Below are 144,179 nucleotides of genomic sequence, written 5' to 3' on the forward strand. Positions count from 1 at the left end.
CCTAGAATATAATAATAAGGAACCATAACCATTCATTCAGCAATCGTTTGCTTGCTTGCCTTAGGCCAAGCACCCCAAGGCATATATATACTATCCTGGCACATTGCTAAGAGCTCAGCCTCCTGAATAGCATGTGGAACCTGTTTCTGGTTTCTTAAGATGTGATATGGAACTGTAAGCTATCACCCAACTGTTAACTATTTTAGATCATGGAGATGTGTTGACTGTTTTCCCGAAGACAGAGCAAGGATTAAGGAGAAAGTTCTAAGTAACTCTCTGGTCAACTGGGGTTGTTTCTATTTTAGCACCCATGGAGACCCAGGGGTGCCATGACTAATCTTTACATCTTGGCCAAACTCGAAGTCATTGTCATAAGAGGAAAGAAGAAAGACACACTAGTCAAGAGCCAGACCACTGTATTTTAGAAGTTTTGCATCTCTCTTCCTGACAGGGTACAGAGAAAGATGGCTAAGGCTTCTCTCTATACCTCCTCTTCCCAGTAGAGCAGGCAAAACGTTCTGTCTTCAAGGAGAAGAAATCTTGGCCTAGGTTGTTTAAATTCCAGTACATTTTATTAGAACACTGTTTTATTAGGTAGAATGGGGAAAAAGTAGTAGGACACATGAATATTCTATCTCAGTACTACCCAGGCCCAAGGTCACTCATCTTTCCTTCTTCACATCCATCCAAGTCACCATGGTAAGAATCCCTGAACTGCTTTGAACAACTCAAATTATTTTCTTTCCTCATTTGGAAACACACTCTGACTTTCTCTTAAGTCAGTAAGGCCTTGGGAGAACAGCATAAGCCTATTCAACTCTCATCACTAAGTGCTTAACAATGTGTCCTTGGCCTTTTTTTTGAGGGTCCACCTTGTTCAATTACAGACATAACATCTCAAGGAAAACAAAGACATCTATAGAGCTTATTTATTCTTGAAGCTTGCCCTGTCTGACATAGGCAAAGGAAACTGTGTAGTGTGTGCCGGGAGTCCTAGTACTTGCAGTGCATCCTAAGTACGGTGCAGGGAGCTGAGTACTGTGAATGCAGAGCAAGCAGTGAGTGTAGTGCATGCAGTGTGTGCAGTCCATGCAGCGAGTGGAGTGCCTGTAGCGAGTGAAGTCCAGGAAGTACCTAGACTGCAATGAGTGCAATGTTTGGCATTAGTGCACTATATGCAGAGTACAGTGCTTGCAGCAACAGCAGGGCATGCACTGAGTACAGCGCCCAGTGTGAAGTGTGTGCGTCGTGCTGTGTGTAGTGCGTTTGAGAAGAATGTGCAATGTGCAGTGAGCACGGCGCATGAGTGTCTGCAGCATTTGCAGTGCCTTCGGTGTGCAGTGAGGGCGGGCAGTGGTGTGAGCAGTGAGGAGACTCAGCCTACACGAGGATTTGGGAGAAATGCTCGGACTCTTCCACTTCCTTCCCTTACCTCCCTGTGCCTTTGAGGGAGAACTCATGAAAAGGAAAAGTACCTAGACCAAGGCGTAATTCAAATATCTTTGAGTATGCTAGGCAAATATAACGGCAACTGCTTCCTAATCCAACCCGATAAGTTTCAGTTCCTCCATGATGCCCAGTACTAACCTGAAATAATCAGCTCCCCAGGAATCAAGGAGACATGGGGCTTCTATGCAAATTCCCTCTTCCCACTTCCTAACTGCCCCCCTTCTTTGAGTCACTAAGCAGAAGTACACACACACACACATACACACACACACCCCAGCTCTGCACAAATTAGATTGAGACATTTTCTGGAAAAACAATCCATGATTCTGTTTCCATGGAAGCAATCGCGTGTCCCCAGTGGCAGCAAATGGCAGGCAGACAGCAGTAAGGGAGCTTCCAGGGCCACAGTGGGCCCTCTCCCTCACCGCCACGCAGGGCAGAATGCAGTGGGGGGCAGAGTTGGGCTTCACCAGGAAAACCTAACCTCCAGGGGCACAGTGAACCCCAGCTGTGCCCCCTCTTTTGGGGCAAACGTACATCTGGGCATTCTGGGCACAGCTCCAGCCAATCAGCCAGGCTGATCCTCCCACAGCTTTTCACAAAAGGCTGCTCATTCAGAGCAGATGGCGGTGCTGAGACAGAGCCTAAACCAAGCTGGAGGCCACCCATGGGGCTGGGACTGAGAGAACACGCACTGCTCCACGTAAATGCCCCCTGGTCTCACCCTCTGTTTGGGGCATGCCCCTTGCTTCCCTCAGCTTCTCAAGTGAATATCTTCAATTTTAGGCCATGTATGACTAGCAGTGCACAAGACAACTTGAGGTAGAGCATGAAGGAACATTCCTTAAAAGTTGTAAGTTACATGTTTGTTGAAACGTGTATGAAAAAAATAGGACAACTATGATTTTGTGGATAGTATTGTTTAGCATAGAAGTAAAATAACTGTTTAAATAAAATGAGTCCATTTTTAAACAGTTACTAAGTAAATAATAGGGTAGATATTTCATAGATATGACCAAAAACAGAACATGGAAATCACATGGGAATTAATAGAATCTGAGAAATCAATGTTAAAGCAAAGATTTCAACATCTGGTTTTAGGACTGTTCAACCTTCTGAGCAGAAGGAAAATCCTTGAGGTGGTATAGGACAAGGTGGCAAATCTGGAAAGGGGGGTCTCACTCAAATACTCTCCCTTGGGGCCAATCAGTGTATTGGGGTTCCCTTGGCCTCTCTTGAATGGGTCCCAATGACAATGCTAGGCATGTTGCTGAATGTCCCAAGAGCTAAGTCAAGAGTCTCAGCCCATCAAATTCTCTTTCACACTGACCAGAATCCCAACAGAACTCAGTTTTCCTGGCAAATTAGGCTGGACAGTGCAGAAGGCCAGTAGTTGCAAAGGCCTCCTTGTGTCCTCACTCAGAACCATGATCCCAGAGCCAGCTGTAGGAAGCCAGTATGTTCTCCCTTCTCAGCAGCCTTGCCTTGGCAGTGCTCAGCATTGAAACACTCAAAGGTAACTTTAAAACAGAAGGCATCTCTAGCCCCAGACTATGCAGCCCAAAGTTTCTCTACCCCAAAATGGTGTCCTAAAAGAGGAAATAAAGATAGTAGGGAAGTAGAAGTTTCTTGCCTCCTATCCCAAGTTCACCCCGTATATATGAGCTCAGGCAGCTATAAAAAAATGCCATAGACCAGGTGACTTACAAAACAATGGGAATTTACATTAGCATAGCTAAATGGCTGGAAGTCCAAGATCAGGGTGCCAGCATGCTTGGGTTTCTGATGAGGCTATTCTGGCTTTTGACAACCACCTTCCCTCTATGCGGTGAAGTATCTGGAGTGCCTTCTTATAGAGACACTAAAATCCCTCACAGGGTCCACCCTCATAACCTCAGCTAATCTTAATTATCTCCCAAAGGCCCTGTCTCTAAAAACCATCCAACCAGGGGGGGTAGGACTACAGTATATGAATTTTAGGGGTGCACAACTCAAGTCATGAGTAAAAATGAAGAACTGAACCATCCCCAGTATAAGGCACTCACAATAACAACAAAGTAATGATAATACTTGTGATGTTCTGAATAAATGCGCTGCAACTCTATAAGGTAACTATCATTAGTTCTATTTATAGAACACTGTGTTAAAACCTAGAGAAGTTAAGGGATTTGGCTAATGAGTGCCAGGACCAGCACACAAACCCAAGTCTATGGGACCCCAAATCATGTTCCATTTCATTGCCTCAACTGCCTCTTTTTCGTGGTCTTCCTCAGATGCCATGGTGTCCTCTTGTGCCTGTTCAGACCCCTCCCTACTTCCTCTGTGTGTGTAGTCAGAGGAGGTCCCTAGAGATCCCATCAATCTGAACCCCTGTGCAAGGCCATTTCCTCCTAACACACCCTGAACATCTGTAAAAACAATTTCTCCTCAAGCCCACAACTGAACCTCATAATAAAAACTCACCATCCAATATAGCCTTAAAAAACCGTCCTGATGGCATTTTAACTACTAGAGGGACTTGGTGATGTTTATTTCCTAATTATTCTGGGAAGATGTTTGCCTCTTTTGGATAGGGCTGTCTATGAGACACTGGGATTTCTTTTCCATTAGGAAGCTTCTGTCAGTTGTCAACTGTATGGACTAGATGCTGCTGCTGTCACCATCATGAAATATCAGATATTTCTGTTTATTTCTCACTCACTCAAAGTCTACTGTAGGGTTAGGTGACTGTCCAGGTAGCTGGCTTCCTCATGTCGACTCAACATACTATACCTTCTACCTGACAGTCCTTTCTCTTCCAAGATGATCCAGGCAATGAAGACAGAATGTAGAGAACCACACCCCACCTCACTGCATTGTCCAAGGCAAGCCATACAAATGGACAGCTATGCACAATGCTTCCTGTTCTCAGAGGAGGGAAAAATCAGGAACATGGGAAAAAAGCACTATTCATCTGCCACAGCCCTCACGGGCTTGGTTCTCGTGCAGAAATGCGAAAAGGAAGGCATCTGGTCAACAGAAGGTTCAGTGAAATGAGTATTAGACTAGCAGTGAGGCAGTGAGAGTTTGAAGCCCTTGTCAACCATGTCCTATCTCTGTGGCATTATGGAAGTCACCTGGCTTCACTGAGGATCAGTTTGTTTATCAATGGAATGGGAGGTCATTGTTTTCCTCAACTTTACAAGGTCATCGTGGCGGTGAATTCAAATTAGGCAATGAATGTGTTTCTCCACAAAATGTTTTTTGAATACTCTCTTAAGTCTTCTTTTCCCCTAAATGGAAGACAAAGAATAAGAACAGAAACACAAAACAAAAGCCTAACCAGTTTCAGGCGACCTGAGTTCATGTCCCTGTCCTCTTCAATAAAGTCATTTGCTCTCTGTGGGGCTCAGTGTACCCATCTAGCAAACAGAAGGTGATGTTGATTCTAACTACTCTCCCCACCCCATGCTGAATACAAAAGCATGATAAATTGTGAAATTCTCTTCAGGCAGCAAGAATTCTCTCCCTCTTCTCTTTTGTACTCAAAGTCTCTCCCCGCAGCCTCATCTCTACTTCTCAACAAACTCAAGTCCACTATTCTCTGAAGGATCTTTCTCCAACTGCATCCTTACCCCTCACAGTTTCCTCTCTTATGGCCAACTTCCTGGAAACAAGCTGATACATGTGCCTGTCTCCATTCTCATCTGCCATTCACTCTTCACAACACTTCTCTTTAGCTTCTGCCCTGCCTGCCCCCCAATTAGGGAAAAAATGACTTAAAGGTCACATGATCTCTTCATTGAGTGTCTGTCTGTCCTGCTTTTCCTTGACCTTCCTGTAACACTTGATTATTACCCTATCTAATGTGACCGATTCCATATCCTCTTATTCTATTCAAGACCTGTTGGGCATATCCGTACATCTCTGTCTTGCTGATCCTATCGCAGAAACTTGACTCAGGTCCATCTTTGACTTTCTTCCCTACTCCACTTGCATGCCCTGTTGACTCATCTGTTACTGGCTCTATTCTCAAAACTCATCTGTCTCTTCTTCTCCATTTTCATTGCTCCTGCCATGGCCCAAGTCCTGAATTATCCTAGCGGGGATCATTTTCTTAGCTACCTGCCTGCTCTTTTCTCATTCAGCTAGAAAATTGAAGTATAATATTTACTACCAAGAGTCACTGTAAGAAGTGAATGAATTTATGAATTTAAAGAGAATATGGTATTGTCAGGCAGCTGGGACTTATTAAATACAGCTTGTTCTATCTTCCATGTTTAATGCACTATATAATTTTCTTCCCAGGATTTCATTGGTTACCATTTGTCTGTAAAACTCTTCAAAGCTGCCCCTATTTTATTCAAACTCTGGATCAAATATATATCTCTTTCCAGTCTTATGCTCAGGGACTCATACCATTCCTATCTGTAGTAGACTACTCAGTGTTCCCCAAATAAGCCACCCTCATGTGCAAGGGGTCTTCAAAAAGTTCAAGGAAATGTATATTATGAAAATACTATGCATATATTTCAATTATTTTTATGCCAAAAACATTTATCTTTTACTTCCATTTTTTTCATGAACTTTTTTTGAAGTATCCTCATATTTGTGAGCATTCTTTCTACTATCTAGGATTTATTTCTTCTCTGGGGAAAATATTCTCTCCCTACTTTCCAACTCTCAATGTAAGCATTAAATCCTTTGCAAAGCTTTCTCCAATTCAATCTTTCCACCCCCAGAAACAAATCATTACTCCTTAGCTCTGTTTTCCTGAACTCAATCCACATTTCTGTATAAGAGTAGCCCTTGTCACTTCTGATTAGCAATAGAGTGAATAGAACTATCAGACCAGGAGTAGGGAGACAATTCATGAAGTTGCCTAGATGCATGCCTCAGAAGGAACAAAAGGCTCCTTCCAGAGGGTAAGCAGGCTCAGAAATGAAAGAACAAGGTTAGAACAGATCAGAAAGCCACATTGCAAAACACTGAGAGAAAACAAGGGCCCAGGAGTCTAGCATTAAAAGGAATCATATCTGAAGAATTTCATTCTGAAGGCCACAATGAAATGCAAAGTGAAAACATACTAGTGAGAAAGGCATCTTCCAGGTGTCTATCAATTGTGAAATAGTGCTCATTCCTGATTGGTACTCTATGAAGTGATGGTATGTATGAATTTTGCTGTTAATCAAGATTCTTTCCACACTACAATTTACTAGTCCATGTGTGGAGAGATTTGGACTGTCCACCTGAATGTAGATCAGGCTAAAAGGGACTATGGTTGATAGATGCTGTCCTGGGCAGGTGTGTGCCATCGTGGACCCAACTCCCCACTTCCCAGCCTTGGAGATGGCTGCCAAGACTCCACCCCACACTGGCTTCCACCAGAAGCAAGGAAGAAGGTGAATGGTCTCACTTCTGCTTATGTTTCATTGGCCACAGCTGTAGCCAGGACAGTCGCTGGCAGCTAGAAATTTGGAAAGCTCCTTAGCAGCTTTATAGACTTGATCTCAGAGAAAGGTAAATGCACAGTGAACTGGAAGTGTACCACCCTCCGAGATCTTCCACTGCTGATTGGACACAAACCACAGGGTTGTTTGTCTTCCTCTGATGTTCAGAGCTCCCTGAATGCAGGGTACTGATACAGTCATCTCAAAATAAACAAAAAAGGTCCTTTGTGATGGCATAGCAGGTTAAGCCACTGCCTATGGATGCCAGCACCTCCTAATGCATCTGGAAAAGCAGCAGAGGATGGCCCAAGTGCTTGGGCCCCAGCACCCACATGGAGACCCTGATGGATCTCCAGGATCCTGGTTTTAGACTGCTCCAGCCCTGGCCATTGCAGACATCTGGGGAATGAGTCAGCCAATGGAAGATATCTTGCTTTCTCTCTTCTCTGTCTGTCATATTACCTTGCAAATAAATAAAAATAACAAAAAAAGTTAATATGCTAATGTTCAACAAATGCTTGTTAGATTAATGTAGCATGGGAGTAATTATGGGAAATGGGATCCTAAAGTGAAAACTAATGACCAGGCTGAGTCCTGCTGAATAGGAAATGTTCCTAAAAATCCATTTCAAGTCTAGGGTGGAATAACTAATGTAGGAGTTCTATTTCTACCTAAGCCTACTTCTAAAAGGACTGAGGTCATATTACATGATTAAATCAACCCCAAATAAAGTGATTCAGGGAAAAACAAGGTAGAATCATGTAAGGATGATTGGGAGAAGTCCAAACATGGAGGAGATTAGTTCAGAAAATCATTAAGTATGAGCTATGCCCAGTGGAAGGTCAAGCATCAAAGAAAGGTACTCATAGCTATAGTTCCTACACATAAAAGCAATGGGACCATGGGAAACCATTCTTAAAGGTCATATAAATAAAAGAAGGCATGCGTTGAAGCCTGATGTGGACAGGAAGGCTTCTTGATTAACTGTGGCCTCACTGAGGCCTTGTCTCCTCATGAAAACTCTGGGCTACAGGAGACTGTAAGCATCAGATTTGTGCATCTTGTCACTGAGCCCTCTTCAGAAGTGTATTCCAGTTTAAGAAGCTACTCTGTTCCAGGCGGGGGATAGGCTCTTTCCCACATCCCGTCTCCTCTGGTTCCTGAGCACAAGCGTGAATTGGTGAAATCAATTTGAGTTGTATCACTGGCCTGGCCCACCCGAACAGGACACCAGGAACAGGCTCAGGATAGGAAGCCAGCAAGCCTGCCTTGAGTGAACATTACCAAGTCAGCTTATGATTGTATGGCACTTCAGTTCATTAAGGGCTGTTGTATTTGTTGTTCAAACAAATGTTTACCTACTGAGCAGCTTTCTGGTGACTGACAAAAGAGAATGGAAAAAGTGCATTCCTACTACCAAGGAGTCCATGGAAATGAGAAAACCAAGCAGGGAAAACCTGCAACACAATGCAACATGCTAAGGCAGCTCAAGATGGCAGTGGCCACCTCTTCCTGGTTGCCTCAGGAGTATAGCCTCTGAGCTTACAGAGGCCTCTGAGCAGAGGCCTCTGAGCAAAGGGCCAGCACTGTGGCACAATGGGTTAAGCTGCTGCCTGGGATGCTGGCATCTTATATGAGCCCTGGGTTCAAGTCCCAGCTGCTTCACTTCTGATGGTCTGGGAAAGCACCAGAAAGAATATGGCTCAAGTAATTGGGCTGCTGCCACCCAGGTAGGAGACCCAGATGAGGCTCCACGTTCCTGGCTTCAGCTTGGCTCAGCAGTCATTTGGAGAGTGAACCAGCTGATGAAAGATCTCTTTGTCTCTTCCTCTTACTTCTGTAACTCTGCCTTTCAAATAAATAAATAATTCTTTTTAAAAAAATGTAAGAAAAGAAGAAAGAAGGGAAAGAGAGGCTATAATTATACAGTCAGGGGTCATGAAATTTATTTATGTTCCTTGATGAAACCTTCTTCATAAACTTTGTACTTGAACTTTCTGCTCCTTGCAACAAAATGATTCCCGATCATAACAGCTCTGTAGGCCTCTTGCTTCCAGGCAGGCAGACATAAAGACCTCAATCCTTGGCAGGATTTGTTAGTGAATGCTGGATTTGCCTGCATGCTCCTCCCTCTTCAGCTTCCAACTATTCTAATTGGCTCTCCACCTTCTCTTGACATTTACATTACCCAGTGATCTCCACCCAGTGTCACTCTGGTCCTTACTGTAGCGAGACTACCTTCCTGCTGTTGAAGGAGTATTCCTCTCCAAGGGGTAAGGACACAGCCAAGATGTCTCACCAGTTGGATTGGCTGCCCTGTCAACCCCACTACTGAAAGTCCAACAGCCTTCTTCCCCCAACAGCACACACATAAATAATCATATAAGCAGAAAATGAGATGTACTCATAAATCCATTACCCAAATGTAGTCATTGCTATCATTGTTAAGATGTAGGCTTCTGGGCTCTTTAAAAATGGACATTTGGGCCAATGCTGTTGCTGTGGCATGGCTGGATGTAGTGCCAGCATCCCATGTGGGCACCAGTTCAGTCTCGGCTGCTCCACTTCCAATCTGGCTCTCTGCTGTGGCCTAGGAAAGCAGTGGAAGATGGCCCAAGGCTTTGGGCCCCTGTACCTGCATGGGAGACCTGGAAGAAGCTCCTGTCTTCTGGCTTCGGATCAGCTCAACTCTGGCCATTGCAGATATTTGGGTTGTGAACCAGTGGATGGAGGATCTCTCTCTCTTTCTGTCTTTGCATCTGCCTCTTTGTGGCTCTGCCTTTCAAACAAATGAATAAATCTTTTTAAACAATGGACATGTATACATGTTTTCCTAAACAAAAACAGGATCATGCTAGAGAAATCATTTTGTAACTTTTCATAGCTACGTTAGAAATGCTCTACTTAACCGCAAGCCAGAAAAATCAACTTCAAAATGACTAAGGCAAAAAGGGAGAATAAAGCATCAGAGGGGACTCAAGGAAGACAGCAAGCCAGCCAAGGGCCTGCCTTTCTCCTCCCTCCCACTCCCTCCTGCTGCCTTCCTGGTCTCTTTCCCCACATCTCTCTGAGCATCTGTTCCCTTCTTCACCAATAATTCCGAATTTTCTTTATTTCTGTTTATATCTCCCAGCATAGGCCTGATTGTAATTTTTTTCTTAATTCTTTTTTTCCCTAAGTTTTCCTCTCCCTGTCAAAGTGCCAAAAATTGGTTTTAAAATCAATTCTACCATTTTTCTGGTTTAGAGTTCATTAACACTATTACAACACATTCCTTCCTTCCTTCTACTTTCCTTGAGTTCATTTTGTTATTGTTTTCCTATTCTCTGTTATTTTCCATCTTCCTTTTAAAAATAATAAAAGGTGGGGGCAGCACAGTGGCATAGTGGGTACAGCCACCGCCTGCAGTGCCAGCATCCCATATGGGCACCAGTCCTGGCTGCCCCACTTCCAATCCAGCTCTCTGCCATGGCCTGGGAAGAAACAGTAGAAGATGGCCCAAGTCTTTGGGCCCCTGCACCCGCGTGGGAGACCCCAAAGAAGCTCCCGGTTCCTGGCTTCAGATCAGTTCAGCTCCGACCATTGGGGGAGTGAACCAGCAGATGGAAGACCTCTCTCTCTCTCTCTCTCTCTCTGCCTCTTCTCTCTCTGTGTAACTCTGACTTTCAAATAAATAAATAAATCTTAAAAAATAAAAATAATAAAAGGCACATGTGAGCTTTTGCCAGTTACCTTCTCCATATAACATTCCTTCTTCCACTTTCTCAAAGAATGACTCTGGCAAGGGATTGAAGAGTGACATCTGAGGGGTGGTCAACATACAGCCTTCTTGTTCACTGCAGGCCTGTAAAACAGTCCTTTCCAGAACATAAGCAAGGAATCCTTCAGATTCTGCCCATTCCTTACTGTTTCGGAAAGCGCTGAAAAAAAGGAGAGAGAGAATGAAGGGAGGGAGGGAGGGAGGGAGGGAGGAAAGAAGGAAGGGAGGGAGGGAGGAAGGAAGGGAGGGAGGGAGGGAGGGAAGAAAGAAGGAGGGAGGGAGGGAGGGAAGAAAGAAGGAGGGAGGGAGGGAGAGAAGAAAGAAGGAGGGAGGGAGGGAGGAAGGAAAGGAGGGAGGGAGGGAGGAAGGAAGGAAGGTATAGAAGGATTACAGATCTACTATTTGGCAAACATTGCACTATTCACAGTGCTATGTCCTCAGAAAGGAAGAGAACCTTGTCTCCACTTCACCAGTAAGAGAATACATAGGCGGAGAGTCTAAATGGTCTACTCACTTACATAGCTATTAAGTAACAGAGATAAAAGGTGGACTATCTGTACCTAATTCAAATTTCATCATATTTCCTCTACCAATTATATTTCCCAGACAATTCTAAAAAAAAAATCAGTAAAAACCATGTAAGAAAACTCTTTCTACAATAACACTTTTGAAGCCAACATTCTTAAGAGTTCTTATATCTAAAATCTGTGGCATCATTACAGAGAGTATTTTATGTCTATCTATACCCATATCCATCTATAGATATATTGATAGTCTCTATTGATAATGCCATGTATTTCACCATCATCCATCTCTATCGATACACTTCGCTTGATTTTCTGCAGAGATGAGCTATGAGGATGCAGTAGAAGCAGCTGTTTTGGAAATACTGCCTTTTCTTTGTTCTGGATGCTATTTAAACATTGGCAGGGGGCCTCATTAAAGATGAATCGTTGAATTAGCAAGTAGTGTTGTAGCTAGAGGAGACAGCATGTGCTCCTGTGGTGAAAACAGATTTGCACAAAGGAGGGAAGGTTTGGGGGGATGAAGGGGCAGGAGGTGGATAGAGGATGAAAACACTAGTGACACAGCAAAGTCAATGTTTTAATATGTTCTCCAGCCTGGTCACTATCACGGGGAACCACAAGAATGGGGGTAAAGGGACTCTTCACTCAAGAGAAATTCTGATTATTAACAACCTCACTTCCTTCCCTTTATGGTAAATGAGTATCCTGCAGACTCAAATGGCCTGATGAGGGGCACCAGCACCCCTGTGGCTTTGGAATGCCAGCAGCACTCTCTAGCAACAAGCACAAGAAAGGATGACGCTCCTCGCCCTCCTGCCCACAGGCCTTCTCCATCTTGGAGGTGGCAAACATGTATCAGTGGTTTTATTTCTTGGAATGCATGTTCCCATTCCTACATTATTTCTCACTTCACAATAGCTTCCATTTGCTTATGGGTTGAGAATGAAACAGGCATGATCCTGTCCATTAGGGGAGCAATCATTGCCAATGTTCTCTGTAGGCAAGACTCATCCCTCCAGCAGAGTTCCATTTACTTTCCCCTAAATCTTGAGGGTTCAGAATGTGGAGAGAAAATAGATGGCAAGAAGAGGTAAAAAGAACTGATGTTGAGTCTCAATTTTATACATTACTGTGCAAGGTGCAGTGACACATACAGTTACCCTAAAGGAGAGAATTCAATTCTCAATTTACATGGAAAGAAACTGAGTCTCAAAGAGAACAACTTGCCCAAAATTGCATAGCTGATAAATGGCCCAGCTGTAACTCACAGCTACGTGTGTCCAACTCCAAAGCCTGTGCTTTCAAACTGCTAATTCTCATAGATATTCATGAAAATGTGATTTGCACATATGAATCAGTAGCCTAAATGGAGGCTCCCAAATGGCCCTGTCTCCAATTAACTCTCCCCCCTGCCCTGTAATTGAAATTCTTGCTGTGTGTCCTTCCAACATGAACTCATCTTGCTCACTTTCCTTAGTTCATGCCATCCCATCTCCTAAGGTCACTGCCTATTTGGGCAAAAAGTTCATAAGAGTCCCGATCCAAACAGCCACGGCCACAGAAGCAGCTGCATCCCAAACTAGTCTGCTCATCAGGGCCAATCTTCCTGCCTTGTTGAACTTCTGGGCTCCAAATATTTTGCCTGCACCAGGTCCTAACACAGACTCCCTTCCTTACCAAGTAGGCTTCTCTCTTGCATTTCTCCTCCAGAAGTCTATTTACTTGAAATGTATCAAGCAGTGAATTACAAAAAACCAAGTGAACAATCTGTACAATCACTGGAGCTGAGAGAATGCTGGATGAGGTCGCCTGTCTCCAGACATCAATCAGACCTTCCATCATGCCCTGCTTCTCATTCCATAGGTTTGATATTAGAAGCTTTGGGTACCATCCAGGGTTCCTTTATGCCAATAAAAATACAGCTGTGAGTTGGATCACACTATAGGTTTTCATCCAGGCTCTTGGGTCACCAGGATTCAGTTGGAGTTGCTGAAGTGGCTGAAAGCAGAAATTCTGATTGCCTCACAAACGCGGGCAGAGCTGATCCTATTGATTGCTCTTTTTTAAGGTCCAAGTATGAGCACTCACTAGTATCCCCACACCCTGCTCAGTAACTGCGGGAATTACACAGTCTCCAAAGTCACTCACCACGGGAGGTGGTCTGTGGCTGCATTGGGCAAATCTGCACAACATGTGGCTCCTTCTCCCTGAGTCAGTTATTACAGCACCTTTATATCAGTGGGGTCAGGGACCTCAGAGCCCATACTACACCCAGATCTCACCAAAAGTCCAGGAAACATAGACCTGCCTACTGAAACCTGTTCAGCTCCAAGGCATACAACTTGGCTCATCCATTAAGGTTCTTCTGCTTCTCACTGTGCTGAGCTAGGATCCCTCTTTCTGTTCACCCCAACAAACATGTGCCTGTCCTATAACTGCCTTTTTTCAGGTCACCAACACCTAATTATCACTTTTCTTTGGATCTTGCATCAGACCTGCTGGAGATGCCTCCTCTTGACTTCCTGCCTCCTTCTTTCCTTGTGAATCCTCTGGCCATAGGGTTTCTGTGATCTCTGTGAAAGACATTTTCTAACAGCATCTCCAAGGACCACCCTGCTCAGAGCTGCACCCCCCCCCCCTCTTTTAAGCTCACTGGCCTGGACTTTATTGTCTGAATCATAAAACAGAATGACGTAATACTTAATAGGTCTCTCTGACCAAATTTAATGGATAGATCTGAATTGAATCTCAGCTCCTCTAAAATTATTAGCTGTGGGACCCTAGCCAAAATCACCAGACTTAGTTCTCTTATCTCTAAAATGTGAGTATCAGGGATGGCATTGTGGCCAAGCAGGTAAAGATGTCACCTGCAATGCCAGCATTCCATATGGGTGCCAGTTCATGTCTCGGTTGCTCTACTTCCAATCCTTCCAATTAGCTCCCTGCTAATGTACCTGGGAAAGCAGTAGAAAATGGCCCAAGTCTTTGGCCCCTGCACTCATGTGGGAGACAGGGAAGAAGCTCATGCCTCCTGGCTTTGTCCTAGCCCAGCCCCAGCCTTTGCAGTCAACTGAGGAGTGAACCAGCAGATGCAAGATCTCTCTCTCTCTCTCTCTCTCTCTCTCTCTCTCTCTTTCTCCCTTCCTCCCTATATCTCAGATTTTCAAATAAATAATAAAATAAAATCTTCAAAAACAATGGGAAGATTCTATAAAGCCCAGAGAGTATGAGTCTTAAATGACCAATGGCCATGGCGGGCGCCGCAGTTCAATAGGCTAATCCTCAGCCTGCGGCACCAGCACTCAGGGTTCTAGTCCTGGTTGGGGTGCCGGTTCTGTCCTGGTTGCTCCTCTTCCAGTCTACCTCTCTGCTGTGGCCCGGGAAGGCAGTGGAGGATGGCCCAAGTACTTGGGCCCTGCACCCGCATGGGAGACCAGGAGGAAGCACCTGGCTCCTGGCTTCGGATCGGCGCAGCGCACCAGCCGTGGGCAGCCATTTGGGGGGTGAACCAAAGGAAAGAAGACTTTTATCTCTGTCTCTCTCTCTCACTGTCTAACTCTGCCTGTCAAAAAAAAAAAATGACCAATGGCCATAAGTGCATCTATCATTTATGCCTGACACACAGTAAATAATCAATTTGAGTAATTTTCTCCTAATGGTCAAGCAAAAATGGGCTGCAATGCCTACTGAATAGACACAATTAAAATTATTTATTAACCCAACCAAAACAATGCACATTGCCAAGTCAGAATGTCAACACAACCTACATATAATCAAGAAGCATCTTTTAAAGAACAAACTGTATACTTGGGAATTTGGCTATTATTACAGAATAGAAACAGGTAACTATTTTCCCAGCCTCTGTGGTTAGTAGAGAGGTGCCCAAATGAAAACAGTTTCCCTTCACAAATAAGTGTAATATGAAAATTATACTCTGATTTCTTTACCTGAAAATTCTTCATCTAATTGTGTTGAGATCACTGACAATTGTTTTAAATTTTCATGGCATTTCAACTAATGCTTGGTCTTTCCTTATTTTTTTTTTTAAGCAACCAACTCATTTTCTGTCCAAAGGAAGAAAGAAGAAAAAGGTCAAGTATATAGAAAGAAATGCCCATGCATTTAGTGTCCTGCTTTCAAGATTTAATTCTCCGTATCGCCAATAATAAGCGAAGATGCTGCCATAATCCGGGGACATGGGGAGAAGCAGCAGCCCATCATCCCGGAGCAAGGCTCTCTCTCCAGCTGCCCTGTTTTGTTGTTCTGATCAAGAATTTGTCTATCATAAACTGACGTTGCATGACATGTCTAAACAGACAGGCTGTCAGTTAAGGAGGGTTTGTTTCCCACCATACCTTATTTTTACCTTTTCTGTACTTTCTCAGGTTGGGTCATAAAAAAAATTGTACCAAAAAAAAATGTACTAGAAACTATTGATTTCTGTTGTACTGAAGCCCCTGACACTGCGGCGCGATGAAGATATTGCTGTGGACCCTGTGAGCCTTCTCATACTTCTCTTCTGCTTAGGAGGGTCTCTGAGGATGGTATTACAGATATTGTAGTTCCCACTTTCTGACTGTGGGATATCAGCAGGGTCTCTCCTGTGTAAAGAATAATTATCAGCACTGCTGTTACCTTAGTAAGTGTGTAATTACATGCTCGGGTTTGGGGGCTCTAGGCTGTGCGATTTTAAATTATACAATAATGTCAAATTCTCTCCCCCTTTCACTCCCCCCCTTCTTTTATTTGAAAGAAGAGGTTGGTAAAAAAAATTTTTAAGAGAATGAAGGAGAAGAGAATGTGAGAGTCTTTCTCCTCACACCAGCAGAATCCGCAGCATGGTACCCTGGGAAGGGCAAACCCAGCCTCTTTCTGCCAAGATTTAAACATAGAGGATGCTCTCCTTTAAACCAAACAAAAACCCCAGACTGAACCTAGCAGGGAAGGAATGGGCCGAGGTGGAGCCAGGGCACCAGGGAGTAGAGGGGAAAGGGAGCAGGTGAGTGCGTGGGTCAGGGCAGAGGTGCAGCAGGTGAGAACGAGCAGAGCTTGTGACAAGCGTTGTCTGACCCTGGATTCCCAGGCAGAAATCAACGTTGCTGGAGCCCGCCTCAGTCCAAGGGTAGGGGCCAGGCAGTTTCAGCTCTCCACTAAGGAAATTAGCCGGAGCATGATGAACAACCTGCCACGCAAAGGGCGTGCCCCGTGCGGGGCTCCGGAGGCGCCGTCCCTGCACCTGCCCACGTGGCCGGCCACTCAGCGAGCGCTGTGGGTCCGAGCAGACCCCAAGGGGCAGGCGTGACCCCTCAGCCCACCCGATGCTGTTTGTCTAGGCTGCTGCCCAGTTTTCTCTGCCTGTTTCCAGAGCTGCAGGCACTGGAGCCAGGGGGAGCTTGGAGTTAGTGGGGGTGGTAACTCGTCCACCGCAGGCTTGAATCATCCACATTCTCCTGGCCCAGATCCTGACTTACAGATTTCTAGGCCACTCAAGAGTTTGTGTTGTCCACGGACCTTTAACACCTCCACCACCATGCAACTTCCGTTCCCTCCCACCCCGCGAAAGTGGATGTCCGCAGCTCCCCATCCTGTCCCCTTACTTGGGCTGCACACATGCAGACATCTGCTCAGGATCTCCCCACCGTCCTCCTCCCTACATTGCTTCTGCCGCTGCCACTCCTTGTATCACTAACATGCTCAAACATCCTGGAAGTTCAACACAGAGCAGGAAAGCAAGACCAGAGGAGGCAAGTGACTCGCCCAAGGTCACAGAGCTATTTAGTGGCCCATCCACCATAAACCTGATTCCCTGTTCTTCTTGACCTACTTTCAGTTTGCCATGTTGCTTCTGAGAACATAGATTAGATTAAAAATTATTTCAAACAACTAAGAGTTGAACTTATATAAGAGTTATCATGCACAGAATAATAATAATAATACCTAAGATTTATTGAAAGCTCATATAGCTAACATTTTTTATATTTATGTGTGTTTCGTTGGATCTTCACAGTGATCCTTGGGGAAAGGGACTTTCTTATCCCCATACAGAATGGGAAACTTGGGCAAATAAAGGTAAAGAAAGTTACCTGGACTCCTGGTAGAGCCCGGATTCAAACTCAGATCTGCCTAACTACAAAACCTACCTGTTTTCCTCCTAAGTCTAGGGCTTCCCATAAGACACAGAGAATCTTCAAAGGGTTCCTATAAAATTCATATTGTAAAGCAAATACACATGGATCTAAAATTTTTGAACCAGAATAAACTTATCTCTGAATTACATTTTCTGTGAACTTTTTGCAATGTCCTCGTACATCAGTAGATGTGCTTGGCAGATGCTTTAGAACAAATCTGTGACATTAGGCAAACATTTTCTCCTCATCTGTCCTGTTCTCTTCCATCCTGCAAAACTTAGTTTTTCTCTTATGCACAGACCCAGACTGACTTGGCTGGGGGCAGTTCAAGTGCATGACCATGAATTCCTCTCCAGCAGACACAGAGTCGGTCAGCATGCTTTCCAAAGCTGGGCTTTCCTCTCTATAGGCACATCCTGCTACCAGCCCTGACCAACCTCCTTCTCACAGCCCATCCATAAGGCTTCCTCCATCTGAAATGAGACATCCACACTGAGGGATTGCCAACCAAAACAGATTGGGTAGGATTGAGTTTCGGAATTTAATGATCACATCCTTTAGTTCTTCTAGTCCCCACAGTTTCTGCAGAATATGCTAAAGGTAGGCAACCAGAGCTGGGCAAATTCCATTTTCAGACTGTAAATAACAACCACATACATTGAAACAGACATTCTCACTTCATCGTGTTTCCACGCACGTCATCCCAGTTGGTACTTCATCAACCTGGGGCGAGGGGGAGGCAGCTAGCTTTCTTCACCTCCCTCCCTGCCCCTCCAGCATCTTTTTCAGAAAAAAAAAAGAGATACACAAAGAGATTGACTTGGTCCAAACCCAAAAAGGAATGGAAGCCTGGGTCCTGACCCCTGGCAGGTGTTGATTATCATCAGACTCCTCGAAGAGGCCGTGTGTGGACTGTCCTAGAGTTTGCCGGGCACTGTCAGAGCTTTACATCATGTTGAAGGAGAAGGACTGTGGCTCAGGAGACTGAGTGGCCCTCTGTGGAATTCAGAAATGTGGAACTGGGCCTAAAACCCCAAAACAAACCTTTTGCCACCAGCTACTTCACCCCAAAGCTGCTTCTAGTCAGTGTCTGATTTTGAGGCCTCCTGTAACCTTAGGTCAGGGTGAATCTTTTCATTTTTACTTCTCTTTCCATGTTTAGCTACAATTCTGACCCTTGATAATAACTTTTTCCCTGCACAGAAAATTCAGGAAGAAGTCTTTCCGTATGAACACATGAACATAGGGTATCAACTGAGACTCACAAACCAAATAATGTCTCCAAAAGATGAAAAACACATCAATGCATATTTACTAAGAACATGTTGTAGACTTTGAAGATACAAAAAAAAAAAAAAAATGAGACAGCTCTGTCTTCAAAGAGGTTGTGCACTAGCTGAAGGGAAAAGATCTTCAGGTAAATAATTAGGATTCATTTAAAATTTAAGAGAGTAAATGGGTGACAGTGAATACTGGACCTTGGGGAAGTTAGTGATATAGAACAGACCATATTCTGCTCTCATGAGGAAGAGCATTGAAATAAATAAATAACCATCCTGTATAGTGGCAGGAAACATAAGTATAGGGAGTCATGAGTGTCTATCATAAAAGGATCTAATCTGTTATGGTATGAAGGAGGGCATCCTGGAGGAAGAGCGATCTTTTAGCTGAGATCTTAAGAGTTCAGAGAATATGAGAAATTAGTTCTGGGAAGAGTGAAAAGCTGCATATATGGATTCTGTTGCAGAGAAGAAGAGATCACTTAGTCTTTTTACCCTGGCAGATGGAGAAGAGATCTGAGGTGGATGTTGGAGGGAGGTGGAAGGGAGGCGGGGCATGGAAGGCATTTTTGGTGCCAGTGGACTGCAGAGACAGTAAAACACAAGGCCTGCTAAAGCCTGCAACAGTGGACTGGTATCCACTGAGGTCCAGATAAGTCTTGTTCCCTGGCAACAGCCAGACAAAGCAGTCCTCCTGATCTTCGTTCCTCCTCCCTATCTAGCTGCACCTCACCACACTAACTTGTACAGGCCACCAGGGCAACCTCAACTTCTGTCAAAAGTCTTGCTCAAACCCATGATTCACAGAAGCTGGTTCGATGGGAAGGGTAAGAAGATAAGGGCCCTGGAGCAGTCAGTCAGTCCATGGAGTTGATCAGGTAAGCACAGCACATGTGACTAGTGGGCTTTTAGCCAGGGAAGAGCACAGCCGCAGATCTGGGTGCAACAGCATCTGCAGATCCAGGCATACCACGCGGGAGTAAGCAGACCCTTGTTGCAGGCATGAGGTTCTGGGCAGACTCCAGCCTCAAGAGAGGAGGAGGTGAGCAAAAGCAAGAAGGAGTCAGGAAAGAGGCCAAGGCATGTGGAGGAGCAGTAACCCTTCCCTCAAGGGAGGTATATATGCTAATGAGTAAAGTGACAAATGTAAATAGACCATCAATAAGTGCTTATGACAATGGTGAAGATAAAAACACACATGTCTAGACATCCATACAAGTTCTCTTAAAGTTCTACTTAATACTATTGGTTGAATTCTGTAATTAATACACAGTTATTCTTAAGTGTTGAAACTTAACTGAAAAGTGATCCCTGTTAAATATAAGAGTGGGAATAAGAGAGGGAGGAGATGTACAATTTGGGACATGCTCAATTGGACTTGCCCCAAATGGTAGAGTTAGAAACATACCAGGGGATTCCAATTCAATCCCATCAAGGTGGCATGTACCAATGCCATCTCACTAGTCCCAGTGATCAATTTCTGTTCACAATTGATCATAATGATAGGAATGAGAGTCAAAGGGATCACATAAACAAGACTAGTGTCTGAAAATACTAACTGATAGAATAAAAAAAAGGGAGAGAATGATCCAACATGGGAAGTAGGATACACAACAGACTCATAAAATGGCAGATGTCCTAAACAGCACTCTGGCCTCAGAATCAGCCCTTAAGGCATGCGGATGCAGCTGAAAAGCCCATGAGAGTATTTCAGGCATGGAAAGCCAAGACACCCTGGCAAAAAAAAAAAAAAATGACCTAAATGAAAGATCTCTATGAGTGAGATCACAGTGGAAAAAACAGGCCATCAAAGAAGGAGGTACCCTTCTCTGAGGGAAGAGAGAACTTCCACTTTGACTATGACCTTGTCTAAATATGATCAGAGTTGGCAAACTCAAAAGGCTTCCATAGCCTTGGGAACTCATGACAAGAGCCTAGAGTGATTACTGATGCCATAAACAAGAGTGTCAAATTGTTAAGTCAACAACAGGAGTCACTGTGCACTTACTCCTCATGTAGGATCTCTGTCCTTAGTGTGCTGTACATTATGATTTAATGCTATAACTAGTACTCAAACAGTACTCTATACTTTGTGTTTCTGTGTGGGTGCAAACTGTTGAAATCTTTACTTAATATATACTAAATTGATCTTCTGTATATAAAGATAATTGAAAATGAATCTTGATGTGAATGGAAAGGGAGAGGGAGCATGAGATGGGAGGGTTGCAGGTGGGAGGGAAGTTATGGGGGGGGAGCCATTGTAATCCATAAGCTGTACTTTGGAAATTTATATTCATTAAATAAAGGTACCAAAAAAAAGAAGAAAAAAAACTCATTTGATTTTTAAATTTTCATAGGTCCTTTAGCACAGAAAAGAACCTTGGAGATTATTGCATATTCCGGTTTTTTTTAATTGTTTATTCGAAAGACATAGAGACAGACAAAGAGAGATCCCATCTGCTGTTTTACTTCCCAGATGATGCAATTCCTGGAGCTGGTTCAGGTCAAAGTCAGGCGTGGCAACTCAATTCACATCTCTCATCTGGGTAGAAGAGACCCAACTACTTGAGCCATCACTTGCTGCCTCCCAGGTGTACATTAGTAGGAAGCTGCAGTCAGGAGCCAGAGCCAAGAATTGAACCCATGTGTTGTGGGATTCGGGTGTCCTAGTTGGTGTCTTAACCACTGGATTGAATGCCTGCCCCATCCCTTCTTTTTTCATATGAAGAAACAGAAATCCAGAGACATTAAGTTACTTGACAAGGTCACACAGCTAATTAGCCAGAAAGCTAGGTTGAAAACCCTGGTCTCTTGACTCTTAAATCCACTTCTCTTCCCACAATATACTTCTAATTTAGAGTTAGACTTAAATTAGAAAAGAAGCAATCTGCCATCAATCCAGCAATGAGCACTGGATTTTTTTTTCTCTCATTACTACATGGGCTTTTATTCTGAGATTAATTCACCTTTGGTCTACAATCTTTATATTTCATTTTATAAAATTCTGTAGAAAATTCATTCTGATGAATAGGATCGCATTTTCAATATCAGTATGGGCTGTTTCTACAGCTACAACTACATTTATGAAAGTTGTCATTCTTCAGTGAATTTAAGAAGATGGAGTGTAGACACCTATATTCGCATGCATGTTCATCTTGTGTATATCAGGGTAAAGACAGCCATGGACAGACAGAGCTTTCCAGAGTTCAATTGATCCACAGCCAGAAGATCTGTCTTTGAATCCTGGCTTTGCTACTTTCACCCCGAGTGAACTTGGGCAGCTAACACAACCCGTCAGAACTCTTCTCCTCCCTGCTAAATGGTGAGAGGAGTACCCACCCTGCACTAGCTTCCGGGATTGTTTCTAGGCTCAAAGGTTATGTTTGTGAGCATAAATATTGGGCAACAACACCCCCTACCTTTGGGGCATCCTAGGTCTAGGTCTCTGTGGACCATACTCAGGAAAACTCTGCCTTGGGAGCAATGGTGACCTCGGTGCCCCAGCAGACCAACAGGGCCATCAGATCATTCAGACATGAAAGAGATCAGGAAAGCTTGTTTAAGAGTCTTTCAGCAGAAATACATTTGTGAGTTATTTCACCCCTGTACAGATTTGTATCAAGTTCTCTATAGTATCTTACCAAAGTCTGAAGACACAGAGAAACACCACAAAAGACAGCTCAAGTTCATACGGTCAGTAGGGCCTGTGTCTCCCAAATCTCCAACTGTCATGGTGGCTGCCTCCCTACTTGTTTTCTGGGAATACACAAGATTTAATTGCAGAATATTTGGTCATTAAACCTAGGGTTTTAGCCCCAAAGTCTCCAATTTTGTACAGTAAAGTGGACTAAACTTGAACCTAAAGGCTTTTGGATCTGATTACAGTCAGGCTTTAAAGGTCCATTCTGTGTCTCCATCCATCAAGCCAGTATTTATTGCAACACATTCTATGGAGCATCAGCTCCATGAAATTTTAATGGGAAAATTATTTGTGATCAAACAAGGCCAGGAAAATTGATTTTTAATCTGATTTTTCATTTATTTGAAATATATTTATTCTATCACCTATTGTAGGTATTCTGCCATAAGGAATAAAACAAGGGCCTGTATGCATGGAGCTTATTTTATTGATAGCATAGGATACAGCATCTGTAAGACTCTGAGAAAACCAGCCATATGCAAATGTGCTTAGCTTGACATAACGTGACTCTTCTCCTTTTTTTCTTTTTTTAAATTTACTATCTTGTGCTCACCAATGGAGAAAAGCTATCTCAGATCCCATCTTTGTTGTCACTGGCTTTCTAAAGGCAAAGGTATTTTGCCAACAGAAGTTGCTCCTGGACATGCAGCAAGGGAGAAGAGAGAAGGGACAGGAAAATGAGACAGAAAGTGATTAAAAAAAGAGAGAGCCCCTTGTCCAGTTCCACTCCTAATCCTGTTACTCCTATGTGACCCAGCCAGTGGCTTCCTGGTCCCTTCCCTCCTCATGCGACTTTCCTGTGCTCCTTTCCCCCTGAATCCCATTTCTGAGCCCTAGTAAACTGCCCACCCTCTGTCTCAGGGCTCTGCTCCTTTCATCTTGCCTGCCCTCACTGTGGATCTGCTTATAGCTCTCACCCTCCTCCCTGGGTCTTGGTGTTCTGGACTTCCCTGGGGCTCTCTATCCAGGATTCCACCCCATTTACCCTTGTACTGTACAGGGCAGGCAGAAGCCAGTCCTACCTCTGCATGTAAGGCTCCCTAACCCCTGCTGCCATAGGAAAGGAAGTCTGACCTGGCCCTGCCACCCTGTGAGATGGCCCCTCCATCTAGCTTTGGCTAATTTTATTGCAGCTACAGACTCAAAAGTTCACTTTCCCCCAAGTTGGTCCCTATTGGCCTTCTAGGGGAAGACCTCAAGCAGGTGGGGCCCACACAGCTTCTAGCAGCGGCTGCTGATGTCTGCAACAACTGGTGATAGATCCCCACACTTTTACACAACCACTTCACTTAGCCTCACAGTGCCTTCATTCACAGGCAATAGAACCACAGTCGAGGAGCCGCTGTCTGAACCCACAGCCCAATGCACTCTGGTTTCAGTGGCCTCCAACAGGGCCTTCACTACGGACCCTCCCATCTTTCTCCTTTCAATTCAGTTTTATTTGGAGGTTCACAAAGTGCAGGTGGAATTCTGGGTTTATATTTAGCTTAGGTGGGCAAATCCTCTCTCCTCCTCACCTCCTTTCTGACATCCCACAGCATGGTCAAGATGCTTTTGCATACATCATTCATTACTCACGATGCTCCCTCAGATGGGGTATTTGTATCCATTGTAAAGGTAAGAAAACTCAAGACAGAGTATATTCAAAGACATAGGGGTGGTTAGTGGTACAAGTGCATCCAAATCCAGACCCTCGACTCCAAATGCCAAGCTCATGCCATGACACTAAACTGCGGTGAGCAAGACAACTGCCTGTGATAGGGCCTTGTGGGTTGGTCCCCATGTGCCCAATGCATCGTGGATACAGAACACCATCCCCATGTTCCCTATTTCTAAGCTAATTCTAAACAGAGGGAGCTACTGTCTGCTGATCATGAGAGACTTTCAAGCTGGCAGAATGACTTCCCAAGAGAAATCCAGGGAAGTCCCACTGACTTGTGCATGTAAAGCAGGGTTAGATAAACCTTCCAGAAGCGTTCCAAGGGAACAAATTTGTGATTGGGAAAGAAATAAACCACCAAAATGGTATTTCCAAACTCACATGGCTGTCATTAAGTTTCTCCTGGGGGAGAGGGGCAGAGAAACCAGGACAGATTTGGGGAAAGGTTGGTCTAATTCTTTTTATTTCCTCATTATAGAAGTTGTCTCATTCTAAGTCAGTGGAGAGATACCTCTGTTAATTGCCAGTACAGGAACCTGTTCATCATGCTGCTGCCCCTTCCACATGTCAATTTCAGAGAGGAAATTCAAGGTGAGGATGACTTTGTAAGCCCAGAGAATGGAAAGGAATGGGCTAGCCTCCAGCCTAGATCTCTGCTCTCAAATGTGCTCTTAGGACACTGGTCCACATTAGTGTGTTTGTTACACTAAGGTTTGCAAATAATTTTTCCTGTACATTAGAAGAAATTTTAAATTTTTTCCAATATCCCCACTCTAATATTCTGTCAATGGTACCACAGAGGGGCCAGTGCTGAGGTGTAGTGGGTTAAGCTAATGCCTGCAATGCCAGAATCCCATATGGGTACCAGTTTGAGTCCTGGCTGTTCCACTTCTGATGCAACTCCTTGCTAATGTGCCAGGGAGACCAGCAGAATATGGCCCAAGTACTTGGACTCTTGCCAACCACATGAAGACCCAGCTTTGGCCTTTGCAGCCTTTTGGGGGAGTGAATCATCAGAAAGAAGATTGATCTCTTTCTCTCTTCTCCCCTGTTCATCTTTCCTTCTCTTTCTGTGACTCTTTCAAATCAATAAATAAAGCCAAGGAAGGAAGAAAGGAGGGAGGGAGGGAGGGGGGAGGAAGTGAGGGAGGAAGGGAGGGAAGGAAGGAGGGAGGGAAGGAAGGAAGGAAGGAAGGAAGGAAGGAAGGAAGGAAGGAAGGAAGGAAGAGAGGGAGGGAGGGGAGGGAGGGAGGAGAGGAGGGAGGGGAAAGAAAGAAAAGAGAGGCGTGAAGGTAAGTGGCAGGGGAAACACTCGTGGCTATGACCACAGCCATGTTCTGGGAATGTGAACATATAATTTCTGTGCAGATGGAAAAACAATTTCGGCTTACATATTCCTAAAACTATGTCTTTCCCCCGCTATCCTGAGTACCTTCTCCTTATTTTTCCCAGATTGGACAAAATTTATTTTTAGGGTAAGTTCTTTAATTCTAAATAAATAAAAACCGAGAGTGAGAATTTCCATCTATGGCCAGGAAACATAAAGGCTATGGTTAAGACCCCCTTCCTTCATGAATTCACTGGATGACCTTGGCAAGTCATTCAATGCCTCTGACCATGGTAATTTCACAGAGAAGATAGAGAAAATCTCTTTTTTTTTAAACTTTTATTTAATGAATATAAATTTCCAAAGTACGATTTATGGATTACAATGGCTTCCCCCCCATACCGTCCCTCCCACCCACAACCCTCCCCTTTCCCACTCCCTCTCCCCTTCCATTCACATCAAGATTCATTTTCAATTATCTTAATATACAGAAGATCAGCTTAGTATACATTAAGTAAGGATTTCAACAGTTTGCTCCCACACAGAAACATAAAGTGAAAAATAATAGATGATTTTTTTTAAATGATGATGAAATCAGATCAGACCTATTGTCATGTTTAATCCCAGTGAGAGTCAAGTTGGGAGTTGATAATTTCTTTTTTTTTTTTTTTTTACAGAGGATCAGTTTAGTATGCATTAAGTAAAGATTTCAACAGTTTGCACCCCCATAGAAACACAAAGTGAAATATATTGTTTGAGTACTCGTTATAGCATTAAATCTCAATGCACAGCACATTAAGGACAGAGATCCTACATGAGGAGTAAGTGCACAGTGACTCCTGTTGTTGACTTTACCAATTGACACTCCTGTCTATGGCATCAGTAGTCTCCCTATGCTCCAGTCATGAGTTTCCAAGGCTATGGAAGCCCTCTGAGTCTCTTAGCCTTCTCTGTGTATGTTGTGGGGATGATTATACTGATGCTCAAAAGCAAAATAAGAGCTGGTATCATTAAATACCTACTAGGTGCTAGATGCAAAACATACCTTCATCTCAGTTAATCCACACAGAGGTGCTACCCTACAGGTGTTATCCCATGTTACAAAAAGAAACAGGCTTAGCAAGGTAATTCACACAAAAGTACTTGGACAGGTATATGGACTTGTAATCCAATGTAAGACATTTTTTAAATTATTGTGATTAGCACTGCCAACTATACAATGGTTTATAAAATAATAAATATTTTTTCTTACTATTTGTTAAACTTCTTTACTTAGTATAGAGCTAATCATATGTGTATAAAGTTAATTGAGGGGCCAGTGCTGTGGCATAGCAGGTAAAGCTGCCGCCTGCCATGCCAGCATCCCACATGGACACTGGTTTGAGTCCCGGCTGCTCTACTTCCAATGCAGCTCTCTGCTATGGCCTGGGAAAGCAATAGAAGATGGCCCAAATCCTTGGGCCCCTGAACATGGGAGACACAGAAGAAGCTCCTGGCTCCTGGCTTTGGATTGGCAGAACTCTGGCCATTGCAGCCATCTGGGGAGTGAACCAGTGGATGGAAGACCTCTCTCTCTCTCTCTCTCTCTCTCTCTCTCCCCCTCCCTCCTCCCCCCCCCACCTCTGTGTAACTCTGACTATTAAATAAATATATAAATAAATCTTTTTTTAAAAGTTAATTGAAAGTAGAGCTTAGGCCGGCACCGTGGCTCAATAGGCTAATCCTCCACCTAGCGGCGCCGGCACACCGGGTTCTAGCCCTGGTCAGGGCGCCGGATTCTTTCCCAGTGGCCCCTCTTCCAGGCCAGCCCTCTGCTGTGGCCAGGGAGTGCAGTGGAGGATGGCCCAAGTGCTTGGGCCCTGCACCCCATGGGAGACCAGGAGAAGCACCTGGCTCCTGCCTTCGGATCAGCGCGGTGCGCTGGCCGCAGTGGCCATTAGGGGGTGAACCAACGGCAAAAGGAAGACCTTTCTCTCTGTCTCTCTCTCACTATCCACTCTGTCTGTCAAAAAAAAAAAGTAGATCTTTGTAAAAAATAAGAATGGGAATATGAAAGGGAGGAGGAAAAAGAATGGGATATTCCTAAAGTTGTATTTATGAAATGCATGAAGCTCATATGCCTTAAGTAAAAGGTTACTGGGAAAAAATATTGAATGAAAGATAGCTTTAAAACATAAATTAAGGGGGCCGGCACCGTGGCTCACTTGGTTATTCCTCCGCCTGTGGTACCGGCATCCCATTTGGGCGCCAGGTTCTAGTCCCAGTTGCTCCTCTTCCAGACCAGTTCTCTGCTATGGCCCAGGAGGGCAGTGGAGGATGGCCCAAGTGCTTGAGCCCCTGAACCCGCATGGGAGACCAGGAAGAAGCACCTGGCTCCTGGTTTTGGATTGGCACAGCGCCGGCCGTAGTGGCCATTTGGGGAGTGAACCAACGGAAGGAAGACCTTTCTCTCTGTTTCTCTCTCTTACCGTCTATAACTCTACCTGTCAAATACATTTTTTAAAAAAACATACATTAAGCCCAGCCTGAGGAACCAATAAAAGATACAGTCCTTGGAGAAATATTTGCAGGAATGAGGAAGGTTTCCTGAATTCATTCTTATATTTTTGGTACTGGGATACAAATGCTAGTGAAAGACTCCAAATTCTCTTCTCTGTGGAACTTAACTTTTTCATGGTGGATGCAGACAGTGAGTGAATATTTTAATAAAATAAATCAGAGTGTTTCAGATGTGGATAAAAGGGAAGGGGAAAAATAAAACTGGAAATAGGAGAGAAAATGACAAATTTATTAAGTGCTCAGGGAAGGTCTTGCTAAGAAGATGTCACTTGAGCAAAGAGTTAAGTGGACAAGGGTTGATCAATGCTTATTTTCTTTTAAGATTTATTTATTTATTTGAAAGGCAGAGTTACAGAGAGGCAGAGAAAGAGACATCTTCCATCCACTGGTTCACTCTCCAAATGGTCACAACGGCCGGAACTGAGCTAATCTAAAGCCAAAAGCCAGGATCTTCTTCCAAGTCTCCTACATGGGTGCAGGGTCTAAGGACTTGGGCCATGTTCTGCTGCCTTCTAAGGCACATTAGTAGGGAGTTGGATTGGAAGTGGTGCAGCCAAGACTTGAGCCAGCACCCAGATGTGATGCCAGTACTGCAGGCAGTAGTTTTACCTGCTACACCACAACTCTGGCCCCTCAATGCTGATATTGAGGGAGGAATCTTCCAGAGAATGTGAGTGAGGTCCCAACTCATTTCATCTTATTAGTCACTTGAGTTTCCCATGGACCAGAGACCACACGCTTATATGGAGTAGAATCCTGAGAATTACAATAGGAAGAAATTCAGTTTACCCAAGAACAGCCTTGAACATCCCTGGAAAATCCAGTTCTTGCTCTAATATAATTTTTTTAAAGATTTACCTATTCACTTGAAAGGCAGAGTGACACAAGAGAGGGAGAGAAACAAACAGAAAGAGATCTTCCATTCACTAGTTCACTCCCCAAATAGCCACAAGGCCATGGCTGGGCCAAGCCAAAGCCAGGAGCCCGGAACTCTATCTAGGTCTCTCACATGGGTGGCAAGGGCTCAAGTACTTGGACCATCATCCATTGCCTCCCAGCACACTAGCAAGGAGCTGGATTGGAAGCAGAACAGCCAGGACTCCCACCATTCTCTGATACCAGATGTCATCTTCCCAAGAAGCAGCTTAACCCACTGCGCCACAATGCCGGTCCTTTTGCCCTGGTATTTTAATACAGGTATCAACCCAGCGTGTTACACAGAGAGGCTAATCATCCTTGCCTGAAAAGCCCACAAATGCAAGCGATTCACATTGGAATCCTATTTCAGAGGCCCACATGAACAAATAAACATTGCTTTAGGAATACATAGAAACTGCTCAGTTTGCCCCCAACTCTCTGATGTCTACAAAACTGAGTGGAAGAGGTGCCCTGTGGGGCTGACAAAGCAACCCCTTTTGAGATTCTGTTGCTAAGCAGGGTAAAGCAAAGCATTTCAGTCCTCAAATGAAAGCCCAGTGCATGCCTGCCCAGCCTGCCTACAGCTTGGGTGTCCTGCAGGCAACAGAGCCACTGTCCAGGGCTGCCTCCCTCCACACCCAGCCTCTCCCCTCTGCCACCTCTGCCCCCAATCCGTTATTAGGTATGCATTTCAGATTTTGAATGGATCTCCTTGTCTGGCGTTAATTGACAGTGAAAGCCCGGTTTTCAAAGCCAAGGTCCGAGCACTGAAGGTAAGTGATCAGAGGACTGCCCTCGTAATAAATCACTGCGGCGCGGGTCACCGTTTGGAGTGTGAATGCAGTGTTCAATAAAGAAACACACTCCACCTTTCAGCTTCAAGCCGACCCTGGCTAATTGACCTCATTGTAGTCCCTCCATTAATCATTCTGGCACATGGGGCAAGAGGCAGTTTCACTGCTTAGGTTGCAGGGAGGAGGGGCACCAAATCCGTATGGGGGTGGGTAAGGGTTGAGGGGGCGGTTATAATGTAAAAGGAAATCATAGACAATTCTCCCTTAATTAACTCATTGGATTTCCAGGTTGACCAGATACCATTCACTTTGCTGAAGGAATGTGGGGAATAATGCAGAGGCCTTCATTAACTTCACACCAGGACGCAGGAGTTTGGGTCTCTAACAAAAGCAGATGTGAGCATCTGTATCCCATCCAGAGAGCCGCTCTGCCAAGGGAGGGGATAGCCTGATGCTACATAATCATTCAGTGTCATCGATCTCCCCAGACCCTGATTAATAAATTGCAGCAGAAGTCTTTTACAGTGGTGACTACGATTTTATTTCTCCTATTAGAAGCACATGAGCTACTGGGACTGGCTCAGTTTCCCCATGGCCCCTCCCATACACCCCTTAGCCCCTGTCTAGGACTCTGCATTTGCTCTGCTGGTATCCTTTCCATGGGTCTATTTTGTTTGAGAAATGTGGGGCCACTGAGAAATGTCAGGCCCCTCCATCCTGCCAAGCTAATCCCAAGCTGACTATAAGGACAGCAAGAGAGCTCCAACAGAGGAGTCGGTTCAAACTGCAGCTCAAAGCCTGCTTCTTTAATGCAACTCAACAAACATAATGCGGGCACCTGTTATGTACCACACATTGCACCACACTAGCAATACACACACACACACACACAAACAATATGATTTGTGCTGGTCCTCAGGGAACTTAGAATCTGCGGTGATCCATTTATAGTTTCAAAATGCAAAATCTGCCTTTTTGGACCAAGCTGCTTTAAATTAGGCATTTTAAAAAGAGCTTTTGCCCCCTGATTAGTCGCTATTATTCAAAAAGCCATCATTTCATGGTTCACAGGGGCAACCAAAGCCCAGGGGGTCAGCATTGCATTTTGAGAGGAGAGTGAAAAAGAAAGAGGAGAGGGAGAGGGAGGGAGAGAGAGAGAGAGGAGAGCTGTTGCTCATTTTGCACTTGCACTTTTCCCTGCTGCTCATCTTCCCAGTGTTTCATTACTGTTAATGAACTTAATTGTTTGGTTTCAAAACGCCAGCCCGAAGGCATCCCTCTCTGTCCCCCTGTGCTGAGATTCAGTCTTGCTGATCTCCAAATTAACTTGTAAGCAAATACTTCAAGTCTGCGCACTTCCCTGACAAGCACCTGGAGGGGGAAATTCAGGCCAAGACTCCAGGACAAATTCAGATGGAGTGTCGGGAAAGGCAGAGTGAGCGCATTCTATCCCCATTTGGTATTGCGTGTAATTCAATTCCACTTAACTATATTTATGGCGTGTCTACTATATGATCCAGTAATTGTGCCAGTCATTGGGTTTAGAAAGTTGATAAAACACAGCCACTGACCTCAAGGAGCTCATAGGTTCTTAACCAGCCCACCAAACAGATCAAATTTCCTTGATTCTACTGTCAATAACACGATCACAGCTAGAGGACACATGAGTTAAGACAGCTCAGCTCAGGGGGAAATCAGAGGCTTAGGAGTCACACAGATGGAGATAGAATCCCAGGTCTGTCTGTTCACAATCTGTGCAGTCTTGTTCTCGTTACTCAACCTCACCAGAGCTTCATGATATCTACATCCTTGTGTTTCTGCAATATACAGAGTCTTCAAATAGCTTATGGAAAATGTACATTATGAAAAAAACTATGCATGGATTTCAAAGGATATTTGGCACTCAAATAAATGTGTTTAAATTCTTTTTTCTATGAACTTGTTGAAGTACCATTGTATACATGAAGACTATGCTTTACATAGGAAAAGTCCATTGAATTATTGCAAAGAGTGCCCACACAGACGAGAATAAACAAGACTAAAATTCCAAAAAATTTATTCCTGCATGTCCTATCTTTTACCATTCCTTCTGGAAGTAAACCATTCTGTTGACCTTAGTATGTGAAACAGTAACAGTACTGTTACTCAACAGCCCTTTGGGACCAAGCTCATCACATGTCCTGCCTGGTTCAAGCCAATCTTTGGCTACATTCAGTGTCTACACCATTCATCTTTATAAATGGAACCATCAAAAGCGAAAATGTTGATTGGTGCCAAAAGCTCGAGATCATTCTCATTTAAGGTGTACTAGTCAGAGTTTTCCAGATATACACAACTGATGGAATATATTGAGACATATAAGAGAGGATTTATTATGGGAACTGGCTCACATCATTATGGTTAAGTCCTACAATCTACCATCTGCAAGCTGCAGACCCAGAAAAGCCAATGATAAAATTCAGTCTGAGTCTGAAGATCAGAGAGCCAGGGTAGTCAGTGATGTGACTCCCAGCCTGAGGTCTAGGGACCCAGAGCCAAGAGCACCAGTGTCTAGGGGCAGGAGAAGACAGCTGTCCCAGTTCCTGACAAGAGAGTGAATTTACCTCTTCTTCTGCCTTTCTGTTATCTAAGCACTCAACAGTCTGGATGACACACACCTACATTGGTGAGCACAGATCTTCTTAACTTAGTCTGCTGATCCAGTGCTAATCTTTTCTGGAAACAGCAACCAACACACCCAGAAACATTGTATTACCAACTATCTGGGCATCATTTATCCTAGGCAAGTTGACAAAAAGAATTAACCATCACAAACAAGCCAAAAAAAATAAAGAAGTTAAAACAGTTATCCAAGTTTGCATAGCTGGATAGGGTTAGTTAGAACTTAGTTTAAAGCTCAGTTCTCCTGATAGCAAATTTGGTGATCTTTCTACTACATTAAGTTGGTAATATCCAGTTACATCTAGATTGGTAACTCATTTTATGCTGCATTAAAATGTTTTCCAGGGGGTTCCAAGATGGCAGAATAGTGACAGGGCAGCATGACTCAGGCTAAGTGAAATTAATATTAAAAAAAAAAGTGGAATAAACAAGACTAGTGTCGGCTAATACTAACTGATAGAATAACAAAAAGGGAGAGAACGATCCAACATGGGAAGTAGGATACACAGCAGACTCATAAAATGGCACATGTCCTAAACAGCACTCTGGCCTCAGAATCAGTCCTTAAGGCATGCGGATCCAGCTGAAAAGCCCATGAGAGTATTTCAGGCATGGAAAGCCAAGACATTCTGGCCAAAAAAAAAATGACCTAAATGAAAGATCTCTATGAGTGAGATCACAGTGGAAAGAACAGGCCATCAAAGAAAGAGGTACCCTTCTCTGAAGGGAAGAGAGAACTTCCACTTTGACTGTGACCTTGTCTAAATAAGATCAGAATTGGTGAACTCAAGAGACTTCCATAGCCTTGGGAACCCATGACAAGAGCCTCAGGTGATTACTGATGCCATAAATAAGAGTGCCAATTGTTAAATCAACAACAGGAGTCACTGTGCACTTACTCCCCATGTAGGATCTCTGTCCTTAATGTGTTGTACTATGTGAATTAACAGTATAACTAGTACTCAAACAGTACTTTTTACTTTGTGTTTCTGTGTGGGTGCAAACTGTTGAAATCTTTACTTAGTATATACTAAATTGATCTTCTTTTATGTATAAAGATAATTGAAAATGAATCTTGATGTGAGTGGGATGGGAGAGGGAGCATGAGATGGGATGGTTGCAGGTGGGAGGGAGGTCTGGGGGGAGAAGCTGCTATAAACCAAAAGTAGTACTTTGGAAATTTATATTTATTAAATAAAAGTTTTTAAAAAGTGCATAAAGTACTCTCTCAGTGTAAAATTGCAGGGGAAACTGCAGTGGAAGGTCCTGCGAAAGCAGTAGAAATAGTCAGGACACGTGTGGAAGCTGCAAACACAGAGCAAGCAGCAACGAAACAACAGACTCCAGCAGCTTGGATCCAGGAGGAGAAAAGCACCCACCCTGGCGAACCAGGTGAGATCTGACTGCACAGGCCCATGCCACTGTTGATACAGCTGGAGGGAGAGATTAGTGAACTGCACCATTTTTGAGTCCGGCACCAGATCCCTCAGGGAAGCGGGGAGATGCTCACCCAGGGTGGGGAGAGTCGAGGGGAAAGGGGTGTCTCTGTCACTCCTTTTCTCCCCCCTACAACAGCGACCTGTAGTCAGAGGTGGGAGGACTGGTGCCATATTTGGACATAAGCAGGTAGCAGCTGCTCCAGCATTTGTGCGTACACCCTGCAACTATTGGGGTCACCCTCCACCCAATCAGCAGGGGCACCCTAGCAGTTCAAGGGCAACAGACAAGGATGGTCTCCACCGTGCCAGCTACACCCACCAGGCAATTGGTAGGGAGGGAGAGCCATCTCTACGGAAGGGAAGTGCCACCTGCTGGACTCTCCATGTGCCCAGCACAATTGTGAAGTGAGCGAGGCTGTGGCTGACAGGTATCGAGTGTGCCTGTGACCCAGAGATTTTACCAGAAAGAAAAACCCACGTTCCCCAAAGATGCTGAATCTGGTTCTGAGGACCAGATTTGATCCAGGGGGCTGGAACAGACACGAACAATAGCTCTGGGAACACTTCAGTTTCCCTGTGAACAGGACAGGCAGGTAGGGCGAAGTGGCCCCACTTGCACTCTTTGACCCTGAGAGACCTGGGTGCTGAGACTGACAAAACACTGTGACCGCATGAGAGGAGGCAGGATGTAGCTGGGTTCTGGGCAATCACAGAGTGCTGATGCACACTCTCAGAGCTCCTTGGTTGCCTAGAGTAGCTCATGGCAGAGGGAACCCTGCTCACAGGAAGGACTGCAGATGAGTGCTGAACACACTGGGGGCTAACACCGCTGCACTCCTCAGCTTGGAGGAGAAGGGGTGGTTGCACCAACAGAGGTGACCATTCCTCTCCATCCAGTTAAGCAGAGAAGAGCTACCATGCCCAGCTTGGGTGTTATCCTGGATACTCACCCCATACTGTAGCACTGAACAGAGCTCCCTAGCCACACCCACCTTACACCTTTTGGTATTCACTGAAACTGTTGTCATTCCATTAAAGCCACATAGGCATAACTCAAATATAAAAGCCATCAGACGGAAAAAAAAAGACAGCATTCTACAAATGCCTAAAAATAAATACAGAAATTCAAGAAAAAAGAACAAGGAAGACACTATGACCCCCTCAAAAGAACACATCAACAATTCAATATTTGAATGTGAAGATGAAGGGATTGAGAAATGCCAGAAATGGAAATCAAAAAATTCATCATAGGATTACTCAAAAGCAATCAGAAGTAAATCCATGAACTAAAGAAAACCACACGTGATACAAATGAAAATTTTTCCTATGAAATTAATATTTTAAAGAGAAATCAAAATGTAATATTAGAAATGAAGAATTCAATAGGTCAAATAAAAAAATGCAGTGGAAAGCCTTAACAGAGTTGGTAAGGGAGGAGAAAGAATATCTGAGACAGAAGACAAATCTCTGGAAATTTTACAGTCAGACCAAAAAAAAGGAAGTAATTAGAAAACTTAAAAACGGCGCCGGCACACCAGGTTCTAGTCCCAGTCGGGGCGCCGGATTCTGTCCCGGTTGCCCCTCTTCCAGGCCAGCTCTCTGCTGTGGCCAGGGAGTGCAGTGGAGGATGGCCCAAGTGATTGGGCCCTGCACCCTATGGGAGACCAGGATAAGTACCTGGATCCTGCCATCGGATCAGCACGGTGCGCCGGCCACAGCGCGCTGGCCGCGGCGGCCATTGGAGAGTGAACCAATGGCAAAGGAAGACCTTTCTCTCTCTGTCTCTCTCTCTCACTGTCCACTATGCCTGTAAAAAAATAAAATAAAAAAAAAGAAAACTTAAAAACAGTGTTGGTGGGGCCAGCACTGTGTAACAGTGGGTTAATGCCCTGGCCTGAAGCGCTGGCATCCCATATGGGCACCAGTTTGAGACCCAGCTGCTCCACTTCCAATATAGTTATCTGCTATGACCTGGGAAAGCAGTAGAAGATGGATCAAGTCCTTGGGCCCCTGCACCCACGTGGGAGATCTAGAAGAAGCTCCTGGCTCCTGGCTTTGGATCGGCATAGCTCTGGCCATTGTGGCCAATTGGGGAGTGAACCATTGGATGGAAGACCCCTCCCCGATCTGCCTCTCCTCTCTCTGTGTAACTCTGATTTTCAAATAAATAAATAAATATTTAAAACAATTTTTAAAAAACAACAGTGTTGGAGATCTATGGTACACTATCAAACAACCCAACATATGGGTCTTAAGAGTACCTGAAGGTATGGAAAGAGAGAAGGGACCAGAAGGCCTATGTTGTGAAATAATTACAGAAAATTTCCCTAACTTGGAAAAAGAAAGAAATGTTCAAGTACAGAAAGCATATAGAACTCCTAACAGAAATTACCAGAAAGGATCTTTACCATAACACATTGTAATCAAACTTTCCACAATAAAACATAAGGAAAAGATTTTAAAATGTGCATGAGAGACATACCAGGTTACTTTCAGAGGATCTTCAATTAGACTCACAGCAGACTTGTCATCAGAAACCCTACAAGCTAAGAGAAAATGGCGAGATATAGTCCAAATCTTAAGATAAAAAAAAAAATCTGTAAACCTAGAATATTATACCCAGCAAAGCTCTAATTTATGAATGAAGGTGAAATAAAGATCTTCTGTAACAAATAGAAATTGAAAGAATTTATTACCATTCATCCAGGCTTACAAAAGATGCTTAAGGATGTGCTACACACAGAAACACAGAAAGAAAGGCATCATCATGAAACAATGCAAAGACAGAAAACCCCAGTAAAACTACAAAAAAAAAAGAAAGAAAAAGAAAAAAGTAAAAATAGTAAATGACAGGAACATGGTAGGGCCAAGTAGTTACTTATCAAAATTTACCTTGAATGCAAATGGCCTCAACTTCCAGTTAAAATATACAGACTGGACAAATGGATTGAAAAACAAGACCCACATATTTGCTGCTATAAGAAACACACTTCATCAACAAAGATACATGTAGACTGAAAGTAAAAATATGGAAAAGATATTCCATGCTAACAAAAAGGAAAAAAGGGCAGGTGTAGTCATCCTAATATAAGACAACATAGACTTTAAAAACTGTTAAAAGAGACAGAGAAGGGCACTATTTAATGATGATGGGATCAATACAACAGAAAGACATGAATATAATAAATGTAAGTGGATGCAATTAGAGGCTGCCTATTTAAAAGAACAATTAATAAATCTAAAGGGAGACATAGACTCCTATAAAATAGTAACAGGGAACTTCAACAGCACATTTTCATCAATGGATAGATCACCTAGACTGAAAATCAACAAAGAAACAACAGAGCTAATTGACACTACAGACCTAATGGACCTGATATATACAGAACTTTTCACCAACAGTTGCAGAATACACATTCTTCTCAGTAGTGCATGGAACTTTCTCTAGAATAGACCATATACTAGGCAATAAAGCAAGTCTCAGAAAATTCAAAAAAATCTAAATCATATCATGCATCTTCTCTGATCACAATGAATTGAAGTTCAAAATCAACAACTCAAGAACCCCAAGAAAATATGCAAACACATGGAGACTGAACAACATGCTTCTAAATGAACAGTGGGTCATAAAAGAAATCAAAAGAGAGATAAAAAAATTTCTGGAAATGAATGAAGATGACAATAGCACATATCAAACTTAAGGAACACAGTAAAGCAGTGTTAAGAGGGAAATTTATAGCAATTAATGTCTACAAATAAAAACTGGAAAGTCACCAAATAAATGAGATGTCAATGCATCTCAAGGACCTAGAAAAAAAACAACAAATAAAATAATAAATTAGTAAGAGGAAAGAAATAATTAAAATTAAAGAAGAAATAAATAAAACTGAAGCAAAAAAAATCAGTGAAATGAAGAGCTGGTTTTTTGAAAAAAATAAAAAAATTGAACACCATGGGCCTAATTAATCAAAAAAAAAAAGGAGAAGACCCAAATCAATAATCAGAGATGAAAAAGGAAATGTAATAACAGATAACACAGAAATAAAAAGAATCATCAGAAATTACTATTAAGGAGCTGTATGGATAGATTGCTGCACACATACAACCTACCTAAATTGAGTCATTAAGACATAGAACATCTAAATAGATGAATAACCAAGACAGACATTAAATCAGTAATAAAGACCCTTCCAACAAAGAAAAGCCCAGGCCTCGACAGCTTCACTGCAGAATTCTATCAGACATTTTAAAAAGAACTAATCTCAATTTTTCTCAAGCTATTCAAAACAATTGAAAGGGAGAGAATTCTCCCAAACTCCTTCTATGAAGCCTGCATCACCTTTTCCTAAGGCAGAAAAAGATACGACAGAGAAAGAGAACTAAAGATCAATAAGCCTGATGAACATAGATGCAAAAAATCTTCAACAAAATACTGGCCAATCAAATCCAACAACACATCAGAAAGTTCATTCACCCAGACCAAGTTGGATTCATCTCCAGTATGCAGGGATGGTTCAACATTTGCAAATCAATAAATGTGATACACTACATTAACAAACTAAAGACCAAAAACCATATGATTATCTTAATAGATGCAGAGAAAGCATTTGACAAAATTCAACACCCTTTTATGAAGAAAACCAAAAGCAAATTGGGTATAAGAGGAAAATTCCTCAACATAAACAAAGCAATTTACAACAAATCCACAGCTTGAATGCTACTGAATAGGTAAAAATTGGAGGCATTCCCATTAAGATTAGGAACCAGACAAGGATGCCCACTCTCACCACTGCTATTTAATATAGTCCTGGAAGTTTTAGCCAGAACCATCAGGCAAGAAAAAGAAATCAAAGGGATACAAATAGGGAAGAAAGAAATCCCTATTTGCTGATGACATGATTCTATATATAGGGAACCCAAAAGACTCTGTGAAGAGACTATTGGACCTCATAAAAGAGTTTGGTATATAAACACTCTAAAATCAATATCCCTTGTATACACAGACAATGCCACAGCTGAGAAAGAACTTCTAAGCGCAATCCCATACACAATAGCTACAAAAAAATTAAATATTTTGGAATAAATTTAACCAAGGACAACAAAGAGCTCTACAATGAAAATTATAAAACATTAAAAAGAAAAATAGAAGAAGACCTAAAAATTGGAAAAATCTTCCATGTTTATGAGTTGGAAGAATCAACATCATCAAAATGTCCATACTACCAAAAGCAATTTATAGATTTAATGCATTCCCAATCAAAATATCAACAACATTCTTTTCAGATCTAGAAAAAGCTATGCTACAATTCATATGGAAACACAAGAAACCTCAAATAGCTAAAGCAATCTTAAACAATAAAAACAAAGCTAGAGGCATCACAATACCAGACCTCTAGACATACCACAGGATAATTATAATTAAAACAGGCTGGTACTGTACAAAAACAGATGGATAGACCAATGGAACAGAATAGAAATGCCAGAAATTAACCCACAAATCTATAACCAACTTATCTTTGACAAAGAAGCAAAATATCAACCACTGGAGCTAAGACCATGGTGCTGGAAAAATTGGATCTCCACATGCAGAAAATGAAACAAGACCACCACCTTACATCTTACACAAAAATCCACTCAAAATGGATCTATGCCCTGATAACATCAAATTACTAGAAAACATTGGGGAAGCCCTACAAGACATTGGCATAAGGAAAGATTTCTTGGAAAATATCCCAGAAGCACAGGCAATCAAAGTCAAATTAACAAATGGGATTACATCAAACTGAGAGGCTCCTGCACCTCAGAAGAAACACTCAGCAAACTGAACAGGAAACCAACAGAATGGGAGAAAATATTTGCAAACTATGAAACTGATAAAGGATTAACCTCTAGAATCTATAAAGAGCTTAAGAAACTCAACAAGTACAAAACAAACAGCCTAGTCAATAAATGGGCAAAGGACCTGAACAGACATTTTTCAAGAGAGGAATTTCAAATGGCCAATAGACACATAAAAAATGCTTGGGATTGCTAGCCAAATCAAAATACAAATCAAAACCACAGTGAGGTTTCACCGCACCCCCATTAGAATGGCTCTCATACACAAATTAACAAACAACAAATGCTGGAGAGGATGTGGGGAAAAGGGTTCCCTAATCCACTATTGGTAGGAATGTAAACTGTTACAGCCACTGTGGAAGATAGTATGGAGATATCTCATAAAGCCAAATACAGACCCACCATATGATCCAACCATCCTATTCCTGGGAATTTATACAAAGGAAATGAAATCAGCATATGAAAGAGTGATCTGTGCCCCCATGTTCATTCCAGCTTGATATACAATAGCTAATACATGGAATCAAGCCAGATGTCCATCAACTGAAAACTGGATAAAGAAATTATGGTATATATACTATGGAATACTACAATGCGGTAAAAAAAAAATGAAATGGATGTAATGGAAACCATTATATGTAGTGAAATAAGCCAGTCACAAAAAGACAAATGCCATATAGACTCTCTGAACTGTGGTAACTAATGGAGTACTTAAATATAATATATAGGGGTGAAACTGACACCTTGAGATACAATGAATTTGAACAGTCTTTGCCTAGACTGTCAAGGATCACTGTTTTTCTTATTTGTTTGTTTGTTTTTGTTGTTTTTCTTTTTTTTTCATACTATTTCTTCATACTCTCCATGTAAGTGTAGGGTTAATCTTATGAGTATAAAATTAACTGAAATTGATCTCTGTGAAAAATAAGAATGAGGAAGGAAGAGGGAGGAGGAAGAAAGGTGGGAGTATAGGTGGGAGGGAGGCAGGGGAGAAAAAATTACCATGTTCCCAAATATGTATATATTAAATGCATGAAGTTGTATTCCTTAAACAAAATAAAAATAAATATTTAAAATGTAGATCAGAAAAAAACGTTTCCAATACTATAAGCTATCACAGCTCCTTACTAATCTCCACACTTCCTCTCTTATTTCCTCTTTAATACAAATCTGCACATCTTTCTCCTGATTATAATGCACAGAGAAGATAAATGACATGAGACTTCTAGTTTAAACTGGCATTTGAAACTTAACCTTCATTCAATCTTTTCTAACTTCCCACCAAAATACCTATAAATAAACTGGAAAAAAGAACAGCAACAATAACAGCAAGACAAAGATGAAACTCATAAACAGAAGAAAGGAAAATCTTTTAGAAAAAAAAATGCAAAAGTCCACAAGGAATCTCCAGAACCTACAGACAAATGGAGTTTTGTTAAATAAAATCTGACCAAATATTGCCTTATGAGTCTCTATCTTTGCTTATAAAACAGAGACCATTTGAAAAGAAAGGAAGGAATGAAAGTGTGAGAGAAAGTCCTCTCTCCCATACCATCATCTCCTGAATCAGAGACCCAGAAATCACAAGACCCACAAAACTAAGGGCAGGCCCTCCATCAAACAGATGTTGCCCATCTTGGCAGAGTTTAGTGTCCCCTTCGTCACACACTCTCATCAACATTTGCTTTACAATCATTTACACATGCCTCCCAGAAAACATCTAGGAAAAGAATACGGAGAAAAGGTGTAACATATTGCATCTTACATTAGCTTCCATCAAAAAGTCTCCTTAGGTAGGAGTACAGGTAAGCATGAATAAGGTGATCATGTCTCCTCGGAGCAATGTAGCCATGTACTCCCTCAGTTCAGAGAGCCATACATCCTGGGGGGAGGAATAGACAAAATTTCATATATAAGCCCTTACTCATACTTTCAACACTAGCAAATCCATTAACATGCTTCAAAATGTTAACAGGGTAAAGAAGATTATCTACATTATAAATTTCACAGAAAGAAAGGAAAGATAAGTCAATATACAAAGATAATTCAACATGCATTTTAAGTGAATGTAACCAAATATATTAGTAAAGTGAATAAAAAATATATATTTTTGGTCATTTTTTTATTTGAAAGGAAGTTGGGGGTGAGAAAGAGAGAGAGAAAGGGTGAGAGAGGGAATCCCATTCATTGATTCACTCCCCCAAATGCCTGCAACAGTCAGGACTGGGCTGGGCCTGGAGTCAGGAGCCCGCACAACAATCCACATTTCCCATGTGGGTGGCAAGAATCCAATTACTTGAGCCACCACACTCCTTTGCAGGGTCTGCATTTAGCAGGAAGCTGGAGTGAGGAGTCAGACCCCAGAACTGACCCCATGCACTCCAGTGTAGAATGTGGGCATCTTAACTGCCAGGCTGAACATCCTCTCTGAAAATACATTTTTATTTCTTTTAAAAAATTATCTGTGTTTGTTTTACAACACATACCAAAATTTCAAAATATATAGGCATAGATAATATGTAAACTTCAAATAATCCCTACTATTATATCTTGCTCAAGACATACACATGAAGAAAATCTCTTTGAAAACATTATTTAATATCACACTTAAAATAAACTCATCCTTTTACTTTATTTTTCAATCTTTATTTACTTATTTTTATGTATTTGAAAGAGAGGTGGAGAAAGAGAGAGAGATCTTTAATCATCTAGTTCACTTCCCAAATGCCTGCAACAGGCAGGGCCAAGCCAAACCAACAAGAGCCAGTAACTCTATTTGGGTCTCCCACCTGGGTGGCAGGGACCTAACTACTTGAGCCATCATCTGTTGCCTCCCAGGGTGCACATTAGCAGGAAGTTGGATAGCAGGCAGAGGTGGGACTCAATTCCATGTGCTCTATCATGGAATGTAGGCAACCCAACAGCAGCTTAACTCAGTGTGCCACAACAGCTGCCCCAAAGGTTTTCTTCTAAAATCAGGAGAAAAACAAAGATAGATTTATTGTTGAGGAAGTTTTAATCAATTTAGTAAGCCAAAAACACATTAATGAGAGGTATAAATACAGAAAAGAAAACTTTTCTTTGCAGGTGATATTTTTATCTAGCAAAACACCTATGTGGACCCACTGAGCAATGATTGAATCTAATGGGACTCCATCCAGTAAGTTGGTTTAAGCCAACAGAACTCAACTTTTGCCTCACTTTAAAATCACCTGGAAAGCTTTTGAAAACTACCAACACTTTTGGCTTCAGAATGGCTCCCTTATTCTTTTGGCTATCTGCCATATACTTCCTGGATTCCCTTATCTAAATTTACTTACTGATTTTTCTTTCATAAAAACATCACATTTGGTATAGTATAGCAGATATAGAAAAAAACAACCCACATTTGAGATAAAATTGTTCTCAACTGAGATCTGGCTCTATGTATGTTGTAAAAGCTCCCAGATACCTCTAATATGTACCCAAACTTGAGAAAGGGACAAAAACGTAAGAAATGTACAAAATCCAATAGAGCTTTCCTTTATGCCAATAAGAATCAACAACAAAATATAAGGCAAAGAAAATTCTAATCACAACAACATAAGACATTCATAATAACAGACTTATGTGACTCAGCATTTCCACTTCTGGGTATATACCCAAAAGAACTGAAAGCAGCATTTCAAAGAGGTGTTTTCAAACTTATATTAATAGCAACAGAAGTCATATTATGGATAGGTGGAAGTAACTCACATGTCCACAGACAGATGGATGAGTAAACAAAATAAGTAAAATCACACAATGGATTATTATTCAGCATTTAACAGGGAAAAAAATTCTGACACACTATAACATGCATCAAATTTGATGGGATTATGCTAAGTGGAATAAGCCAGTCACAAGGCTCTCTTCTCTTCTTTACCCTCCAGGGCTCATGGCCTTCCGGCCACCCACCCGAGGCTTCCTGGCCTACCCGCCCCATACTTCCTGGTCTAGATGCTCCTCCACAGGGCTGGTTCCTGGTACTCGAAACTTTTTGAAGTATGCTTGAACAATGAGCCAAAATTTGAGAAATATTAGCCACTTTTCTTCATGAATATGGGCAAAAATTCCTACACAAAGAGCTTTGAGGTGAGGACTATTATTTGCCTTCCATGAATGAAAACAGAAATAAACAATATCACTGCCTCAAGATTCAAAACCATGGGTGTGGTACAGGACTGTCGGATCTTAAGTCATAACAACTGTTAAAAGAGACAAAGAAGGGCACTGTGTAATGATTAAGGGATCATTCAACAGTAAGATGTGACTATAATAAATGTATATGCACCCAATTACAGGGTGCCTGGCTATTTAAAAGAAATGTTAATGGATCTAAAGGGAGACTTAGACTCCAATACACTAGTAATGGCAGATTTCACTACCCCACTTTCATCAGAACAATTAAAAGAACAATTAATAAATCTAAAGGGAGACATAGACTCCTATAAAATAGTAACAGGGAACTTCAACACCACATTTTCATCAATGGACAGATCAACTAGACTGAAAATCAACAAACAACAGAGCTAGTTGACACTATGGACCAAATGGACCTGATATCTACAGAACTTTTCACCCCACAGTTGCAGAATACACATTCTTCTCACCAGTGCATGGGACTTTCTCTAGGATAGACCATATGCTGGGCCATAACGCATGTTTCAGCAAATTAAAAAAAAATCAAAATCATACCACACATCTTCTCTGATTTTTATATTTAATATTTCAGAACTCCCTATCAGTTCCTTCTTTCTTTTTTACAAACCCTTAGGTCATGGCCGGCGCCGTGGCTCAATAGGCTAATCCTCCACCTTGCGGCGCCGGCACACCGGGTTCTAGTCCCGGTCGGGGCACCGGATTCTGTCCCGGTTGCCCCTCTTCCAGGCCAGCTCTCTGCTATGGCCAGGGAGTGCAGTGGAGGATGGCCCAGGTGCTTGGGCCCTGCACCCCATGGGAGACCAGGATAAGCACCTGGCTCCTGCCATCGGATCAGCACGGTGCGCCGGCTGCAGCGGCGGCCATTGGAGGGTGAACCAACGGCAAAGGAAGACCTTTCTCTCTCTGTCTCTCTCTCACTGTCCACTCTGCCTGTCAAAAAAAAAAAAAAAAAAACCCTTAGGTCATTATGGATTAGCATAGTTGTTCCTGTTATATTACATTTATTTAAATAACTGTATGTTAAAGTAAATTAGTACTTTATTGATAGATATTTATGCTTTTCCTTCAATTGTTTATTATCACAAATAATTTTCCAATGAATATATAAATATTATATTGGAAGTATGTGTATATCAATAAGATAAATTCCAAACCATGGGATTTCTGGGTCAAAAAATATATGCACTTAGTTTTTTTTTAAATATTGATAAAATTTATACCATTAAGATTGAAATTTTTTTCATATTAGCAGTGTATCAAAATGCCAATTTACTATCCCCTCTCCAAAATGAAAAGTGAAATTGACTCTCATATTTTTGCCATCTGATACAATTGTGATTTTTTTCTTGTCACCTTAATTTCACATTTGTTTATTGAATTTTGCCCTTTTAAAACTTGACTTGTAAAATCTTTGTCATTGCTATTTATGAATGTACTAATAATTTCCCTATTGTTTCTGGGTGATAAATCATAATTTGGAAAGCTTTCCATATTACATAGTAATAAAATATTTATTGTCAAAAAATAAGCCAATCATAGGAAGACAAATAGTGTAAGATTCTACTTATATATAGTATCCAGAGTATTCAAATTCACAGCAACAGAAAATAGAATGGTGGCTGCCAGAAGTTGAAAAGGGAAGTAAAAATGAAGAGTTATTGTTTAATTGATATAAAGTTTTAGTTTTGAAAATTGAAGAGTATTCTTGAAGTTGTTGTATGACAAAATGAATATACTTAGCACTATACATATAAAGATTTATGATAAAGGTAAAAACAGAATAAGAATTAATCACTTAATATTGTTTAGATAAGTTGCTAACCATTTGGAAGAAGAGCAAACCAAAATGTTCACTATATACTATGTACCAAAAGAAATTTCATAAGCTAAGAAATTTAATGTAAAAAATGAAGTAATAAAAAAATTTTAGGGGTAGGCACTGGCACAGCAGATTAAACCACCCCTTGGGAAACCCACATCCCATATCAGTGTGCCTAGTTTTGAGTCCCACCTGGGAAGGCAAGAAATGTTAGCTCAAGTACTTGGGTCCTGTTATCCATGTGGGAGACCTATAGTGAGTGTCCAAATCCTGCCTTTAGCCTGGTCCATCTCTGTTGTAGGCATTTGGGGAGTGAACCATTGGATGGAATCTATCTCCCTCTCTCTCCCTTCTATACCTGTCTCTTTCACTCTGCCTTTCAAATAGATGAAAACAATATTTTTTTTAAAAAATAAAAGAAGTTGCAAGAGAGTTCTGAGGTAATTATCTAGAATGATACAAGGAGATTTAAAGAAATAAAAAATATGCAAAAGTAGTTAAGAGATGGGGAAGACAGAATGAGAAAATTCACTCTATGCACTTAATAGGAGTTCCATGGCCGGTGCCACGGCTCAACAGGCTAATCCTCTGCCTTGCGGCGCCGGCACACCAGGTTCTAGTCCCGGTTGGGGTGCCGGATTCTGTCCTGGTTGCCCCTCTTCCAGGCCAGCCCTCTGCTGTGGCCCGGGAGTGCAGTGGAGGATGGCCCAATTGCTTGGGCCCTGCACCCCATGGAAGACCAGGATAAGCACCTGGCTCTTGCCATCGGATCAGCGCGGTGCGCCAGCCGCAGCGCGCCAGCCGTGGCGGCCATTGGAGGGTGAACCAACAGCAAAAGGAAGACCTTTCTCTCTGTCTCTCTCTCTCTCTCTCTCTCTCTCTCACTGTCCACTCTGCCTGTCAAAAAAATAAAAATAAAAAATAAAAAATAGGAGTTCCAGAAAATGGGAATAGGGAGAATGAGGAAAAGCAATCTTTAAAGAAAAATGTCTAAGGATTTTCTAGCATATGTTAATTCACAACACATAGGTTCATGAAGCCCTATCATGTGCCCTATTCTATTTTTGGTACTAAGAGAAAATGAACAAAACAAAATCCTTGCTTTCCCACCGTATCCTTTCTAAAAGAAAAGAGAGATAATTTTATTTAAAGATCTATCTATCTATCTATCTATCTAAAGGTCAGAATCTGAGAGAGAGAGAGATTGAGAGAGAGCAAGCTCTTCCACCCATCCACTGGTTCACTCCTCAGATGGTCACAACAGTTGGGGCTGGGCCAGGCCAATGCCAGGAACCAGGATCTTCATCCAGGTTTCCCATGTGGGTGGCAGGACCCCAAACAGTTGGTCCATCTTCTGCTCCTTTTCTCAGATCATCAGCAGGGAGCTGGATGGGAAGTGAAGCAGTCAGAACACAAACCAGCATCAATATGGGATGCTGGTGTCACAGGCCATTCCTTTATCCAATACACTACAATGCCAGCCCCAAGAGAGAGAATTTTTTATAGCACAATGTAATGCATATTACTAAGTGTTTGCCGTAGCAACAAACAGTCCCAAAACCTCAATGATTACAATAACATTAACTTTCTGTTCATGTTTTGTCACAATTGCAGTTTGCCTGCAGGTCTGCTCCAGGCTGTGGGTTGATTAGAGGTCTAGTCCATGTATTCCAGGACACAGTTTGCAAGAAGAGCTTCTATCTTGGGCAAACTCTTGTAGCGACAGGAGGACAAATACAAGACATCTAACTAATCATGCTGCTGCATCTAAAATATCTTCTTAGAAGTCATAAATGGTATATATCCAAAAGAAAGGAAGTTGCTAACAAGATATCTGCATTCTCATGTCCATTGTAATATTACAAATAGTCAAGATATGGAACTGACCTAGGTGTTCATGAATAAATAATTGGATAAAGGCAATATGGAATATTATTCAGCCGTAAGAAATGAAATCCTGTCATTTGTGGCAACATGGATGAGCCTGGACAACATTATGTTATGTGAAACAATCCAGGCAAAGAAAGACAAAAACCACATATTCTCACTTCTATGTGGAATTCTTTAAAAGTTGATCCATAGATATAGAAAGTAGAATAGTGATTATAGGAAGCTGGAAAAAGCGGGGAGACAGAGAAGAACTGTTTTGTTTTGTTTTGTTTTGCTTCTAAGATCTAATTTTTTTATTTTTAAAGTTGGAGTTACTGAGGGAGAGGGAGTAACAGAGAGAGAGAGAGGGAGGGAGAGAGAGAGAGAGAGAGAGAGAGACAGAGAGAGAGGATATTCCATATGCTGTTTCACTCTCCAGATGGCTGCAATGGCCAGTGCTGGACCAAACTGAAGCCTGGATCCAGGAGCTTCATCCAGGTCTCCCACATGGGTGGCAAAGGTCTAAACACTTGGGCCATCTTCTGCTGCTTTCCCAGGCCAATAGCAGGGAGCTGGGTCGGAAGTGAAGCAGCTGGACATGAACCAGGGCCAATTTGGGATGGCAGCATCTCAGGTGGTGGCTTTACCTGCCATGCCACAACATGGCTCTGAGAAGGATTGTTCAGGTACAAAAGTTCAGTTAGACATAAGGTTTAAGTCCTAGTTTTCTGTAGCATCATAGAGTGATTATGGTGAACAATAATCTACTGTGCATTTCAAAGTAACTTAAAGAGGATTTTTAAGGTTTTCAATACAAAAAAATGATCAATGTTGGAGGTGATGGATATGCTAATTACCCTGGTTTAATCATTGCACATCATATGATGTGCCTAAATATCACATTGTACCCCTTAAATGTGTACAATTATTATGTGTCAACTTACAAAAAGACAAAGTGAAGTGGCATATTCTCACTTGCTCACATTCTACTGGTAAAAATAAATTACACACCCACCCTGACAACAGCATGTGCTAGAGATATGTCTAGCCAGGACTGTCATGGATAACCATTTTACAGGGGAGGGAATAAATAAGCATGGCCATTAAAGATAAAACTTACAATAATGTGTTCAGGGGTGGTCATTGCTGTAGAAAAAAAAAAAAAACATGGAACACAAGGATAGGAATTACCAGAAAGTTTGCAATTTTAAATAGGCCAGTAATGAAGGGCACAAAGAAAAATGCGATGTGTTAAGAGCTGACAGATACCAGGAGTAGATCATGCACATATCTCAGGGAAGAACATTTCAGGCTGAGGAATAACAAATGAAATGCTGTGAGTCAGCAGGTGAAGATATCACCTCATGGAAAATGAGGTACAGAATAACATTCCTCTTTGATTCCAAGAACCACAGTGTCATCTGTCCTCCATAGAATCCAGTTTCTTACAACATCTGTGATAATGTCCATGATGATAGCAACTGTGCTTAGTAGTAAAGAACATTCTGCTGAGTTTTCTATCATGGGTCCTTGCTCAGGGGGTTTACTTTTTTCTTCAAATCTGGTTTTTAGCACTTGAACATGTGTTTCTTCATTATTAAGCATAGGATCTGTATGTTCATATGGAATGTCCACAGAAAGGTGATAGCATCCTTTGTCCCACCTTCCAATGTCAAAGATAGGTCTACTATACAATTATCATCAGATGGAAGAGGAGGATGTGTACATTTATGACAAATACCATATAAAGCTCCATTTTGGATTGGAGTGAATGTTTTAAGATAGTTCTCTTTTATATCATCCTTTTCACTGTTACTGCTGCCATGTCGGTTTTTGGGGTTTTTGTTTGTTTGTTTGTTTGTTTTGACAGGTAGAGTTATAGACAGTGAGAGACAGAGAGAAAGGTCTTCCCTCCATTGGTTCACTCCCCAAATGGCCACCACAGCTGGCACTGTGCTGATCCAAAGCCAGTAGCCAGGTGCTTCTTCCTGGTCTCCCATGTGAGCGCAGGGGCCCAAGCATTTGGGCCATCCTCCACTGCCCTCCCGGGCCACAGCAGAGAGTAGGACTGGAAGAGGAGCAATCGGGACTAGAACCCAGCACCCATATGGGATGCCAGCACTGCAGGCGGAGGATTAAGCAAGTGAGCCATGGTGCCGGCCACTGCCATGGTGTTTTAAGATGTTGCTTATCAAGTGGGAAGAAAAGATGTTTTGAAGAAAAGTACTTTCAAAATCTGCTTCTAAGGACACAATATATTGTGAAGAATGGTGAGGAATTCACAGGTAAAAGTGGTGGGGAAGAGGATGTCTGCAGACGTGCAGGCCAGATCACAAAGATGAGCAAGTTTGATCAATGCCAGTTACTCAGGAGGGGTTAGCTTCATTGATAGGCAGAGTGTGTGCCAGGAAATAGGGCGACCAATTTATCCTGGTTTTAGTATTGAAAATTCTGTGTGCCAATAACCCCATATAAATTGGATAATTGGTCACTCTGAATATCTCCTCTACCTAAAAACTAACCAGTCTTTTGAGTGTCAAATGTCATATTGTCCTCCATATATATATATATATATATATAGTCACAAACTTTATAGTTTATTATAATCACAAATTTAATCCTCCACTAAATAAATAATTCAACAAGTAGAAAGTAGAAAGACCATTTCCTCACGAGTACAGTAAACATGATTTTCTGAAAATGAAGGTTGGGCACAAATGAAACAGAGAAGTCAGTCATAATGTTTGGATTTGGCACACAGAAAATTGGAAAGATCATGCTACCATTGTCTATGACAAGACCATAGCATGAGCAGGTGGGCTGTGTTTGAGTGGTTTCAAGTTTGAGGTGGATATAAGACTTTCACGTGGAGACCCCTGGTGAGCAGTTGCGTATACTCCTCTGAAATTCAGGGCAGATCTCACATATAAATTTGGGAATCATTACCATGGTATAGATTAGAGGACAACCAATTTTTTTCTGTAAAGGTCCAGGTAGCAATTATCATCGGTTTTGCAAGTCATGTATGATGTGTGTTGTGTATTCTTCTGTAAAAACCATCTTTAGCTCATGGTGGCAAGCTGGGTTTGGCCCACAGACTGCAGCTTTGAAGATCCTGTTATAAAGGTTATTTGAGAGTGTGAGTTTGAATAGCACCACCCCGAGTTCATGCAAATAGCAAAGACAAGAGATCCCAGGACACATCAAAGTCACGGTCAAGGAAATGACTAGGAATCAACAAATAGACTGAGAAGGAGTGACCAGCAAGGTAGGAAATCAGTAGATTGTGATGTTATGAAAATCCAGGGAAGGTTATCTTTAAATTAGCAACAATGATTATCTGGACCAAATGCTGTTGATGGACTGAATAAGATGGAAACCGAGAACTGACCCCTAGATATAACAACTTGGAGGTCATTTGTACCCTGCTGATTAGAATGTGTGCAAGGAAGAGCTGTGGAGATTGGGAACTACAGACAAACCCTTCAGGGAATTTTGCTGGAAAGGGAGAGAGGAGAATGGGGTGCCAGATGGAAGGCATCTGAGGTCAAGGAAGAGTGGTGTTTTTAAAGAGGGAATAGATAAAAAGAAAAACTTGTATAATGATAGGATAATCCAGAATAGAGGTGAAAAGTTATATGTAAGAGATTGATAGAAATTTGTCATTGAGTAGTCAAGAAGGGGTAACATCTAGTGTACAAGTGGAAGTGCAAGAGAGGAGCATGAATAGATCCTCAAAAGTCACAGAAGAGAAGGGACATAGAGACATTAGGACAGAGACATAGAGACTTGAAGAAGTTCTACCTTTCACATAACACAATGAATCCTAAGCACGACAAAGAAGAATAAATCTGCACTGAAATATTTCATGGTGAAATTATAAAGTAAAAAAAAATCTTAAAAGCAATCTAAAAGAAAAATAATTAGACTCACCTTTCAGCAGCAATATTAAAAGTTAGATGACAATGGAATATCCTCAAAGTGAGATACCCAATTAAATATTCACATGGAGTGAGGGCCAACTACTGACTTTTAAGAAAGACATAGAGTACTAGTTTCTCAACAACACTGTCATAGGAGCTGAAGGATGTGCTTCATCAAGATAGAAGAGCAACCATGAAGGATCAGTAGGAGGCAAAAGCAGTAATGAACAAAGACACTAAGTGAGCACTGATGTAATGTACATATGAATGTACTGTCAATAAGAATGCCAGGACCTCAAAAATAAGGCAGAGGCACAACTCCCAGCCTCGACGCCGTGAAAGAGATAAAGACCATCACCAATCAAAGTGGTCTCTGAGAACTGATGTTCTGAGGAAAGTAAGTATAATAATAAACTTATGATTTTCTTAAGTCAAATTCAATAGTTGGTATTCAGAACTGAATATCCACATGGAAAAAAATGAATTTGGACCCTGCCTTATATAACACACAAAAATTAACTCAAAATACATAATGGGTACAAATGTTGAGTGAAAAAACTCTTAGATGGAAACACAGTAGTAGATCTGGGTGAACTTGAGTTGGTAAAGGCTCTTTGGACATGTTACTAGAAGCACAAGTAACAGAGGAGGTAAATAGATAAATAGGAGTACACCATAGTGTAAAATTTTTGTGCTACAAATGATGCCATCAAGAAATCAAAAATACATAGAAGGGGAGAGAATATTATAAATCATATATCTGATATGGGACTTATATCCAAAAGCTATAAAGAGCTCTCACAACAGGAATAAAAAGATAAACAATCCAATTTGAAAATGGGCCAAAGATCTGAATCTTTATTTTTTCCAAAGATAAAGAAATGACCAAAAGGCACATGAAAAGATGATCAATATCATTAGTCATTAGGGAAATGCAAAGTAAGACTACAATAGATATTACTTCAGATCCACTAGGACAGATATTATCTTTTTTTAAAAAAAAGATATTTAAAAAAAAAGATAATCACAAGTAAAAGTGATAATGTGGAGAAATTAGAATCTTCATTAATTGATGCCAGGGATATAAAATGGTGCTATCACATTGGAAAACAGTTTTTCAATTCTTCTAAAAATTAAACATTGACTGATCGTATCAGATAGCAAATTTATTTCTCTGTATATACTGTATATACTGAAAGAACTCGAACACATAGGTCCACATAAAAATGTATGTCTGAATGTTCTTTGCAGTTTTATTCACAATGCCAAAAAAGTGGAAACAATCCAAATGTTCATCAGCTGATGAATGGACGAATAAATATAACCTGTCAATATAACAAGTTATTATCCAACCATAAAAAGAAATAAAATATAGATATGTGGTACAACATGTATGAATCATAAAAACATTATGTTAAGTGAAAGAAGTCAATCACAAAAGTACACTTATTGTGTGATTCCATTTGTATGAAATGTCCAGAACAGACAAGCCCACAGGGACAGAAAATAGATTAGTGGTTTCCAAAGGCAGAGGGGAAGGGAGAATGGAGAGTGATTGATAATGGCTATGAAGTTTCCTTTGGGGTGATAAAAATGTTGTAAACATAGATTGTGGTGATGGTTACACCACTCTGTGAATATATTAAAAGTCACAGGATTATACACATTAAGTGGATCGGACTGTATAACGTGCATTATATCTCAATAAAGCTATTAATATATTTTTTAATTTTTAAAAACTCTATTTTAGACATAGAAAAATCAAGAGAGAGAGTAGGAAGACAGCCCACCCCCTCCCACTGGCTTACTCCCCAGATGTCTACAGCAGTCGGGACTGGGTTGAGCCAAAGTTAGGAGCTAGAAACTCAATCCAGGTCTCCCACGAAGGTGGCAGGATCCCAAATACTGGAGCCATCACTGCTGCCTCAAAGGATCCATATTGGCAGGAAGATGGAGTCAGCAGCCAGAGCCAAGAATCAAACCCAGGTATTCTGTCCCAGATGGGACACATGCATCTTAATTGCTAGGCTAAATGCCTACTCCTAAGCTGTTAAAGTATTTTAAGGGTAGCTTCTAAAAAATGAAATAGATTATTTGTATAATTTATAAACAAGTAGTGGTAAAGGGGGGACCTAACATTAATTCTTCAGTTCAAGAAACGATATGAGAAGACGGAAAAAGAAAAAAAAAAAGAAGTAGTATAAATATGTGCTTAAAGAAACTTACAATAACTATGTTTAATAACTATGTTTAATATGATCCATTAATATACATTTTAAAGCACAAATATTATCATATGTTGCTGGAAAGCTCTGTGAGTGGCAAATTATAAAAATCACTTAAAAACTGTATTAAGCTACAAATACAAGGAAAAAAGTGTCCTTGCATTTTCTGCCTGCCTGAATGTGACAGTTAAGATTGAGTAGAAGAATACTAGAAGAAAAGCATGGGGAGAAACTTTACAACTCAGGAAAAACCTTGCAAACAGTGACAATCCTGTCTTGCTATCAAGAACCTAAAATTTGAGTATATCCAGCAAGTATTGGAAAATATTCCTTACCAACCATATCTGGATGCTTATACCTTCAGAAACTTAAAGGTTAGAGCTAACAAAAATCAAGCCAGCGACTCTTTACTTTCATAGGGGAAGGAGACCAGTGAATGAATGGAGTGGAGAAATGAGGAGTGAGCTTCTGCTGTATCTATCACACACACTATTCCTTCTTTAGAAGTTTGGAAACACTATGAAAAATTGGTATCATCTATTAAATCTGAGTAAATAAGTCCATAAGTGTCTATTTTTTCCATACCACGTTATATTTAAAATATTCCTTAAAAGGCATCAAAATAGCATTGGAAAGAGTTCAGGGAGATGATAGTCCCATTTCCCTTCCCCACCCTGATGAACCTGTGCAAATTTGGAGATAAAACTTTGGCAATGTGTAGCTAAGATTTTCAAAATGTTTATATCCTTTGATGAAGCAATAACTTCTAAGACTTCAAGAAAATAACTTGTATGTGCATAAAGATTACATAGATGTTTGCTGTAGTTTCATATATACATATATGCAAATATATGCACACACACATATGAAGAAACAGGATATCTATTGGTGGGACATTGGTACCATATTTGAAAGTACTATGCAGTTTATCTAAGTAATTAATTGGGGAACTAGAATATCTTAGGTCTCTCAAAATCTTGATGAGACTTATTTTTCCTCTCCAGATATAGCAGATGTATGTAACACATAGGTAAATTTAAGACAATTTCAAGGGGTCACAGAGAAGAAAAACCTGCTAATTTATTCCTAATTCACCTTCAGGAGTCCTGTTCCCCGGGCAACTGTTCCTGTGCCCTGCTCTCTCTACCTTACCCAGCATGATGTGGGTACCGCATCCTTGAAACCCTATATAAATCTGTGCACTACACAACACAGCATTTTGTTTTGTGATCATCTGTTTCTTTTCTCTCCTCCCAACCAGCATCTTTGAAAACAGGGTGCATAACTTAACTGGTTTTATGTCCCTAGCAAAGCAGAGGCATAAAGAAACTGTTGTTGACCAGATGACCAAATGAGCGCTCCTTGAGGAGAATAACCTTGGTCATGGTTATGGTCACTTCTAGAAAAGGCCTCATAAGAAGAAACGTTTGCTTCTTTCCTACTTAGGCATTCACCATGAGCGTTAACCCCAACTCTCGCCAGGCTTCATACACACCCAGCTTTAGTAGACTGCCTTTTAAGACATGCTAGACTTTCAATGCAGCCTTATCTCAAAGAATGAGATATAGCACAAATAGTACGTTTAAACTGCAAATGAGGCATATAAGAAGATCCAGCTTTCCATGTGATCCACCCCACACCAACCACAGCAGTAACTTAGACAGTCAAATTAGCAGCAGCTTGTTTTCATTCCAGAGCACAAGCTTTCCAATCTTTTCTGAAGTTATTTCCCTTCTTTTCCCTTCCCGTTATTCCCTATTTTCATCAAGCTGAGCCCTTGAATGCTTTTCCCCGCCAGCTATTCAAGGGGCCGTTCCCCCTGGAGCTGGCGACACAGAACCTATTAATAAGCAAACAGAATGAACTGGCTCACTCTCCTCATAGTTAAATTCCTCTGCCACCGATTTCTCAAACACTTCCCTTTAGGGTTTTCCTGTGGAGTCCCATTCATTTAGAGGAAATGTGGAAAATTGTTTAATGTTTCTTGTTGTAAGCAAATGGAGGTAAATGCCGATTACATGTGGAGAGCAAAACGCCTTTCTTCTACTTGGCTTCCAGACCCATCTGCTGGCCCTGGCAATGCCTGAACGTCGCTCCCCACACATGGGACGTCCATCAGCCTCACATGGATAATAGAGAGGACTGTCACACAGATGGCTTAAATTCTGCCGGCATACCTGGCCTTTATGTTGCACATTAATTGAGTCACTCTCCCATTATTTGCCTCAGTTTCCCTTCTTGTGAGATGATGACAAACAGCTCAGTTCTCCACATGTTTGATGCATGCCATGCAACCAGACACACTCCCTGGCTGTAAAATGCTGTGAGGACTACAGAGTAAATGTGAATAGATTCCTACACTTTTCAATGCCAAAGCAAGCCTGGGAAATAACGTCAGCAGAGAATTTTGAGCTCTGGAAGAAATGATGGGTTAAGAAAAATATAAAATATTTGAGTCTGTCGCTTCATGTAGGGGAAAGAAAGGAGATACAGTGACTACTCAGAACAAAAAAAGCCATCTCTGTACCCTCCTGGTTTTAAACATAAAAATGCCAAAAGGATCTCATTTTTACACTGCCTCCCCTGACATGAGAGCACTGCAAATTTTCCTAGAACAATGGAATGACGATGCTTATTTTTGTGCAAAAACTATTTTGAAATGCATGCATAGATTGTTTTTCATGATGGGCATTTTCCACAAAATTTCGGAAGACCCTCATATACGTTAGAGACTAGTTCTTTAGAGAGTCCAGATCCCTCTTAAGGGGTGGCTGTATTCAGCGGACACAGAAAACTATGAAAGGAGCTCTTCTCTAGTCCTGCAGTCTTTCAGTGAGGGAGGCAGAGAGAGCCATGTGATGAAGCCATCTTTGGCTTCTTAATAGACATAAAAATATGTTAGAGTCACCCAGCTCACTACTTTTGGTCTACAGATGGACTAGTTGAGGTCCAGAATGTAGATGTGACTTAACCAGGGGCACACCACTGACAGTGTTTGGGCAGGGGGGGACAAGTCAAGAGTAGGAACACAGATTTCCTACCCAGAGCTCCTTCTACTGCATGAACTCTCAGCATCCAGCAACAGAATGCAAACATTAAAACAGTAGAACTATTATCATACTGAACTTCCTACTCCACCAAATGTACTACAAAGACAAATCCTTCATTCCTGCCCGTGTCATTCTCCCTGCTGGCAGAGCTGTCTTGTCTGCCCACACAAGTTGTACACTGCACAACTCTAAAAAATTATTCACACTGAAATTCTCATACCAGCCCAAGATGCTTTTCTCATTATCCTCTTTTTATTTTGACAGGCAGAGTGGACAGTGAGAGAGAGAGAGAGACAGAGAGACAGAGAGAGACAGAGATAAAGGTCTTCCTTTTCCGTTGGTTCACCCCGCAATGGCCGCTGCGACCGGCGCACCGCGCTGATCTGAAGCCAGGAGCCAGGAGCCAGGTGCTTCTCCTGGTCTCCCATGTGGGTGCAGGGCTCAAGGACTTGGCCTATCCTCCACTGCCTTCCCGGGCCACAGCAGAAAGCTGGGCAGGAAGAGGGGCAACCAGGACTAGAACCCAGGGTGCCAGCGCCGCAGGCAGAGGATTAGCCTATTGAGCCACTGTGTCGGCCTTATTATCCTTTTCTTATTCAAGGTGTTTTCAGGTCACACTTTCACAAAATAAGAGATTTAGACTAGAAATTTTATTCTTTGTACTACTTACACACTGTTAATCCTTGGGCAAGGCAAGTATTCTGAGTCTCTGTTTTCTACAATGTAAAATACTTGAATACTAGAATTTTTGGATATGTTGAAAACATTAAACATACCTATGTCCATGAAAGAACTCTATGAAGTATTAAGTGCTTGATCCTTCTTATTTTCACTCTGGCTATTGTTTCATGGTATTTTTAATAGTTTCTCAGTCTTAGTCATTATTTTCCCTAGTAAGAAACAAGTTCCTGAAAAGCAGGCCTAATTCCACATCCCTCATAATATGGAATCCAGACAATACACCAACTTGCACTGCCAGGCACTGTTTCCAATGCTTTATAATGCCGACTCATTTCATCTTTATAACAAATTATAAGGTAGGTACTAATATTATCTAGGTTTTATAGATGAGGAAATTAAATACAGAGAGGGGAAATAACTTCTACAAGAGTTTATATATATTGGAGCCAGGATACTCACTCAGCCTGGCTCCAAGCCATCTCTCCCACCTTCTATATGATCCCATCCCTTTTATTGTATACAGACAGTTGGGTATATTGTATGAGTTCAGTGCATTTTTGCATCTTGATGGTTTGATCTTTGGAGTATCCTTTTGGGCAATGGTAGCCTTAGAAAGAGAAATTGAAGCCCATGTTTTACCATGTGGTCAATTTTTCATGGACATTGCATTCAGCTCATGTCAGTTCCCTATCCTGTCTTCTGAAACTTTTTAGAAAGTTTCAACTGGTTTGATGTGACATAAAATTTATTTCCAAGTACAGCATTCAGGGGCCAGTGCTGTGACATAGTAGGTTAAGCCTCTGCTTGCAGCACCAGCATTCCAGATGGGCACCGGTTCCAGTCCCGGCTGCTCCATTTCTGATCCAGCTCCCTGTTTAGGGCCTGGTAAAGCAGTGAAAGATGGCCCAAGTCCTTGGGCCCCTGCACCTACATGGGAGACCTGGAAGAAGCTCCTGTTTCCTGGCTTTGGATCAGCACAGCTCTGGTCGTTGTAGCCATCTGGGGTGTGAACCAACAGATGGAAGATCCCTTTCTCTGTCTCTCCCTCTCTCTGTCTGTAACTGGGCCTCACAAATAAATTTTAAAAATCTGTAAAAAATAAAATAAAAAAGTATAGCGTTCAACATTCACATCATCGCACAACCATCACCACTATCTTCTTCTGGATATTTTCATCACTTCAAACTGAAACTTTGTACCTGTTAAACATTAAATTCCCTCTACTACCTCCCTAGTTCCTGGTAACCTCCACTCTCCTTCCTGTTTTTGAATCTGCCTGTTCTAGGTACCTCATATAAGTAGAATTATATGGCGTCCATCCTTTTATATCTGGCTTATTTTACTTAGCATATATTCAAAGTCCATCCATGTTGTAACACTTAACATCATGTTTCTTTCTTTTTTAAGGCTGAATAACATTCCATTGTATACATACCACATTTGGTTTACCCACCCATCTGTTACCAGGCATTTGCACTGTTTCCACCTTTTTGCTACTGTGAATAATGCTACCATGAACACTAGTGTACAAAAAGAAATGAAACTTTAATGCCAACTTGTATTAAACAGAACTGAACAGATAAACTAACTGCTGAACAATAACTTCATGACACTCCTCCAAACTAAACATGGTGGCAGCTCAGGAGAGTGGAGAGATCTGGGCTCTGTCCTAACAGTGTAGTGGTCTTTTGGATTGAGCTTCCTGACCTGGAAAGTGAGATCAGATGATGTTTGAAGTCCTTTCTAGTGCCAGTGCTCCAGGGTGCTGCATCTTAAGTATGTTCCCCTAATGCCTGAAGGGAATATACTCTGTTCATCTAATTCCACAGAACTTCAGCATTTGTATGTGTGAGCTGGTAGCTCTTCCAAATCTATTTTACTCAAATGTAATAGGACTTCCAGAACAAGCAACCATTCCTCTTAACCTCAAAAAAGTATGCTGCAAAATACCTAATCATATCTTTCTTATTTTCAAAAAATATTTATTTATTTGACAGAGTTAGAGTGAGAAAGAGAGAGCAAAGAGAGATTTTTTTTTTTTTTTTGACAGGCAGAGTGGACAGTGAGAGAGAGAGAGACAGAGAGAAAGGTCTTCCTTTGCCATTGGTTCACCCTCCAATGGCCGCCACAGCCGGCGCATCGCGCTGATCCGAAGCCAGGAGCTAGGTGCTTTTCCTGGTATGCCAGCATTGCAGGCAGTGACTTTACCCATTGCGCCACAATGCTGACACCCTAAATAATTTCCTTTCCCCCATCTGCATTACTTTCTTTGTTTCCACAGTACTCAGTTGAGCTAACTGTGTAACCCCTGTTTGTCACAGAAATCAAATCGCTCTCTTTCCTTGGCCTTTGCTTGCACACTGTATTCATTTACACACTAAGAACATGGCACCATTCTTGCTCCCTCAGCTCTAGTCCTTTCTGATTCTAAGAAGAGGGCTCAGGAAAGGAGATATACTTGTCAGAAAGAAGGGACATGTTCTGGAACCAGTTCTCTGTGGATACTGAGGGACAATTGTACTTTTTATGTTTCAAGAAAGATTTCTGTTTTTCACTTGAGTTGGGGACCATTATTAGAGCAAGGGAAGTGCACATAATCAGAGAAGAGAGACTTTACTCATTAAAGCATGGAGACATCTTTTGTAGACTTGATACACTCCTACACCCTCCTTCACCAACCATTGCTCAACAGAACTTTCATATGTGCCATGTGCCATGAAAGACAAAAAGAAGACAAGAACACTAGGTAACCTACCTCCATGAAGGAAGGAAAGACACACAGAATTAACGACAATGTAAGAGCTGCACTGGTGAGGCATTACAGGAATTCAGGGGAGTAAATATCTTTTCGGTATGGAGACATCATAAAGGCTTCATTAAAGAGATGTTCTTCGAAAAGAGGTGTGAAAGAGTAGTCAGAGGAGAGAATCATTGAACAATGACAGAATGTTTGAGGGAAGGACTTCCCACAAGATGGGGAAGAGAGAGAGAGAGAGAGAGAGAGAGAGAGAGAGAGAGAGAAGCCTTGAATGCCAGACCAAGGAGCCTGCTCTTTACCACGAAGCCCACCAGTCCACAGTCACCTGGATGCAGCTCCTGCCTGGCCGCTCCTTTATGTATAGGACTCCCAAAGCCTTTCTACAATTTTCACTTTGCCATGAATGACCTCTTATCCCAAGAAAATGACAGTTCCTGAATTCTTACCATCAGTTCTTTTTGCCAATAACTAGGCATATCTGCAATACCAAATAACATTGACTGAGTGCTTACTATGTGCCCAGAATCAACTTGTTTGGTCCTCATGACAATTTAGGTACTATCATCACCATTTCCATTTTACAGATGAAAAAACTGAAGCACATGGAGATTAGGTAGCTCATTCAAGATTGCACATGGTCAGCAAAATAGGAGCTTGAACTCAGGTGCCCTGCTTTCAAAATCCACACTTTCAGCCTTCACATTATACTGCCTCTGTGTGAGATAATCATGGTCTTTGCTTGCTTTTGATATTGAACCATCTTAAAACAACTTACCATTTTTATTTCAATTAGTCGCCCCTCACCACCAGATTAGAGGTTGAATATTGAAACACAGGGGGCAAATTAATTGTACTCACAGCAATCCCAGAGTAAATCAGGACCAAATTCTAGATCCAATCAAGTTTTTTATCTGAATCAGTAATCCATTTTGGTAGGCAAAATCATGGTCCCCAAAGACATCCACATCCTAATCCCCAGAACCCATGAATGTGCTAAGGCACACAGCAGAGAGGAATTATGGCAGCAGATGAAATGAGGATTGATAAGCAGATGCCCTTAAAAGGGGGGTATTATCCCTATTCTCCATCCTCCATGGGTGAGTTTGGTCACACACACACACACACACACACACACACTGCCCTATAAGAACAAACAATAGGGGCTGGCATTGTGGCATAGCAGATTAAGCTGCAGCCTGCAATACCACCATCCCAAAAGGGTACCAGTTCAAGTCCCATCTGCTCCACTTCTGATTCAGCTCCCTCCTAATGCACCTGGGAAAGCAGCAGAAGATGGTCCAAGTGTTTAGGTCCCTGCCATATGTGAGAGATCTAGAAGAAGCTTCTGGCTCTTGGCTTCCACCTTGCTCAACCTCAGCAATTGTGCCATTTAGCAATTAAACCAGCAGATGGGAGATATTCTCTCTCTCTCCCCATTCCTCCCACTCTTCCTCCTTCTCTCTCTGTAACTCTGCCTTTCAAATCAATAAATAAATCTTTAAAAAAGTTTTTTCAATACAGTTCTCTATATTCTCTTTCTAAACAAAAAAAAAAAAAATGGTAGATATTACCAGTGCTCACCAACATCTAGTTCTCTTGCCTTTCTGAACACTTGAGCCACCAATTTCCTACATAGTGGTGCCTCTGACAGACTGGGTTCCTGAGTGACTGTGTGAAACAGACACTAGCCAACCTTCATTGCCTATGCAGTAAACACCAAAAATAAATCTTTGTCATCTGCAAGTACCAACATTTGGGTGTTAGTTACTACAGCACAACCTAATTCATCCTTGCTAACTCACAAAATAATCAATTCTTTAAACTCTACACTGCACAAACCTATTACAGTTAATATTTCATCCAGAAGTATTTGAATTTAAATAAGCACTGTAGTTTTCCAAAAAATCATAAGATGATGCTTCATAAACAAAAACCTCATAAGACACTTTGGTTTGTCTTCTGCAAAAGAGCTTCCGCTCTTACAAAAGTAAATTAATTTGTCAAATTTTAGACACATAAGCTGTTATCAATTTTTAAATGAAATTTCTACAACTTCTTTGAAAATTCACAAAAGAAGAAAAATAACCAGGAGTGCATTTGCCAAAATGTTAACATCTGAGTTGTAGAAACCCTAGTTATTTAATTTTTGAGTACTTTCAAATATTTTTCTAACTTTTATTTAGTAAATATAAATTTCCAAAGTACAGCTTATGGTTTACAATGGCTTTTTCTCCCCCATAACTTCCCTCCCACCCACAACCCTCCCATCTCCCGCTTCCTCTCCCATTATATTCACATCAAGATTCATTTTCAATTATCTTTATATACAGAAAATCAATTTAGTATATATTCAGTAAAGATTTCAACAGTTTGCACCCACACAGAACATAAAGTGTAAAATACTGTTTGAGTACTAGTTATAGCATTAATTCACATTGGACAACACATTGAGGACAGAGATCCTACATGAGGAATAAGTGCACAGTGACTCCTGTTGTTGACTTAACAATTGACACTCTTGTTTATGGCGTCAGTAATCACTCTAGGCTCTTGTCATGAGTTCCCAAGGCTATGGAAGCCTTTTGAGTTCACCGACTCTTATCTTATTTAGACAAGGCCATGGTCAAACTGGAAGTTCTCTCCTCCCTTCAGAGAAAGGTACCTCCTTCTTTGATGGACTGTTCTTTCCACTGGGATCTCACTCACAGCGATTTTTCATTTAGGTCCTCTTATTTTATTTTATTTTATTTTTTTCCAGAGTGTGTTGGCTTTCCATGCCTAAAATACTCTCATGGGCTCTTCAGCCAGATCTGAATGCCTTAAGGGCTGATTCTGAGGCCAGAGTGCTATTTAGGACGTCTGCCATTCTATGGGTCTGCTGTGTATCCCGCTTCCCATGTTGGATCATTCTCTCCCTTTTTTATTCTATCAGTTAGTATTAGCAGACACTAGTCTTATTTATGTGATCCCTTTGACTCTTAATCCTATCATTATGATCAATTGTGAACTGAAATTGATCACTGGGACTAGTGAGATGGCATTGGTACATGCCACCTTGATGGGTGAATTGGAATCCCCTGGCACATTTCTAACTCCAACATTTGGGGCAAGTCAGCTTGAGCATGTCCCAAATTGTACATCTCCTCCCTCTCTTATTCCCACTCTTATATTTAACAGAGATCACTTTTCAGTTAAAATTTAAACACCTAAGAATAACTGTGTATTAATTACAGAGTTCAACCAATAGTATTAAGTAGAACAAAAAAAAATACTAAAAGGGATAAAGTATTAAGTTGTACATCAACAGTCAGGACAAGGGCCAATCATAGTTTCTCATAGTGTCCATTTCACTTCAACAGATTTTCTTTTTGGTGCTCTGTTAGTTGTCACCGATCAGGGAGAACATATGGTATTTGTCCCTCTGGGACTGGCTTATTTCACTCAGCATGATGTGTTCCAGATTCCTCCATTTTGTTGCAAATGACCGGATTTCATTGTTTTTTTACTGCTATATAGTATTCTATATAGTACATGTCCCATAATTTCTTTATCCAGTCTACTGTTGATGGGCATTTAGGTTGATTCCAGGTCTTGGGTATTGTGAATTGAGCTGCAATAAACTCAGTTGTGTTTTCTGGGTCAGATAAAGGAGGGATGCAAAATGTTGTAAATTTCCCATCCCTTTACCTGAAATGCTTTCTTGGTTTTATATTCGCCTGGGTGCTAAGACTTCTCAACTGGTCTCCAGAGTTCCCAGAAAAGTATCCTGGTCCATATGTGATTGTTAACTTGTGTTTCTGTGGGAGAACATGGGCCTTGATCTTCCTAGTCTGCCATCCTACTGATGTCACTCTGAACCCATGTTATTTTTATAGGAAGAATAAAATGTTATATTTTCTACATCTTTCCCTATTCAATGGATATCTTTCTACCTTCTCACTCTCAAGGCACTTGGCTTTGCTTTTTTTCCACATTTATAACATTCTTCCATTAGCTTTCACATGTGTTACATCTCTTGGCTAGGCTAAGAGGCATACAGAAGTGTGTGTGTTGGGTTGGTATGTTTTAACGGAAAAAAATGAATAAAACAAAAAGAGAAGGGTCTGGAAATAACAAGTCAAGGAAGGTCATTCATTGGGAAAAGTAGGTGCTACAGGCCCAAAAAGAGCATAAACAAAACAATAAATCTTGGTGGTCAAGAATATTTAAATCCAGGGGAGTAAGGGAAGGTGACAGAGGACACAGAGAAATCTGGCAGAGACTTACAACAGAGGAAGAAAAAACCCACCATTTAGTTTGCAAGTGACAAGGCCTATGAGTATTAGGCATGCTTATAAATGTTCTCTACACATTTTTATTTTAATTGACATGGAAATATGAGGACTGCAGCTCTAGAGTGCTTTAAAAATCAAGCCTATAGCATGCAAATAGTTTGTTAAAAAACTGCTCACATGGGGAATGTTAAGACACATTGACATAAAAAAATAAACATAATGGACTTTCTCAGATTTGCATAAACAATTGCACACTGACCACCAGTCCACTGAATGGGAATCCTGTTTTATTTCCTGTTTCCTGGTGTTGAGTACTGAGACTCATTTAAGAAATAATACAAGTGATGAGGGAAGGCGAGGAGAAAGTGCCTAGTGTGCAGTTTGCTTGGTTGTCAGTCAGGCCTCTGTGAAGAAATTGTGTCCCAGGGTCCATGGCTACTGAGAACAGCTCCAGAGCCATCTGACTCGGTGGGGTTAGAGAGAAACAGATCCGTGCTTGTTCTTTATCAAGGAGGGATGTAGAAACGATCGTGACTACATATCACTGCCATCCAAGAAACACATGTAACACATCCACCAACATGGGCACCTCTGACTTGTAACAATTCAAGTCCTAATTAATGTAAAATGAACTAAGTTAAGTGATAAGCCCATTCTTTGAACGAGTGCCATAACTACCCTAGTGTACCTCGCTAAGCCTCAGATGGCTGATTTCCAAATAGATGGAAAGGAGTCTGTTTGGGGGTTTTCGTGGTGGTGATGGTAATTTGGTTTGCTTTAACAATGGCACGTTTCAACATCAATGGCCAGCCCTACCCAAAGGGAAATGGATCGTGACATTGCTCTTAAAAAGACCTGAATTAGTAGCCTAATGTATTGAGAAGGGTGATGAACTAGACAGGAGGAATCAAAAACAATCACATGTGCTGACAACACAGCCAGGGAACAAAAGAGCAGAGCCAATAATGTGAACCTGAAGGCATAATAACTAATAACACTTCTAAGTGTCTTTATTACTGTTATTGTTTTAAATCTGGCTAACACTTGGCCTCTCTTGTTAAAACCGAAATCTTATCTATAGTTGCTATCTCCCCTGTATTTCAAAATGTTGTTTTTAAGGCAAGATTTGAATACATCAGAGACTCTTTCATATCTTGCTGAGGGAAAGTTCAAATGCAAGAGTCTCCGTAATAAAGCCTACCCAGATATAATAAATGGGGCTGTCAGATTCATTCTCACTTGAGACACCAACTGTAGCTAATATTACTTGATATGCAGATGTTTTCTGTCTCTTTCTCTCAGTCAAAAAAAAAGAGGGGGGCATTTAGATGGAATTATGATAAATTGGTACTAATATGAGAAGGCTCTGCTACAGTGTGGCAAAGAGCTCAACGGGTCAAGAGTTAGAGGCTCATGCGAGCAGCACAGCCCTCACCTCTGTGCTCAAGGTCTCCGGAATTTATTAGTTGAACTATTCACTCTATTGCGAGACCACACAGCACTCTTTGGAAAGAGAAAATAAAACCCTGAACTATACTAAAGACAAGGCCCCCTGCAGTGCCTACAGCACAGCACCTCCCTGGCCACAGGTAGAAATTCAGGACTTAATGAAGAATGAAAGTACTCACACACTTCTGCCAAAAGAATGAAAAACAGAAAAGCAGATCCAGACCATTCTTCATCCGGATGCCAGAGCTGATGTGCTTATCCTCAAGGATTCTGCCGTCCCTGGACGCACCACTGCTCTGCCTGCTGGAGTTTCCTCCCGTGGCACTGGCTAACAGTCCCCTTCGCATTTGTTTCCACTTACCCTGCCCCTTCCTTTCACGCCTTCCTGCCCACTCGTTGCAGGTACACAGCACCGCAGAGGAATGTGAGAAACTGCACTCAGCTTCTTCTGAAAGAAAAGAAAAGAAAAACTAATGATAGGAGCAAAGGGCAAAGGGTCTAATGGGGCATCGCCCTAAGTGATGAGGCATTTCTTCCTTGAGAGCACTTGAGAGGCTCTTCTTGGGGTCTCCTGTCAGTAATCAAACATTCTCTGAAGTCCTCCTGACCTGGGATCTGTAAACCTACAGCACAGTCTTTTATCGTGCTTCTGAGAGTTTATTTTGGACAAATAAGTTCAACTCCACAGGCAGAAGGAGATTTACTTCACCTGAAGACATAGTACTATAATACCCAGTCTACACATGAATAAACTGAGCAGAGGTTGAGCATTCATTCACTTGCAGATCTTGTTCGGAATGGAAGACAGAGACTAGCCATAGAAAGAGAACCGAAGAGGGACCTGCATTGTGTAGTGTATGGGTTAAGCTGCTGCCTATGATATCAACATCCCACCTCAGAGCCTAGGTTCAAGTCCTGGCTGGTACTTCCCATCCAACTTCTTGCTAATGTGTCTGGAAAGGCAACAGAAGATGGCCCAAAACCTTGGGCCCCTGCCCCATGTAAGAGACCCAGATGGAGCTCCAGGTAGCTATTTTGGGGGTAAACCAGAGGATGGAAGATCTCTTTTTCAAATAAATACATTTTTAAAAAGTGAAAGATAATCAAATATTTATCCATCATGACTCTTTGAATAGCTACACACTCTACCCTCAATTTTCCATGGAAATGGTCTGAATAATTTATTACTGTAGCTAGTCTCCAATTACACCTCCATATTATAAAATTCATTACAAAACAACATCTCTTTCTCTAAGTTTATCTCCTGAATTAAATTTGGCTAGGGTAGCACTCAAGATTGCCGAATGTTAATACCCACCAAATGCTCAGGAGGGGAGAGGCAACAGAGCACTCTACTGTGACACTGAAGCCAAGCCTGGACAGTGAATCCCCAGAGAATTCCTTAGGTAGAAGGACCTGGCCGACCATGTTTACAGGTTAAAGTTCCAAGGTTTCCAAAAATTAAGATGCCTAAAGGAAATTAGAACTAGTGGTTCCAGATTTTCTACATAAGAAATCATCCTTCCTCACCATCCCAAGCTCCTAAAAACTCAGGATTTGAGTCACTTCACTGTGTTTACAGATACCAACATTTCAGAATCAAGGTGAATACCTACACAGTGCTCACCAGAGGCCTTTCCCTCATCCACCAACCAGCCCCAGGGAGGACAGGGATCTGTGCTGATTGAGTGCACCCACAATGTAGCATGAAATAACTGATGACACATCCCCTGCCATGCTCTTCCTCAAGCTCATAGTCCCCCACTCTGGAAACATCCTCACTATCCTGTGGCTATGGGCCAGCCTTATTCTGCCCTCCTTATCTTGGGTCAATGATGCCCCACTTGCAAGTGTAGGAACTGTCCTGGCTCCTTTTCCCCTGTCCAAGACCTTCCCTCTTTACCTCCTCTTCCAAAGAACTTTGCATTGATTTCCCTGAAACGAGGCAGCTGGCTACTTTATATAAAACAAAAGGCACACCTGTGCGAAGGGCTGCTGGGAAAATCAGAGTGCCTTTGTAACGTGAAGGGCTCAGAAGTTCCTGTAGTCTGGATTGTCTTTAGCAGTCAGTGTTTCCTACGGACCTCTCAGGTATGTTGGGGTCCCTCTATAAAACTGAAGCGCCAGCTGTAGCTGGTTCCAGCACCACTGTGACTGGATTCAACTCCTAGCTGCAATACTTAACAATTTAAGACCTTGAGCTCATTAGTCCTGCTTTCCAGCCTTAATTCCTCACATGCAAAATGGAACAATATTACTCACCACACCAAGCTATTGTGAGCATTAAATGACATGATTCAAGTTAAAGCAATAGTGTTGAACTTGTCACACAGGAAGTGCTAAATAAATGTTGTCTGTTGTAATTTTTCCCTGAATTTTGTCTATTGTAAAATGTTATCTATTGTAATTTTTCCTTGAATTTTCCTTGAATAGCACTTTAAGAATGTATCTGCAGGAAATAGCATTGAATCCTGGACAAATACAGGTCCTCCTGCTCTACTTCTTGAGGCTTAATGTAAGATAGGCCCACAGGTTCCTGAAAATGCAAGAAGATCCTGCGACATGCTTCTTACAACTTAAAGGGGGTATTTCCCATAACTGAAAACAGAGAATGAAGGCTTTTGTTGCCTTATGGCATTAGCACAACAGCCATGGGCCTACCACCACTGCAATTTCTTATCTGAACAAGAGTTATTACTATAGAGGTAACATAGTCTCAGGTAAAATAATGAGATAGGCCAATCACATGTTAATTACTTCCCAATTTTTTTCTCTGGGTGTTAAAAACATCTTCTACAATGTAGGCATTGTGCCACAGCTATTAAGCTGCTTCTTGGGATGCCTGCATCCTGTATCAAAATACCAGGTCAAGTCCCAGCTCCTCCACTTCTGATCCAATCTTCTGCTAATATGTCTGGGGAGGCAGCAGAAGATGGCTCAAGTACTTGGGTTCCTGCCATCCACAGGAGAGACCCAAATGAAGTCCTGGTTCCTGCCTTCTGCCTAGGTCATTCCTGACCATGGCAGGCATTTGTGGAATGAATCAGTGGATGGAAGATTCTCTCTCTCTCTCTCTCTCTCTCTTTCTCTTTCTCTTTCTCTCTCTTTCACTCTGCATTTTAAATAAATAAATAAATAAATGTTTAAAGAATAAAACATGTTTTCCATGTTTTCATTCCTTTCCTGGTCTCAATGCAACCTCAATGGCCAGAGACTAATTGATAAAGAATTTAGACCTTCAGAGTAACCAATTATCCAATTTATATGGGATTTTGGGGTTACAGGCACACAGGCTTTTCAATCCTAAAACCAGGATAAATTGGTAGCCCTATTTCCTGGCACACAGTCTGCCTATTGATGAAGCTAACCACATCTGAGTAACTGGCATTGATCACAACCTGCTCATCCTTGTGACCTGGCCTATGCATCTGCACACACCCTCCTCCCCACATTAACCTGTGAATTCCTCCCTGTTCTTCACAATATATCTCAGTGGTAATGTCCTGAAGGCAACCTTTCTAGCTCACTCCAAATCAGGTTCCATGAAACGTCCTCATTTAACATGTTCATGGCACCTCTTCTTTTCTTCCCTAGCATCTGAACTGTAAATAACAGCCTAGAGAAATACATTTATCTGTTTGTGATTGTTTCACATACAACTTCCTCACCACTCCATAAGTTCTGTGAGGTCAGAGACAAAGAGAATAATCACACATCCATTGATCATGGTGTGGGGAGCAAACCGGACTGGACTGAGTTGCTGGAATTGGGACTTATTCTATGCATCTGCTCTCCCACAATATGGTGCTGGGAGAGGAGAAAACAGCTTCTACGCAGCTGCCTCCAGTTCAGCCAATAAACTGTAGGACTTGCTCCTGATTGGAGGAGAGCAGCGTACTCGGCGTGTGGGCAGCCGAGTTGGGATTGGCAGAGGAGGACTATAAAGGAGGAGAGAGACGGCATGCACCAGGAACATCTAAGGGGAACATCTAGCTGAAGGAACACCTGTGCAGCCCCCGAGAAAGCCGGCCGGCGGTGTGCCGCTCCCCTGCGGAAGTGGGGAAAGCGGCCAGGGGGAACTGCCCTTCCACGGAGGTGGAAGGGATAGTAGCCAACCCGGGAAGAACCAGCAGCAAACCCGGGGAGGGCCGAGCAGACGAAAGAACAGCGCAGGGTCCTGTGTCGTTCCTCCACGAAGAGGGGGAGCGACATAATGGTGCCGTGACTCGGATATGAAGCCTAGGCAGGGTTTGGTGTCGTTCCTCCACGAAGAGGGGGAGCGACACATGGTATAAGGGAGTTGAAGGAATTAATCCCACTATTCGAGGCATATGGGAGAAGAGTAGTTGAAGGGATTAATTTGGTGATTAAAAAAAAAGTAATGAAAGGAGTGACACTGGGTTTTTTTATAGACAGGAGCTCCTAAGATCAGATATTTGAAATTTCCCAATCAAATGCCAAGCCAGGGGTCTCTGGACATCTGGTCCCAGCTCCTGTGTGGCTCTCATTAGAGCAAGCCAGATTTCCAAGGTGCCTTGACTCCAGTCCCTGATTCTGCAGGCCTCAGACTTCTCTGGCCAAGCCAACCATGTCCCAGCAGCTGCTCTAGGCTATGAGTGCCTAAGCTTGGTGTTCACTGCCTGGTGGTTGCCAAAACTACAAATGAGCAAATGAAGTGACAAACTAGCTGGAGGGTAGGTGAATCAAAAGGAAACTCTTTGATCTCACAGAAGTAGTGGGTAGAACAGTGGTTACAGAGGCTGGGGGAAAGGGAATGGGCAGGAGGGAGTGTGGTTAATGGATACTGTGGTGCAGCTGATAGGAGGAATAACTTCTAATGTTCTACAGCACAATAAGGCAAATATGCTTAAAATCATGCATTATATATTTAAAAATAACTAGACTAGAGGATTTTAAATATTCCCAGCACAAAGAAATGATGAAACTTTGACGTGATGGATATACCAATTACCCTGATCCAATCATTACACATTGTACACATGTGTTGAAACAGCACACTGTGCCCCATAAATATAAACAATTACTGTCATTTAAAAATTAAAACCTATCTGTTAAAAAGAAAGAATGCTTTCTCTCTGTACCCTTGCAGCTTAAATTTACCTCTCCTTTAAAATATACCCTTTGACCCCATAACATCTTTCCTAGGAATTTGTTTCAAGAAAGGCAAACAGATTTATGCACTAGGAGCAGGGAGAGCAAGGTCTTGATTTTGTTTGTGACTCTATCTCCAGATGCAGGCATCCAATGGCAATTTTCTCAATTATTCACACAATATGATAACAACCAGATATGAACTCTTTCAATATCTATGCCTAGAGGGAAGAAAGAGAAGGGGGGGGGGGGGAGAGCACAGAAAGTATTTACAGATGGTTGCTTAGGATGGTGAGGCTTATGTAAATGTTTTCTTCTTTGGGCTGTTTGCAAATTTTCTATAATTTGCACTATAACTTCTACTTAAAATAAATAAATGAATATGGAACCTGTGGATTGTGTTGATGCTTGGTTTAAGAATTTTGCAAGAGATGGTTGTCAAGTGAAGCAATAAAAGGAGGTGCTAATTAGTCTCAAACAGGTTTCATCACTGTCACTAACCCAAGCCCACTTTCTTAGGATCTGGCCACCCACCTAGTTCATCCCATCCCTAGAGTGAGTTTCTTCCTAACGAATTACCCTGTCCCATTCCCCATAACCACTCAAAGAAAAGAAAACCATATCTCTAGGGCAGGCATTTGGTGTAGCAGTCAATACATTGCTTGGGATGCCCACATCCCACATCAGAGTGCCTGGGTTCAAATTCTGACTCCAGTCTCAGTTCCAAGAACTTCCTGCTGGCACACATACTGGAAAGCAGCAGGTGATGGCTTAAGTGGCTGGGTCTCTGCCATGCATGTGGGAGATCTGGACTGAGTTCCTGGATCCTCGCTTTAGCCTGGCCCAGCCCCAGGTATCAGCTATTCCATACGTTTGGGGAATGAACCAGCAAATGGGAGAATTTCTCTCTCTCTCTCTCTCTCTCTCTCTCTCTCTCTCTCTCTCTCTCTTTTTGATTATTCTTTCAAATATAGTAAATATATAAATAATTTTTAAAATAATATATTAAAAAAATTACTTAACAATTATTTAGATTATGGGTCTTATTTACACTCAACTTCTCAAAAAGTAAAAATGTGGTCACTTGGGTAAGAGTAAAATATACAGGAGAAAGTAGTCTTCAAGGTAAGGTCAACATTCCTGCAACTCATTTGTCAAAGGACACATGGTGACTGACTTCAGGAAATACAGGAACTGGTTGCAAAAAAAGAAAAGACTATTCATTTCCAGATCTTGCTAGGAAAGGTCATTTTAAAACCCTTGAGCCAGAAGGAACAGACATATGTAAACAAGAGAATGAATTGTATTTTGGATCCATTCATTATTGCTGTTGATCCTACAAGTAACCCGCAGCTTCCAGGTAGCCCTCAATATTTACTCCTGAATATCCCAGGGAATGCAACAAACCAATATTCTCTTTCTTAATCGCCAGATTAAGAAATCGAAGATTTTTCTTTTTTCTCTTTCCTTTTTTATAATATGTGAAGGCTCAGAGAACATTAAAAATCTAATTCAGAGCCATTTAGACTTTAGGACTTAGAGCATTTATTTAATCAACATTTATTGAACACCTTTATGCGGAGGAAGCTGTGGAAGGATTAAAAGATGGTCAAAACACAATCCCCATCCTTGAAAAATACTTAATCCAGTAGGGCCACAGTCTGGTAGGACAACTGGGGAGCAGCAGGAAGAATATGCCCAAGTGAGTTTGAAGAGATGTCCCCAAATCTTTTCTAGTTTTTCACTGAGAAACATGGATCCAGTCCTATTACTACACAAGGTCCCAGTTTTGTCAGCTGATAAATAGAATTAGGAATCCCTACCTTACCTCCCTCTCCAGGCCTGCTGTGAGGAGCAAATGAAACTCAGGATGGGAAAATATCCTGAAAAATGCAGTTATACAGATAGAAGATAGGGCCATCGTCACTGTGAAATTCTTCATTCTACATCTCTTTTAAAACTCTGTAAAAGGGGCTGGGCATGTGTACAGCTGTTAAAATGCTGCCTGGGATATCCACATCCCATATCAGAGTGCCTGGGTTTAAGTGCTGGCTCTGCTCCCAATTTCAGTTTCCTATTAATGCACATCATGAGAGGCAGCAGGTAGTACTTGGGTTCTTGACACTCATGTGGGAAACCTGGATGGAGTTCCCAGCTCCTGGCCCTGCCAGGAATTTAGCTGGAATTTAGGGAGTGGGCCAGCAAATGGAAGACACCTCTCTCTCTCCCCCTCTCTCTCTCTCTCCCTCTCTCCCTCTCTCTCTGTCTCCCTCTCTCCCTCTCTCCCTGTCTCTCTCTCTCTCTCCCTCTATCCCTGTCTCTCTCTCTCTCCCCATTTTTCAAAGAAATAAACAATAAAGAAATAAAAATTTAATAAAAATGCAATAAAAGGGTTTTTATGTTTACTTCTGAATGCCATCTTCCCCTAAGGAAGCTTTTGAATGTACACAATTGAGTCCCGTGCAGAAGAGACTAAATGACATTTTGCTTGCGACTATTTTCCCTCCTGAGTAGGTGTCAGTGTGTGTAACAGTTTCTGTCTTTGGCCATCACCTTTTCTTTTATGAAAATGTCTTTTATTTTAAGAGTAAAGGAATTTACAAATGATATACTTTGGTCCCTGGAGAAACTTCAACAAGGTGGTTTGAGGAAGACATTTTTGTGTCATTTTCTTCTAAATGTCTCTCTCTGAAAACTAAAAGGATTCAGTTCAAGGACATAACAGTGAAGTATCGACTATTTACACAACTCAAAAATGGTTTGGAAATGGGGGAAAAAAGTAGACTGATTAATTCAGTGGCTTATTGAAATTCCTCAAACATTCTATGTCACCTTACCTAAATCTACAAGCTCAACTTTCTCCTTTGGAAATGTTTACAGTTTTTTCCCTTTTAAATACAAATGCATCCTATCTGGGACATGACTCCTCCCTTTGTCCAGCATATCTACCACTTGCCCTTTAGTCACTTGGTAGCCCCATTGGTTGTCAGATCATCTACAGGGGTATTGTGGTGCTGTGTGCAAGTAACCCTTGTTTCACTTAACAACAGATCCAACATGCAAAAGTCATGATGCAAAGGAGCTATCAGGGCATAAAACATGGAATAACGGGTGAACTCTGCTTCTACATGGTAATTCTGCAGGGCATGTTGGACCAAATACAGTTTAAAGAGGGTTTGGTACTATCCATGGTTCCAAGCATCCACTGGAAGTCTTGGAACATATCCTGTATGAATGAGTTCCAAGTCCCAGCCTTCAGCACTCATCTCTCCCCTTCACATCCCCCATGTTATAATGCATAGAGTCCCCCTAGCCCACCCTCACCATTGGCCATCCAATATGACATGTGTTTTTCCTACATCTGTGCCTTGTGTTCTTCTACCCTCTCTGTTTGCAATACCCTTCCTTACTACATGCACCTATCAAAATCTTATTTCATGTCCAGGGTCAGTAAGAATGCCTTCCCAATCTGTTCTTCCCAGATTATTCCAGATGGATATCCACATTCCCTAGTCTGTTTTTCACTGCTTTCTCGTATTTCTCCCATCAGTTATTGCATTCTGCTTGGTTTCCATGACTTCTTTACATGCATAGCAATGCCATGCTAAAGACTGAATCTATGATCTGTGTTGCGGTTATTCCCCACTCCACCACCACCACCACCACCACTGTGTTAGTCAGCAGGGTCTGGAGATTATTCTTGCTCATTCTTTGGAAAGCTTGTCCCTCCAGTGAAGAAAGCCCTGGTCCTGTGTTTCTGGGGTCTAGAAACATCTTAAAGGCAAGAAGTGTTTTAAAGGGAGGGAGGGAGTAGGTGGAGAGACAAGAAAGTAGGTCCAGCATGTCTGGGGTTGAGCAAACACCTGGGTGTGCCCAGCAGGGGCCAATCCTGGGCCATCCTGGCACAGCTCCCTGAGTTAGAGGGGAGGGTGATGTGTGCACACACAGAGGGCTGGCCATGGAGGATGCTTGTCTAGAAACACAATGAGGAGAGCAGGCCACTAGAGATAACTCTTAGCAAGTGGATCTGTTAGGATATACCCTCCCGAAAAAAGCCACTCTGGCCTATGCCAGCATTCAACAGTGGCACCATGTGGCAGTGAGGAGCAATGCAGGGCAAGGACAGCTGCAATGGGAGGACAGACTCAGGCTCCTACCTGTCGGCAGGAAGCTCAGAAGGATCCCTTTGCCTCAAGAAGAGTTAAATGGTTCTGGAGGAGGGAGGCCATCTTAAGGAGGTGACATGTACTTTTCACAAAGCTGCTGGCAGGTGGAGGGGAAGGGCGGGAGACTATTTTAATTTAATTGGAGAAATTAGCAGATAATGAAGAGTCTTAAATTCCATACTAAGTTGCAAGCTCCTAGAAGAGAGCAACCAATTGCAACTCAGTGCCTTGGGCACAACGAGCTGCGGAATTGAGTATGTTAAAAAATATACATATATATGTTTACTTTGCATCTATCTGAGGACTAAATAAATGATATCAAGTACCCCCAGAGGGATGCAATGATTTATTTAGCCACTCTCAACATGAGTTATACCCTAATGTTGTTCATTTGTCTTTGAAAATAATTGTTTTGCTTCTCCTTGGATGGACACACACACAAAGTGTTTAATCAAAATATTAGCCAGTTGGTCTACACAGATATTTTCCATGATCCTCCAGGATTTAACCTTTGTTGAATTCTGTGATATTTACTCAGGACATATTTTCATCTTTTAAACCTTCCCTGCTAAGTCATCCATGACCTACTAAGAGTGCAAAGGCAGTTACCCAGTTAGGCTGACTTGGCTCATTGCCAATACAAGGCCCTTGATTCTTGGCACCTGCCATTCCTTGCTCCTTCCTGCATCAGTTGCAGGAGCATTCTCTTTTTCCTCATAAGCTACACTGACACTTCCAGCTCATGGATATGCACTTCCATACCTATCCACAGAAAATTCATAATTTTCACCCAGGGTGATATAGTTTTGGGTCAAAACCCCCTCCCTTACTCTCCATTTCATACTCTTATACCTCCTTAACTGATGGCCTCAATCTCAAGCAAAACTATTTTCAAGTAGATGAGAGAAGTGGGGCTTGAAATATAGAATATATCGTCATCTCCTGTTGTATGATAAATAGCTGTTATGGTCATTTATGGTTCCCATGTTCCAAAATCTCAAACTGCATCACAGATGTTCTTTAGCCCAGCTTTCTAACATCTGTGCAGGGAAGGCAGGGTGCAGAGTTACCAGCTCCATTTTGCAGATGAGAATAGTTATGGGGGGCCCAAGGGGCAAGGATTTGACATTTTTAGGACATTGTGATTATACTTTATTAGCCTTTACTCATAACATACCGGAGCAGCCGGCAACCAGCATGTGTCAATGTCCAGCACAGGGTCATTTTATAAAGTCAGTAAGAGCTCAAAACAGACCCCGAGATATGGGGACTTCCCATCTCAAGTTGCATTCACTATTTTCCTAAGTTACAGAGGCATGCATCAAACCACAAATACATACAGATACACCCAGAAACAAGAACTTCTAAGAACACACAGACGTCCATGCTTGTACAATGCAGCCAAGTAATTTTCTTTATTGTACTTTCAAAAAGCAAAGCAGCACACTCTGCCTCTCTCTCTTCTAGCACAAATAGCTTCAGTCCAGTGGGCTGCCCAAAAGACATGGTCTGTTCATAGGAACCATTTGCCTTTTGGACTCCTAAGTTCTCTAAGGAATATAAAGTATTCTCTAGTGAATATAAAGTACTCTTGCTGCATGTCATTGGAGTCTATCCAAGTAGGAATCAACAAATAATAATAATAATAATACATTATACTAGGATTTCCATATCAACCCTTCATGGTCAGTTAGATGTTCTCTCAATTTCTTTTTCCTAAATGAAATCTACTGCCTTGAGTTAGTTCCTGAGATGCAGGTATCTACTGCCTTTATGAACAGTGAGTGCTTCAAAGGCCCATTTGGGTTGTACTGTCGAGCTGCCTGGAATAGCGCAGTAACCCATGTTCCAAGGTAGAACCAGCAAAGCTTCCAGAAAACATGAAGGAAAATGCCCCATTTCTAATTATCTCATCCTTTCTTCTCTGGGTAGGGGTACCCCATGCTCATACCACTCACCAACTTAAGAAGCATTCCCAAGGAGCTGGCCACTTTACTCACCCACACCACACAATGTACCTAGGCCAGGGCAGACCAAGACACTCTCATATGCACAGTGAGATGCAGAAAGTCTAACTGCAGCCTAGAGAAGGACCCATGTGCTGGATTACTCTCTGATTTCTCTAATTAAGAATCTTCGGCAGGACAGTAAGCCTAAGCTCTGGGTCTCCACCACTGTTCTCTAATCATTAATGTGGCTTTGGAATTAAAGAAGCTATTCATTTCCTTCTAGGTATACAACCTGCACAAAGGTGTGTGTACCCATGCGACGGGTTCTCACTGCTGCCCCATCATCTGGACAGCTGGCTAGCAGTAGGTGTGTGTCCCTGACATGAAAATACCAACACACTCTTCAGCCCAGGAACTCTGCTTTCTTCTGCTATTAAAGCTGCTCAACATAGCCACACTGAAGAACAGATGTTTTAAAGAAGGCTTTCGTGTGAAGTGACTTATAAAATAGTAAACAAACAGGTAAAATGTGGCTACTTTTTCAGTACTCTTTAACCATTCCTGGTGATGTATCTAAACTTATCTTTTACACATTTCATCAAAATCCTTCTTCCTAACTCTTAAAATTTCATCTTCTAGATAAAATTCGGCATTTGGCACAGAAGTTAACTACATCCCATATCCAAGTGCCTGGGTTTGAGTCCCTGCTCCTCTCCCAATTCCAGCTTCCTGCTAATGTGGACCCTGGGAAGTAGCCAGTGATGGCCCAAGCAGTTCGGTCCCTGCCACCCACATGAGACACCAGGATTCAATTCCTAGCTTCTAATTTCAACCTGACTCAGCCCCAGCTGTTGCAGGCATTTGGGGGGCAAAGCAGCAGATAGAAGATCTGTTTGTGTCTGCTTGTCTGTCTGTCTCTATCTCTTTCAAATAAAATAAGCCAATATTTGAAAAGTATTCCAAACTGCTGCAGTCACTTTCCCCAGCTTGGCGGTGGGGAACATCCTGCCCTAGCTCCTGGCCCCGCAGGCTGTACCATTCCTGCCGTGCAGCTACCATCTCCTGTGTGTGAGGAAGCAGAGTCTTTACCTGGCCTACGTAGACATTATAAAAGCTTTTATCTGGGGCCAGCACTGTAGCGCAGCAGGTTAACACCTGGCCTGAAGCACCAGCATCCCATATGGGCACCAGTTCGAGACCCAGCTGCTCCACTTCCAATCCAGCTCTCTGCTATGGCCTGGGAAAGCAGTAGAAAATGGCCCAAGTCCTTGGGCCTCTGCACCCATGTGGGAGACCAGGAAGAAACTCCTGGCTCCTGACTTCGCGTTGGCGCAGCTCCGGCCATTGTGGCCATTTGGGGAGTGAACCAGCGGATGGAAGACCTCTCTCTCTGCCTCTCCTCTCTCTGTGTAACTTTGACTTTCAAATAAATAAATAAATCTTTTTTAAAAAGTTTTCATTCATTTTTTGATGATCATAAGGGAACTTTTCTCTGACCTCAGGCTGTGTGTTTTTGCTAAGAGAAACCAGCAGTGGTTTCTCCATCGTACCCTGAAGACACAGTTCAGCAAAGTTTCCTCTGGTTCTTTGTTAGCCACAAAACAAACAACAGAGGTCAACCGCACTGTTTCTCTGCTAACCTCAGCATACAGATGCACGTAGCTTTGGCTGACAGGGAGACTTTCCAACCTGGATTCTGTGAGTGGCCGTCTCTGACATTACACAGTAGGGTCGCAAGGTCTCTATGTAACTAATAGTTTAATGAACCTAGCCTTCTGCCAGAAAGAAATGCTTTCTCTCCATAGCTCTCAGAAAGAACCCTATTTCCCATTCATGATGGGACCTGGGAACACCATAGTGGGTCAGCCACATGGAACACCCCACACTCGCCACACTCCACATGTGGCACCATCACAGAGGAACATAAATGGAATATTTCCAGTCATTGGTGAAAATCCAGCACCTGAGAACATTAACTTTCATTTGATAAAAATAAGGGAGACATTGGCTGGCACTGTGGCTCACTAGGCTAATCCTCCGCCTGCTGCGCCAGCACCCCGGGTTCTAGTCCCGGTCAGGGCACCGGATTCTGTCCCGGTTGCCCCTCTTCCAGGCCAGCTCTCTGCTGTGGCCCGGGAGTGCAGTGGAGGATGGCCCAAGTGCTTGGGCCCTGCACCCCATGGGAGACCAGGAGAAGCACCTGGCTCCTGGCTTTGGATCAGCGCGATGTGCCGGCCGCAGCGCGCTGGCCGTGGCAGCCATTGGAGGGTGAACCAACGGCAAAAGGAAGACCTTTCTCTCTGTCTCTGTCTCTCTCACTGTCCACTCTGCCTGTCAAAAAATTAAAAAAAAAATAAGGGAGACATAAATTATTTTTTCAGCACATCAACATACAGAAGACACTTAGCATCTCAGCAAAATCAAGGTGAGGAAAGTTATCTAGGGGCCTTGGTGTGTCGTTTGGTATTCTATGATAAAGCAAGGCTTGCCCAGAGTCCTTTGTGCTAGAAATTAAAATGGAAAAAAATGATTCCTAGGGTTTTGTGATAAAAACACCATTGACTATGTCTAAAGAACTGATAAACTGAGAGTCAAAAGTATGCCACTGATGAGATAAGGTAATATATCCTGCTCTGATTTCTGTCTCACCATACAGTGGCCAGGTTAGGAGGGAAACTGGGGACAAATGCAGGGGACATCAAGAGCTCAGCCTTGACTTTGGAAGTCTCTGGCAGTTCTGATTTTGTCTCAAACAAGAACAGTATCCCATAGAAGAAGCTCAAGCTCTCTCTGAAGTACTGAGGAACCTAAACATGGGACTGATGATGTTCCATTTCTAGTTGTGGCCCTAATCTAAAGACTGGCAGGAAATGACAGGAGAGAAGCAAGAGGAAAGTGGAATGAAAAGGAAGGGAAAGAAACACAAGGAGGTGCGAGGGTTGGGTGCAGCAGTTAAGATGCCACTTGAGACACCTGCATCCCATATCATAGTGTCTGGTTTAAATCCCAGCTCTGCATCTGTTTCACCTTTTTGTTAATACATACACTTGAAGGAAGCCAGTGATGGCTCAAGTGGCTGGGGTCCCTGCCACCCATGCGGGAGAATAGGAGAATGAGATTGAATTCGAGGATCCTGGCTTCAGGTTGGCGCAGCCCTGGCTGCTGTAGGCATTTGGGGAACAGAATATCTTCTCTCCTATCCTCCCCTCCCCATTCCTCCCTTCCCCTCCTCTATCCTCTCCTTTCTTCTCCTCTCCCCTTCTCTTCTCTAAGTGAAAATAAATAAAAAGGAAGGCGAGAAGGGAAGGAGGAACAAAAGAGCTCCAAGATTTAGTCTCAATACTCAAAGCTCTACAGAAGTAAGTCCATTGTTCACCCCAATCATGGAAAGGCTCACATCTGAAAAACATTCACAATTTACATACCTGTCACCAAAGAGCAATGATGCAAGCTCAGAAGTCTGCCAAATAAGAATATCATCTTCTTTTCTTTCTTCCTTCCTTCCTTTCTCTCTTCCTTCCTTCCTTCTTTCTTCCTTTCTTCCTTTCTTTCTGATGCCTGGACAAGGACATGAACCCTGAACCCATGAGTATCTTCTTCTGTATACTTGCTGTTATCTGAGGGGATGCAAAACATTCTTGAATGTCATTTCCTCTTACCACCCCCACTTCCCAATCCTTTTTCTCTTATTTTTCCATTTTCCTTCCAAGTCCCTCTAAAATTTGAGCTTCAAAAAGCAGGAGAGGATTCTGATAAAGTCTGGGATGAAAACCCTTCCAATTTCTGGTCCTGGACATAGAGCCTGAAGAATTTCTGAGGCATTAAGTCATTAACCTCTCACCACCTCTGAGTGTTAAGAGACATGTGCTACTGGTATCTCCCACTTTATAGCAGGCGCAACAGAGGCAAAATAACGTTTCAAGATTTGCCCAAGTACTGGAGTCAATAAACAAGCAAGAAACGCACGCTTCTTTCTGCATTCATTACTCACTTCCAATAGACGCATTTATTGTCAAATGCTTGCTTGCTTTGTTTAGTTTTAATCCCACACCATTAACATGGGAGCCTGGAATATGTTGGCTTCTTAACAGCTCACAGCACCAGTCACTTAGGATGGAAAGTAAACAGTATCTTCTCCTCATAAGGGGAGACGAAAGGTTAGTGGGGAAGGGACAGCACAGCGTGAATGAGCCAGGGAGGCGGACTGAATGCACTGCCTCTCGTGAATCAGGCGCACAGCTCACTTAGGCCTCTGACGTGAGATATTCTGACTGATCTTGACACTGTGTCCACTGTCTGGGTCAGCTCCTGATATTACTAGATCCCAGGGCTGACAGTGTACCTAGTGATCAAGATGGCAAATTGTCCTCTGCGTCTTCTTAAATTCCTGCCTTCTATAACATACAGTCTGGCCAATGTTAATATCTAATTCAGAAAAAAAATGCAACCACAGACATTTAGCATATCATTTAAGACACTGGCACCGCATATCAGAATGCCCAGTTTCAATCTCTGGTTTCTGCTCCTGAATTTGGCTTCCTGCTAATGTATGCCCTAGGAGACAGTGGTGATGGCTCAAGTAGTTGGGTCCCTGCCACCCCCAAGGGAGAACTGGGCTGAATTCCTGACTCCTGGCTCCTGGCTCCTGGCTTCAGCCTAGCCCAGTCCCAGCTATTGCAGGCATTTGTGGGGTAGACCAGCAGATGTAAGCTCTCTCTGACTGTCTATATAAAAAAAGAAATACAGCAAAAGAAGACAAGATTTAGAATCAGGCAGACCTATCTTCAAACTCCGACTCCACTACTCACTGTAGACTCACTGTAAGACTAAAGGGCAAGTCATGGAACCTCTCAGGCTTACTTCCCTATCTATTACCTGGGAATGACAACGTCTAGCACAGAGGATGGCTCTGTGGAATCAGAGCTGGGAAGCAGATGGAGCGCACCTACCACATGATGGCATAGTATAGGGTCTCAGGTTCCTTTCTGTTTTCTACATTAAGTTAAATAACCAAAAAACAAATTTGCCTAACTTCATCAAAAGTCCTTGTTATTTTATGTAGTTAATGTACCTGTAATTAACTGCTGAGAAATAGTATTTTACCAAAAAAGCGATAAAATAAAATAACAAAAAAAAAAAGAATGGATGGAGAGAGGGAGTGAAGTAGGGAGGGAAGATGGAAGGAAGGAAAGAAAGAAGGAAGGAGGGAGGGGAGGGGAGGGGAGGGGAAGAGAGGGGAAGGAAGGGAAGAGAAGGGAGGGGAAGGGAAGGGAAGGGAAGGGAAGGGAAGGGAAGGGAAGGGAAGGGAAGGGAAGGGAAGGGAAGGGAAGGGAAGGGAAGGGAAGAACCAGGAATACAAGGAAAATAAGGGCAGGAGGAAGGCAGACAGGATGATACCAACCTGTCATCAATAATATAGCATGCAAAATGGAGATGGAAAATCTACACTGAAGTCTTGTTTCCTAACATATGCTATTTTGGTGACCTTAGGCAAGTTACTTAACCTCTCTTCATCATTCTTATTTTTTTAAAATAAGTTTGTAATAACAACTCCCTCAAGATTATTTTAGGATTAAATGCAACAAGAATTATAAAATTGTCTAGCACAGGGTCTTTCTGACAAATAAAGAAAAAGGAAACTATTATATTTCATGGTCAGTTCTCGAACTACTCACATAAGCCCTCTTAGAGAGGACAACTCAGTTTGCTTAACCTGAAGTCATCAGAAGAGTCTTGTCAGTGCAGGGCACATAGTATGCAAAGTCAAGAGAGCCCAGAAAGCTCCACTGTAGAGTTGTCATATTAAGTTGGTCTTATTAACATGAGCTCACCAGACTGCATAAGGAGAGAATCACAGAAACCAGTCCAGCCCAGGTTTAGCAGGGCAAGTAGCAAGTGACAGCTTATCTGCAGGAAGCAGCCCAGCAAGATGGACATACTAATATCCTTCTGGCTTTTCTTCTAAAGATGAGTCCTTCTTATATTTGCCAAAGCCATGAATGGAATACAGTTTTACAAACTGAGAGGGAAAGCAAACACGCTAGAAATGCAGACAGTGGGAGCATTTTCTCCCTAATCCCAGTCCTTGGTCATCTTTGCCTTGAGTTGAACTCCTTTAGCATTGAATTCATGATCTTAACTCTTCATCATTTATGGTGCATATTGCCAGAGTACAAGCTTCTCAAGGGCCAAGGACACATCTTCCACTAAATTTGCTTTCCTATACTTCCTAAAATAGCATTGAGAGTTAGAACATGCTGAAAAAGTGGTTAGAACAGTGAGTTCAATAACAGCATTCACAGTTTCAACTGGAATTTATCCACATGCACCCTTTCCCTTCTAAGACCACTGTCTACAATGATACTACCCACACCTTGCACAACCTTGGCAGAGGCATTCACAGACACTACAAGGCGAAGGAGCTTTAAGAATTAAATAGCGGCCGGCGCCGCAGCTCACTAGGCTAATCCTCCGCCTAGTGGCGCCGGCACACCGGGTTCTAGTCCCGGTCAGGGTGCCGGATTCTGTCCCGGTTGCCCCTCTTCCAGGCCAGCCCTCTGCTGTGGCCAGGGAGTGCAGTGGAGGATGGCCCAGGTGCTTGGGCCCTGCACCCCATGGGAGACCAGGAAAAGCACCTGGCTCCTGGCTCCTGCCATCGGATCAGCGCGGTGCGCCGGCCGCAGCACACCGGCCGCGGCGGCCATTGGAGGGTGAACCAACGGCAAAGGAAGACCTTTCTCTCTGTCTCTCTCTCTCACTGTCCACTCTGCCTGTCAAAAAAAAAAAAAAAAAAAAAAAGAATTAAATAGAGCCATTTGCCTATGCCATCCCAACCCTGAACCATTTCCCAAGGCTTTTCTAGGGTAGACTGGCCCACACTTACTGAAGAGGAACATTTTAGACCCCTGGAAGTAAACCGTAAGGTCATATATAGCTTTTATATCTCAATGCTCAATGAATACATGTACAATAGGAAATATGTACTATAGGAAAGGGAAAGTGAACCACTTATGTACTTCATATTTTCTATGTTGGAAAATGAGTTTGGGTGTGATGCAGAAACATTTATAGCCTTGAACATTTTATCTTGTGTTCAAAAGTAATCTCTGTGCTGGGGCCGGTGTTGTGTCACAACAGATTAAGCTGCTGCTTACAACACTGGCATCCTATATTGGAGCAGCAGTTCAAGTCCTGGCTGCTCTGCTTCTGATCCAGCCTCCTGTTGATGCCCCTGCAAAGGTACAGTGGGTGATGGGCCAAATACTTGGGCCCCTGCCATCCACATAGGAGACCCAGATGGAGTTCCAAGCTCCTGGCTTCACCTAGACCTAGCCATTGTGGCCATTTGGAGAGTGAACTAGCAGATGGAAGATCTCTTTCTCTCTTTGTCTCCCCCTCTCTCTGTCACTCTGACTTCAAATAAATAAAACAAATCTTTAAAAAAAAATCTCTGTGCTGATCAAGAACATTTTATTATGGGTCTATCTTTATTCTCATCAAATTTGCCTAATAGGTTGTCTTACTCAGAAGCAGTACAGTCAAGAGCTTTAAAATCAGGGGTGACCATACACCTTGCCGTGGTTGGAGTGCTTTGCCAGAAAGAGCCTGGGGTGGAGGTGGGCATCCTCCACCCCATGGGACCACAGGGACCATCACGTGGTTGACTAATATCCTCCTGTACCACTGGCCAGGCCATGTGGAAATAATACAGTGCTCACTATCCCTCCAGTTATCAATTCCACTCTGTGGCTCAGGATGAGCCTAAAAGTAGGGCCACCAGTGAGAAGATTGCAGGTGGTACTTGAGCACCTTAAGACCATGGATTGAATGGTAGGAAATTATCATTTGGCAGTTAGCTTTTAATAATTCCCACTAAACAAGGGAGAATCAACTTGTGCAACCTCACCATCATTTGCTTATCACCTATTTAACAAGAAAGCAGAGCTCACCTTGAGAACCTTCAGCATGGTGGGGAATCTAGATAGAATTTAATAACATTGTTCCTTTGCATTCTTTTTTTCAAATTTTATTTATTTATTTATTTGAATGGCAGAGTGACAGAAAAAGTGAGAAACACACACACATACAGAGAGAGAGAGAGAGAGAGAGAGAGAGCAACAGAGAGTTCTCCCACCCATTGGTTCATCCCACAACAGCTGAGGCTAGGCCAATCCAAAGCCAGGAACCCAGAACTCAATTCAGATCTCCAAATGGGTACATAACAGGGACCTAAGTACTTGGGCCATCATATGCTCTGCCTTTCCGGGTGAGAGCTGGATCAGAAGCAAAGGAGCTGGGATTACAGCCAGCACTCTGATATGAGATGTGGGCACCCTAAGTGGCCACTGCACCACAAGATTTGTCCCCTTTTTCATTCAATTTATTGTTGCCTTCTATATCAGCCAATGGTATTGATTTTCCATTTGTGTTACTTCTGCAAAGTTTTTAAATAAATGTAATTATGTTAAAAATTAATTAATCTAAAGAAAAATATTTAATATCTGCATACAGCTATGGGAGAAATTGTGAAAGTGATAAATTAGTGGATGAAGACTGAGGATTACAGCTAACTGCTTGAGAAGACAGAAGTTAATACAGGTGACTCTAGAAGTAAACAGCACACAGAGAGAGAACAACAGAGAGAAAGGGGGTCAGGAAAGGTAGAGACAAAGCTTAGAGGATTACAGGCTTGGGCTGTGTGCTCCAAGGGTCGGAGCTCCCAGTCAAGTGACTGGAGGAGGGAAAACCACAGAAGTGAGTGCTACCTGCAACCCTCCAGGGAGACCAGCAGCCTCAGGTGCCCAGGAAGATGGCAAAGAAGTGGGGGACTGATGAAAAGGCTGGATAAAAATAAAAACCCTGAGGCTTGGTTTCAGACAAGCACTGTGTGACAGCAATAAACACATAGAGAGAAAGCCCTGGGGCACCATGGAGAGAGCACTGAACTGGGAGTCAGGAGACCTAGTTTTAGTTCTGACTCTGCTGTCTCTAACTGTGTGGGCCATGACGAATACTTACTCTTTCTGGCTTCAATTTCCACACCTGTAAAACATCCCTTCCAATTACTATGTTCTTTGGCTCCATGTCCTTTAATAAGTATGTGAGCAAAATTTCCAATTTGGTATGATGGGGATAATTTAAAAGAGACAAGGTATTTGCTTCAAGAATATTCTCCATTCCCTAAGCAAATCTCTCCCTGACCCTAAACACACACACACACACACACACACACACACACAATTGCATTTAGAACTATAATCATTTGACTGTTAATATAATCACTGGCAAATGTTGGTCATAAATACTAAGTGCTAACGGGGTCAGAGTCCCTGGTGGACATTGAGGAATGTGCCTGGTGGGTGGTGGAGGGGAGCCACTTTTCCAGGGACGTCCAGGGGAATTAACCACCAGGCTGTACCTATGTGGCCTTGCAAACACCACCAAAACTCTCTTCCTGACCAAATCTACAAGGCCCTCTTTCCTTGCACTGGAATTCACCCGGCTCTTTAGCGAACATGCTTCAACTTTTAATGTCGGTAACTGTGTACAGCACATAAAATCATGACCCTTCTCTCTTGAGAATGAAGAAAGATGTCATATGGATGTTTGTCTTGGTGAACTGAACTTCAGATACTATTTTTATGAGACTCACCAGAGAAGGTGCCCCTGTTTATCCCCCACTGAAGGGCAGTTGCTCTGCTGTCCGGTGTTAGAATGGCCCTCTGCAAAGCAAGAGGCATACAAATCAAATCACATAACCACAGGTATTTCCTGAGCATCCAGTGTGATTTGTGCACATGAGTATAAAATATGGTTCTTGGCCTCAAGATGCTTGTAATCTTTCTAAAGAGAAAAGGCTAATAGCCACACAATAAAGAAAGTGAGGAGACAGTATACAGTCAGCTTTCTGTATCTACAGTTCCACATCTGCAGATACAACCACATGCAGATAAAAAATGAAAATATTCCGAAAAAAAAGTTACAACTGTACTTAATGGGTACAGATTGTTTTTTGTCATTATTTCCTAAACAATGCAGTGTAACTTTTACATTGTGTGGGGTATTATAGGTAGTCTAGAAATGATTTAACATATATAGGAGGATGTATAAAGATCATATGCAAATACGAGGCCATTTTACAAACAGAACTTAAGCATCAGAAGACATTGGTATCCATGGGACCTATTCCTGCAGATATTAAACAATGGAACACAAATGTTGACGATTTCCATGATTTCCATTTAAGATAACTTTAGCTCTCACTGGCTCACTCCAATCCACTCTCCACACCTCAAGCACAGCCCACTTTCCAAAAATGCGAACCTAATTATGCCACTCCTTGCTTAAAATATTTCCTCAGATCCACCTCCAAACAAAGACTGAATCCCTTTCCATAAAGGCTGTTTGGGACTGGGCTCCTATTTCCCTATTTCTCCTATTTCCTACTTTCTTTCCATTCTCCTTCCTCCCTGGTCCTCCCTGTGTGCTTGGAAGTTTGTACTGTGCTGGAAGCACTAGAGGGTGAGGCATCACTCCACTGTCCTGCAGCACAGAAGCATGTTCCTTTCCCATGTTACCTGCTACCTGTCTCTCATGCCTCCACTCTGCAGCACCTCTGCCTGAGACAGTTCTACACCCAGCCCATCCTGCCAACTACAACTCATCCTGTAAGCCTTGGCTGAGGCCTCTCTCCCTGTTCCCACAGCCCCCATCCTTCCACATCAGAGCATTCAGTATACTGTTTTGTAGTTATTTCTTTATCTGCTGTTGCCACGGTTCTACTTTAAGATCCATGAGGTCAGGAACTGTGATAGTCTTAATTAATAGACTAGCACAATGCACATTTTAAATATTCCTTCAGTATATTTGAATGAAGAAATGTGTGCTGTAGATAAGGAAAAATGAAGATTAATAAGGGCCAGAATTCAAAGAAAGAAAGATTGTGTGGAGGAGGAGCTATCTGATTTGAATCTTTAAGGGTGAGTAGGATTTTTAAAAGGTAGAGAAGAGATTAAATTATGGTCACTAGTTGAGGGGCAATTCTTATAATTTGACTTCCACCTAGCACATTGAAGATGTGCAACAAATGGCAAGTAAATTAATGATTACATTAATGAATGAATCAAAAATGAATAAATGGATGGCTTTTGATGAAGGACAGAACATGTAACATGAATTAGAGGCAGTTTTCCATAAATATAACTAACTCTCCTTATGAATAGCCCCAAGCATAAGGTAATCAAGTCTGTGTATGAGTGTGAGAGGGTTTTGACATGTCACAAATACCAGCAAATTTCCCTGACCTGGGTCATTTTCCACATTCTCCCATATCCACCTTCACCTGAATGTTTTTGTTCTTATTTTAAGAGATCCAAGAATCTAGAAAAATGCTTGCCCGTTCCTTTCAGACTTTAATTATATAGGCTCAATGAGTTTTTAAAACACAGTTCCCACCTGAGCATAAGAAAAAAAATGCAATCTTTCTACCAAAAGTCTACCCAGAACTGAGTAGACTAACAGTTATCCAAAGCCAATCTCAAAAACATTTTTCAGATGTGATAGGTTCTGAGATTTACCCTGTTCTCAAATGCCGTGGATTATCCTGGAATTTTCTTTATTTCGTTTGCAATTCTCCTGACTAGAAGTTCTGATTAATAGGGGACATGGAGCCCTGTTTAGAAAAATTCAATACATTATTCTCTGGTCTAGTGTATCCTAAGCCACTCTTCTGCAAGCCCACATTGCAGCATTCACATTGACTCTCCTCTGGGGGTTGAGAGGGCCAGGGAAGGGAAAGGGGGAGAGAAAGAAACCAGCTTCTTGGCAGCTTCTCAACAATAGCTCCCACTCCCCACCCCCTCCAAAGGAAAAAAAAATCCTGTACATAGTTGCTCTAACCAAGAAAGTATGCATAGCTTCCTGACAGTTTGGATAATGTGGAGATTTGAGAAAATTGTGCAATTCTCCTCGTTTTCATTTCGCCCCCAAATGCTTTGGGTGCAAAAATAACCTCCACCCACACATAATAGTAGTTGCATTTTCTTAAACTTTAGTAGTGGGAAGAAAGAGCAATAGTTGAGCAAAGTCGCTTGCTTAGGCAAGGGACAACATCAAGATGACACCCAAGCCTGTTTGGAGCTGCCCTTCTGGTCAGCACTCAATGTGAGTCCAACCTGACCCAGCTTCCTTGAGATTAGATATTAATGGACAACACAAGGAAACCTTCCAACTTGTTGGAGAATCAGAAGGAACCTGAATCCCAGCTCACGGTTGCCAAGAAACTCTATATGATGCAGGTGCAAATCATTTTTTTCTTCCTCTTTTAAATTCAGACTCATTAAAATATGTATTTTTGCTGAGGGATTAAATTCAAACATCTGGGAAAGAGGGAAAAAATCTACAACTCCAAAATCTTTTTAAACTTGGTTTCGGATTTTGATTGTTTCGTTGCTTTTAAGTTGGTTGTAGGAGGCGGCTCGTTGGTGAGATGACAGAGAGGGGCAAGGAGAGAGTTAGAAAATTACTTCGAAGGGCCCCAGACTTCATCAGCAGCCATAATTGTGGGAAAGTAACCTGAAGATGCCAAACAACAGGAAATTACCAGAAGAATCTGTCAGCACAATCAGCTGCTATTTTCATTGTTCTTTGGCAAATTTATACACAGTCGGGAACACCTGGGCTGGCCTGAAGCCCAGGTTTGACTAATTGCCAGGGGAGAGGAGTCGTCATTTGTCTTCGGAGGGATTTCCTCCATTCGCTCCTCAAAACATGTGGTTTCACTTTTCCCCCTCTCTCCGCAGGAAATGGCAGGACAGTGAGACGCAAAATAAATGAGTTCACTTCCAAGAGGTTGCCTCCTAAGAGGCCACTCCAAAAATAACTGTCTTGTGAGAGGTTGTTAATAACCAAGATTCTATATACTGTCCTCAGAAAACAACATTTCAAAGGCACAATGATTTCCACCCCCACCCCCTTTCCTTCCAAACACAGCGCACATTAAAAATAAAAGCCATGGGAGATGCGAGAAGTAATCAAGCGCTCTGTCTTCTGCCGGTGGGGAATGTCACCCCTCTGGCTCCTTTGCAAAGCCCCTCTCCTTGGAGCATACCCTTACCCAAGTCCATACACTGACAAGGGAAAGGTGAAATTGGAGCAGCCAGACATGTCAGAGCCTTCTCTCCCCCAGCCCTTCCCAGCTGCCTATCAGCCGCTTTCCTGACTTAAACTCAGCGTTGAAACTTCCAGTAGGTAACAAGGGAGAGTGCCTCAAGGCATGGACTGAGCGAGCCCTGCTCATCTTTGTGGCTAGTGCCTGGCATTGAGTTGGTGCCGGATTAGGACTGCTTGAATGAAGAACGCCAAGGAACCTGCGCAAATCACTGGCTTCGTGGCTTGCTGCCCAGTGGTGGGTGTGGAGATTTTTAAATTTCTTGAACTTCAAGAGATCACTTTTTTACAAGAACCACCTGCCAGAATGACAGCCTTCTCCACTAACCTCTCTCCATATTTTTATAGGTTAAGATACCACTATGTACACACACATACACACACACACACAACTTTTACCTCATATCCCTCTCATTACTAAAGCATAGCTCAAGCCAAGATATCCTACTTGGGTAGCAAAGTCATGTTTTATATTCCTTTGTGAAGCCAACAGAGCTTTCGAATTTAATTGCCTAGTATTTTCAACGTGCTGATTGGGAAATGTCACAGTGACAGTATGTTTCATATTGAAATGTACATCCGTCTTTGGTGTGTTTTTCACCTGTGTTGTGTTCAGCCTCTCCAGTGATTTAGGGGTTCTGGCATCACGTCAGCAAAGAATCAACCGCGTTTTCTTTCTTTCCTTCTTTCATTTTAAAGCATTTAGAGCACGCGGCAGATCATTACTACCCAGGGTGAAGCCAGCAACATTTGGGTTTGATTTGGTTGCAGTCACAGACCCCTTTCTCAAAGTTGAGCTGTGCTGTAATTCTAAACTGACCCACCTTCCCCCTAGCAAAGGTGAAAAAATGTTATGGAGCGTTTTACAGCCCACAGCCCATCATTTATGCCGAAACGCTGGGAGAGTTCAGACTTGGCTTATTTTCCCTAAATCAGAGATGTTTTGACATGTTTATTTGTTTAATTTGTTTATTTTGACTAGCTCTGATTATAATTGGCAGCAGTGTGTAGAATTAACATTAGACAGTGTCTTAGACTTGTCTGTTACAATAATGCAAAAGGAATGTGAAGAGAAATCTACCCGCTACATAACAATAGCAAGCAGGCAGGAAAATTACAAGAGGTTTCTTTCCCAAAAAGAAATGCAACTCCCATTTTAAATTTTATTTTAAAATGTGCACTGACAATTATACACATTATCCTTGAACCCTAATTCTTTGATTCAATGAATCTGACCCTCTGCTAATATACTTGCATAACAGTTACTAAAAGTGAAATTTTTAAATTTATTTAAACTTTGGAATTTGTTTTTTGAGATTTTTTATTATTCCATCCATGAGGTCTTTAAAAATAAAGGCACAGTGACTGTTCAGTAACATTGCAGTAATGTTGCAATGATCACATAGCATCAAATGCAGTTGTATGGTTGGTAGTATACATTCTGAATTCTTTGTCTAAAATTCCTTAAATAACAACATTCAGATCCCAAACAGAGAAGTTCACCTGAGGAGGTGATTCCTTGTGCCTGTATTTGCTGTAACAATGGTCATAGTGTGTTACCTTCCTTCTTTATGCCTTTAATCATCTACATAAAGCTTATTTCACAGAGTTGATTCATATTCCACATAGTTAGAAATACTTAATCCACTTTAGGGGGGTGAAGTCTGAATTCATTGTCCAGCCAGATCGTCCATGGAAGTTCCTGTGTTCTTCCCTGAGCATTGGTCCTAAACCACTCAAGAGCATCCTCTTCTGGCCTCATCCCTTGTCTGGAGTCTAGCACTGTTTGTGCTCTCAGGCCTGCCTAGGGGCATCTGGTCATAGCCCTTAAAGGGGAATATGAGGACCCAGTTCATCTGCATACTCCACTGCCAATTATGCACAGAGCACAAACATGCTTTACTCACGTTTTTTTATCCCATAAATATTTTCCCCATGCACAGTATGGTAGATTGCTGTGTGTGATCCTGACTTGGAACACCATATGCGCTCTGTGATGGGGGCCAAGAAAAGGTTGCCATATCTACGCCAAGCAGCCCAGGGGTCCCCTGCTATGGAATATTTTCTCGGAGAAGCCTGGAGTCTCTAGATAATTGATCTCTCAGCTTCTCTTTCTCTTTAGCTTAAATCAGACTTCTTGGGGGCAAGAAAAATCGCCCTAAGATTGTGGGAGTGCCAGACTATCCTGTGTGCCCCAAAGGAGTTCAATCTTGTTCTTTGCTTGTGGCACCAGCTCATGTTGTTGAAGGGAGAGGATAAGATCAATTTCTCTTAGGTGGCATCAGAGGTTTCACAAGAAATCAAAAACCTATTATTTTCCTCCCAAGTTTAATGACAAATATAGGAATTGTGCAGGTACAAGGATGTGAGATCAGGGATCAAGGGTAGTTTTTAATAACCAATGTGCAAGCCGGCGCCGCGGCTCACTAGGCTAATCCTCCGCCTAGCGGCGCCGGCACACCGGGTTCTAGTCCCGGTCGGGGCGCCGGATTCTGTCCCGGTTGCCCCTCTTCCAGGCCAGCCCTCTGCTGTGGCCAGGGAGTGCAGTGGAGGATGGCCCAGGTGCTTGGGCCCTGCACCCCATGGGAGACCAGGAAAAGCACCTGGCTCCTGGCTCCTGCCATCGGATCAGCGCGGTGCGCCGGCCGCAGCGCGCCGGCCGCGGCGGCCATTGGAGGGTGAACCAACGGCAAAGGAAGACCTTTCTCTCTGTTTCTCTCTCTCACTGTCCACTCTGCCTGTCAAAAAAAAAAAAAAATAACCAATGTGCAGGGCTGGTGCTGTGTTGTGGTAGGTTAAGACTCTGCCTGTGGTGCCAGCATCCCGTATGGGCACTGGTTTGAGTCCCAGCTGCTCCAATTCCAATCTAGCTTTCTGCTTATGGTCTGGGAAAGCAACGGAAGATGGCTCAAGTGCTTGGGCCCATGCACCCACATGGGAGACCCAGAAGAAGCTCCTGGCTTTGGATTGGCCCAGCTCCAGCCTTTGTGGCCGTTCGGGGAGCGAATCAGTGGATCATCTCTCTGTAACTCTGCCTCTCAAGTAAATAAAATTTTTTTAAAAAATGCAGTGTGCAGAAAGAAAGGGCAATCGGAAGTTCTGCCTTTCCCAAACCATACCCCCTGTGTTTTCCCCCAGAAAAGTACTAAAGGGAGATCTACGGGAGACTGAAAGCTCAAATTGACAGTCTGCAGTGACAGACACAATCCACACTCTATGTGCCCTTTCATTGCAGTGAAGCCTCGGGGATTGAGGAGTTACCAAACCCAGACTCTGGAAGAACAGATTTAGGGAAAGAGAGAAACGGGGTTTAGGATAGGCAAATGTGAGGCACACAGTGATGGATGGCTCTCCAGGATCTGGTGACAGTACGAGCCAGGGCTACATCCAGAGACCAAAATGTAGTCTCTGCTGTATCAGGAGATCAAAGAGCTGGTCTGGATAGGGAACTCAGAGAGCCTGAATCACCAGGGGGGATTCAAGAAGGTCTCTAGACATGTAATAAGCATTAAAACAGGAAGGGTTTATATGCAACCTTCATTTACTACTTAACTCAAAGCACTGCAATGCCTCACTCCCTGAGAACTGGGTTAATTGGAACTTGACCATGGACACTGTTCTGTGTTGTTTCTGTCAACATCTTGGGAGAGCTAGCCAGGACATAAAGATAAGGATACAGCCTCACATCTGGAAGCAGAGGCAGCAGTGGGCGACTCTTCCCGTTAGTCAAAGAAGAATGAAATGGGATCTGTGACAAGGAACAACAAAGAAGGACACTTTCGTTGTTTTCTCTTCAATTTACTGTCGTCGTACTTGTAACCACTGTTAAGGCACGCTGACGGGAGGGTCAGAAGTTCTCTCTGATATCTGCTCTGCCCTCACTGTGCTGTGTTGCCTTAGAATAAACATGTGCTTCATCTCTTCATTATATTCGCCAGTAATTTCATTGTCCAACTTACTTTGAGCCTCTTGGACAAGAAACAAGGCATCTTGTTAAAGGTCTATTGTTCTGATTACCTATGTCCAAAGGGGAAGCTTAGATTTGTTCAGATGAAATGGGTTGACTTTCTTTTGGGTTAAATGAAGTAATGAAGCATGGGCCATCAGTGTTTTTAAACTTCTTAGATATAGAGGTTATATAAATACAAAGCAATATTATTGGAATGAAACTTCTTTGGGGCATTTGCCAAGGGACTCAGCATCAGGAATATCTTACATGAGAAGATTAAATGAGGGAGAATCTAATGAAGTCTTGCTGCTGGAGGTTCCATTAGGGCCAGTTCTAAATCCCGCTGGAAAGCTGGGTGATTTAGAACACGGAAAGCAACCAAAAAGTGGATAACCTGAAGAAGGGTTGAAAAGCCATTTTACTGTTTGCCAGTGGCTTCAGAGAGTTCCCAAACTCATTATATTAAAAAATTATTGGGCCGGCGCCGCGGCTCACTAGGCTAATCCTCCGCCTAGCAGCGCCGGCACACCGGGTTCTAGTCCCGGTCGGGGCGCCGGATTCTGTCCCGGTTGCCCCTCTTCCAGGCCAGCTCTCTGCTGTGGCCAGGGAGTGCAGTGGAGGATGGCCCAGGTGCTTGGGCCCTGCACCCCATGGGAGACCAGGAAAAGCACCTGGCTCCTGGCTCCTGCCATCGGATCAGCGCGGTGCGCCAGCCGCAGCGCACCGGCCGCGGCGGCCATTGGAGGGTGAACCAACGGCAAAGGAAGACCTTTCTCTCTGTCTCTCTCTCTCACTGTCCACTCTGCCTGTCAAAAAAAAAAAAATTATCAAAATGCATTCAAAGACTCCATTAGGATAATAATATATGTGTTCACCTTAAACAAAATGACTCCTTTCTCTAATACTCAGGTAAAAACCTCTGACTTTTAGAAATCAGATTTCATTGCTTATGAATAAGGATATTAATTTACTGTCTGGGCAGGTTAAGATGCACAAAGACTGCACCTTATATACATGGAACAATTTTTATAGAAGAAGCGCAGCAGCAAGTACTGGCAGACTGTGAATGTTAGGTACTTGCTTCAGTACCAAGGAAATGAATTGATGGAATTGGGCTACAGTTTTCCCATCACCAACTTCCTGCCCTAAAGTCTTCCCTTTCCCTACTACATTCTGCCACACACACAGCCAAGGGTGGTATGAGATATCATGACATTTTTTTTGCTTTGATGCTGTATTTCCTAGTGTCACTTCATAGAGTAAAAAGAACTGAGAATAACTACATAACTAAAAAAAAGTTATAAGAAATATTTTATAAATCAAATTACAAGCACAGATATGATACTCTATAAAATATACAAAAATAACTGTGAAACTAAAAAGTAAAATAAGCACTAGATTAGGGAAAAAGAGGTTTCTGCCTGACTCTGAACATCTCACAGGTAGATTTGGGTGAACCACTGCTGTGGTTTGGATAGGGTTTGTGTTTGTCACCCAAAGGATCGTGTGTGTGGCAGCACTGAGGTGGTGAAACCTTTAAGAAGGGGGGGGCCTAATACTAGGTGATTGGGTCACTGAGGGTGCCTCCTTCAGAAGGGACTAATGCTGGTCTCTTGGAGTTGGTTCCCTCAAGAATGGGTTGTTATAGAGAGACAGAACTTGAACCCCTGAATCCCTCTGGCTTCCTGACTCAACATTTGATCTCTCTGTATGTGCTCCCACATGGTGATGTCATCCTCCAAGAGCCCTCACCATAGTCAAGTAGCTGCTGGTGTCATGTTCTTTGACCTTCAGAACTCTGAGCTAAGTAAACCTCTTTTCTTTGTCAAGTACCTAACCTTAAATATTTTATTATAGCAACAGAAAATGGTCTAATACAATCACTCAGTTCTACTAAGAATGGCCTTCCTACATCACAATTTCTACCCGGATTAATGCAAATAAAGTGTATGACCATGATTTGAAATGTGTTAAGTCTTTCATAAATACTTAGTATATTTTAACTAAGGATTCAAGCAAACAAAAATCATGCAATAGTCAAGTCAGAAATATCAAATGGTCTGAAAAATACAGTTTATATCCTCCAATGACCTCATTGTTGCCAGCCATGAAACATGCAGGAAATTGTAAATGCTTCAAGCACAATAAATGAGTAGGAACTGACTTTTAAATATACAAACAGTCTCTTATTCAATCCAAAAGCATAACCAAATTCTGTCATCTCTCCAGAGAAATTCTCTTCCTTGTCTTTCCAATATGCTGTTAGCCAAGAATGCTCTTCTTTTGTTTTGTTTGTTATATAAGGTTATACAAATACAAAGTAATGTTATTTGACTCAATATGAGGTTCTGTTCAAGTTTATTGGAAAGATGCCTCCAGAGAAGTTCGTTCCTTGACTCCAACTTCTTCTGGACATCCTGAATTTTCACACCTCAGCATTCAAAGAGCCTCCACTTATATACCCATCTTTCTCCCTTTTTCTTGCTGTGTGTGCCTGCTTCTCAGACACTCTGCCTCTCTGGCTAGCCCCAAACCCTTCCCGTGGAGCTCCAGGCTATGGGGATGATCAACAACTAACACTGGGCAAGCTGGTTTCAGAATGCCACGGAAACTTGTGCAGAACTACCCAAGTTCTCAACTAAACAGACACTGATTTGGGGTGTTCTCTGGACTCCCACTTTGGGCCCCAGGTCAAGCAGGGGATTCTTAGGCTGCACATCCGTCAGCCATTTGGATTCCTCCCGGCAGCCCATATGGCCGTCTTGACTTCCCAAGGATCAGAATCTGGCTCTGGTGCGTCCTGTACACAACCTGGCCAGATAGCCAGTGGAATGGCTGCCGTACAGGCAGAAGGTCTGGGATTTCCAGCTGGGGCTGTCTGTCATAGCATCTGGTGGGTGACCTCCATCCTGAAAACATTCCATCATTTTTCACTCTCTCTCCCTCTGCTTTCGTGTCTTCTCTTTCTTTTTTAATTCTCCTTCTCTTTCTCTACTTTTCAAAGTGATAGGGCATCCAGTGGTACCTACATAGTACTGACTGCATGCAGAGCTGAAGAGAGTCTAACTCTTTCAAACTCATAATATGGCTACAAGAAGTCCCTGCTTTCCCTAGTTTCCCACCTTGCTCCAACTCCTCCTCAGTGATTTCTTGTTTTTAAAGCAGCACCATCAATTAAGTCCAGGGAGAGTATCACCTCCTGCCTCCTCCCAGGCCTTGGTGTTTGATGTAGGACCCAGCTGTTCCCTCCTGAGTGCTGGAAGTCACCTGAGCCTCCTTGCTATTCTCTGCCACCTCCTATCAAACCTTCTACTGCCCTCTCAGTGATCAGACCAGGCCAGTAGATGGCAACTTGCCCAGCGCAGGAGACAACCAGCGTCTGGCAGAAGCCAGGTATAGCTGTTGTCAGTGGGGAGGATGTAAACAATTTCATACCCAGCAAGGTTGGCTACTTAATTCCTCTCAGTTAAAAAATAAAAGCTTTTTCAAAAATCAATACTTCTTGTCTAAAAGAGAAAGGGGAAAGCGTTGCTTGGCAGTTTCCTCAGGAAGCTAAAACAGGCGTGACAGTGTAGTCATGCTTGAGTATCCACAGTGAGGCTGGTTTCTGGATCCCTGAGGATACCAAAAGCTACAGATGCTCAAGTCCCAGATGCTCAAGATATAAAATGGTGCAGTGTTTGCACAGAACCCATGCACATCCTCCTGTGTACTTGACATCATCTCTGAGTTACTTGTAACACTGATACAATACAGATGCTATGTAAATAGTAGTTATACTCCATTGTTTAGGGAATAATGACAAGGAAAAAAGTCTGTATGCATTCAGTACAGATGCAGTTTATTTTCCAAATATTATTGATCCACAGTGGGCTGCATCTGCTGATGTAGAACCTGTGGACAGGGAGAGCCTATTGTACATACCCAGACCTCCTAATGAGGAAAAATACAAATGAGGCCACAGATGAACGTGAGAATAAAAGATAAGGAAAGGGGGGTATCTAAACAAGTAAGAATCAGATACTTTGTGAACAAAAATTATTAACGTTCCATTCAATAAAGAAAGAACATTTTAAACATCAGCTGGGTGGCCATTTAGACAAACAGCTAAGATATCCGCATCCCACATAGAAGTGCCTGAATTGGAGTCCTGCCTCCTGATTCCAGCTTCCTACTAACCTGCACCTCAGGAGTGATGGCTCATGTACCTGGGACCCAGCTACCATGCGGGATTCCTGGATTGAGCTTTGGGCTCCCAAGACACAGCCATTGCAGGCATTTGGGGTGTGAGCCAGTGGATTGGATGGGGGGTGGAGGGGAGCTTCGGTTTGTCTCTCTTTGTCCCTCTGCCTCTTAAATAAATAAATAAATAAACAAATAAATAACATCAACAACAGAAAAGCAAGTTACTCCCAGAACGGGAACAAAGGCATCAATGGCTCTCTGTTGCCATCCAGTGGATTAACACCGCATGATACCAGGAAATGACTCAGTGCATGAAATTCAGTGTGCATAAAAGAGTGTTATCTTCTCCAAAGAATTGCTAATGCTTCCAGAATGTCCCCTCTCCTTGCCCTAGTCCTCCCACCTCCCTCATTAGCTCCCTTGTTTGTCTTTGAGATAAAGGAATCTTGGCTGGCTTCTCCTTGTTGACTGAAAAACTCAGTACTCAAAAAGAACAGCTTTTGTGGCACTTGGACTAAATCTACATTTCCCTTAATTGGTTTAAAAGATGGGGGAGAATAAATGAGAAGCAAGGAGAGAGTAAGTGAAGCTGGCTTCATCTGAGTGCCAAATGGGACATAAGCCCTTTTTATTGACTCATTTGGTCTCAGTGCTACAAAGGCTTCTCTAATTGAGGGAGGAAGCAGACAAAAAGGCAGTTGTAAGTGACACTCAATTCTTCCTGAGGAATGCTTAGGTCTGTGGCTGATCTGGGAACAGATAATGGGGATTCTCCTGTTGCCCTTTAAGTCCCTGCTTAGTTAACTCAGAGGAAGAGTTTAGTGCAAATTGCCCTGGAATTTTTCTTTCAAGCACACCCCAACTTTTCCCTCAGTGGGTCTCTCATTCTTCTAGCATCAGCCTGGGAGCCTGAGTATTACCTATCTAAACTCAGACAAGCTACACCTGGTATCTAAGCCGCACAGATCAGTTGTCAATGGCTCAGGGGGCATGGGGACACCCCAGAATAGATTGCAGGCCTTTTCAAACTGCACACCTCTGAACTCCAGTTTGCACAGGGACTCCACAAGGGTTTAGTTCAAATGTTTAAAACAATTCATTTCACTTTTATAAAAAAGATAAATGCAATATCAAATGTCACATTTTAACTCATTTGTAACACCCATAAATTAAGCTGTGTGTCTGGAATTTTCTTTTTCTTTCTTAATTACTATTTTAATTGTACATTTATGGGATACAGTGTGATCATTCGATACATGTTTTCAATGTGTGATGGTGAAATCGGACTACTTACCATGTCCATATCTCCTCAAACATTCTTTTGTGTTTTTAAAATATTTATTTCATTTATTTGAAAGGCACAGTGACAGAGAAGGGGGGAGAGGGAGAGAAAGAAAGAGATCTTCCACCACTGAGTCACTCCCCAAATGGTTGCAATGGGAAGGACTGGGTCAGGACAAAGCCAAGAGCCTGGCATGCATCCGGTCTCCGACATGGAAGGCAAGGGCCCAAGTACTTGGGCCATCATCTACTGCTTTTCCAGGTACATTAGTAGGGAGCTGGATTGGAAGCAGAGCAGCCAGGACACTTCGATATAGGCAGTGGCTTAACCTGCTGCACCAGGACACTAGCTCCCTAAACATTCTTTTAAAAAATGTTTGAGTAACACTCAATAATTGCATGTACTGATGGGGCACAGTGTGATATTTCAATAACTGAATGCATTGTGTATTCATCAGATCAGGGTAATAAGGGTTCCCTCTCAAGGCCAGGTCTCTGCATGACTCCTCAGTAATACTCTATGTGTCTGTTCTAGCATGAGCTGACAGTGCTCATGCATGTCTTCTCAGAGGAAGTGCTCTTTCAGCATGTCAGTTGTATAATAACCAGGACAGGCTCGACAAAACTTGCAATAGATAACATCACATGCCAAATAGCATTAATATTTGTTGTACATTTTTGGATGCTTTTTATTTTTCTTATCTCTTAGTGATAAAGAATATTAACAGATGTTAAATATTGGTAGTAGTTCAACCTAAGTTTGTTTTTTTTTTTTAATTCAACCATTCTTGTTTTGGGCTCTGCCCCAATGTATTTGAATAGTATTCAGAGATTGTAATATGGGTTATTTATTTTAAACTATTATATATATATTAGCATTTATATATATAATATATATTATATATATATTATATATATATTAGCATTTGCAAATACTTATCCATAAGAGAATTTTCCTGATACTATTCTATGAGAATGAAAAAAATACTATACTAATAAAGCCAGAATAAAAATTCTTTTTCATATATTGATATTTATCAGCAGTTTTCATGAAAAAGCACAATAGAGTTCTATTGTCTAAAAATGTCAATTAAAAAGCTTAAGCATTGGAATATGTTTGGGGTGATTGTGTTCCTTTAAAGTTTGCGTGTTGAAATCTTAACCCTTACTACTTTAGAATGTGATTATATTTGGATATAAAGCTTTTAAGATGGTAGTTTTCAAAATTTATTCATTTTTTGAAAGGCAGAGTGACAAAGAGAGTGGAGAGACAGAAAGATCTTCCATCTGTTGACTCATTCCCCAAATGGCCACAGCAGCTGGGTCTGAGCAAGACCAAAGCCAGGAACTCCATCCGGGTCTCCCACGTGGACTAGAACGGCCCAAACACTTGGGCCTTCTTCCACTGCCTTCTCAACACATTAGTGTGAAACTGGATTGAAAATGGAGCAAGTAGGACTTGAACTTGCACCCTGATATTATGAGTGGGGGCTTAACCTGCTGTGCCACAACTCCAGCCCAAAGATGGGACCAAGTAAAAATAAGGCCATTTGAGGTGCCCTATCAAAATATGACCGATGTCCTATAAGAAGAGAACAGGAGACACACAGGCATGAAAGAAAGATCATGTAAAAACACGGGGTGGGGGGGGGGGGCGGGGACTGGCATCAATAAGCCAAGAAGAAAGAATTCAGAGGAAACCAAACCTGCCAACAACTTGATCTCACACTTCCACCTTACAGAACCATGAGAAATAAATTTATGTTGTTCAAGTCAACCAGTCTGTAGTGCTTTGTCGTAGCAGCCTGGGCAAACTAACACATAGTCAAAAACAGCTACCTCTGAGGTTTCCCACGTTACCACATGCTACCTGCATGGTCCTCTTTTAAACAGCTTATTGAGGTATAACTTACATATCATAGAATTTCTCTGTTTTCAGTTTACAATTAAATGATATTTAATATATTTGCTGAGTTGTGCAACCATCATCACAATGCACACATAATCTTGAGGAAGATATCCTCTGGGCCTTCATTTCTTCATGTGTAGATTGCAGCTAATATCTTTTTTTTTTTTTTTTTTTTTTTTTTTTTTTTTTTTTTTTTTGACAGGCAGAGTGGACAGTGAGAGAGAGAGAGACAGAGAGAAAGGTCTTCCTTTGCTGTTGGTTCACCCTCCAATGGCCGCTGCGGCCGGCGCGCTGCGGCTGGCACACCACACTGATCCGAAGGCAGGAGCCAGGTACTTATCTTGGTCTCCCATGGGGTGCAGGGCCCAAGCACTTGGGCCATCCTCCACTGCACTCCGGGGCCACAGCAGAGAGCTGGCCTGGAAGAGGGGCAACCGGGACAGAATCCGGCGCCCCGACCGGGACTAGAACCTGATGTGCCGGCGCCGCTAGGCAGAGGATTAGCCTGTTGAGCCGTGGCGCTGGCTGCAGCTAATATCTTTTACATGAGTTTGTTCCGAGAGTTTAATGATATAACCTAAAGCAAAGGACACACACTTGCTTCCTTCCTTCTTCAATCACTCTAACAACTCAGAACCCCACTACTCTAACCCAGTTTAGTCTAAAATCCTTGGTGATTGCTGGCTCTGATTTTCCTTGTCACAGATATCCCCCTTACCCCTGCTTGCCACTCCATTCTGAGGGTGCAATAGTTAGCTGTGGGTCCCTGGCTACAGGTTTCCCTCTTTCTGTGGTAGGCAGCTTCTGAAATGGCTGCCATTCTCCCTGCTTCCCAGCATGACCTTGCTAAGCCCCTTCCCTTGAGTGAGTTGGCAGGACCTGCTGACTCACCACCAATGAACAGAACATAACAGAAGCAATGGGAGCCACTTCTGAGATTAGGTAACCAAAGGCCATTGACTTTTCTCCTGAGTCCTCTCTCTGGCTCACTTTACTCATCCATTCCCTCTGGGAGAACCAGCTGCTTCACGTGAGCTGTCCTAAGGACATGGCAAAGAACCACTGCCTCTGGCCATCAGCCAAATATGTGAGCTTGGCTGCAGATCCCTCCCCACTCAAGTCTTGAGATGGCTGCAGCCATAGCCAACACTTTGCAGCCTATGTGAAACCTTAAATCAGAGGTCCCCAGCTAAGCTGCAGCAGGTAACCAATATACCCACCTTCTAGTACTCTGCAAGGAAAAATATCAAAATCAAACTTTTTTATTTTGATTTGAATTCTTTTTTTTTTTTTTTTTTGACAGGCAGAGTTAGTGAGAGAGAGAGAGACAGAGAGAAAGGTCTTCCTTCCGCTGGTTCACCCCCCAAATGGCCGCTACGGCCAGCCCTGCGCCGATCCGAAGTCAGGAGCCAGGTGTTTCCTCCTGGTCTCCCATGCGGGTGCAGGGCCCAAGCACTTGGGCCATCCTCCACTGCCTTCCCAGGCCACAGCAGAGAGCTGGACTGGAAGAGGAGCAACTGGGACAGAACTGGCACCCCAACCTGGACTAGAACCCAGGGTACCGGCGCTGCAGGCAGAGGATTAGCCTAGTGAGCCACAGCACCAGCCAATCATTTGAATTCTTGAATTGATTTATTTGAAAGGCAGAGATGGAGATAGATCTTTGATCCACTGCTTCATTCCTGAAATTTCTACAACAGCTAGTGCTGGGTCAGGCCAGAGCCAGAAGACTGGAACTCAATCCAGATCTCCCACATGGGTGGCAGGGATCCAAGTCCTTGAACCATCACTGCTGCCTCCCAGAGGGTACACTAGCAGAAAGCTAAATCAGAAATGGAGGAGCCAGGACTCCAACATGGGATGTGGACATCACAAGTAGTGTCCTAAGTGCTCACCCCCTAACCATTTCTAAAAGGTCCCTACTTAAATCAGTGTCTGGCTCAATGCCAATGGTCCAATAACTAACAAGGAATATTAGCCCATATTTGGCCTTTGAGAATTTGCTAAAATTTTAGTTGCTGGGACTGCCACCTCTTCTTTCAGTGCTCTGCAAAAGCGTAACAGTTCCTTCACCGCATGCCTCCTTTGGAGGGGTAAACTATGCTTCCTACAAGAATTCTGTTCAGGTTGCCTTATGATCTCTGAAGAGCTCAAAAAAAGTTAAGATTTTGTAGATTAGCCATCCTTTGTGCATTGGTAGGGAAGAAGCAATGTTCTCTTGTGACTTTCTAGATCTTAAGTAGAAGCAGAACCCCAGATGGGTTGGAATTTGGATCTCTCCCTTCCAGTCTTTCTAATCAGATGCTGTGACACAGGCCCCAAGAAGCTCACATGACCAAAACTATGAGACCTGGATTTACTCTGTGAGTCCCAGGTTCATGCTATTGACCCTAAAAACAGATGTGCTTGCTGACTGACAGGCAAGAAAGGAAGGCTGCGTTAGCAGTGAACTTGAAGACCATTAAAGCTGATTTTCCTGAAAATATCTCATTTACCACATGAAATTCCTACAATTTGAAGTCAAATAAATTTGATAACAAATTTATTAAAGGCAAGCCCCGGCAGGGAAAAAAGCATTCAACTTGGGTTTAGGAGATTTTGGTGTTTGTCTAGTTATTCACCAAAGATATGCCTTGGACAGTTCAACTTATTTAACAATTTGCTTGCCTCCTTTTTTTTTTTTTTTTTTTTTTTTGACAGGCAGAATGGACAGTGAGAGAGAGAGACAGAGAGGACAGAGAGAAAGGAGAAAGGTCTTCCTTTTGTCCATTGGTTCACCCCCCAACCGCCGCTGTGCGCTGATCCGAAGCCAGGAGCCAGGTGCCTTTCCTGGTCTCCCATGCGGGTGCAGGGCCCAAGCACTTGAGTCATCCTGCACTGTACTCCTGGGCCACAGCAGAGAGCTGGACAGGAAGAGGAGCAACCGGGACAGAATCCGGCACCCCAACCAGGACTAGAACCCGGGGCGCCAGCGCCGCAGGCAGATGATTAACCTATTGAGCCGTGGTGCCAGCCTGCATGTCTCTTAAAGAAGTTTCTAGATAATGTTCCATATGACTTTATAAAAATTAAAGTTCAAATTTAATTTGTCAGAAAGAGACTTCTTTTTCCCTCCAACTTGCATGCGTATTGTTCTAAGATCCTTCTGAATATTTCATTGTCACATTGGGTTCCAAGCAGATGAAGAACTGTTCAGTTACACGGTAGGGAGGGTTAAGGAGACCTGCCTAACTATTATTCTTTATCTGCACACTTCCTATTCCTCTTTTTTTGGAGCACAATTTCCTTTCTTCTTCTATCCCCAACTCATACACCCAGGCTATATAGGAGTGGATGCATGGCCTAGGTCTGAGTAATCTTACTACTTTAATTCCTCAGCAAACATTGTTTGGTCTGATCAGTGGACATAGGAGAAACCCTCATGGATTCCTGTTAAGATTCTGGAGAAGGTGGCTTTCCTATTGAATTGCAAGGCAGGAGAATGCATATTTGGAGCTGCTAGCCATACATGGAGAAAACCTTTTTGCAGAACAGAAACAAGGCAAGGAGAGAGGAGGGAAGAATGGGGCATCTCCACTAGGCATGTGTCCTTGTTCCCATTTCTAAGACTTGAATCCCTGTAGCTCTTCTTTAGATTCCATGAATAGCCTTGGTACCCTCCCCAAGTATGTGAGTAGATGAATAGAACTGGTTCCATTGAGTTTCTGCGACTCACAACTTAAACTGTCCTGACAAATGCAGAGACTGAAAGTATGTGGGGGTGATTAGCCCACGTTCTACGGCCTGGAGCACAGAACCGAAGGGTTCCGGCAAAGAAAGTGAAGAGACATTCAAGGCGCAGGACTCAGGAGATCCAGGTAGAGCAGCTAAACTGGATTTCTCCCAAAATGTTCATGGCTGTACATTACCAGGTTCTCCTTAGAAGGCAGAGAAAGAACTGAAGCCTGCTTGACAAAGGATCCCAGTCAATCTCTCAGGCAACAGGGTAACCCGGGTAGGATTTATTTCAAGCTCTATTTTTCTATGAAAACCAGCTGGTGAGACAACCACTGAAATGACTAGTAACCTATACTGTCCTTCATGCAGGCAGGCTCTGCTTTCCAAATGCAGTGTGGCTCTGGAGACAATGTTATTCATTAGGTTGTCCTGTTACAAAAGTCTGGCTACGGTGTACTCAGAGCAGTGGCATTGTGTTAGAGGGGAAGGCACTAGTGTTGGAAATTAGAGTCAGACGCCACACTCTCTCACCCAATCCCTACTATGCACAGGGGTGAAGGGTCTCACCTCAGCTTTGGCGCCATGAGACAATAATAGCTCCTATGGGGATAGAACTGATGGCCTTGGCCTTGTTCTTGTTAATACCAAGTTCTAGCCAGATGAATCAATCATAGAAAGTAGCACTTGTCTGTCATATACATGTTCCCAGGACACTTAACCCAGGGTTTAAGGGGAAGCTACTTAACAGAGTTACCCATATTTTGCTGAGTCTGTTGACATTACTTGCTATAAGAAAATATCCAACCTCTTAACAAGTTCTCCAATATTATATCTTGGGACCTGTAAGGGGATTTGATAAGGCACAGAAATGAGCCTAAAAGTCACAGTATAGTGTCCACCTCCAGATTCTTTTTATCCCCAATTTCACTGTTCCTTTAACATCATGAAAAGGAACTATCATTGTGTCCTTCAGCCGCCAGCATTGCACCCACACCACACTCCACAGACAAAAGGAAAAATCTTCGTGGAATCCAAACACCTGCCAGCAGGAAGACCCCAGCTGCTAGCACAATACCCTGAAGGCAAACACACACATGCACAGACTCACACACACACACAGAGGCATGCATATATACACATACGTATACTTACATATACACACAGATACATACACACCATTAGTGACAAGATCTGTCATGTGATCCCAAAGAAGCAGGTGTTATGCCCCTAATCTTTGGGGGTCCTTTGTATGGAGAACTTTTTCCACTGACATACGTAGTACCTTTCATTTTATTTCCTGTGGCCCCAGATGTGAACCTTTGGTGCTGATAGTGAACCAGGCTCCTAAACAGCCTCAGCACTATTCTCCAGCCCTGTGCTCCTTTTCCTCCACCTCCTCCTGCCTGAAAACACACCTCACCTGCCCAACACTCCTTCCTGTGCTGACAGCCAGTACTTTCCTGGAGTCCTTAATCTACCTGTAGGTCACAAGCCTCACACTTCACTTTGATGTTCTGGTTGCATGTGCATGCTGTTTATTTTTGCATAGCATAATGGAAAATATTCGACCACTAGTGGATCCAGCAATAGCTGCAGAGAAAGAGTCTGCTGTAGGAATCGTACTAAGTGCACTTCAGAGGACAGTGAAGGCAAATGAGATGGGAATGATCTTTCCACCTTGCCTGCCATCTTATGGAGATATATGTGAGACACTAAAGAGAAAGCCCACCAGCCACATGGGACACCTAGATTCTGTCCCCAGATCCTGGCTTCTGGCCCTTATTTGGTCCCCATCTCAGCCAATGTAGACATTTGGGGGAGTGAACCAAAGGATGGTTCTCTCTCTCTCTCTCTCTCTCTCTCTCTGCGTGTGTGTGTGTGTGTGTGTGTGTGTCCCTCTCAAGCAAATTTTTAAAAAATTTTAAATAGAAAGTTTAATGAGAAAACAAAATATAGAGATAGTGGCTTGGGGCTCATATAGTCCACCAGCTAAGGAAGCCAGTCTTTATAAGAGCTAAAATGTCCAAGAGGACTTAGAAGCTTAAGATTCCAATTCAATCTTATGTGCCAAGGCCTTCTTATCCTTCTAGTTCTATGTTAAAGATTTTCTTGTACATTAATTCTTTTAATATCCATGACTAAATTGGGACAACCATGACAATTATAAGAAAATATATTGCTTTGTTATCCAAGTGATACGTAGTTACTATAAAAAAAACTAATAAGAAGATATTTAAGAATGTCTATAATTCCTATACCCAGAGGAAACTAGTTTACTATGTTCATATATGTTTTCTTTTGCACACATAGTTCTTAACAAGATAATAGTAAATATTTTCCCATAATAAGAAATATCATTTTTTCTACAATATGTTGTTGTTGTGTGAAAATCCATCATATACCATGTATCCTGACAGATTTAACCAATTCCTTATTGTAGGAGATTTAAGATGTTTCCAATTTTTAGTTGTTATCAAAATGCTTTGAACAACATTCTAATAGCAAAATCTTTGCACATATCTCTGATTATTCATTTCAAATTGATTCCTACATGTAGAATTCTGGGTCATAGCAAAAGTAAAATTTGAAGACTTGTCTTTTGCATTGCCAAATGGTCTTCCAGAAAAGTGATAGCAATTTGCATGATAGCATGCAAATTTTCTTTATGATAGCCATGCAAATTGCTATCATAAAGAAAGAAGATGATATTAAAAATACTAATTTCCCTATAACAATGCTTGTATTTTTATTTTTATCTTTGACAATTTTTGGAAGAAAATTTAACTTTCAATTATTGAAAATGTTCAATTCTTGTCATTTTCTAGGAAGATTAAATGTATTTTTCATGGATTTACTGGCCTTTTAGGTTTCTTCTCATATAAAATGATATTCATTTCTTTTGTCTGTTTTCTATTAAGTTGTTCATCTTTTTCTTGCTGATTTCTAAGTGCTTTCTTATTAAATCTTCCATATGAGTTATAAACATCTTGGGGTTAACTCTACCATAGGAATCAACAATATTGTCTCCCAGTTTGTCTTTTAATATTATTTAGTATTTGATATATATATATATATATATATTTGCATGATAAATTTTTAGAGAGACAAATTATTCCATCTTTTTCTTTATGTTTTCTGTACTTCCAGGCACACTTAGAGGGACCGTTCAAAATTATTTTTATAATTACTTAATTGTCTTTTAGTATTGTAAATGTTTACATTCACATTTAAATTTACATCAGGTGTGGTTTGAAGCAGAAATCTACCTTTTTAAATGGATGACCTTTATTGGGTAATCCTTTCTTCTGCCCCTCAGTTGAAATGCCATGCAAAATTCTATTATATTTTGAATCTATTACTACTCCATTTCTTTGATGCAACACATGGGGCCTTTCACCTTTACGGGTCATTCCTTCTCTGTGTATCCTGCTGTACCACAGGGAAACCCACTCCCTTTCTACACAAAATGAGGACTAGCCACCTGTTTTTAGATATCCTGGAAAAGTAAAGGGTGACAATACTGATTAACTATAGACATCCACTTAGATCTAGATATTTTTAAATCAAAGAGAGTCATTCCAAAGGAACGCCTTCCCTAAGTAATGGGCTTTAATCCTATAGTTTTTACTCTTAGCCATTCCCAATTGGAAAACATCTCCTGTTAAAACACTTGTCTCTCCCTTTATTAACCCTTCAGTTACAAGGAGAGCCCGTTTCAAAGAAGGTGGGGAGTTGGCCAGAAAAACAATGCTGCATAATCCATGTACATGACGGAGACCTAACCACTGGGACATTTTGCCCAGCTGTTGCTGCTACTTTAACAGGGTGGAGAAAAATCCACATAAGCTATTGGGCAGTGTAAATAGGCCTTTGACCCTGCACCAAAGATCCCTCTCACTCACTGTTGTGAATCTGTTTCTGGTCAACTTAGTTGGCCCCAGTGCTGCTCTAATGAGACTGAGGTCATAGGTTCAATACCAGTGTGGTCTAATTACCAAGAAGTCAACTGTTTCAGAGCCTCACCTTGTACTTCTAAACCATACCAGCAATTTTGCATTTGCCCAGCTTTGGTCACACATGGGAAAACGTGAGAGAGCAAAGATAAATCAGAACAAATCTCCCTCCATACTGGGGGGTACATTCAATGCCCTGCTGTTGGCAGGTCAGTAGCAAGATTTGGGTATAAATAACAACAACACATTTTCATATTGGCACTAGGGCCATCAGTAATTGGCATTTTCTCCATCCCATCCTGTGGAGAGGCTGCCAAACTCCATTCTCAAAGGACTTATTATTCTAATGTAGAAGATAGACAGTGGGGGCAGGGTGGGGAGGGAGATAGCATCTGATGCTTTAACAGTAATGTTTTCAGTTACCATTGATGCCGAGGGGAACTCAATGAAACATTAATGAAGATATAACACTTGTTTTAAATTTCACTATGAAGTAAATAAAAACACGTTCAAAACTATTGGTAGAATAAAAAAAGAAGAAAACATTCAGTTTCACCAACACCACACATGTACAAATAGAAATCCTTTTTTTAGACTTAAGACATTTTCAAAATCATTTTAAAACATCGCACAAAAAGTACTTTACAAAAAAAGGAACAGATTTAGAGAAAATGAAAATCACCTCCCATCTCTAACAAAGCGACTGGATTTTTTCCAGAAACTTCCAGTCCTGACCCATAGAAAACTGTATTTTGAGTTACTCCTCATAAACGCGGAGGTCCTCCAAGGTGCTGACCCACAGACCCAAGAGAGGACCATACGTAGACTCCCTGGAAGTCAGAGATACCCAGTGCTCTTGATGCCATGCACACTTCACACACCAAAGGAGGGGCTAGTAACCTATGCAGCACAATATCATTTGGAAAACATCAAGAGGGAAAAAAGTTCCCCTGCCTCATGTGAAGGCAGCGGAACTGGGCTCCCCTTTGGAACGTACTGTAATTTCTCATGGAAACACTTTGTGAAAAGCCAGTCATATATTGTAGCTCCTAAGTATGAAACCACGGGTCCCTCTAACCACACAAAACAGCTGTGCCCTCAGAGAAAAGGTCATCTGCTGCAGTCGTGTTTCTTTTTACTTTTAAAGAAATGTCAGGCCGTGTTTTATGTGGTCCTTATGACAGGGTGCTGTTTATTGTATCACCAAGCTGCCATAACTTCAGGACGAGGAAACTGCCATTATTTGGAGAGTATATATCTTTCTGACTTGCAGGAAAGATGAAAATTAAGAACGGCCCTTTTTCGGAGTGGGTATAAGTATTCTTTGACAGTCTTCTACAATATTTCAAACATCTTCGTCAGACCCATAAAACCTGATGCTTGACTCCCTTGGTCCAGCTGAGGCTGTGCTGGAGTAAGGACATTATCGTAAATGCAGTGCCAGTGCTGCCCCTTGGCAGACATTCTGATCAAGGATTTCAAACCAGTCTGTTCAGTGCCCCCAAGGACAGTGAGAAATATTGACATTAGGAAATCAGAATGACAACTAATGTTTAGCATGGGCTGGGTCCTATGCTCAGCATGGTACATGCATTATCTCAATTTATCCTCACTTCTACAAGGCACTTCCTAGTAGTATCTCTATGGCACAGGTAAGAACACTGAGATATAAAGAAATCAGGTAACTTGCCCCAAGAGTTCACTGATGGGAAGTTGGGATTCAAACTTAGATGGTATCACTCAGAGTCACACATGGAACCAACATATGTGGATGCTAAGGTGTTTCCAAGGCACCATGGTTCCACATAATAAGAATTGTCTTCATAGTCTTTATGTATTCTATTACTAAATCATATCAGAGAAGACAAGTCCCCTCCCACAGAAATACAACCATGTGACCATTTGCATTTGAAATCAGATCTGTATGGCCTCAACCCTACTCTCTAATCTCAAAATCCTTGATCTGGAGAATTTTCTAGAAGAATTGGGAGTGAGAAACCTTTTTAAAGACATGTGCCAGTTCTTGATTGTCTAGGATCAGAAGTGGGGTGGGGCATATGATGAAGTCACTTGAGACTTCTGTTTGAAATCCCGGTCAAATCATATATCTAGGTGTTTTTAGGGTCTAGGAAACTTAAAATGTTAGGAACGCCAGGCTGTTTCAGAAAATAGTTTGGATCTGGGTCAAGCTTATGAAGACCACATGGTAACTAAAGCCCGTGCAACCCATTAGTGTGAGTAAACCAAGCAGTTACCCAGGGGTGTGCAGTAGTAGGGCCACAGTTCAATCTAGCTCAGGTCTCCTGCCAACTGGAGCTTTGTGGTAGGATGATGAGAAAACCGTGCAGTTCACATTCAGTAGGTGAAGTAGCTGAATGCTTTCTCTTGCTTAAAGAAAAGAAAGACACAAGGGAGGCAAGCAGCCTACACAGTTACTTTTACTCCTCCTCCTTGTCTGGCCCCCCATTCCCCTCCCTTAACCCCTCTCAAGCCACCTGGAGAGAGAGGAAAGCAGAGCCACGTGGTGGGAACATACTGGATAGGTGGGCTGGCTTCTAGCCCTCACTCTGACACTCACTAGCTCTGTAACCTTAGATAAGTCATTTAACCTATGTCTTTCGACCTCAATTTCTTCATTTTTTGGAGCAGATTTGTATTAAATGCCAAGTGCAATGCTCATATTTCACCCGTGACATGAAGGAGTTAGGTCAAATGGACTCTATAGTTCTTGGTAGGTTTGAAATGCAATGAACTCATTCTTATATGATGCCTCTTTCCTTTTCTCGCATTTCCTTCCTTCCACTGTGACCTTCATTCCAGCCCACCTCTAACTTTCTCTCTGACATAGAAGTAGAGAAATAGAGATGAAAAGCAGAAAAATTTATAGGTATTCAGAATCTCTCTCTCTTTCTCCCTCCTTTCCTCTCCCCTCTCCCCCACTTGCTTGCCTGCCTGCCTTTCTTCCTTTTACTCTTCCCTTCTTTCTTCCCTATTTTCTTCTGCCTAACCCATGGTACTTTTCTTTGACTTTTTGAGAAAGCCTTTGTGGAAGCTAGAAAGACCTCTACGTGGGCCTGTGTTCATTCATTTCAGAGACCTCTCTTTATTCATTTCTTCATGCAAGCAAGCATTTTGACCATCTGCAAGCATCAATATTTTGTTAGGCACAGTAATTACAATGACCACCACTGAGAAAGGAAAACACTGGTTCACATTGCTTTGCAAACTGTTGTTGGAGGAACTAAAGAACTTGTGCACCGGGTCAACACTGTTGTATAGTAGACTAATCATCCACCTGTGGCTCCAGGATCCCATATGGGCACCGGTTCAAGTCCCGACTGCTCCACTTCCCATCTAGCTCCCTGCTGATGGCCTGGGAAAGCAGTATGTGACCCAGCTGCTTGGGTCCCTGCATCCACATGCAAGACACAGAAGTTCCTGGCTCCTGGCTTTGGATAAGCTCAGTCCAGCTGTTGTGGCCATTTGGGGAGTGAATCAGCAGACAGAAAACCTCTCTCTCCCTTTCTCTCTCTAGCTGTAACTCTGCATCTCAGAGTGCTAAACCAAGCCATGGACTATCTTTTAAATGACAGCCTCAAGAGGTGCCCTCAGCAATCACACTGAAGGGGAAATTGTCAGATCCACAGAAGACTTGAAAGAACTATTTCAATGGTCTGCAATGGCTGTCAACAAGTGCCAAATCTATGTGTGTCATATGAATTCATCCTCCTTCCTTGAGATTGATCTGAAACATCTAGAGGGCTATCTAGCCCAGCACGCTCCAGCAAAGCTTGCTGAGACCTTAGAAATGTTCATTATCTACCATGTCCAAAATGGAAGCCACAAGCCTTACAGCTGCCTAGCATTTGCGTGTCACTAGTGACCTAGGAACTGGATTTTACATTTTATTCCACTTTAATTATGTGAATTTAAATAGCCACAAGTGACTAGTGGCTATCACATGGGCTAGCAAAGATAGAGAAGACTAGAACTCTCGTAGGAAGGACATAGGACTTCTAGACAGGATAGAGTACATCATGTGAAATGCAAGTTGAGTAATATTGTTTCAGGCACTGAGGCAGTAGGGGCAATGAAATCCTGAATTACAGGATTTTTTAGGGGAAAAACATCAAAAAGAGAAGGAAGGAAAGATCCTATTCTTAGAAAGTTTCAGAAATGGTTGACATGGAGTTGTTTTCCATCTTGTTGGTTTCTAGCTGCTCTAGAAATCTCATTTGATTATCCTAAAGAATGAAATCTACCCCTGGTAGTTTATGCAAGTCATAGAGGCAGTTATAGAAGAACTATCCTTGTTCTATACAGGGAGTCAAGCATTGTGGATCTCTAAAATCAGGATCTAAACAGAAGGAAGTCTCACAGGAACTGGGTTGTTCTGGAATATATTTCTACAATTACATGTAATCAAAAAATAAAAAAGGATGTCTCTTAAATCTGTATAAGCACTTCTCTGCGTTTAGTCAAAATAAGTACTAATGATAACTAAGAAAAGGGTAAAAGAGTCTTTTAAAGGTACATCTAGGACAAGAAGATTAAGGAAGCCTTGTAACTGAGGCAGAGGTTAAATGTTGATCCATCAGGGATGGAAATAAAACTATTCAGCCCCAGTTTATTTATTTCCATTCTATGCTATCTCAAGGCAGTTGATATTCATATTAGAAAAGATAATGTAAACATTATAAGAAAAAAGTCCAAGTTAGTTAACATCACTCTGAGCTCTTTCAGATCTCCAGGTCCAAACAAATTATAGCACCAGGATTTTATGGAAATGATGAAAGCTGAGATACTATAGACACTTTCTGGTAATGATAGAAGATTGAGGACGTTGTTAGGATTCCACATTTTCTTGCCTTTCAATAAAAGTGTAGAAAAAAATTCTATAAAGATCAGTGGATTTAATGATAATGTCTACAACAATTTCAAAGCGAGTTTTTAAAGGGATGGTTGGAGACATATTTTGAAAGGAAAGTAGCATCTACAAAGAGTTGTATGCCAACAAACTTGGAAATCTATCAGAAATGGATAGATTCCTGGACAGATACAACCTACCTAAATTGAACCATGAAGACATAGAAAACCTAAACAGACCCACAAGCAAGTCAAAAATTGAATCAGGAATAAAAGCCCGCCCAACAAAGAAAAGCCCAGGACTGGATGGATTCATTGCTGAATTCTACCAGACATTTAAAGAAGAACTAACTCCAATTCTTCTCAAACTATTCAAAACAATAGAAAGAGGGAATTCTCCTGAATTCTTTTTACGAAGCCAGCATCACCTTAATTCCTAAACGTGAAAAAGATGCAGCATTGAAAGAGAATTACAGACCAATAACTCTGATGAACATAGATGCAAAAATCCTCAATAAAATTCTGGCCAATAGAATTCAATAACACATCAGAAAGATCATCCACCCAGACCAAGTGGGATTTGCCCTGGTATGCAAGGATGGTTCAAAATTCACAAATCAATCAATGTGATACATCACATTAACAAACTGCAGAAGAAAAATTATATAATTATCTCAATAGATGCAGAGAAAGCATTTGATAAAATATAACACCCTTTCATGATGAAAACTCTAAGCAAATTGTCGTCGATCAGGGAAAACATATGATATTTGTCCCTTTGTGACTGGCTTAATTCACTCAGCATGATGTTTTCCAAATTCCTCCATCTTGTTGCAAATGACCGGGTTTCGTTGTTTTTGACTGCTGTATAGTATTCTATAGAGTACATGTCCCATAATTTCTTTATCCAGTCTACTGTTGATGGGCATTTGGGTTGGTTCCAGGACTTACCTCAAACAGCAGAGTTAGAAACATACCAGGGGATTCCAATTCAATCCCATCAAGGTGGCAGGTACCAATGCCATCTCACTAGTCCCAGTGATCAATTTCTATTCACAACTGATTATAATGATAGGACTAAGAGCCAAAGGGAGCACATAAACAAGACTAGTGTCTGCAAATACTTGCTGATAGAATAAAAAAGGGAGAGAATGACCCAACATGAGAAGTGAGATACACAGCAGACCCATAGAATGGCAGATGTCCTAAACAGCACTCTGGCCTCAGAATCAGCCCTTAAGGCACTTGGATCTGGCTGAAGAGCCCATGAGAGTATTTCAGGCATGGAAAGCCAAGACACTCTGGAAAAAAACAAAAAAAAAGACCTAAATGAAAGATCTCCGCAAGTTAGATCCCAGTGGAAAGAACGGGTCATCAAAGAAGGAGGTACCTTTCTCTGAAGGGAGGAAAGAACTTCCACTTTGACCATGGTCTTGTCTAAAAATTATCAGAGTCAGTGAACTCAGGGGGCTTCCATAGCCTTGGCAGCTCATGACAAGAGCCTAGGGTGATTACTGATGCCATAAACAAGAGTGTCAACTTGTTAAGTCAACAACAAGAGTCACTGTGCACTTACTCCTCATGTGGATCTTTGTCCTTAGTGTGCTGTACATTGAGATTTAATGCTATAACTAGTACTCAAACAGTATTTTTCACTTTATGTTTCTGTGTGGGAGCAAACTGTTGCAATCTTTACTTAATGTATGCTAAACTGATCTTCTTTATATAAAGAGAATCGAAAATGAATCTTGATGTGAATGGAAGGGGAGAGGGAGTGGGAAAGGGGAGGGTTGTGGGTGGGAGGGACGTTATGGGGGGGAAGCCATTGTAATCCATAAGCTGTACTTTGGAAATTTATATTCATTAAATAAAAGTTTAAAAAAAAAGAAAAAAAAAGAAAACTCTAAGCAAATTGGGTACAGAAAGAACAATCCTCAACACAATCAAGGCAATTTATGAAAAACCCATGGACAGCATCATATTGAATGGGGGAAAGTTAGAAGCATTTCCGCTGAGATCCAGTACCAGACAGGGATGCCCACTCTCACCACTGCTATTTAATATAGTACTGAAGTTTTAGCCAGAGCCATTAGGAAAGAAAAGAAATTAAAGGGATACAAATTGGGAAGGAAGAAATCAAACTATCCTTGTTTGCAGACAATATGATTATTTATTTAGGGGAACCCAAGAACTCCACTAAGAGACTATTGGAAATCATAGAAGAGTTTGGCAAAGTAGCAGGATATAAAATCAATGCACAATAATCAACAGCCTTTGTATACACAGATAATGCCATGACTGAGAAAGAACTTTTTTTTTTTTTGAGAAAAAACTTCTAAAATCAATCCCATTGACAATAGCTACAAAAAAATAAAATTCCTTGGAATAAATTTAACCAAGAATGTCAAAGATCTCTATGATGAGAATTACAAAACCTTAAAGATAGAAATCGAAGAGGAAACAAAAAATTGAAAAATCTTCCATGTTCATGGATTGGAAGAATCAATATCATCAAAATGTCCATTCTTCCAAAAGCAATTTATAGATTCAATGTTATACCAATCAAAATACTGGAGATATTCTTTTCAGATCTGGAAAAGAATGATCCTAAAATTCATATGGAGGCACAGGAGACCTTGAATAATTAAAAAAAATCTTGTACAACAAAAACAGAGCCAAAGGCATCACAATACCAGATTTCAAGATATATTACAGGGCAGTTAAAATCAAAACAGCATGGTACAAGTACAGAAACAGATGGATAGACCAATGGAACAGAATAGAAACACCAGAAATCAATCCAAACATCTACAGCAAACTTATATTTGATTAAGGAGCTAAAACTAATTCCTGGAGCAAGGACAGTCTATTCAACAAATGGTGCTGGGAAAGCTGGATTTCCTCATGCAGAAGTAAGAAACAAGACTCCTACCTTACGCCTTACACAAAAATCAACTCAACATGGATTAAAGATACAAACCTACAACCCAACACCATCAAGTTATTAGAGAACATTGGAGAAACCCTGCAAGATATAGGCACAGGCAAAGACTTCTTGGAATAGACCCCGGAGGCACAGGCTGTCAAAGCCAAAATTAACAATTGGGATTACATCAAGTTGAGAAGTTTCTGTACTGCAAAAGAAACAGTCAGGAAACTGAAGATGCAACCGACAGAATGGGAAAAAAATATGTGCAAATTATTCAAATGATAAAGGATCAATAACCAGAATCTACAGAGATCAACAAACTCCACAACAACAGAACAAGCAACCCACTTAAGAGATGGGCCAAGGACCTAAATAGATATTTTTTTTTTTTTTGACAGGCAGAGTGGACAGTGAGAGAGAGAGAGACAGAGAGAAAGGTCTTCCTTTTTGCCGATGGTTCACCCTCCAATGGCCGCCGCGGCCGGTGCGCTGTGGCCAGTGCATTGTGCTGATCTGAAGCCAGGAGCAAGCTGCTTTTCCTGGTCTCCCATGGGGTGCAGGGCCCAAGCACTTGGGCCATCCTCCACTGCACTCCGGGGCCACAGCAGAGAGCTGGCCTGGAAGAGGGGCAACCGGGACAGAATCCGGTGCCCCGACCGGGACTAGAACCTGGTGTGCCGGTGCCGCAAGGTGGAGGATTAGCTTATTGAGCCACAGCGCTGGCCTTAAATAGATATTTTTCAAAAGAGTAAATCCAAACAGCCAACAGACACATGAAAAATGTTCAGGATCACTAGCCATCAGGAAAATGCAAATCAAAACCACAATGAGGTTTCACCTCACCCCAGTTAGAATGTTTTACATACAGAAATCAACTAACAACAGATGCTGACAAGGATGTGGGGGAAAAGGCACACTAATCCACTGTTGGTGGGAATGCAAACTGGTAAAGCCACCATGGAAGACAGTTTGGAGATGCCTCAGAAACCTGAATATAGCCCTACCACACAACCCAACCATTCCACTCCTTGGAATTTACCCAAAGGAAATTAAATTGGCAAATAAAAGAGCTATCTGCACCTCAATGTTTATTGCAGCTCAATTCACAATACCCAAGACCTGGAATCAACCTAAATGCCCATCAACAGTAGACTGGATAAAGAAATTATGGGATATGTACTTTATATAATGCTATACAGCAATAAAAAAAATAAAATCCATTCATTTGCAACAAAATGGAGGAATCTGGAAAACATCATGCTGAGTGAAATGAGCCAGTCCCAAAGGGACAAATATCATATGTTCTCCCTGATCAGTGACAACTAACTGAGCACCTAAAAGGAAACCTGTAGAAGTGAAACTGACACTATGAGAAACAATGACTTGATCAACCCTCGTCCTGACTGTTGAGGAACAGCTTACTATTTCATTCTTTTTAGTATTTTTTCTACTTAATACCATTGGTTGAATTCTTTAATTAACACACAATTATTCTTAGGTGTTTAAATTTAACTGAATTGTGATCCCTGTTAAAAATAAGAGTGGGAATAAGAGAGGGAGGAGATGCACAGTTCAGCAAACCCTCACTCGGACTTACCCCTAATGGTAAAGCTAGAAACGTGCCATGGGACTCCAATGCCATCTTACTAGTTAAAGTGATCAGTTTAAGTTCATAATTGATCATAAAGATGGGATTAAGTGTCAAAGGGATCTCAATAATAGGACCAGTGTCTGCTAACAATAATTGATAGAAATAAAAAGGAGAGAACACTCCAACATGGGAAGTAGAATATACAGCAGGCTCATAGAATGACAAATGCTCTAAACAGCACTCTGGCCTCAGAAACAGCCCTTAAGGCATTTGGATCTGGCTAAAAAGCCCATGAGAATTTCTCAGGCATGGAAAGCCAAGATACTGTGGCAAAAAATGACCTAAGTGAAAGATCTCTGTGAGTGATATCTCGGTGGAAAGAAGGGGCCATCAAAGGAGCTACCTTTCTCTGAAGGGAGGACAGAACTTCCACTTTGATTATGGCCTTGTCTAAATAAGGTTGGAGTTTGTTAACAAGAGGCTTCCATAGCCTTGGCAGCTCATGACAAGAGCCTCAGGTGATTACTGACGTCATAAATAAGAGTATCAATTGTTAAATCAACAGCAGGAGTCACTGTGCACTTACTCCCCATGTAGGACCTCTGTCCTTAATGTGTTGTACTGAGAGAATTAATGTACTTTATATTTTGTGTGTCTGTGTGGGTGCAAACTGTTGAAATCATTACTTAGTATATACTAAGTTGATCTTCTGAACATAAAGATAATTTAAACTTAATCTTAATAAAGAATGGTATGGGAGAGGGAGTAGGAGATGGGATGGTTTGAGGGTGGGCGGGTGGTTATGGGGGGGAAAAACCGCTATAATCCAAAAGTTGTACTTCCGAGTTTTATATTTATTAAATAAAAGTTTTCTAAAAAAAATAGAAAGGAAAAGAAAGTAGTATCAACCAAGAATCCAAATGGGTTCACAAAGAATAAATCATGCCAGTTTAACCTCTATTCAACTTTTGACATACAGAATTGCAAGAGACATAACAAACTACAGTTCAGCAAAGCATTTGACAGTGTCTCATTAAATCCTTCTAGACAAGATTTAGAAATTTGAGCTAAACTGTATCACTAGATAGATTAGTAAGCATTTGGATAGCTATCCTCAAAGAGTTGTGATTAATAGATGACTGTCAACCTGAAGGGAGGTTTTTATATGGTGCCATAGAACTATCTGTCCTTGGCCTCCTTTGCTAAACGTTTGCAGTGACTTCAACAAGGACAATGATGTTAAGTTTATTAAATCAGCAGATGACAGGAAACCAGGAGGGATAGATAAGAGATTCCAGGCCCCCAGATCTGCTCAAACAGTTTTATGCAATGGGCCAACTTTTCTAAGTTTGCAATGTAAGGACCTGCCCTAGTCGACACTGAAAAACACCCCTTGAGGTCCTTGAAAGAAAAAGGAAAGTTGGGGAAGACCAAGATTAATTCTTTGAAGATACAGCTGGTAAGTATCTGCTGGGGTCTCCAAAATTCTCCCCATCATTTGTAACAATCCTTGCATCCACCCTTATTCCCTTGCGTTCCTTGAAATATGACTTTAGTCCTGTCCTGTTATCAGACTCTGGTCAACAGGTCAGTTTCTCTCTCAAGCCCTCCTTTTCACAGATGGGAACGACTCCAAGACACTGTGGCCAAACTTGATGGAGATAGCCTTGAGTACTCAGTCACTGAAACCCTCAACAGTGACTTGATTGCCTCTGGCTTATCCCAGACTGAGAAGGGAAACAGAGAAAAGAGGGAGTGATAGCTTGGATGATGCAAACTAGGCTCATCCATTTTCCTGTGTCAGCCTATGGTTCTTCTACTGGTGAGCTTCCTTCCACCCCTGGGCCTATTTCTCTAGCCAAACAGCCTCAAGGTGATGCCTTGCCTTTCCCACACCTCTGGACCATCCTTCCCATCCATCCATCCTGTCTGCATTAGAAGCAATCTCTGTCCAAAACCATACATCTTTCATCTGGAAAAGGAAGATCTGGTTCATTCATTTGCCTTGATAGGGTGTTGCTGTGGATTCATTGAGAGGAGGAGCAGGGTGGGGGTGAGAGACGTGGAGTCACCACACAGACCCCAGGAGTCGGGTGAAAGGGGGCCAGAGGCGAGCAGCCCACAGACATGTTTATTTCAGTTGGTACAGCAGCTTATACAGCCAAGGCAGCCAGTCTGGTCAAAGGGCAGTTTATGTACTAACCAATGACAGCTTGTTGCCAGGCAGGCTCCGTTGCCAGGTGGGTTTCGAAGCCATTCCTGAGTAACTGACGCTTGCTTGCTAGTGGCCATCTTGGCATGGCCTTCTCATTCCACCACAATAGGGAAGGTATAATTGTTTGAATTGTTATTGCTATCATCCCTATTTCCTAAACATTTGCTATGACAATGCTAGAAGATACTTCCTTTAGCAGATAAGGAAACAAGCCAAGATAAAGAATGCTGAATATTCAGCTTGTCTCAGAGTATGTGTAAACAGAAGTAAAACCAAGTAACCACAAGAGATCTTTTCAAATCTAGATTTTTGACTGTGATTTTCAATTTTTTTAACTATCAGCACATAGGTAATATGGTATAGACCACAGGGTCTTTGACACAATGTGTAAGTAGATGAGGAAGTAAGAAGGAAATATCACTAAGGCGCAAAGTCATAATTCTCAAGACAAGAGAATTTCTTCACTCAGTAATTACTGACACTTAACAGCCACCTTTCCTAGCTTGGTCTTCTAGATTCTCAGCCAACAGCAGACTGAGTATAGCATGTCTAAAAGAGGAGGAGGCAACAGGGAAGACATAGAGTCTACAAAGACATTGTGTCATTACTAAAAGCATATACAGGGGCTGGCACTGTGGTATAGTGGGTGAAGGCACTGCCTGCTGTGCCGGCATCCCATATTGGCACTGGTTCAAGTCCCGACTGCTCTATTTATTTTTTTAAGATTTATTTATTCATTTATTTGAAGTTCAGAATTGCACATAGAGAGGAGAGGCCGAGAGAGCAAGAGCGAGAGCGAGAGCGAAAGAGAGAGAGAGGTCTTCCATCTACTGGTTTACTCCCCAGATGGCTGGAACAGCCAGAGCTGTGCGGATCCAAAGCCAGGACCAGGAGTTTCTTTCAAGTCTCCCACACGAGCACAGGGGCCCAAGGACTAGGGCCATCTTCTAATGCTTTCGCAGGCCATAGCAGAGAGCTGGATGAGAAATAGAGCAGCAGGGACTCGAACCAGCGCCCATAAGGGATGCAGACACTGTAGGTGGCAGTTTTACCTGCTACGCCACAACGCTTGCCCTTGCTCTACTTCTGATCCAGCTCTCTGCTATGGTCTGGGGAAGCAGTAGAAGATGGCCTGAGTCCTTGGGCACCTGCACCCAAGTGGGAGACCCAGAGGAGTCTCCTGGCTCCTGGCTTCAGATCAGCCCAGCTCTGGCCATTGCGGCCATTTGGGGAGTGAACCAGCACATGGAAGACCTTTCTCTCTGTCTTTCCATTCTTTGTCTATAACTCTGCCTTTCAAATAAATAAATAAATCTTTTTTTAAAAAAAAAAAAGCATATACAAAACTAACAAAGTCAACAGAATACGGCTATTTAGTCCTGTAGTAAAAAGGTGTTCAAAGTTCAATAGGCGGCCAGCGCCGTGGCTCAATAGGCTAATCCTCCGCCTTGCGGCGCTGGCACACCAGGTTCTAGTCCCGGTCGGGGCGCCGAATTCTGTCCCGGTTGCCCCCCTTGCAGGCCAGCTCTCTGCTATGGCCCGGGAGTTCAGTGGAGGTTGGCCCAAGTGCTTGGGCCCTGCACCCGCATGGGAGACCAGGAGAAGCACCTGGCTCCTGGCTTCGGATCAGCGCGATGCACCGGCCGCAGCGCACCGGCCACGGCGGCCATTGGAGGGTGTACCAACGGCAAAAGGAAGATCTTTCTTTCTGTCTCTCTCTCTCTCTCGTCCACTCTGCCTGTCAAAAATTAAAAAAAAAAATTTTTTTTTAATGTTCAATAGGCCCCGAGGACCCAGAGCAATGACTGATGTGCCTAATAAAGGTATCAAGGCATGATGTAAAAAGTTAAAAGTAACTAAGCTTCGATGTTCTTAGTTATTGAAAGCATAAAAGTATCAAACAATTTTTTTAGAAATATCCTCATAAGATGTTTCGTGTTTTTCTGTTTTTATTTTTAAGCTTTTGTCTTTAGAATGGGAAAGTATTCAGTTGGCTGGAAGATTCACTGACATAGAACCCTTCATCTCCTAATGATGCCTATTAAATAAGTCTGCCAGAGAGCTCAAAGTTCTGCCACTTACACTGCCTCCTCTTGAGGGAAATGAATAAGCCCTGAATGCAATTTTCTCCCGCTACACATTGTCTTACTTTTGCATGTATGTTCTCGGTTAAGGAAGCCACATGGGCCACAGGGAAGCAGGGATCAGTGAAAACCACAGGCTACCTATTCTCAGGCATGAGGAAAGACAGTCACTCTGAGCTGGACTGGAAGGCGAATGCTGCTCAATGGAAGTGCTTTGTCTGACCCAACCAAATCTCCTTTGGGAAGAGTAAACACATAGCAGGCAGGCTAGCCAAGCTCAGCTTTCCATTCCAAAATTGCCATTGATATTGGATACGTCACTCAGAATGCTTAACTAGCCCACTAGCTCTTTTTAGGGGACTTTATCACCCACAGTCTCCAAATGATGGAAATTATCTCCTGAACAAGTGACAGCTTTTACCTGGATTAGAAAAGGGCACTTGACACAAGTTGGCCAATCTACAGGCTGATCCCAAACAAATGAGGTGGTCTGACATAAAACATTCCACCAAATAAGCAATTAGCAAGGTTAACCTTTTTCTCACAATCATAATTTGCATAGGAAATTTGCATAGAGATTTAATCTGTGTGCCTGGGACATGTACCAAGTAAGAAACACACCCTGGGGGCCAGCACTGTGGTGCAGTACGTTAATCCTCCGCCTGCAGTGCCAGCATCCCATGTGAGTGCCAGTTCTAGTCCCGGCTGCCCCTCTTCCAATCCAGCTCTCTGCTATGGCCTGGGAGAGCAGTGGAAGATGGCCCAAGTCCTTGGGCCCCTGCACCCGCTTGGGAGACCAGGAAGAAACTCCTGGCTTTGGATAGGCACAGCTCTGGCCATTGCGGCCATCTGGGGAGAGAACCAACGAAAGGAAGACCTCTCTCTCTGTCTCTCCCTCTCACAGTCTGTTACTCTACCTCTCAAATAAATAAATAAATAAATCTTTTAAAAAAAAAAGAAAAGAAAAGAAAACTAACACACCCTGCCTCTCGGGAGCTTACTGGGAAGTGCTTTTGGGTCTAGCATTTGACTTAGTGGTTAAGACACTGCTTGGGATGTCCACATTCCATGTTGAGTGTTTGGATTCAAGGCTCCGTTTTGCTTCCCATCCAGCTTCCTTGGGAGCCAGTAGATGGCTTAAGTATTTGGGTCGCTGCCACCCACATGGGAGAGAATCAGATTAAATTCTGAACTCCTGATTTTGGCCTGGCCCAGCCCCAGCTGTTGTGGGCATTTGGGGAGTTAACCAGCAGACAGGAGTTTGGTCTCTCTATCCTTTTCAAATAAAATGAAAATATATAAATAATATTTTAAAATAGAGAAAACAGGGGGCTGGTGCTGTGACCTAGTGGGTTAGGCCACTGTCTGCATTGCCAACAACCCATATGGCACTGGTTCAAGTCCCGGCTGCTCTACTTCCAATCTAGCTCCCTGCTAATGTGCCTGGGAAAGCAGCAGAAAATATCCTAAGTCCTTGGGCCCCTGCACTCATGTGGGAGACATGGATGAAGCTCCCGGCTCCTGGCTTCAGCCTGGCCCAGCACTGGTCATTGTGGCCATTTGGGGAGTAAACCAGTGGATTTAAGATCTCTCTCCTTTCTCTCTGTCTCTTGCATCACCTCTGTAACTCTTTCAGTAAATGAATAAATTAGAGAGAGAAAGAAATTGGTTTTGCAGGCAAATTAGTGCAAATGACCATAACTGCCATGAAATTATGTAATACATGCTATAATACATGAAGGGAGAGTACCAGGAAATCACAAATCTGGGTATGTTTGGTACTCCTGGCATCAACAGAAGGAAACTAATCAATATGATTTTGAAAATCTACTGCTATGCTTATTTAATTTTTTCTCCAGAAATCTTTTATGTAAGGTATACAAACTTCATGCATTTCATAAATACAACTTTAGAAATATAGTGATTCTTCCCACTGTACCTGCCCTCCCACCTGCACTCCCACCCTTCTTTCTTCTCCCTCTCCTATTCTCATTCTTATTTTTTATTAAAATCTATTTTCAATTAATTTTATACACATAAGATTAACTTTATACTAAGTAGAGTTTAACATATAATATGAAAAAAAAAACTGTCCCTCAACAGTTTTTTTTATTCAAAGTCATTGCACCTCAAAGTGTCAATTTCACTTCTATAGATTACCTTTTAGGTGCTCTATTAGTTATCACAGATCAGGAAGAACATATGGTATTTGTCCTTTTTGGACTGGCTTATTTCACTAAGTATGATGTTTTCCAGTTTCATCCATTTTGCCGCAAATGACAGGATTTCACTTTTTTTTTAACCAATGTGTAGTATTCCATGGTGTATATATCCCATAATTTCTTTATTAAGTGATTTGCAATATTTCACAATGTCTTGATTTTAAATAATTTTTAACTAACGTTATCTTACTAATCCTTTTTATTTACAATTATAATTTTGTGTTTTTATTTCTGTGGACATTGATTTCTCTTTTTAAAATTAGTGGTTTAGGGATGGTTGTTTGGTCTTGCAGTTAAGAACCCATTATGGGGGCAGGCGCTGTGGCGTAGCAAGTAAAGCTGCCACCTGCTGGCATCCCATATAGTCACCAGTTCGAGTCTCGGCTGCTCCACTTCCCATCCTGCTCTCTGCTATGGCCTGGGAAAGCAGGAGAAGATGGCCCAAGACCTTGGGCTCCTGCACCCACATGAGAGACCAGGAAGAAGCTCTGGCTCCTGGCTTCAGGTCAGTGCAGCTCCAGCCATTGTGGCCAACTGGGGAGTGAACCAGTGGATGGAAGACCTCTCTCTCTCTTTGTCTCTGCTTCTGCCTCTCTGTAACTCTGCCTTTCAAATAAATAAATAAATCTAAAAAAAAAAAAAAAGGAACCCATATGACACTGTCCTGGTTCTGCTGTCCATTCAAACTTCTGCTAACGCAGGCACTAGGAGGCAGCAGTGATGGCTTAAGCAGCGATGGCTTAAGCCATGCAATTGGTAGACCTAACTTTAGTTCCTAGCTCCTGACTTTAGGACAGTCCCAGCCCCAGTCACTGTGGGCATCTGGGGAGTGAAACAGCAGATAGAAGGTCTCTCTATCTCCTGCTCTCTATATTTCTCAAATGTTGAAATCTTTACTTAATGTATGCTAAACTGATCTTCTGTATATAAAGAGAAACGAAAATGAATCTTGATGTGAATGGAAGGGGGGAGGGAGTGGGAAAGGGGAGGGTTGCGGGTGGGAGGGACCGTATGGGGGGAAGCCATTGTAATCCATAAGCTGTACTTTGGAAATTTATATTCATTAAATAAAAGTTTAAAAAAAATACATAATTTTAAAAAATAAAATTATTTCTTTAAAAAGCACCTATTTGATTATCGATATTGTGATACCCCATTAAATTCTATACTCACTTATTTCATCTAGTCTCAGCCTGCTCATCTTAAAGATCACCCCTTAAAGAAGACTCCCCTGACTCCTCTAAGTAACCTACTAACCCTGCCCTACCCAATTACTTTTTCTCCCATTAGCCTGAATTAGTTTTAATAGCACTTCCATTATTCTAAATGATCTTAACTTAGTTAATTTTTTTCTTGATTTTTGCCTTCAAACACCCAGTAGAAAGTCCACAAGACTATACCCATCATATGCTTTGGTCTATCCACAGCATTGTGATGCTGGCTGGCACAGGTCTGAGGCAGTAATATATTTGGGATAATTGGCTTATAAATGGTATGTGAACCCATGGGCTTCAAAGCATGTGTGGTATAAAATGAGAAGACAGACTAGGGCAAACTGTGGGAAGCAGTGACATTTAAAGAGCACAAAAAGAGTCTAAGAAGATAACTGAGAAAGCACAATTAGGGAAGCAGAAGGATAACTGGAAGAGTAGCTTTTCTTGCAAAAAGTAAGGGAAGACTCTGTTTCAAGAGCGAGGGTGTGGTGAACATTGCCTGATACTGCCAAGACTTCCTCTAAGATAAGAACAAAAAAGTGTCTTAAATTTAGCAGCAGAGATCATCCTATATATCAACATGAGCATTTTCAGTGAGGAATTGTGGGTGGAAGCCAGATGGCAGTGGATAGAAAATTGAATGAATGGTATGGAGGTGGGGAATATTATGACTCAAGATGTTTGGCTGCGAAAGAGAAGTAACACAGAGAAGTTTCTGGAAGGGTCAAGGGTAAAGTGAATATTGTTTTTACATTGGGAGAGATTTGAACATGTTTAAACAATGATGTGGGAAGGCAAAAAAATGAGAGAGAGAGAGAGAGAGAGAGAGAGAGAGAGAGAGAGAGAGATAAAGAATGACAATATAGGAAAGTGGATAATTTATATTTTATTTTCCTTGAATATTTTCCTTGAATAGGTAGTTTTGAATAAGAAAGGGAGTTCCTATTCTATTATAAAAAGAAGAAAGGGACTAAGACAGTGACTAAACCATCAGGGAAATGCAAATCAAAACCACAATGAGGTATAATTTTACCCCAGTCATAATGGCTATTATGGAAAAGAAAAAAAGTAACAAATGCTGATGAGGATGTGTTGAAAAGGGAACCCTTATACATTGTTGGTGGGGATGTAAGTTAGTAGAGCCCATTGTGGACAACAATATAGAGGTTCCTCAAATAACTGAACTACCATGTGCCTGGGCTGTCTCAATTCCGGGTGTACATCCAAAGGAAAAAAAAATCAGCACTTCAGAGATACCTGAAATCCCATGTTTATTGCAACACTATTCACAGTAACCAAGATATGGAATCAGTCAAAATGTCCAGAAACAGATGAATGGATTGAGAAAATATATATACACATTCTGTTGTAGCAGATATTGGGGACCCAACAGGGCACTGAGGTCTAGGTTCTTGTCACCAACTCAGAGAAGAATTTAAGGACAGGACAAAGACAAGAGCCAGTGGAAAGAAAGTGTTACAGGCCTATGTATCTTAATCTTTATTCCAAGTTCTTGCCTTCACAGAGATAACAATTAAAAGCAGGGGCATAAATAAAGTGCACAAGAGCAGGATTTACTTGAAAGAGAGAGGGAATATAGACTGATGTATGAGTGTGTGCCACCCTACATGGAGGATACCTGTGTTGCATATGAGGAAAGAGGGGGAGAAGGCCAAAGAAGAACCCATAACCATGGTCCAGAAGACAAGAACAAAATAAGAAGGCCCCCTCTCACATTATTAGTCTCTTTTATGAGATGGGGTGGTGCCCTAATTGAGTACACAAACAGGGTGGAGTTTAGCATGTGTGAGGCTTTCTGGGAGTTTCATTGTGCCTCCAGATTGAGCTTAACTTCCATGTGGCCATCATGGCATCTCCTTCTCTCTGGTCCTGGATGAGACACAGATGCATCATGGGAAAGTGGGCATACTGGATGATGGGTAAGGGTGTGGAGTTACAATGCGGGGCTACCAGTGTCTAGCTTTATTTATTCCTCCCTAACTTCCTACCTAATTTCTCCCATATGCAAAGCATTTAGGGACAGAGCACAAGCACACACCACACAGGCAGGGGCAAACAGGCTAGGAAAGTGAGCTTCAGCAGAGCCCAGGGCTCAGGCAGATTATTTTCTCAAGTTTTATTCAGCTTAGGGTGGCACCCTTTACTGATGCAAGGATCATTTATCATGTATAGGGAGGGTCTTTGGTTAAAACGAGGTGCTGTAACATACAGAGTACATTTCATTAGTATCTTCAGGGTCCTCCCAGGAATGTGTTTTTGCTATTATAATGAGGTAAAATTGGTCACAGTCAAGATGGCCACCCAATGTGGTAACAACAGTTTTTGCTATCTGTCCAGTACAAGGAGGTCATTTGGGTCTGGCTGCTTAATTTTTAATGATAAGCCTCTGTTTCTTGTTAAGAGGTGGTGGTAACTTTGACAATGTTTGCTGCATACAGGGTCGCCTAGCTGGGTCAATTATTTATCTATTGCCTCAAAATGAAATATTACTCAGCAATGACGAAAATCTGGGGCAGGCATTGTGGTACAGTCTGTTAAGCCACAGCTTGGTATTGCAGTTCAAGTCCCAGCTCCTCTGCTTCTGATTCAGCTTCCTGCAACTGTACCTTGGGAGGCAGTGGATGATGGTCCAAGTGCCACCCGGGTGAGAAACAAGGAACTGTGAAAGAATCAGATGGAACTCCTGGCTCCTGGCTTCTGCCTAGTCCAGCCCTGGCTGTTTTGGTCATTTGGGCAGTGAACCAGTGGATAAATGAGCTCTCTCTCTCTGCTCTGCCTTTTATATAAATAAATCTCCTTCTTTTAAAAGAAAGTCTGTCATTTGCAGCAAAATGGATGAAACTGGAGGACATTAAGTTAAGAAAACAAATACTGCATGTTCTCTTTCATATGTCTAAGCTTAAAAAGTTTACCTGAGTTAGAATTGTGAGTACTAGAGGTTAGCATTTAGGCACAGCTGGTTAAATCACAACCTGCAACACTGGCATCCCATTTCGACCAACAAGTTCAAGTTCTAGCTGCTCTGCTTCCAAGCTATTTCCCTGCTAATGCTGCTGGGAAGGCAGCAGAAGATGGCCCAAGTATTCAGGCCTCTGTCACTCGGGTGGAGATGAGGATGGAATTCCTGGCTTGTGGCCTCAGCCTGGCTCAGCCCTGGCTGTTGGAGACACTTGGAGAATGAACAAGAAGATCAGAAGATGGAAGATTTCTCTATCTCTCCCCATTGCTCTACCTTTCAAAAAAATAAATAAATCTTTTTTTAAATAATGAAAAATAGTGATTATGAGAGGCTAGGAACGGTAGTTGGAGGGAAGATAGAGAGGTTGGCTAAAGGGTACCAAAACACAGTTTGATAGAAGTGGTGCCAGACAGTTGGGTGCTGCCTGATATCCAGGTTCTTGACTTTGCCTTAAGAAAGAATTCATGAGAGGATTGGAGAATAGCAAATAGCAAGCAGCAAGTATTTTACTGCAAAAGTAAAAGTACATACCCCTTGTCAAGAGTGTGGGCTCACCGGAAGAGGGGTGGCCCTGATCCTGAGCTGTATTTAACATTATATGCTGTGTTTAAAGGGGAGGTACATTCTCATAAAGGGAAGGAATATTCATAGTCATTCTGGGAAGTAGGTGGAGACTATAGAATCCAGCTGCTGCCCCTTTTCATTGCTTATATGGCTGAATGTTTTCTGTCATGGCGGCTGGTAGGTATGTCCTTTAGCATGTTAATATATCAAAATGAATATATAATGAGCTGCCAGCCTTTGCTCCTTAAACCAGTATAAACCTGGTCCAAGCAGAGTTCTGTTTATTCAGAGTGGCAAAAGGGACTAAACATATCCTAGAGGCCTTGAGATAAAAGGAACTAATCCCAGGTGGCTCAACCCCTCCATCTACCTCCTTGTCTCAGAAGGAATAAGCACTGGCATTACCAGCAAAGTAGAGGGACTATACTTCCCAATAATATTCATATACTTTATGAGGTAGAAGAGTGGTACTTCTAGACTGCATATATAAAGAGCTGATAAGGAAATAGAGCTGCTAATCGCCTGATTTGATCAGTACCTGCTGTGTACACGTGTTGAAGTTCTTTTTTTAAAGATTTATTTATTTATTTGAAAGGCAGAGTTACAAAGAGGTAGAGGCAGAGAGAGAGGTCTTCCATCTGCTGGTTCACTACCCAGATGGCCGCAACAACCAGAGCTGGACTGATTCGAAGTCAGGAGCCAGGAGCTTCCTCTGGGTCTCCCAGGTGGGTGCAGGGACCCAGGGGCTTGGGCCATCCTCTACTGCTCTCCCAGGCCACAGCAGAGAGCTGGTTCGGAAATGGAGCAGCAGGACTCGAACCGGTGCCCATATGGGATGCCGGCGTTGCAGGTGCTGGCCTCATGTGTTAAAGTTTTACACTGCATAAATATTACATGTTAATCCAAGACATACAAAATTAAGTAAATGTAAAAGAATAAAAAGAAAGAGAGAGGGTAAATAAGGTATGATAACATAAAGTCAACGGTGCCCTCTCTGATGGTTTCTGTTTTCCCTTCTGAAGTTGGGAGTCAGAACATCTGCTGAGGATGAGGAGTGAGGAGATTGGGTAGGAGGTCTTATTCATTTGACAAGTATTTATCGAGCACCCACTATTTTCCAGACACTGTTGTGAGTATGTGGACTACATTAATAAACAAAGATCCTCACAACTGTGTAGTTTATAACCCAGGCAGGAAGACAGAAAATATATAATGAACATAATAAGTACATAATTACATTGTATATTAGATGGGTTTTAAAAATATTTATTTATATATTTGTTCATTTATTTATTTGTTTAAAAGGCAGAGTGACAGAAAGAGAGGGAGAGACAGAGAGAGAGTTTTATCAGCTGGTTAACTCCCCAAATGGCCACAATGGCTGGGATTGGACCAGGCCTAAGCCAGGAGCCAAGAACTCCTTCTGGGTATCCCACATGGGTGGCATGGGCCCAAGCACTTGAACCATTTTCCACTGGAGCACATTAGCAGGGAGCTGGATAGGAAGTGGAGCAGCCAGAACTCACAGGTGGCAGCTTAACTCACTGTACCACAACACCAGCTCCAGAAAGTTTAAGTACTATGGGAAAGCAGAGCACAATAAGAGATTCAGAATGCTGGGTAGAGGGTGGGGTGGAGGGCAGGCTGCAATTTTAAATAAAGAGGTAAAAGTAGGCTCTATGTGTAAGCAAATATTTGAATATGGTGAAGGAATTAGGCAGATGTGTATCTAGAGAAAGAGTATTTGAAGAGGTAAGGGTGAGAGCATACTGAATATTTTATAAGTTTCCTATCAATGTAACAACTTACCATAAGCTTGCTGCTTTCCAAAAACACACTTTTTTGGGGATCAGTTTACATTTTAGAGTGAAATGTGCCAGCTGAGAGTACAAATCCCATTAAACTCTGACCAACAGCTCAACCACATGGAGACTGCTGTGGTCCCTTTGAGGAGGCTGTCTGACATTCCAGGGTCAAGCTGCGTCACTGCCAGGTGAACACAATGGCGCGAGAAAGGCTTAGAGCTGGTGTGTCTTTCAGGACAGGTAGGAGCTCCAGATACCAACCACACGGTAGACAACAGCCAGACTGCAATGCAGGGGCACCAAGCAGGTGGTGGCCAACTGCACAACAAGGCAGAGGTAGTAGTTGGTGATGAGTGCATCAGGATAAACCAGTGGGAGGGAGCAGCCTAGGAAACATGGAGCAAAGCCTCTAGGATCCAACAGCATCTTCTTCAGTGCATCCACCTTAGTGGTGCCTGGGATGATCCAATCCAGAAACTTACACCAGCCTCCTACAACATAGCTCGGTCGTCAGGACCTGGACTTTCCACAGCAGAGCAGCCAGGGCCTGCTGGTATGCAGAGTGCCACGCTTCCTGAGTGCGCACTCAGGACCAGCAGCCCTCCCACATGACCTGCCCTGGCCACCCAACTCGCATTTCCGCTAATAGTATGCTGAAGGCATTCTAGGTTTCCTCTATTAGGCTCCTTGAACTCCTTCCAGCCTCTGCCTCCTGGCCAATTTTGAAGGCACTTTCACATTCTCAGGTACTGTATTTGTGACAGCAACACTCCACTTCCAGGTACACAAACCTAAGTCAGGGTTCAACCAGAAACAGAGCCCGTAGCAGATACACATGAGGACACTTACTGTAAGGAACTGGCTGATGTGGTGGTGGAGGTTGGCTGTGCAGTTCCTTAAGCAGTAGGGAAGGCTGTCAGGAAGCAGAAAACTAAATTAGACACACTTCATAGGAAAGGCTCCTGACTGCTCTTGACTGAATCAGACCTGGCAAGATTAGCTGGGATAATCTCCCTTACTTACAGCACACTGATTATGGCTTTAATTCCAACTGCAAAATATCTTCTCAGAAACACCAAGATTACTGTTGTAATGGAGTAACTGGAGATTCAGATTCAAAGATATGTCTAAGATTCATCAAGGAAGCTAATGTGGCTGGACAGGTATAAGCAGGAGAGTAATAGGAGGCAAGAGCAGAGAAATCATAGGGGCCTGAAATGTACGGTGTTGTAGGCCACTGGGAAGAATAAAACCAATTCAAAGTTATTAATGCACAGAATAAGAAGGTTCTCCTAAGGTTGAAAAACAGGAATTTAAAGCCTATCAATCTGTATGATAATGCTGTTTTCCTCAGTAAAGCAGCAGTCCAGGATTAGGCAAAATGAAGTTAGTTGAATTGATCCAGAATGATGCTGTTGTTACTTAGGATTTAAGATTAAGTTATTTATTTGAAAGTCAAAATTACAGAGAGAAGGAGAGACAGAGAGAGAGAGAAAGGGAGAGAGAATATCTTCCATCTGTTGCCCAAATGGTTGCAATAGCAAGGTCTGGGTCAGGCTAACGCCAGAGCCAGAAATTTCATCTGGATCTCCCACATGGGTGGGAAGGGCCCAAGTACTTGGACCAACTTTCCCTGCATTTCCATGCACATTATCAGGAAGCTGGACTGGAAGTGGAGCAACTGGGGCTCAAACCAGCATTCTAATATGGGAAGCCAGTGTCACAAGCAGTAGCTTTACCCAGTATACCACACAAAATGCTCATCCTATTATCCAAGATTCTTAAATGGACATAACAAGAAAAAAGAAAACAGAAACAGGAATGAGGAACTAGTTAGTAGTCAAGAAAAAAATGTGGAAACAATGAAACAAAAAGTCTAAATTGGGAAGGAAATAAAGTGAAGCCTTAATATGTGAAGAATTGAAATTCAAAAAATTGGAGGACAATAACAATAATAGCTCACACAATCAAGGAGTATGTAGGATAGGAATAAAATTAAGAGGTCCTGGTTGATAGTAGGAATGTCTACAGTTATTTTTTTAGGGATGGAACAGTTATGGGTTATGATAAAGTATAAAGTGTTTTTATGTAAAGGGGGACTGATGAGGAATTGAATAAATATCACCTAAAACAGCAGGACTTAATGTGCAAAGTAGGAGCATGAGTGCTGCTACAGTTTGGGAATTACTTTGGGCATGCCCCAAAGCCCATGTGTTTGAGGCTCAGTACCCAAAATTTTATGTTAATGATAAATAAATTAAGACTAGAAAATTACTACAAGTTTGGGGTCTGAAGGTGGGGCCACTGAGAAGTGGTGACCAAGGATAATAGGAAGGAAAAGTCTGATGGACTTACTGGTAGTGAGTTTTCTAAAAAGACTAAGTTACAGTGCCAGTGTTGTGGCATACCAGTAAAGCCTCCATCTGTGATGCCAGCATCCCATGTGGGTGCTGGTTCACGTCCTGGTTGTGGCACTTCCTATCCAGCTACCTGCTAATGGCATGGGAAAAGCAGCAGCAGATGCCCCAAGTGTTTAGGCCCTTGTCACCCACATGGGAGACCCAGAAGAGGTTTCTGGCTCCTGACTTTGGCATGGCCTATCTGAGGAGTGAACCAATGGAGACAGAAGATCGATGTCTCTCTCTCTGTCTCCCTCTCTCTGTAACTCTTTCAAATAAATAAATGAATCTAAAGAAATAAAATAAAAATAAGTAAAGAGTAAGTTACAGCAGTTTCCTAGTGATTGAGTAGAAGGACACTTGGGTCTTCAGTTATTAAGGGTTTAGATGAATTCTACTTGGAGGGGGTGGGGCTCATCCTCTTGTTGAGTAGATTCTGGCCTCATGAGAAGAAGCCAACAATAGTCAAAACTGAAAAACATTGGCTCTCACTGGGCAGAACTACGCTGTCTACAGTGTGGAATTTAAAGAGATGAGGAACTCCATATATATGGCTAATTGGTAAAGAATTTGTGAGCCCTCAGAGGTTATGGTCAATGGGAATGAAGATTCAGTAGATAGTTAAAGCTTGGGACAAAAAGCCATAGTTACAGGATTCACTGGTACATTTTTGTACATCTTTTGGGTGCTATCAACATCAGCACATAAATGAAAAGTGAAGCTGTGGATATAAAGGAGGAAAAGCACTATGCAGGGATATCATGTAGAATAATAATAAGGTTTATTGAGCCTTTCCTGTATGCTAGCCATTGCTCTAGCATTTGACAGGTATTAACTGAGTTAATCTAAATCATCCTCAGTAGGTGTTAATATTTTCTTCATTCTATAGATGATGTCATCAAGCTCATAAGTGATGGGGCTAGGCTTCAAACCTGCAGCTCATACTCCTAATCTAAATAGTATACTCCCTCAAAATGAGAAGAGAACTGAAGATATAGTCTTGAAGAACATCAGCAATTGAGAATACAGTGCAGATCAAATGCAGGCAGTGAGTATGATCAGGATATATACATATATAATAGACCCTAAATATGCAATTGAAAGTTGATTTTAGGATAATTCCTGACAGCACCTTGTTTTTTTGCCCTTGACTCTTTTTTCCTTGAAAGTAGAATGTGAAAAAAATGAGTTCAATTTAGTTGGGTTTCAATTAATGAAAGTTTTGTGCTATCTGCTTAGTGGGTTAATAAAAGCAAGTTTAGCACTGGGAAATTTTCCTCTAGTCTTTCTGCATTCCCAAAAGAAATTTTTATTTAAAAAATAATGATCACCATAATAATAAAAATTTTTTCATGTTTTCTAAAGTGGACTCCTTGGACTCCACTGGCTAGGGCAGTTACTGAGAAAGGTTCAGGGGTTAATTTCAGTTCTCCTGGGTTATGAACACTGACAAGGGACTTAAGAAAACCTTCATCCAATTTTTTTCCAAATTAAATCAAGAGCATTGATAATTAGTTTCTATCAAAGACATCTAGTGGGAAATGAAAGAAACTGAAAAAACGTTAAGCTGCCTTTACTTCTTCATTAATATTTGCTCCCAAATGCAGGTCAAATAAACCACACTCACAGTTTTAAATGAGTTGCTTTAATGTTGATGAATTATTTTTCTCTTTGGATTTATACCACCCGTTGTGGCTAATTATTCCCACTACAATCGTTCTTTTGCTTGAGGTTTTAGTGGAACAAAGAAAACAAAACTCAGTTCCCTAGAAATTGAACCCCATTTTGCTTTGAAATTTTCTCTCACCACAAATCCAGCTCACATGGAATGCTGAGGGAATTGTTTTCACAATCAAAACTCCCTGAAAATAGTTTATGTGGTTAACTAACAGATGCTTTTTGAGGCTAACTGATTTTATGGTTCTATTTCAGAACCTCCTGAACAGAAACTTAAATTCAGAAGCTGAAGCCTGTAGCAGCTGGAAATGCAAACTCAACCATGACCACCACCACACTAGTTTTCCTTAGTTGAGGCTTAGTTCTAGTCTACTGTGTCTCGGTTTGTACATTTGTAAGATAAAGAATGTCATGATACAGATAGCTGGCCACCAATAGTCATAGTTCCCCTCCCGCAGTGCAGAACCGTTGCTGGGAAGCAGCCATTCAGCTCAGAATTGCATTGCCTCACCCATTAGACCCAGGTAGAGCCATACAACTAGTTTTCCCAATAGAAAGGGAATGGAATTGTGAGGGCCCTGGTCTTGAGAGAGTGGGTAAATACTTCCACTGTGGCTAAGATGAACTAACGAAGACCTAACTGTCATGCATGAAACAACTGAAATATCTGACAAAATATATGAAGCAATGCTTCTTAAGACACAGGGCATCAGAAAGCAAAGGCAGGCAGGCACCTTGGCTCACTTGGCTAATCCTCAGCCTGCGGCGCCAGCATCCTATATGGGTGCCGGGTTCTAGTCCCGGTTGCTCCTCTTCCAGTCCAGCTCTCTGCTGTGGCCCGGGAGGGCAGTGGAGGATGGCCCAAGTGCTTGGGCCCTGTACCCGTATGGAAGACCAGGAGGAAGTGCCTGGCTCCTGGCTTTGTATCCACCGGCCATGGCGGCCATTTGGGGAGTGAACCAGCGGAAGGAAGACCTTTCTCTCTGTCTCTCTTTCACTGTGTGTAACTCTACCTGTCAAATAAAAATAAATAAATAAAAAGCAAAGGTGGTGATCCCAGAGTAATGAGAAACAAATGAGGTGATTCTTTGTTAATCCAACATTATTGCCTGGAGGGAGTTTCTGATCTACAACACAGTGAGTGGGAATTCAGCAGAACCTGACAGTTCCCCTGAATTGACCAAATGGAGCTGAGAGCCTGGGAAAGTCAAGGTAGCTAGAATTCATGGGGCAGAGGACTAGAGAGGAGAATGCTGCATGGAGAGAGAATGCTGGATCCTTGCAGAGGCTCACCATTGAGTATTCAAGTTGCTTGTTGTGTGATTAAACTTCATGAGGCAAGAAAAAAAACCACTCAAAAGGATTAGGGGGAAAAGTGCCCAGAGCTCATACAAGGCCAGGAACAGTTCCTGCTTCCAATAGCCAGAGCAGAAAATCTCACAGTACATGAGGCATCATAGTACTAAAATGGCTCTTGACTCATTACTGGAAAAATACTACTTTTAGAATAAGCACTGCCTTGCCTTGCCCTCATATAAACAGACTTAAAAGTGAGACTCAAAAGGATGAAGCATCTTTAAGTAACTTAACTGCATCCCAGAACAAAGCCCAAGGCTATTTGTTAGAATACAAAAATACCAAATGTCTAGTTATGTCAAATTCACAATGTCTAGTATTCAATCAAAAATTAACAGGCATGTAAAGAACAACAAACATGCAACCCATAATAAGAGAAAATCTATTGAAATTAATTCATAAATGATAGATGATAGCATCCATGCAGAATAACATTAAATGTTTTTATATAATATATTTTGTATATTCAAGATGCTAGAGGAGAGATAAAACAAGCTATTTGGAGACATAGAAGATATATTAAAAAGAACCAAAATGAGATAGCCATGAGAGCAAATACAATAAAGTTACTAAAACTAATAATTTGGTAAAATTTCAGAATGAAAAATAATACAAAAAATCAATTGTAGTTCTATATAGTAGTGATGAACAATCAGAAAGTGAAACTAAAAAACAATAGCATTTACAACAGCAAAACATAAAATACTCAGGAATAAATCTGACAAAACATGTGCAAGACTTGTAGATGGGTAAAAACTCTCAGAACAGTTGACAGCTAACTTCCAGTCAGCAGAAAGCATCACTTTGGTGCTCTCACTCTCTCTCTCTCTCTCTCCCCTCCCTCATTGCAACCTAATCTAATTAGGCCTTTTGTCTCTTCCCAGCCATCACATCTTTTCTCCCAATCTGAAGACTATCCCAAGATCCCACCTTTTTAAAATTAGATTTAGGTTTAGATAAGCCTATGGCATTAATGTCGGGAAGATGTCCTTGCTGCACCTGACCCAGGCATCAAAATATAATCATCTTTCATGTTGTAAATATTGGCATCCTTCTAGGTTTATCTACATATGGCAAACAATGTATGTCTTCCTCATAGCTTTGAGGTACAGAACCAATGATTCCTTTAATCCCTTGAATTTCTATATCCTCAAGGAGATAGATGGAAAGAGAGAAAACATATCTACCATAAGTGTAATCACCCAACATTCATGAGTAGTTGAATAATCATCCTTAATATATAGAAAGTACTTTAGGAAGCAGTTAAAATAAAGACATATCTTCACCTGGGGAAATGGGTCTTTCAATCACTAAATGCTAAGCCCAGACAACATTCAGACCTCAGCGTTGGCCTTGGGTTTCTGAAGCAGCACTTTCATTCACTCAGTTAGGAAGATCCTCTCCTTACCCACAGGCATCTGAGACATTCCATTACCCAATCAACCTCACTTTCTAGGTGTGGGTGCAACAGCCAAAAGCCCTCAGCTCCTTGGCAAGTTAAGTTCTCTCTTGGAGAAGAATCTGATTGAGCATACCTATGGTTGTTACAAGCCCTGAGCCTACTTAGGCAGGTGCAATGAACAACATCATAGGTCTTAGAGTGGGATGGACCCAGAGAAGGCTGATAGGCCCACACTCATTCACTGAGTCTATGAGCATGGTAGGAACTGGGATGACTCATTGAGATTCACTTTCTACATTTGTATGATGCAATAGTTGAACTGAATTATCTTCTAATTCTCTGTTCCTAGTTCTGATACTCTGTAAAGCTAAGATTCTGAGTTGCTAGGCTTTGGCTACATTTCTCAGTCGTGCCCTCAGTATTTCCTTACATTAGACAAACAGAAGAACTCAACCAGTACTTAATACATGCAGTTTAGAGTCAAATATCTTTAGTGATTCCTCTTCAGGTGCTGGACATAAGCCTAGGTGTTGGGATACAACAGTAAATATGACTCTGAGTTTATAGGGCCATGGGGGTGCAGCCAGCATCTCATGGTTGACAGCAGGGATTCCAAAGGCAAACTGCTGTCCCTGAATCCTGGCTACAGCACTCACTGGGCATGGAGTTTGGGCAAGTTACCTAACTATGCTTCTGTTTTCTCACCTATAAAGTGGAAGCGATAATAGTATTGACCTATTGGGGTTGAGGTGATGACCAAATAAGTTACAAAATGCAAAGCATGTGTCTAGCTTATGCATGATTAGCTCTATACAAGGTTATTTACTATTGTTGTTGCTCACACCACCAGCAACCATTGTGGTGAGTGCTTTGATAGGGAAAGCACAGTGGAAATATTTGATAGAAACCTGTATTTGTTTCCTGGGACTGCTACCACATACTTGGTGGCTCAAGACAACAGAAGTTCTCTCAGCATTCTGGAGACTTAGAAGTCAAGGTGTGGCAGTGCCATGATTCCTCTGGAACAGATAGGGAAATCCTTCGTTGCCTCTTTCCTGGCTCTGGTGGTTGGCTGGCCATCTGTGCCATTCTGTGACTTGTCCCTGTGTCATACCAAACTCTGCCTTTAACTCATATGGTGTTTTTCCTATATGTCTCTGTCCTCATGGCTGTCTCACCTTACTCCAGTATGACCTTGCTTTGGTCTGAGTGTTTGTGTGCCACCAGAATTCATATGTGGTGAAGCCTGTGGGAGACCTTTAGGTCATGAAGGTGAAGCCCTCATGTTGAGATTAGTGCCCTTATCAGAAGAGACAGGAGAACTTGATCTTTCTCTATCATATGAGGATACATCAAGAAGGCAGCTGTTTATAAACCAGGAAGCCAACCCTTATCAGACCCTAGATTTGCCCACAACTGATCCTGGACTTTCCACCCCTCAGAACTGTAAGGAAAAATGTCTGTCGTTTAAGTTACCCAGCCAGTGGCACTTTGTTATAGTAGCCCAAACTGACCAAGACAGATCTCAAATTTACTCACTACATCTGCAATGACCTTATTTCCAAATAAGATCCCATTCTCAGCTATTGATTGTTGGATTTTCATTTATTAAAGGGACACAACTGAACATACAATGACAATACCTAACCCAGAACCAGGGAGGTAAGGCAGCATAAGGGATGGCTTCCTGTCTAAGGCAAGGCCTGAGGGACAACTTAGAGACCAGTAAAGGTCAGCAGCAGCTGCTGGTATGAAAAGAGGACAAAAGGACTGTGTTTCTGAATGAGGGAACAACATGGACAAGGGTGGGAGAAATGGAAAGTTGACCAGGAACTGAGGGCAATGAATATGGCAGAGGTGCAGGAACCTGACATGTCCCTAGAACAATAGGAGGCTTCTGTGAGCTAGAACATAGTGCAAATGCTCAGGCTGGGTAGGGGTGGGCATGGCCACATCCTAATAAGCCTCACAAGCCATGCTCAGGAGTTTTGGTCTCTGAATTGGGCTCACTGGAAACAAGGAAGTAAAAATCACTTTGACAATGATTCAAAATCACCTGGCTTGGCAGCCCTGTCAGTGTCATACTGGGAGGGGAGATGCTGGCAGGCTGGATGCTAGCAGCTGGGCATCCTCCCTTATAGAATGGTCTGGAGGAGAAGTGGGGACACCCAGCTCCAGTGTTGGCATAAACCCCAGGGGCATCAGTCTTCCCCTCCTCCCAGCCCCTTCCCTCTGGCACTTGGCCCTTCCTCATGCCACTATTAACTGTCAGTGACCTCCAGGAGCTCCAATGCTGCTGTCCTAGAGCATAAGCTGCCATTTCCACAACAGTGTGGAAAGTGCCATTGGGGTAGAAAGGTTGTACTTTACTGTGACATCCCATCTCTGGCATAGGTATAGTCCCTTAAGCCCATGAACTTAGCTAAGATCAAGTTGCGGTGTTCATCCAACCAAGCTAAAGCCCTGAGGATAACAGAAAGATGCCACAACAGAGGAAGCAAAAATGGGCACTGCCCTCAGCCATCTCCTGCAGCATGCCTGGCAGTGTGGCTTTAGTCTATTTAACTGGGCTTGCCACCTCCTCTCCCTCCACTGATGCTTGAGGGCCTTCAGCATCTCTTCTTCCCATGGAAACTCATGCCTCACAACCCCACCTCTTTTGTTCTCCAATACCACGACCATCTGCCATTTCCACCCTGGATGTGTGATTCGTTGGGTGACTGGCTGTAGGAATTTTCGCTCTCAGGAAAGTTCAGCCTCCCTTGCAATGTTGGTACCCCTTATCAGAGAACCAATTCAAGTCTCAGGTGCTCCATTTCCAATTCAGCTCTCTACTAACATATCTGGGAAGGCAGGAGAAGATGGTCCAAATACTTGGGCCCTTATCACTCATGTGAGAAACCAGGATGGAGTTCCATGTTCCTGGTTTCAGCCTGGCCCAGCCCCTGTTGCTCTGACCATTTAAGAAGTGAACCAACAGATGGAAGATTTGTTTTCCTCTGTCTCTGATTCTCTCCCTCCCTCTCTCTCACTCTCTCTCAGGCTCTGCCTCTCAAATAAATAAATATTCAAAATAAAAGAAGAACCAACAATCAATTTTGGAAAATGAAATATCTAAATCCAAACAGAAAAATATTTTTTTTCTAAAAAAGAAAATAATCTGTGAAGATACAACTTTGCCTTCAATGGTGTTTTATGTTATTCAGCTCAAGAGCTTAGCCTCTATCCTCTGGTTTATTTGAAAATAATCCTTTCACAGAAGGAAAAGGTCTTTAGACTGTTTGTGAAATGAAGCTTCCACTGAGCTGGTCTTCCCACAACCAAGAAATATTCAAGACCTCATCTTTAAAATTAATTTTTTTCCCAAAGTTTCCAAGATCCCAGGACTAATCCTTTGGCAGGGCTCAAGTTCACAGTATCTGTACTTGTCTTTTTCCAACCCACATTGTAGAAGAAATGATTTCTACACCAGCAGCCTAAGTTGGGAAGCTGCCCACCCACAGCAAACCCCAGGGATTACAGCCTGTATCATGTTATATGACACACACATACACATAAATAAAATGCACATGTTATAGATAATATATAACACAGTACACCATGCATCATAGTCCTTGACTTATAAGCAGCTTAAATGTATTATTTTTTTTTATTTGAGAAGCAAAGAGAGAGAGAGACAGAAAGAGAGAGCTCTTATCTACCACTGTACTCCCCACACACCTGTAGAAGCTGAGACTGGACTGGGCTAAAGCCAGGAGCCAGGAACTCAGTCCAGGTCTCTCACACAGGTGACAGCAATCTAACTACTTGAGTATTACTGCTGCATCCCAGAGTCTGCACTAGCAGGAAACTGCAGTCAGGAGTTGGAGCTGGTATTGAACCCAGGTACTCCAATGTGGCATGTGGGATGTGAGCATCTCGACCACTGTCTTAACTGCTAGGCCAAATGCCCACCCCAACAGCTTAAATATTAACATGCCAGGCCCATAAGTGTCTGCTTGGTCTGTCTTCCTGTCCCCCAAATACTCCCCCACCCAGAGTCCATATTCCTGACAGGGAGATAATGTTTGTACTAGCAGATAAAACAAGGACTTTAACAGATATAGAAACAGCAGATCTATAAAGTGCCTACAACTCTATCAGCATATTAATACTGAGAGTATGTAGTAGCTATCTGCACCCCACACTGTAAAAGTTTCTAGGGAAAATCCATTTTATGTTCTCAATAAGTAACATTGAACATGACCTTTACTTCCTTTATATATTATATATGCTTAGAATGTACTGCATCCTGGAACATTCTGAAAAACGGGTTTTCTCTCTATACTTTCCTGTGAGATAAACAGCAGGCACATTGCTAGCTCCATGATGAAAAATGTGCGGGATACAGAGCCAATGAAGCAAAAATTCTCCTGAGGCCCAGAGCAGATTTTCCTCCTACTAAACAATGCTGCTTTGCCAGCACAAACCACTCTCCCAGTAAATAAGTGGAGAACAGCAAGGAAGGAGAAAGACAGAAAGGGAAAAAAAAAAAAAAAAAAAAAAAGGAGGGAACCTTGCCCAAAACACAGCATTTTATCACCATTTGGCCCTGCCGAGCGAGGAGTCTTAACTCTAAAAGACCTCTGCTTTTGGCCAGTTGCTAACATGCAGTTACCAGGCTACAAAAGAGGAATAAAGGAAACACAAAACCCAAAGGGATGTTTCAACTGTGCTCTATCAATCACCCCAGAACTCGCTAGCTGGGAATGCAGTATCCCAAACCCTAAATTCCCCTCCCTGACCCACAATCCTGCCAGAGCTGGTGAGAGACCACCATGTTCTCTTGACATGCCCCCCTCTTGCGTCTTCTCACTGGGCTACATTTAGTTAGAATGCAAAGAGAAACTATTACTTCCACCCTGTTCCATTCCATTCTTTCTTAATAATGCATCCCAGGCGTTGCATTTTGGGCTAATATTTACATGGCTATGCGGGTTATTTCCAGGCTCAGCTATTACTAGTGAATGCGGTGACATTAATATGAGTAAATGCAGGAAAAGGGATGAAATAAAACATATCCTATTGAAGGAAATGAGAGCTCCTTAAGAAAGGAAAACACACATAGGAAAAGACATGGGCATATCAGGATACAAATAGGACTCTTGGGAACAGTGGATTCCACAGGCATGATGTTATTGAAGTATTTGATACTAGAGTAAGCACCTGCAGATATGAATTACATCCTTGTTCAGACCACTAACATTAGAGTACTGACATCTCAGGAAGTGCTTATGTTATATTTCAAATCCCCCTGCCCACTGCATAAATAGCCAATAAATCAATCAGTGATAAAGGACACTAGCTCAAAGGCTTAAAATGCTGAACAAGCCACCTTTCCCTCCTCAGAGAGGCTGCCATCCTTAATTTATTTGGGGGTTTCCTGAGCCACTCACACCTCCAGCCTTGGGACACAGGGAAGGTGAGATGGGCTATTAACACCTTTAGTGCTGGGTCAGGAAAAAACAGGGGGCTGGGCACCTAGGCACTTTCCCTAGTGTCTTTGGGGAAATTGCTCACACCCAGCCTATTTACTTCCTCTTAATTTATCAGCAGGCCTGGCATGGACTCCTGGCTCTGCTTCCAATCCTGCTTCATGCTAATGCACCTGGGAGGTAGAAGACAATGCTTCATGTACTTGGGTTCCAACTATCCATGTAGAAGACTCAGATGGAGTTCTTGACTCTGACTTCAGCCTGGCCCAACCCCAGCTGTTGTACACATTTGGAGAATGAACTAGTGGGTGGAA

The 144,179-nt window shown here is 42.2% G+C and overlaps 1 long non-coding RNA gene and 1 pseudogene across 1 annotated transcript; both read right to left on the minus strand.

The window, feature by feature from the left end:
* Positions 1–48,756: 48,756 nt before the first annotated feature.
* Positions 48,757–49,731, minus strand: LOC127487224 (large ribosomal subunit protein mL42 pseudogene; annotated as a pseudogene).
* A 13,595-nt stretch (positions 49,732–63,326) lies between these two features.
* On the minus strand, positions 63,327–86,662 carry LOC127487225 (uncharacterized). Its single transcript, XR_007913829.2, has 3 exons — positions 86,579–86,662; positions 80,352–80,543; positions 63,327–66,147 (listed from the first exon to the last, which is right to left on the minus strand). It is a non-coding gene; the product is annotated as an uncharacterized lncRNA (long non-coding RNA).
* Between the last annotated feature and the right edge of the window lie 57,517 nt (positions 86,663–144,179).

This window comes from Oryctolagus cuniculus, chromosome 2 (assembly GCF_964237555.1).
Source record: "Oryctolagus cuniculus chromosome 2, mOryCun1.1, whole genome shotgun sequence".
NCBI classification, from domain to species: Eukaryota; Metazoa; Chordata; class Mammalia; order Lagomorpha; family Leporidae; genus Oryctolagus; species Oryctolagus cuniculus.